This window comes from Rhyacophila brunnea, unplaced genomic scaffold (genome assembly GCF_057557595.1).
Source record: "Rhyacophila brunnea isolate RB1 unplaced genomic scaffold, BYU_Rbru_1.0 scaffold_13, whole genome shotgun sequence".
NCBI lineage: Eukaryota > Metazoa > Arthropoda > Insecta > Trichoptera > Rhyacophilidae > Rhyacophila > Rhyacophila brunnea.
The window spans coordinates 27,646,600-27,790,778 of NW_028232785.1; the positions used below are offsets into that span (position 1 = coordinate 27,646,600).

At 35.8% G+C, this 144,179-nt stretch overlaps 4 protein-coding genes and 1 long non-coding RNA gene across 5 annotated transcripts; 2 read left to right on the plus strand and 3 right to left on the minus strand.

Annotated features, from left to right (window-relative positions):
- The first annotated feature begins 8,352 nt into the window (after positions 1-8,352).
- LOC147077138 (uncharacterized) lies at positions 8,353-11,005 on the plus strand. Its single transcript, XM_085941005.1, has 3 exons — positions 8,353-8,597; positions 8,686-8,817; positions 10,826-11,005. Exons 1-3 carry the CDS (start codon positions 8,442-8,444, stop codon positions 11,003-11,005), a joined length of 468 nt encoding a protein of 155 aa, XP_085797131.1. The 5' UTR covers positions 8,353-8,441.
- A 16,486-nt stretch (positions 11,006-27,491) lies between these two features.
- On the minus strand, positions 27,492-40,032 carry LOC147077139 (uncharacterized). The gene is made up of 8 exons (XM_085941449.1): positions 39,810-40,032; positions 38,179-38,310; positions 36,545-36,646; positions 34,072-34,185; positions 33,058-33,111; positions 31,544-31,597; positions 30,835-30,876; positions 27,492-30,385 (listed from the first exon to the last, which is right to left on the minus strand). Exons 1-8 carry the CDS (start codon positions 39,960-39,962, stop codon positions 30,281-30,283), a joined length of 756 nt encoding a protein of 251 aa, XP_085797575.1. The 5' UTR covers positions 39,963-40,032; the 3' UTR covers positions 27,492-30,280.
- A 1,358-nt stretch (positions 40,033-41,390) lies between these two features.
- On the plus strand, positions 41,391-56,448 carry LOC147077140 (uncharacterized). The gene is made up of 4 exons (XM_085941450.1): positions 41,391-41,654; positions 41,737-41,880; positions 51,536-51,706; positions 55,235-56,448. Exons 1-4 carry the CDS (start codon positions 41,463-41,465, stop codon positions 56,330-56,332), a joined length of 1,605 nt encoding a protein of 534 aa, XP_085797576.1. The 5' UTR covers positions 41,391-41,462; the 3' UTR covers positions 56,333-56,448.
- Positions 56,449-69,772: 13,324 nt separating this feature from the next.
- On the minus strand, positions 69,773-74,894 carry LOC147077141 (uncharacterized). Its single transcript, XM_085941451.1, has 3 exons — positions 74,705-74,894; positions 72,449-72,553; positions 69,773-71,366 (listed from the first exon to the last, which is right to left on the minus strand). Exons 1-3 carry the CDS (start codon positions 74,846-74,848, stop codon positions 70,146-70,148), a joined length of 1,470 nt encoding a protein of 489 aa, XP_085797577.1. The 5' UTR covers positions 74,849-74,894; the 3' UTR covers positions 69,773-70,145.
- Positions 74,895-102,331: 27,437 nt separating this feature from the next.
- On the minus strand, positions 102,332-107,427 carry LOC147077142 (uncharacterized). The gene is made up of 3 exons (XR_015069772.1): positions 107,203-107,427; positions 105,300-105,395; positions 102,332-102,975 (listed from the first exon to the last, which is right to left on the minus strand). It is a non-coding gene; the product is annotated as an uncharacterized LOC147077142 (long non-coding RNA).
- Positions 107,428-144,179: the final 36,752 nt, after the last annotated feature.

Here is a 144,179-nt window from a genome sequence, read left to right on the forward strand (position 1 = left end):
TTGTGCACAGTTTTTCATGTCTAGGTACTTATTTGTTTTCTTTGGATTAAGAGTAGGTAATTTTTTTTACATACTTAAGTACTTTTATTATTACATGCACTGTGTTTTGAAGTCATCTTTACACGATTTAAGAATATATTCAGACGAATCCATCACAAAAGACATTTACGTGCTGTTACGTCCCCAAAAAGCGGATTAGTTTAAGTAAAATAGATTATCACTTTCACTATGGAAGTAGGAGTCTGTTAAAATCTATTTTGTTTTGTCAGGAATAGCGAAAAGAGAGCGGAAAACTTCACAGGAGATATCAAATTGAAAGAGAAGAACTTTTGATAGATGTTTGATTTATTAAACGGAGAAGAATTGCAGTAATACAGATATTACAACTGACAGAGAGCCAATTTACAATACAAGTGGTACAATGATGACGGTTGACAGAGAACTAACGAATTAATTACGTGTGCAATGGTACATAATAATATTGAATGACTTAATATTTTAGAAACTTCTAATTATCAACACAAATAATATTATATTATTGTTTGTGGTTTTCTGGAAATAATTAGATCAATATTTTAATTGACAATATTATTTATATCAGAGAGGATGCTGTGGTTACAAGAGGAAGTTGCGGTTTCTCTAATTATAATCTGTTATCTGCTTATTGATCTTATGCATAACAGTGCGAACAGGTCAACTATTCCTCTCCGAATGGCAACGCGGCCGAAATATCGTTCCACATAGTGTTGAAAATTATTTGCCGTTTCACTTATGTACGCTCTTAAGCCCTGCCTAAACTAAACGATAATAGTTAAAACATATTATTATCATATCTATAAAATTAAATTTATGTATGATTTAATTGCATAATTTTAGATATTTTGTAGTTAAACGAGTATTTTTTCAAATACCTACTATTATCTATAATGGCTTAGTTTTCGCAGGGTTTAATTGAATTTTAAAAACTAACCAACACCATCTGTAAACTATAGTCTTATTTCAATGAAAACAAATACGTATTACTGACAAAGTTTAGTGTGCACTGTGTATGGCGGATTTTAACCGCCTACCTCTACCCTTCGCCACTGTGATATTTATTACGTTAATTATTGGTATCAGCAATTTCATTATCCATATTACATTGTCGTTTTTAGAATCGTAAATAAGACTTGACCATTGTAAAACCTGAGAACGACATTCAGGAAGATCATGTGAAATTTTTGAAGACACAGTACACACATTATTTAATGGTGAAGATCTGTTAGCTGGATGCTCATATTCAAAATACGAAATTATACAACAGGTACGTTCCATTTTACTTATTTTAATTCATGCACTCGTATGGAGGCATGGGCATAGAAAACAACGTAGAACATACTTAAAGCTGCTCAGCTGAGGCATGGTCTGAAAAGATCGTGACTAGGCGATGCGAGGAATGCGAGTCGCGGGTGCAAATGACGGAAGCCGAATGAAATATAATTTGTCATAAAAGTTCAACATGCGTCCTTTTTATGTATGTTTATCATTATATTCGTAATAATAATCGTATATTCATTGACATGTTTTCTTTTTTAAGTACATACGTAAAGTTTTTTAGTCATCTTTAGACACTTTAAGAATATTTTCATCCGACGCCATTACAAAGCGAATCGACGTGCAGACGCCTCGACTATTTCTCTCCGAATGACAACGCGGTCGTAATTTCGTTCTACATACAGTTGAAAATTATTTGCCGTTTCACTAATGTACGCCCTTAAGTAAGTTAACAATAACCCTTTATAGGTCATAAGCGAAAAACGAATAGTTTTGAGACCGGCAACATTAAGGTCTATATTTCTATAATTTTACAAGTAATAATCACCCTTATGGGTTTTTATCATTCTCAGATAATGCACAGAGGTCTTGAATCTAACCAATTGCCCTGAAGTTTGCACATATTGAGTAAGTATATTACGAAAAATGTGTCCCGGTCAGTTATCTGACCGGTGTCCATTTAGCGACATGATAGCTGCCAGTTTTTCAACAACTAACAGTGTTTTTAAGTTCTTGTTTTTGGAAAATAGTGACTTGTTTACTGAAAACAAAGTATGTACATTTATACTATAAGTAAAAATATATATTTTTTTGTATTTCACCTATTATTGAGTGGCTTGTCGAAAATGTAACCTCAAATTGTATAATTTGGACCCTTTTTGATTTACATAATATAAACACTAAAAATAATTTCTAAACCACAAAACATATAATTTCATATAAAAATATAGTGAACTTTCACAATTACTAGTTATTTTTTGTGGATAATTTGTCACTATCGAATTATTTGATGATATGTGTCATTCTTTGAAAAAACGTTTTCCATAAAAATCGCGGAAAAAATAATTGTATTTGTTTTCATTCAAACTGTAATATTTTTTTTGAAATACATATCTCATAATGAAATAAAAAAGTTATGGAATGTTATATGTATAAGTAGAAGCCTATATTGCAGAAAAAAATTTGTTTTTATTGTCTGAGGATGAAAAATGGGTGAAGCGGAGGTTTTAGTGCGAAAGACCTTGAAGACATGGGTGAAGACTCATTCCTGAGATTATTTGAAGGAATTACAGAATACGAAGGAGTGTTGGATAATTTAAAAAAACCTATTACACATCTTCACTTTAGAAACAAGTTGGCTGATCAGCTGATAGGATCTTTTTCTTCACGAAAAACGGTTGGTCGACCTCCATTTCCTGACGATATCAATTCAAATCATTATCCTGAAAAATGTACACTCGTAGATGCGGTTATTGCAGCACTACGCTGAAAGTGATACGAAGCTTAGTAACAAATTGCAAAATATCTTCTTCTATAAAGAAACTTCTATAAAATTAATAAAGTAATTATTATTGATACAGAAATAAATGAAATTATATTTTTTTCCTAAAAAACCTGTCTTTTTATTATTAAAAAAAAAATCCGTTAACAAATATTTTTTTTACCTAAATGGACATCGGTCAGAAAACTGACCGCTGGGAAATCGATAATTACGAAAAACTATTATACATTTCAAAAAAAAAATATTTTTTCTGTTCATCAAAATGAATATAGAATACATAAAAAAAATTATTAAGCACATATCCTATGTCCTATAAAGGGATAATTGAGTGTTTCACAACCATATTGAACCAAGTTCATTCTGTTTTTTTTTCGTAAGCTAGGTTCAAACATAATATTTGAGTATGTGTAATTCTGTAAGGGTCTGATGACAATAATTCTAACGTGTTATTTTGAGTATTGATATAAAGTAAATAGTTAAAGCATGAGCATGATACATATTGAGACAAGGGCCGTAAGTTACCTGATCTTTTCCAAGCCGAACTCCACAATTCTTCAGAAATCTCGCAACTGACAAACTGTAAATTTAATTAAAACAAGGGAGTACACGGCTGAAGGCTCGCGCAATCCATGGTTTAGGATGTACTTACATAATAAATTTCTGGATGCTACACGATCATACGACCGTGGAAGATAATAAATATTTTAACAGTGTGGAATATAGAATTGGGAACAATAAATAAAAGAGCGCTTTATATAATACTTGACAGAAACTATATTTATTATCACAAAGACAATAATTTAAAAATACATTAAAAAGTTATTAAGCGGCTTGATAGGTACTGAAATTTGAAATACTAACTTTAAATACAAGCAGCTAAGTTTGAAAAGAAACAATGGACGGCCAACAGAATCAAAAAAGCCGAGTTCCTTCTCTACCTCGCGACCTCGGTTGCGACCGGAAATTCCATTAGCGACATCTATCTAATCGCGTACGCTCTATCGATGTGACCATTGATAATAATCGGGGTTGCCAGCGGTATCAAAGTTAGTTATGTTAAAAATGAACATAACAGTATATTTAAGTTATTAAATAAGGGAAATCAGACCCTTAGAGAATAGGAAATACCTACTCAAATATTATGTTATAAAATAACCGGAATCTACTTGGTTCACTGTGCTGCCGTTCTATGCACAGAGGCCGTAACTGACGTATTTAGGTATTTTCATGTTTTTAGATATTTGGATTCTGCAGAGTTTTTGTATAAGATCGGTGAATAAATCTAAGCCGTAACTGCTATAGTTACGGAGAAATCAAGGGTGTTAATAGCCGTATCTACGGAGTTTGAGAAAATAACCCGATAAATACTAAGCGATTCGGTTGTAACTATCATTTACTAAGGGATATTAGCCGTATCCGACATAGATACGGCTAATATCAATACATAATAATAATAATAACATAAATCAAATTTTCAAGGTATGTAAACAAATCTTAAACCAAAATTGACTATTATAGGAAAATATAATAAATAAAAAGTTCCCCAGTATTAGCAGTGAAAGTAAAATAATATGAAAGCTCAGATCTCCCAGTTGCCTAAATGCAGATACGGCCTCTGTGCTTAGTACGGCAGTGTGGTTGTGAATCACTTAATTGACAGTAACTAGGTAGGTAGGTATATCCTGATTTTTTTTGATTGCTGGACCAAATGAAAAAAGTTAAAAGATGACCTTGTTTATAATCTGACTGACATTTTGACAAATGTCGTTTAAAAAAATATGCTCGACAGAAGTGGTTGATGAATTATTATAGTGCCATTCCATTGATGTTTTTTTTTAAATGAGTCGTCGTTTCACACGAGACACCGGCGTCTAGACACAGGCGTCTTTAGAGGCTGCATTTACACATACACGAATGAGTGCGTTTAGACGGAGACACGACGTGTGTCGCGTTTATATTCATAATAATATTTATATGCAGTGTCCAATGATACCGTTGTCCAGATACCAGTGTCTCGTTTGAAACGGCTCTTTAGAGTACAAGTTTGGTATAGTACAGGTAAATCACTATAAAGTAGCACCATAGGTGCCTAACGCAAAAGCAATTTGCAGTTGTGTTGAAGTGGTATTATTTGCTAGTACCTACTGAAACAGGCATTGCAGTAAACAAAGCCAATATCGCAAATCGCCTATAGTGTCACTGTAGAATGATTTGTTTATACTTCTGATTTATTATGACAACCGAAACACGTGTCGTATTAAATATACTTATCTGCATATATGGCGAACACGGGACAGAGTAATAAGATATTAATATGAACACCAATCGCCATGAAAGGTGGCCCCACGGTGACCGCGCAGCTTAAGCATTGGACTATTTATAACGCCGTGGCTATTTCGAGTGAAAACTTATGCACTTTATCTGTATTTTTTATTCTAAATGTCATTGTTGTGAACGTCTTGAATTAATAATCTGTTATGTGCTCAAAGTGTATTTTTTTTTAAATAAATAAACTCCCGTGTACCGCCCACGGTGGCCGCGCAGCTTAAGCGTTGGACTATAACAACGTGGGTCCCAGGTTCGAATCCTGGGTCTGACAAGTACCCATATTGTTTTTCAATTTGTGGGTGTCAGGGTATGGACCTAATAGGTTGAGCAAGTGTCTGACATCCATTTCTCGTAAAAAAAATCGGCCAATACAAACCTCTACTCTGTGGAGCCCATATGATCCTATTAAGATCGGACATGGTCGAAAGAAAAAGAAATGAAAGGCTTTGAAGTTAGAAATGGTTTTTTCAATTATTTATGACGTGCGTTTCGATATCGTTATAAACTTTAATGCATATTATGATACAGGTGTACTTATGTATAATAATATAATATAGAGGTACCTTAATACGTGTTTAATTTCAATACATATTATTCTCCACACTCGAGAATTCATCATCATACAGAACTCACTCAGAAAGCGATCCACTTCCTTTATTTTATATAATAATATTTTCATTTATTTTCAGGCTACATTCACACATCAAAATGAGCCGTTAAATGAGGGAAATGACAAACGTGTGTTGCCCCAATATGGTGTTTGTAATGCTGAACGAGGTGTAGAAACTGACGTATTAGAAGACAAATCAAATCACTATAACACAACTTTGGTTAATGCATCAAATTATATATCAGACGACATCAAGTTTTGTTTAAAAAATGACACGTCGGATAGTATTAGATCACACTATGATAGAGTGGATTTTCAAAAACATGACGTTGAAGAAGGGGGCATTATAGTAATTGAAGTAGAGATCTGTGTTATGTTGAATAGACTTTCATTTTACGAAAGAAATTTTGTATGTAGCAAATGCTTTGCTTTTTTCTCAACGGAAAACATTTTAAAGGAGCACACAATTATAGACCATGTTTTGGATGGTACTACAAAGCAATCTGCCATACTAAAGAGATATAGTTGTGATGAATGTAACTCTGCGGCTTCATATCCCTCTCAATTAAAAATTCACACGTATGTTCACAGTGGAGAAAAACCACACAACAGATAATAAATAGAATACCAATAGGCTATATTCAATACGCCGCATGGTGAAGCAGGCTTTTGAATGTGTGAGTGTCCTACGAAAATGAAGCACGCATTATGCACGTGCAATAGTGTGTGTAATACACCAACATTAAATGAGCGTAAATGCATAAACCGAGAACAGTTTTTAGTATTCGACGTTAAACGTATTCTAGCCACGTGTGTAAGTTTAACCCGGGTTTATCTTTACTCGAGTCGGTTACCTGCTATCGCCTTACCCGTTGTGTATTTCAGTTCCCATTATTTCTGAGTTCCCTGAGAAAAACTTTTCAAGTGTGCTATATGTGATTTCACAACAAGTCGTTCGAGTAATTAAAAACACACTCAATGGTTCACAGTGGCAAAAAACTCTTTCAGTGCGATTCATGTGATTACAAATGTGCATGTCCGAGTCATTTAAAGCAGCATATTATGTTGGTGCATACTGGTGAAAAACGCTTTAAATGTAGTCTGTGTGATAAAAGATTCCCTAGAACAAGTAACTTAAAGAGACATACACTGGAACACACCGGGGAACGACCTTTTAAATGTAATTTATGTGATTATAAATCAGCGCAACCGGGCTCGTTGAAGGTTCATCAAATGGTGCATAGCGGTAAAATGCCTTTTCAGTGTAGTGTCTGCCAATACAAATGTACGCAGTTTGGTAACTTGAAGAGGCACAGATTAGTTCATAATCGTGATAAACCATCTGAGTTTGTATTGTGTGATTGAAATTTTGACACAGAGATAAGTATGGCCCCCACATCCTGAAGCGGGCCACCAGACTAGGATGTTTGGCAGCCCCCCTACCTATCGCTAAGAGTAAAGGCAGTGTGACGCGCTACAGTAGCGTTTTCCACGGTGTACGCGGTATAATTATGGTGTATTTTTAGCGATTTTTTGATTTTTAATATGTCCATCCATTTAAATAATGGAGTAAAGTTGTCGAGTTGTTGCACACAGTTAAAACTTAGATCGTACATCAAATGTTTTAATTATTAATAATTATTGAAATACAAAAGCGCCGCAGGCGACTTTTTTACTATAAGAGCAAATTTTTGGTCTGTGTTTATCTCACTTATCGATCGACTCGTCACGCCGGGCCTTTCCTGAGCCCGGGCCCCTAGGCTAGAGCCCTGTCAGCCCCCCCTTGTGGGGGCCATGGAGACAAGTGAATTCACTTGAAAATCGTGTGACATCAATTATTGATTGTCGTGACAACCACTACGTCAAATGTTATGCATGAGTATCGAAGCGTACGGTAAACAAAAGGATCTGTCATATCCATCGATAGAAAATCACGTCACACTTATTTTTATCCGGCAGTTTTATACGCCTGGGAATTTTTCAGGGACAGATATCCAAGACTGAAGTCGCCACGCATTCAACTGTGCTCAAACTGCATTTACAGAGTTTTTTCATTATTGCTATATGGTCGATATTAATTATGTAAAATGTAATATTTTCATGTCATTATTATAAATTATTCTGATGAATAAAAACAGTTAATTACAAAGATAAGAGCATATATTATGTTTAATATTCATACTTCCGAATGCCGAGAAGGGTGGGACTAACCTTTCAAAATGTTGTTCGACAGCCAAATAATCCGAGGCACGATCCTCAGTCATGAGGTCCTGAAGAATGAGAAGTAATATTCCATTTACCTAAACTATTTGTATTTTTTCGTTCCTGGGGGGAGGTGGTTATTAGATCGAGAGGTTTAAAAGAATACTATTTTATGTTATAAAATACTACATGCAGTAATCAAATGTTTAAAATAAATATAAAGGATAATAAGGCTTCAAAATTATATAAATAGATTATCTACAACGTTTAAGGAATGTTCAGGGTAATGCTTTGAAAATACCATAAAACTCCATTTCGACCTACGTTGGGCGTGTGGGCCGTTAATAAGGAATATAACCGCTTGTTTTAAGGCAACACTGAGTTGAAAGTAAAAAAAGATGGCATCAATTTGTAGTCGTAGTGTCACATTTGAAGCTTTGAAGGTTTTATTGTTAATTCATCTTGCATCTGACAGAATCAATTGAAATGGATATCAAACTTGAACCTGAAGACGTAAAACATAATCTAAGTTTGCTTGATAGCGTCAACAAACGTCCAAGCACCCAAGAATCCCACAAGTCACAGCCTCCGCCAGAAATAAAGCAAGAACATATCGACGATGACAGTCCCATGTTATTTGAGGTTATAACGAGTCAACAATAATTAACTATCTATATACCTATATAGTCTATTGTAATATTAAAACATTATTTTACTGGATTTATTGTAGGCGGCCATTGGATCTGACGTACGGATTAAATCTGAAGTTTACATGCCGTCGATAGAAAGAGAACTAAACGAATCAAAATGTCGACCATTTGGATCAATTAATACGATGGCCTTTTATAATGATGATAAACAGGTGAATAAGCTATAAATTGTATTGAGAAACAGATAGGTAATGCGTCAATTACATTGAGTTACTTTACGAGCTGCTTGTTGTCGAATTTACAATCTGCCTGTAAAGTCGCCCAGTGTCATCATCGAACAAGCTAACAAGCAAATTGTAAACACTCTACCGAGAAAAGTTGAAAGCCGGTCAACTTTACACGTTACACGCGGCGTGTGGTCCTACTGCGTCTGCGCAGTAGAGCGCAGTAACAACCTCCCGGTAAAAAAACGAACTACGTTCTGTCAAAATAGTCGCTGGCTTGTGGCTTCTCAGCGAATGGAAAGTTTTGTGTGTCGTCATCACAATCTCCAACAAACAGCTCGTAAAGTAGCTCAATGTAATTGACGCATAAGTCATTGTATTCACACGGAATCAGACATGCGTCTTTCGCGAACGTGTTTGTTGCCTAATGTTTGAGGCTTCCACGGTTGTTTTTTATCGTAGTAGATTTTTCGGTTTCCACCGTGTGTCCTTCTTTCTTCGACGTTTCGGGCTCGTTGTAGAGGCCATTATCAAGAGGTACTCATTATTACATTACATACATTACTCTGATCAACGTTTGCTCTTAGCTAATCGGATTCCTTTTGACATTCTTAGAGCAACGTTTACATTCATATACCTACCTACACTACTTTTTATCATAAAACATATCATCTCTTGATAATGGCCTCGGCAACGAGCCCAAAACGTCGAGGAAAGAAGGAAGTATGAGTTTGTTGCCATCTATCCCGCTGTGGAAGGGATCGTTCCGGAATTGAAGTCCAGGTTCCTGGTTGGAGTTCATCCGGGACGCAGAATATCCTGATTTTCTAGAAAAACCTACCAATAAAAGGAAATTCTTAAGCTTCCCGGGAAAAAGCAAACCTAATCGTGGTCAGATACCGTTAAACGTCCCATAAAACAAATTCAGCAGGTAAAGCGAAAACAAAAAAGCTCTCGACTTTCATTGTGGACAGTGACGTCACGTGAGGGTAGACAGATTGAGCATCGCTTGGAGGCGGCAGTTACCCGAAAGGTGGCAAATCGAGGAGAATCATTTGATTTATATAAAAATACCCCCATGGGACGTCACTGGTCAGGCGTATTTTTAAAAGTACTTATCTGAAATCGTAGACATTGTCTATTGAAGCAGATATGGCATTTAAATTAGATTTAGTGGCATATATTATCATGTTAGGTAGTAATGTATCAACCACATTTCTTAGATATTGGAGTCATGAAAGGTTGATAAAAAGAACTGTAGGTACCTAAGTATAAAATAATGTGGCGGCATTTTGTCGTCTATGTCACTGATTTTGGATGCAATTCTTGAATTATTGTCCTGGATAATTTTGACTAAAAGAGCCAAAAAGCTTTCACCTCGATCTGGACGTAACCCATTAAATCCGGAATGTCCCGGAATTTTGTGAAAAAAGGTCAATCCTATCTAAGATGCGTGGGTAGTTGTTCTTAGCAAATTTTAATTGGCCATAAAATAGCCAGTATGACTCCGGACCATAATACCAGTTTAAGCGTCAATGACATTGAGCTAATTTACGCGCTGCTTGTTGGCGAATTTACAATCTGCCTGTAAAGTTGCCCAGTGTCAACATCGAACAAGCTAACAGGCAGATTGTAAACAATCTACTGAGAAAAGTTGAAAGCCGGTCAACATTACACGCTACACGTGTGGGCCTACTGCATCTGCGCAGTAGTGACCTCCCGGTAAAAAAACGAACTGCGTTCTGTCGAAATAGTCGCTAGCTTGTTGACTTCTCAGCGAATGGAAAGTTTTGTGTATCATCATCACAATCGCAGTACCTGGATCGCCCGCTTTTAAATTCGCCAACAAACAGCTTGTAAAGTAGCTCAATGTAATTGACGCTTAACTTTTTACTTTGGCTTTTCTGGCACGATCTCCAAGCCTGGTGAAGAGAACTGGATCAAAATAAACTCTCACGTTTGGCCCTTTAATCAATTAATATATTGTATTTTTCAGGATAATACAGGTTTCCCATATATAAAATGTGAACATAATCTCCAGTCAGAAACCTTCAAGGTCGAAACCCATGATGATATTATCAAGCTTTCATCAAAGGAGTTCAACGATTCTCTACCTGGGTGCTCGTATTCCGAATGCAGTACTCTAAATAAGGTTGGCAGTAGCATATCATTATAATATTATGAAGCTTTGTGTATAGATGTGTTAAGGCTATACCTCAGTTGAGGCAAGGTCTAAATAATGATCGTGGCTAGGCGATGCGCGGATTGCGGGTCGCGGGTGCAAATGACGCATGCCAAACTAAATATAATTTGTCATATAAATCCAACATGCGTCCGTTTAATGTTCTGTTAATTTTATTGTTCTATTAGTAACAATAATAATATATTCATTGACATGTTTTCCTTTTCATCTAAATCGGTAACGTTTTTAGTCATCTTTATACGATTTAAAAATTAATACCCCCGTCGCCATCACGAAACAAATTGACGTATTGACACTTCGACGTTCACTCTCCGAATGCCAGCGAGTCCAAAATTCCGTCGCGCCTATAGTTGAAAATTATTTGCCGTTTCACTGATGTATCGTCTTAACAAGAGTTGAGGCCAAGCAATACTCACACAGGCGCATTGTTTACAAAAAGGACTTGAAGCTTATACGCATGTTGTCCTATTTTCGCTATAAGCGCAATAAGTAGGCGTAAGCAAGACATACGGCTTTTTCTCGTAGACTAATGCACGCAATCTTTCGTATCTGTGTTCGCACCAACTCTGGCTGAAAGACCTATACCTATCTGTAGATATTGTCAATAGTATGTGATGAGCAGGCGCATAATATTTTGTGTGAACAGAGTATGTATAATATAATATAACCTCTATTCTAACCCAAGATGGCCGCGTAGCTAAAGCGCCGGCCTATAGCGTTGTGGGTGCCAGATTCAAATCCTGGGTCTGGCAAGTGCAAATATTGTTTTCCAATTTGTGTATGAATCAGGGTATGGACCTAATAGATTGAGCAAGTAGCCGACATCCATTTCTCGTAAAAACAACATCTGTTAAAACAAACCTCCTCCGTGTGAAGGCCCATGTGATGTTATTAGGATCGGACATGGTCGTAAAAACTCCGCACGCACATCTTATTGATTTTAACAACAATTAAAATTTCTCTCTGGCATTTTGAAAAACATCATAGCATCCAAAGTGGTTTAAAAGTTAATTATGTTATATGTCAATTATTTATTATATTATAAAAACTTTTATTTAATTATTTAGTTCGAAGCAGACTTGAGAGTGGGTCTATTGTTTGCGCACCGCATCAGTTGAAGTATGGCCTTATGGTGGAGAGGGTTCAGAAGAAATTCTTGAGACTCCTTTACTTGAGATTGTATGGATATTATCCGTGGCTTTATCCAACTCACCTTCTCTTAGGCATGCTTACATACTGTAGTCTGCAATTTAGAAGAAATCTTTATTTAACTACTACTTTTTTTTTCGACTTATACGAGGTATAAATGAGAACTCTGCCATTCTGGGCGGTGTTGACCTTTGTGTCCGTGATAACTATCTTAGAAATAGAGAACATCACTTGTTTATTCTCCCAAGGTGCAGAACCAACCTGCCACTGGTAATGCCAATTGGGAGGGCGATAACTATGTTCAACGAAATTGCTTCGGGTGTTGATATATTCCACCTACGTGAGGATGAGTATAGGTGGACGTTGTTTTATAAATTCTTAAAATAGGGTCCGCTTAACTCATCCGGTGTACTTCCTTGTACCTATCTAATTCATATTTTTTATATGTACACATTTCTACTTTTTAATAACTTAGTATATAATATGTCTATACTGATATACTTATCTCTTTTTTATGTAATACTGTTTTACTTATATTTCTTTGTTTATAAATGTCATGTTGTGAACGTCTTAAACTTATAATTTGTAATGTCTACAATATGTTAAAAATAAATAAATTGAAAAAATATTTTTTTCAGAAGGCTTTCATCAATCCAGATAATAATGGGGGATCTGTTGGATCAAAATTACCTATATTTAAAGCTGAAGACTCGAAATCAACATTTGTTGAAATACACGTTCCCAAAAAAAACATGACAAAAGAACTAAGTCATGGAAAAACTAAAAAGGTAAAAGCAAATGTGCTGTGGAAAAAAAAGCAACTTCGAACAGCTGTCAAACGTAATACTGAGAAACGCCTCAAATGTGATGTATGTGACTACAGATGCAAGCAATTAATTTCGTTAAAGACTCATAAAATGATTCATAGTGGCGAAAAACCGTTCCATTGTACGATATGTGAAAGCAAATTCACAAGTTCGACTACCTTAAATAAACATCAAAGGGTCCACAGTGGCGAAAAACCGTATAAATGCAATCAGTGTGATTATCATTGCGTAGATTCCGGTGCGTTAAAAAAGCATACAATGATACACACTGGAGACAAACCTTTCCGGTGTAATATCTGTGAATACAAATCCACTCAGTTGATCTCGTTAAAAAGACATCAAATGGTCCATAGTGGCGAAAAACCCTTTTCGTGTAATACATGTGACAATAAATGTACGCAACCCACGTCGTTGAAAAGGCATGTTATGATTCACAGTGGCTTGAAACCCTTTCAGTGTGCTTTGTGTGACTACAAATGTGCACAGTCCATGTCTTTAAAGCGTCACAAAATGATGCATAACGGCGAAAGACCTTTCAAATGTGATGCGTGTGAATATGATTGCTTAGATTACAGTTCATTAGAAAAGCATAAAATGATTCATACAGGTGAAAAACCATTTAAATGCGATCTATGTGAATATCGATGTAAGCAGGCAAGTACTTTAAAGACGCATAAGTTTGTTCATAGCGGTGAAAACCCGTTTAAATGTAATTTATGTGACTTTAAGTGTAAACAATCTAGTGGTTTGAAGATTCATGAAAGGGTACATTCCGGTGAAAAAACCTTCAAATGTGATTTGTGTGACCTTATGTTTAGACAATCTAGTCATTTAAAGAAACATAAGTTGACACATAGTGGTAAAAAAAGCACTTCAATAAAATGATTGTCGTAACTATTTTTTGTCCAGTTGAGTAGGATATAAAATGAGTACAGACACTGCCATTTTTAGATTAATAAAATCTGAATACCTATAACTTTTTGCACAAGTGACGAGTGGTCCACTTTTCAGCTGTCAAAATCAGATACCAGATTGCTTGACATTTTGATTCGACCTTTCTCGTTTCAAATTGAATTATAAAAAATTCTCACAACAGTGTTATTTATAAATAATATAAATTCCTGTTATTCATCAGCTGTTAAAGTTAGACTAGTCCTTCACACAAAAACCTGTGGTAATATCGATTTCCAAAAAATATGTAACATTGATCTATGCATTACATTTGTAGAAGGTGTGTTAATGCTATTGTATTATTTATCATGTAACTTATCTATTCAAATCAAACCATTCCCTGTGTGAACACGACATACGCGTCAGTATGAGCACTCTATAAAACAATAACAGGCAATGACAGTTCATACATAGACAACAACGGAGCGGAAAAAGTAGGACCAGTCGTTGTGAATGTATCGGTTTCCTATTTGAGTCGGCAATGGTACAGACCTTTAAAACGATTCAAGATATATTAAATAAATATATGGAATGTGTATATACAGAAGTGTTACGAAATTGTTGCCCATTAAATTTTAACTAATCTGATAGTAATAATCATATATAAATAACGTTTGATTCGTCGAATTACACTGCCAGTAAATTCATTCGCCAAACTAAAACAACACCAATCGATCTATGCTATGTGCTTGCCCACGATATTGTATTATTTGTATGAATACATGGATTAAGTACCTAATAAATAACAGATACAGCAGGGCACCGCCATCTTTAGATTAATAAAGCCTGAGCATAACTTTTTGCACAAACAACGAGTGGTCCGCTGCCATCCTATTTATTGATAAAAAAAAAACTTGCAAGCAGAGTTTGGTATTCTATAATGACTGAATAGTATAAATAAGTTATTAGTTATTGTCGTTTAGAATCGACTGTCACATTGACAAACGTCCTAGTGTATTGTGATATTATTATACACAGAAGAAGTTTACTTACGTTGATCGTCACTTCCAATTATTAATAACATAGAATCACTAAATCAGATGAAGTCCAAGGTCTCCAAGATAGGTACGTTATATGAAACTAAGAATACTACGACAAAGTGAACACGACAGACGCGCCAGTTTGAGTACCTACTTATAGACAATGTCAGGTCATCCATAGAGAACGGGAGAGGCGGAAAGGTAGGACCAGTCGTGAAATGTATCGTCTTTTCTCTTCAGTCAGCAATGAGCAGGGTCATACAATATTAAAACAAGAAACGACATGCTGTTTTTTCCCACTGACCCCGTGCAATTCCGCCATTAAGCCGGATGTCTAGATGATTAAAATATGATTACCTACGTAGAATTCAAAAAATTAGCTACTCATTGCTTCGCCTACAGATTGGCTTGGTGACGTTAGAGAATGATACTTCATTCAAATGAAATAACTAATCCCTTTTACAAGCCTGTTTACCTTAAATATGTTTGCTTATTTACACAACACCAAGCTGATTTTTTTAAAGACAGAAATGCGTAATATATGTTTCGTATAGAAAAACTCCATCTATCTGTACTTATACTAATCCATCAACATGGTTTTTCATACCTGTTTGGTAGCATGGGCAGTGGATTCATATCCTGGGACAGTTGCAGGTGGCTGACGACTTCTGAACTGTTGGAAGAAACTGGTATAGTAAACAACCTCTCGATTAAAATCGGCTTCACTAACTATTCGCCTGACTTGCAAAAATATTATATAGGTACATTACCAATTTCCATGTATTATGTTAGGTACCTACTGAACATTGTGTTATATTTTCTTTAATTGTAAATAAATTTTATTATTTATTGAAATAATAAACAATATATTATTTATATTTGCCATTCCTATACCTACAATATAATGTACATTCTCACTTATGATGTTAAAAACACATTACCATCACGTAGGTATCGTGAGCTCATGTGTTAGAACAAAACCGACTCAATAAGATTTTATCAAGGGTCCACGTATTTTTGTTTTAATTTAATATTAGAATACATTAGACGGATAATTTATGGGCCTATTGTTATATTATTTCTGTCGCTTAGGATTTTGTTTGATAAATATTGTTTTAATAAAATATATATTGAGTTGAAAATTTCCCTCTGAGGCGGACGAAACCGGTCCTAATTTATTGATTAAAAGTGGAAAAAGTACCACAAAAAAATATACGTTTTATTAAATTAAAACAACAATACAATGCAGTTCCACCATGAATTGACAGTTAATAAAATAAATGTAATTAAGGGTCCACGTATCAAACGCCACTATTGTTTGAGGGAAGGTTCCGTGGAAGTACTTTAATTATCAATAGCTAGATGGTTGCATGCATTACCGACTGAAGAGGCGGTGTTGCATGTATATTTAAAGATTTTTGTAGTATTTCTTTAAGATAAAATAAATAGTAAAATAGGTGTTTGAGGCTTTCACGGTTGTTTTGTATCATAGTAGATTTTTGGGTTTCCACCGTGTGTCCTTCTTCCTTCTTTACTTGACGTTTCGGGCTCGTTGCAGAGGCCATTATCAAGAGATGATACGTTTTATAATGAAAATGTACTGTAAAAAGTATATGAAAAAAACGTTGCTTTAGAAATCCGTAGAAACCCTGAAAAAAATAATAGGGATGATGGATTACGGGTAAAAACGTCATGGCTTCCGGCACTATCAGCAAAATTCAATATTCGAGCCGGTATCTCTGGTCGTAACGATTGACACATTAGGTACTCTGAGCAACGTTTGCTCTTAGCTAATCGGATTCCTTTTGACATTCTTAGAGCAACGTTTACATTCATATACCAACGCTACATTTTCATCATAAAACATATCATCTCTTGATAATGGCATCTGCAACGAGCCCGAAACGTCGAGTAAAGGACACATGGTGGAAACCCAAAAATCTACTATGAGTAAAATAAGTACATACGTAACTAATTTTCAAACCATTTGATACCGAAAATTTATGGGGATGGCATTTTAAGGCTGCATAAGAGCGGCACTGCACAAATGACAGACAGTTTATTCAATGTTTTTGTAGGTTGTCAGTTTTTATTAATTTCTTAAAGGCAGTGGTTCTCCACCCCACGCTGTCCACTGCTTCCCTCATGGTAGAGATTTAAGATTGTTTGAAAATTTCATATTGACGTCCTTGAAGGTACCTATCAACTAATAAGTTTCATTATTATTTGTTAGTTATTATTCACATCTAAAAAACAAGTTTTTAGAGTGTAGGTAGCATTCTTTATTGAAAACACATTACAAGAAAAAGTTTCTGAAATATAAGTGCAAAGACATTTAAAAAATAAACCAAGTTTATTTCTTTTAAACGTGTACCAAACCCATTATATTTAACAAATTAAGTAAGTACTTTAAATACTTATATAATTTTTAATATATTTTTTCTTTTGGCCATATCCGCTTTTAATTGGAGCATATGGACACCACGAGGCGCCTCCAAGAATCCCTGTCGCTCGCCAGTCTTCTCGCTTCCTTCCAGGTCAAACCGGCATTTCGCAACTCCGCCATATACACTCTGTAGATAGTATTTAGCGGCCTTTCAGGACGCCGGAATCCGGGAATTTTTAATACTAATAGTTTTTTATATTCTACTTATAACATCTGACATATTAAATAAAAGTATTTGATCAACATTTTGTTTTTATTTATTACTTTCATGTCACTCCACCAAGCAATATCAGGAAAAATCGCCTTCAATCGATTGTCATTCTATCATGACAGCGTTTCATCGTCATAGATTGAGGATTTATTTGTCGTCGGCTATGATTGGATACGGGAATTTTCAAAATTCATTACACTGACAGGGTGACAACTTTTTTAAATTCTGACGTCTTCAAACAAACGAAAAAGTATCGAAAATTCAAATTTATTCATTTCAAAACTATCAAATTTTACAAATTATATATTTAAGACGTTCACAACACAACATGGAAAAAATCAAATAGAGAAATATGTAACAGTACCTATCTAATATATTTAAACAAAATGTATCGTAATTAGTTCCTACATAGGAGAATCATACAAAGTATATTTTAAATATACACAGAGAGCTAAGTAGTATGTAAACAGGGAACTCAGAAATAATGGGAACTGAAATACACAACGGGTAAGGCGATAGTAGGTAAGGCGACTCGATAAGGATGAATCCGGATTAAACTTACACACGTGTCTAGAATACGTTTAATGTCGAATACTGAAAAACTGCTATCGGTTTATGCATTTACGCTCATTTAATGTTGGTGTATTACACACACTATTGCACGTGCATAACGCGTGCTTCATTTTCGTAGGACACTCACACATTCAAAAGCCTGCTTCACCATGCGGCGTATTGAATATAGCCTATTGGTAATCTATTTATTATCTGTTCTGTGTATGTAAACAATTAATAAAACTAAACCCACTAAAGTCTTACTTTAGATCAGTGTTTCTCAACCAACAATCCGCAGATATTTTCTGGTGGCCCCCCGAATTTTTGACGTTCAAATGCCTATGCTAAATAATTCAATAAAATCTTCAACATTCGTGCATCTGTGGTGTTACTATACTGTTATATTGCTATTACTGTTACTATTTTTATTTCTGCGTTACCGCTCAGTAAAACGTTTCTCCAAATTTCAGTGGCCCGCAGGTGTGAAAAGGTTGAGAAACACTGCTTTAGATACTTTAATAGACAAATTCGTACTAAATTAAATTTACTTTATATTTTTTTACCACTATGAACCAAATTAATATGTTTCTCTAACGAACGGGAGTATAAGCATTTATAATCACATAGACTACATTTCAATGGTGATTCACGAGTATGAATTTGTTTGTGCCTTCTCATTGAAATACCTTGAGCACATTTAAATTCACAAATATCACACTGGTATGGTTTCTCGCCACTGTGAACCATTTGATGCTTCTTTAACGCACCAGTATCAATGGCTCTATAATCGCATTCATCACATTTAAAGGGTCTTTCACCAAGATGAACCATTTTGTGTTTTTTTAACGACGTCGACCACGCACATTTGTAGTCACAAATATCACAATGAAAAGGTTTTTCACCAGTATGGACTTTTTTATGTTTATTTAACCCACACAAATCAACGCTTCTATAATCACATACATCACAATGGAAGGGTTTTTCACTGCTATGTACCTTTGTGTGATTTTTTAGATTGGTGGAATCAACACACTTATAATCACACAAACTACATTGAAAGGGTTTTTCACCAGTATGGAGCATTTGGTGTCTTTTCAACGACTTTGCTAGAGCAAATGTAAATTTACATAAAGTACACTTGAAGGGTTTTTCACCGGAGTGGACCATTTTGTGCATTCTTAACTTAGTGGCATCTACGAATTTAAAATCGCATATTTCACATTTAAAGGGTTTTTCGCCACTATGAAGCATTATATGCTTTTTCAATGAACTTGATCTGTTGCATTTATAATCACATATGTCACATTTAAATGGTTTTTCGCCAGTGTGAATCATTTTGTGATATTTTAACGAACCGGATTGATTGGATTTGAACTCACACATATCACATTTAAGATGTTTTTCCGAAGTTTTTGTAGTTTTACGTCGCCTTCTTTTCTTTATCTTTTTAGAATTTGTATCAGTTACTTCGTTTTTGACATCTTGCTCATGAATGTCTATTTCACCATCTTTTGAATATGCGACGTCAGTCACATCTAACTTTGAATTCGAGTTAATGTTACTTCCTTTGTTGCCTTTATTTTCATTGAAGAATGTGTTCTGTAAAAAAATAATGACACAATCTGATTAATTAAATTTTTGTACCATTACATAGAAAACTAGGTATTGGTTGATCTGCTTGTGGTAAAGATACAACTAACAAAAATGTTCCAACACCTTACTGTTTATAGAGAATTATAATATCATGAACTAGCTTCATTCCAAAGAAGAAGGCAGTAAGGCTCGTTTCAGACGGGACACCGGTGTCGCACTCGATATAATATAGGAGGCATTTGTATTCAAATAAAGGGGCATTTGTATTATGTTTATGAACGCCGCAGAGCGAATGAGTCAACGCATAATTTAGCGTTATAAATTAGACCATAAAACTGGCTGCGGTAATAAAAACCAGTGTATCGGCGGCTTGAGAATGTAGCGGTCGACGGAAAAGTGTACCAGACACGCGTGGACTCATTAACTCTGGGGCGTTCATAAACATAATACAAATGCACCTTTATTCGAATACAAAGGTTTCCTTATTATATTCGAGCGCGACACCGGTGTCCCGTCTGAAACGGCCCTAACTTGCAAAATTTGTGAAATTGAGTTATGAATGCCATCCGTTAGGTAATTTTGAAAGCTATATATTTTTTCCACTTTATCATCACTAAAATACCGTTAAAATCCTTACAAATATTACAAATTTCTTAGCAAAAAGTCAGTAATTGCACATATTTATTGCAGTCACTGCTTGTTTATATTTACTTTATTTGTATTTTAACATCCTACTAATAAAAATTATCACCGTTTTTTATTAATTCACAGTACTAAAGTTGGAAAAAAACCACATTATGTTATTTATCTCGAAGGTGTGTGAGAGTCAGTTGCTGCCTTCTTCCTTAGAAATGCAGTATTATGGGGTTACTGTCAAAAGTTGGTAAGTAATTCTGAAGCAGTCGCCGACACCCATTATTCAACTATTTATCTGAACTGTTGTAAATCTGTACAAGCACCATCATACTAAAATTAAACAGCAAACCTGTTCTCCAGTACTGCATTCAGAATAAGAACATCCTGGTAGATCATCATTATAATCCTTTGGCGTGCCTCGATTATCTTCATCCACCTCTCCTTTACACAATTCCAACTGGAAATTACTTTCGCGTTTCACGTATGCGAAGTCTGTATTACAATCCTGGATAATACACAATAAGAACTGATTAGAAGTTCATATGAAAGGAATGAGGAATATCAATTACCACGACGATGATGCTTGGGCAAACAAAGTTTGTAAGGTGTTAAGTCATGGATCCTGAGGGAAAGGGAGCGGAAGGTAATTAATTGATGCCTTCGGAATATGGTGTTGGCGCAGAATGCTTCGTATTTCGTTGACAAAGCGCAGGACTAACCATTCAATCATTCAAAGACTCCAGATAAAGGAACAGCTTTTGACAATATATCTGTAGTATCATACTCCTCAGCATTACAAGTGAGATACACTTAAATATTCATACTTTGTTTTCGAAACAAATCGGAGCGATTGTCAGCGGTTTCCTCAATCATAACCCAGATCAACAATGTCTTTTATGATTTATTTAATTGCGACAATGACTCTTGTAATGTATTGATTTCATGTGTATAAATGGCGAGAACGATCCACAACTCGTCACTCTACTCGAGTCCAGTCACTCGACTGTCTCTTGCTCTCGAGCACAGACTCCCGAGCTCGTCACCCGATCATCATCACAACGGATTGCGGCTTTGTCTGAGCATCTAATTACCTCTCTGTACTCAGCATCAAGACAATTAACATCTACATACATCTCCACTACCTCTGCTTTTATCACCTCATATTCGGTACGGACCAGATAACCTGAAGTTACTGGTGTTTTTGGGTAACCTCCAACTAAGGCGAAGCTGAGGAAGAGCTTCAGCGCGCTGGAGTGATCAAGTGAAGGTGTTTACTGGGTGCAGCCTTAACTCTGCCATGAGAAAGCAAATGATCGAAAGAGGTGGATTCTTCGTCGCTCAGAAGATGACCTCAGCCAGGATGGAACGACCAATTAGAGACTAAATTAGTATAACATAGAAAAATAATGACTCAGACGACTTTTTCGATCATCAGTTTAATTTGTATACTTACATTCTGGGGGAACTGTGCTTTAATGCAGCGTTATTCAACCTTTTTAAATAGCAAAACGTCTTTTTTTGTTTTGGATCGCGTCCAACTCTTCCGAGTTAGCTCGGACAGGAGTAATTAGTATGAAGCTGTCTCGTACGAGTGCGCTCGGATGGTGTTCGCTCTGAGTGTACTCGGATCGTGTCAACGCGGCTTAATGGAAAAGAATAACATTTTTGTGCGTTTGGCATTATTAATATTAACTGTGAAGACTGGTGCAGATGCGATTTCTTTTCATCCACATGAAGACAGGGCTAATGTGATTATCTGCTATCATCGATTGTGTTTTGACCACGCTTTCTCGTATGTGTCCACAAACCCTATATTGTTTTGTTTGCATTTTTCAAGTGCTCTTTTTTTATAACCAACTCTCTAAAATTACAAAAATATATGTGTAATATATTGTAATAGATATTTGGGTTTCCATCTTGTACTTCTTCCTTCTTTCTTCGACGTTTCAGTCTTGTTGCAGAGGCCATTATCAAGAGATAATAATATTATGATCGATGAGAATATATGATAAGAGATAACTCTTGATAAAGGCCTCTGCAACGAGCCCAAAACGTCGAGGAAAGAAGTAAGTACACATGGTGGAAATCCAAAATCTATTATGATAAAAAACAACCGTGAAAGTCTCAAACATTATATCGCACCGTGAGTGTAAAACCAAGGCATCTGCAAATTTTTCAATTTCGAGTTTAAATGCAAAACAACTACAAAAGTCGTGAACTTGATTATGTAAAAGTGAAGTAACTGAAAGAACATGCAATAATATTATAATGTTAGATATAAATTAAATATTAAGGTTTTTTTTTAGAAGCTCTATTATTCTCCTAACAAAACGAAGACTTCAAACCCTAATATATCCAAAATATGTCTTTTGCAGATGCCTTGGTTTTACACTCACGGTGCGAATATGTAATATAGTAGTTGAATTTCATTCAATACATTAATTTAATTAGATTATTATGCACAGAACATTTTTTACAAGCGGTAATACTTGGATTAAGCATGTACAACAGTTTTTAATAAGTTACACATTTGGCCAGATATTTTGTCTGTTATATTGAGGTTCTACTGTATTGTTTTTCTTTAAGAACCTAATAGGTTGAGCAAGAAAGTGGCTAACATCCATTAATCGTAAAAATCTTTAATACAAACCTCTACTCTGTGGAGCCCTACAATATATTATTAGGATCGGACAAAATAAAGATGAAGAAAATTTAATAAAAAGAAGCCAATAGTAACTCAATTTGGAAAGTGCTTCAGAGAGTATTAAGAGCCAAATTTGCCGCAATTAAGTACGACACCTTATTTTTTCATGATTTTACCGAGGCTTTGACTGTGACTCGCTGTCATATCGCCTCTTCTCTTCTAGAAGGGGATCCGTCGAGCAGGTCCTCACTCCTATTCTGTTAAATAACTTTACAATTTATTTTGCCTAGCTCTTCCGTCTTACCCACCGCCAGGACACCATTCAATTCGTCGACATTCTCTTAGATATCCGCAATTCGCAGCTGTACTCTGTGAAGTTTAAATTTAGGGCATTGCAGTGCTATATGTACAATGTCCTCTAAAACATGACATTCATCGCAAAGTTGCGATTCGCTATTTCCCACGAGGATATCAAATCCTTTGCCCTGTTCTTAGCCTCAGTATTAACTTAAGCTCATTCCTCGTCAAAGGAGACTACAAACCAGGGCACCTCTCATGGTGATGGTAGAATAGACTTACTCAATATCCCCTTTTCTAATGATGCCCTATGGTGAAAATCTATCCACATACTTTGGCCCATTTTCTTTATAGCCTCATTCCAGTCCAGGTTTTCTGGTATCCACTGATGTGGAGTATGACACCTTTAGCATAGTGGCTTATGTGCATGAGCACGAAACCTGAGAGATGCAGGTTCGATTCCTAATGGGTGTCTTACTGTTTTCAAAAAAAAAAAAAGATTTTTTCTATTGGCTATAAATTATAATATATTTTCTCAGAAGTGTTTTCAAAATTTATGTTAAAATAAAATGTTAATATTAGTATGAAATCTGCTGCTACATCATCTTTGCTGATATAGTTGAAAAACTCTTCTCATATATTATGAATACCCTAGAGGCGGCAGGTTATATGAAAGTATGGTGAAGCAGGCAAGTATGGTGAGGCAGGCTGGTAATCAATTTGCATCAAAATTTCCACGTTAACATTATATTATATGAGTACGTTATAATGACCAAAGTAAATTCTCCGTGATGCCCTGCATTTTTTTATCGCGTCGCTATTTTCTTATAAGTTGTCGACTATCGTTGGCCTGCTTCATTCAGTTGTATGAGAAATCCGATTTCTTGCCTTTCTTTTTATTTAATACCTCTATGTGAATACCTATATATTGCGTTGAATATCTCGTCAATAATTTAAGTGATTTTAGTGATATCACACACTGAACACCAGCGCATCTATTCTATATACAAGACTGCTATAGGCAGCTATCGAGGGTAGTTTTTGATTTATGTTTGTATCGAAATATTATAATTGTTACAATAAGTAAGCCGTCAAAACTGTCTTTCTCACTCTAAAATTTAGCACAGCCAAGAGAGGTGCTGTTAAAACATAGCACTTATTGTAACAATTTTTTTTTTTTTATTTTGACCATGTCCGATCCTAATAGGATCATATGGGCCTCCACAGAGTAGAGGTTTGTATTAACAGATTTTGTTTTTTACGAGAAGTGGATGTCAGCCACTTGCTCAACCTATTAGGTCCATACCCTGACTCACACACAAACTGAAAAACAATATGTGTACTTGCCAGACCCAGGATTCGTACCTGGGACCCACGGCGTGATAGTCCAACGCTTAAGCCGCGTGGCCACAACTAACTTATTGTAATTGTTACAATAAGTGCTAATACTTCAATACAAAAATATGAAAAACTACCCTCGATATCTGCCGAGAGATTGTGTATAGAATAGATGCGCGGAGGGACTTAAAAAGTATAATGTCTGTATATTTCATTTTTTGAATGACGATTTGCTTTTATTTTTGGTAAATTATGCATTTTTATATGGGCAACCTGCGGATCGGCAGTTGGGAAACACTGGTAGGCAATAAATCATTTTGTCAAATTTTGAATAACATTAATTTATTAAAAAAAAACGCTCTAGTGCACAACTTCAAGTTATAGTATCAATGAGTATCGAAGGCCCACCATGCTGCCGAATGACAAGAGGGGTATAGCAACGCGCTGGAAAAGGCTGAAGACAGCGATATCACCTGGGTTATGATAATCAATCATCAGGTTCCGACGAAGATGAACCACTTGTGTAATCCTCAACACAATCATTCATAAATAACATTTCTATATTGATATCACAAGTAGGGTATGTAGCTCCGCCTTTATTAAACTTGGCAAACTTCGATGGATGGGTCATGTAGTTAGAATGGACAGAACCTAACCGCCGAGGGAAATCTTGAATACCAGATCGGATAGTCGGAAGCCATTGGTGTCAAGAAGGATGCTAGAGTGGCTGGTGCACACATCTGAAGGACACTGGAGCAGGTAAAGGGTATATGGTGCAGGAGGAGCCTAGGACCCGCCGCTGGTTGTAAGACCACTGATGATAAGTGACTCTCGTGGTGCAGTGCATAAGGCGCTCTCCTTTCATACGGGAGCTCCGGGTTCGAATCTCGGTGAGGTCACAATACATTTATGTGATTTTCTTAAAGCCTGTTTGTTTACGATTGTTTCACTTTTATTACAAAATACACTGCTGTTTTACACCCACGGTGGCCGCGCAGCTTAAGCGTTGGACTATCACGCCATGGGTCTCAGGTTCGAATCCTGGGTCTGGCAAGTACACATATTGTTTTTCAATTTGTGTGTGGGTCAGGGTATGGACCTAATAGGTTGAGCAAGTGGCTGACATCCATTTCTCGTAAAAAACAAAATCTGTTAATACAAACCTCTACTCTGTGGAGGCCCATATGATCCTATTAGGATCGGACATGGTCGAATGTAATGTATGTATGTTTTACTACGCTACTATCATTGGGCCTCTTGGCTTGTTGTAGTGTTATAAAGAATAAAATATAAATATATAGATATTTTATAATATAATATGTTTTCAACAATATAATGATAACGATGAACAATGAAAACCAGTGCAGAACGTCAAATTATTAAATCAAATCAGCACCATCAGAATACAAGTGTCAAATACAATTGGGAGTTCCAGCCATGTTCAGTTGAATGCTGCTTCAGACTTTCTATTCGTACACTGAGCTTTACAGCGAAAGTCTCCAGATATAGATGTTTTATCTTATGAAGACGTGTACCTCCTCTGCCGACCTCACGTACAATCCAATTGAGTTGCCTAGGGTCATAACTCAGATATTCAAAAAATCGAAGAAGAAATATTAGAAGATATTAGAAGAAAAATATTGAACTCTATTGAACATTATTTTTTAAATATATATAATTACCTATATATAAATATATTACATATACGAGGGTGGGTCAATAATTCCTTAGAAAAAAGCATTAAAACAGTTTTTATTTTTGTATTTTTTTTTTATTTCTCAACATAATCTCCTTGGAGCTCAATACACTTGGTTAGACGTTTCTCAATTTTTTTTAAACCGTCAGAAAAATAAGTTTTCGGAAGGTCCTCAAAATAAGCATTTGTCCGATCGATGACTTCTTCATTTGCAAAAAAACCTTGTCCACTTAGCCATTTTTTTAAGTTTGGGAAAAGGAAAAAGTCACTGGGGGCTAAATCTGGCGAATACGGTGGGTGGTCGACCAATTCGAACTTCAATTCTTCAATTTTAGCCATTGATCGTAAACATGTGTGAACACGGGCATTGTTCTGATGAAAGAGGATTTTTTTCCTGTTTAAATGAGGCCATTTTTCTTCAATTTCGTTTTTTAGCTGGTCCAATAAAGATGCATAATAATCCCCTGTTATTGTTTTTCCTTTTTCCAAATAGTCAACGAAAATAATTTCACGTGCATCCCAAAATACAGTAGCCATAACCTTACCAGCTGATTTTACGGTTTTCGCCTTCTTTGGACATGGTTTGTCTTCGCAATCCACTGCTTTGACTGTTCTTTCGTCTCGGGAGTATAGTGGTGTATCTATGTTTCATCTACAGTCACAAAGCGGCGAAAAAATTCATCCGGATTGCGTTGCATGAGCGACAACAGAGCTTTAGAGGCCACCACCCTATTGCGTTTATTGTCGACTGTGAGCAAACGCGGCACCCATCTTGCAGAAATATTTTTCATGCCCGATTTGTCATGTAAAATAGAAATGACGCTACCTTTTGAGATCCCTGTAACCTCAATTATCTCACTCAACTTTAATCTTCGGTCACTTAACACCATATCGTGGATTTTATTGATCATTTCTGGTGTAGTCACCTCTACAGGACGTCCTGAGCGTGGTTCATCCTTTGTTGATGTACGACCACGTTTAAATTCATTTAACCAGTTATAAATAGTTGCAAGTGAAGGAGCAGATATGCCGTGAACTAAATCCAACTCATTTTTTATTTCCTTTGCTGTTAACCCTTTTATATTAAAATGTTTAATAACAGCTCTAAACTCAATTTTTTCCATTTTCCATTTTTCCATTTTCCACAAGCAAATTTTTTTTTTAAATGTACGAAAAACACACAACAACCCGACCAATCTGATTGAAACTTCGCAGCATACTGAATCGGTAGTGCCGCTGCATGAAAACAAACCGCTTACAGTACTAGTCGCGCCACTTGTCGGCTTTTCTAAGGACTTATTGACCCACCCTCGTATAACTCCTAAGGCTGCAGATACACAGCACACTATGAGAGATAGAGCTCCCTGATTCAACTTTGTCAATGATTTTCACATGGTCTAAACCATGGCCCCCACAAGGGGGGGGCTGACAGGGCTCCAATCTGGGGGCCCGGCGTAACGGGTCGACCAGATAAGTGAAATAAACACACATCACAAAGGTCCACTAATAAGTAGTAAAAAAGTCGCTTTGCTTCAAAGGTAGTATTTTTTGTACGATACAATTTTTGATTATCGGGTCGATACTCAACAACTCTATAATTCATGTGGATATGTTCATAAACACAAAAAAATCGCTTAAAATATATTGAATACACTTAATTTTACATCATTTGGAAAACGCTACTATAGAGCGTCACATTGCCTATAACCTTAGTGATAGGTAGGGGCCCGCCAACGATCATAGCCTGGGGGCCCACTTCAGGATGTGGGGGCCATGGTCTAAACCTAAAGTGACTTTTGATAGCTAACTATTTTTCTTTATTCGTGGGTATTCTGCGAAAAAGCACTAAGTCAAAATTTTGCTGTTTTGACTTAATGATGAGGTAATCTTATTAAGAGTTCGCTCTATAGTCTACAAAAACACACACAGTCATATCTATAAAACTGGCGAAGATAGTCAAAAAGACATACATCTATTCAGAGAAAAGGCACTAAAGGGACTTAGTGCATTTGCTTCTCTCATTCTCAGGCTATATTCAAAAAATTCTGCGTGCGAAACTGCACTAAGTCATACTCAAAGCAATATCGCAGAAAGGAATTCGCCTTTTATATATATAAAAAAAGTTAAGACCGTCTAGTATTTTTGACTTAATGCTTATTCGCAGTATACCCACGAATACATTAATGCCTTTAGAATCACTTGGTATATTTAACTTTATAATTACAAGGTAAAAAGAACTTTTTAAGTACGTTTTTAAATTTTCTGTTGAATCATATAAACTTGACTGTACTAGCTTAAACGATCTTAGAATACTGAAATGTCATATTGACATTTCATTTTGATTTCCATAGTAACGCACGTATAAATTAATGATTAAGTTGCTAGGACAATCCGCTTAGCAACCAATAATGGTGTCGAAATAACTTTTCATACAAAACAGAATTAACTGAAAATGAATTCAATTCTACTTGATGGCTAAAAGTATTTAAAAAATGCATTGGCACCGTGTTCTGATATATTCTAAAAGTTTCAAATGTCTAGCTAGTCGGGAAGTTAGTTAAAAATCGATTGCAAGATTTGTACCAGACAAATAAGAATACGAACTAGGAAAAACGTTGTAAAAATGACAATATTGCAAATACATAGTGAGTTATGACTCTAGGCCAGTGGTCTGCAAACTCATTAGTCAACGGAGCCAAATATCAACAGCACAACGATTGAGATTTCTTTTGAGAGCCAAATTTCTTAAACTCATACTATATAGGTAGGTACACTGTTTATTAACTTTACTTAAAGTTTTAAGTCTTTAAACTATAGGTACACTGAATAGAGCTTGATATTCATCATATTTAATAACGATCTTATTTACTTATTTAATGATAAAGATTAAATTTTAAGTATGAAAATGATTAACAAACACTTAATGTGAAAAATGGCCTTGCATCTCCTAGTTACAGTAAGTAAAGTTAGAGTAAGTCAGGTTTGTATGTTGTTGTTTTTAATTTTAGGCACGGTTCCGTGTTCTGATCAATAAGACGACTTCTCAATTAACTCTTGATAAGGTTCATGCTTGAAAAAGATTGTTTGCGTGAATATGAAGAACCGAAAAGGGAAAGAACAGCAAACGCCGGTTTTTCAACTGATCATAATATGAGTCAAGAATACTATTTCAGGTGTTAAAAATCATCAAGTCTTCAATAAATTTTTATATGACAAAAATACCTGCAGGATGTGTAGCTGTGTGGAAAAATACAGGTAAGTAATAGGTACTTTCGTGGTGTACCTGCGCACCCGCACGTGGTCATCTGTGACAGAGCTGCACTCAATGGGCCAAAGAGCCGCATGTGGCTCGCGAGCCGCGGTTTGCCGACTCAATTTTAAATTATTTCTCTCTTGAATTGTATCACTGCGTATTCTACTTAGTCTATCTGGCCGAACTAAAAGCACTCTTTACAAGACACTTGTAAAGCCAGTGCTCACCTACGCATCGGAATCCTGGACATTAACTCTGCGAAATGAACGAGCCCTGAACATCTTTGAAAGAAAAATTCTCCGCCGTATATATGGACCGATCAGGGACGGCACCAATTGGAGGAGAAGATATAATACTGAACTCTACAGGCTGTACGAAAATTGCAGTGCAGTTCAATCAATTAAGATTGGGAGACTGCGAAGGCTAGGTCATGGAAAAGAAGAAGAGGCAGGCCAAAGATTCGCTGGTTGGATGGAGCTGCCAGTGACTGCCGTATTCTGGAGGTACCGAATTGGAAAGCGGCCACACTGGATAGGGAAAGGTGGAGGAGGCCAGGACCCACACCGGGCTGTCGCGCCCCTGATGATGATGTATTCTACTTAGTAGAATGAGGATGTGACTTCCTGAAATTAAAATCTATACATGAAACTGTCCAGGCAAAAAATGTTCCGTCCGTCAGTGGTCAGGAGGCAGCGAAAAGCAGTCCTTTCGTCTGACAACTATGGACTTTCCCAGTTTCGCTCTTCTATATTGTTGCTGTAGATTGTTGGGCCCGTGTACCTTAAAAAGTACATAGTTATTTACTTATAAAATATATGAATGACACATTAAATATATTTATGTATACACAAGAGGTTCGCAACTGAAACGAAAGGATTGGTGGACACCAATTTTCGACACCAATATTACTACTAATATTAATGTAGCCAAAAATAGATGCTCCATACAATATTATCGTCAGCCTGAGTCTATTCACTGCTGGATGAAGGCCTCTTCAAGCTGCTTCCACTTCTCTCGGTCCTGTGCGTTGCGTTACCACGTACTTCTGCAGAACTTTATCATTTAATCGATCCAGCGGTCTCTAGGTCTACCTTGCGAATGTTTTGTACCCTTTAGATACCACTGGATGACTAAATTTGTCCAACGATTGTCTCTTCTTCGAGCTATGTGTCCAGCCCATCTCCATTTGAAGCTATATAATTATTATAAAATATAAAAATGGACTTTACCTGCTGTTTCCCAACAAGTTTTTGGAGTCTTTCGGTTTCCATCTGAAACAGAAGAATAATTTTTATGATTTTTGAAAATTTGGTATACCCTCAACCAAACGGAGTAGGAAACAAATTCTAAAATTTGTTAGTACAGTAAACTCACGATTATCCGTGCACGATACAGTGTATTTATACAATGATATACCTACATAGACAAATTCGAACTGATATTAGAAAATCATTAAATGTTTCCTGCAAACTAACCAAAATCACAGATTTTCTTAATAAATAATGAGAATTAAACATGTAAAAATAATTGTCTGCTTTAGTGGACAGCGTTCGGCGTGGCGTGAGCAACTAAGAATTTATAAAAAACCTCCACCTATACTCATTGTCACGTAGGTGGAATATATCAACATCCAAAGCGATTTGGTTGAACAGAGTTATTGCCCTCTCAATTGGCATCACCAATGGCAGGTTAGTTCTGCACCTTGGGAGAACAAACAACTGATGCTCCCGATTTATCAGGGACACACAAATCACATTGCATATAGCACTATAAAATCCCACCCAAGACGGTTCTAAATTAGAATTTTTTGCATGCAAAAGTGGCATTTATGTCAAACCGAAATAGCCTTCAGTGATTTTTACAGGGAAAACACATAAGGGTCCATCTGGAAGAAGAGTCAACATCTTTGATATGGGCGAATATAAAAATGGTTCATACCTTCATTGCATGCACGGCTTTTAGATTGCTGAATTTGAGTTGTTGTGTCTTTAACTGAAACAGAAGAATATTTGAGGGGCTAAGAATCAAATGGGTATTAGAGACAAATTGGCGTATCCATGACAAATCTGAAATAAAAAGTGCCATTTCTTATATTAGGAAATCGGAAATGCCAACTTAGCAATGCTAATATTATCTGTACAGATTAATTTGTTCCAAATGTCACAAGACAAACAGTGTATACAGCTGCGATTACTTTATGATCACGTCTCGTGCTGTCACAGTGACAAATTTAGTCAATGGTATTACATAAAAAGACAATAAATTTTGAACAGAACCCAACCATCAGACCATAGATAATAGACATGGAAAGTGCCAACTCTAATTTATTAGTATTCATTATTCATGGTAATTTCAATTAATTTTAACAGTTTCTACGTGTGCGTACGTTAAAATTACTTGCGATATTGCATCCATAAATAATATTTTGAACAGAACCCAACCAGCAGACCATAGACTATAGACGTAAATACATGAAAATCCATATAGAAAAAAAAAATTAATCAAAGAGCACGCGTTTTGATGCGAGTCGAAAATGTGTAGGTATGCAGGACATAATAAAAAACGTTGATTGAGTCATGTGGCTCACGATGTAGCGCAATGCGCGTGAGATGACCTCATTGTTGTTCTAACCGTTTCGGCAGATTTAGCCAACTGACAATGTTCGTTTAAAGATTCAAAATTTACTACAGGATGGGAGCATCAGTCTGACGATACTTTAAATACCAAGATAAATGACATTACACATTTTTTTCCCATAAGCTTACTGTGACAGCACATAACGTGATGATAATGTATTCTAACTTTAAGACACCTTCCATAATATAGTATTCCTTCCTTCTTTCCTTGACATTTTGGGCTTATTATAGAGGTCTTCTTCTTATTGTGCCATCCCCTAGCAGAGGTCGGCCACCATCAGAGCGATCTTATCTTTGTCGTCTGCTACCCGGAACAGTTCAGTGGAGCTGCACTCGTACCAATCACGGAGGTTCTTAAGCCACGAAATGCGGCGCCGTCCTCTGCTACTCTTCCCATTGATCTTTCCTTGAATGACAAGTTGGGGAATGCTGTATTTTTGTTTTCTCATAATCGCTGTACTGTAGTTTCCTGGTTTTGATACTACATAGAACTTCTCGGTCCTCCCCCATTCGATTGAGAATTTCGACATTTGTCACCCGGTCAGTCCAAGGAATTTTGAGGATGCGTCTATACAGCCACATCTCGAAAGCTTCAAGTCTCCGTGACATCTCTTTATACATTATAGAGGTAAACATTACTAAGCAAGATTGGTCGTATCAAAAACTGAATGATTATCTTTGTGGAATGAAATCTAACCAAGCAAACGCACTCTGCACAAAAGAACCAACGACACATTCATTATTTTAATCGTAAAGTGATATGGAACAGTAAAAATACACAAAAACTAGTATTATATTATAAATATGGGTCCAAACCTTTAATGCTTGCTGATCTTTCGCATATTGTAGTTGAAGTCTTTCTGTTTCCATCTGAAATGGTGGAATAATTTTAAACTATATTACTTGCGACTATAATCAACAGATCAAGGATTGAACAAATAAAAGGTACATAATTTTTAAATATTACATTATATTTAAAAAAAAATATATACATATTAGTATATACTGTCCGACAAGAAGATCTAGGCAACAACCGGAAGTCGCTAGTGCGGTTAAAAGTAGGAGGAGCTTGTTGGTTCACAGTTTTAACACGTGGACAACTCATCGCTAACCGGAAGGCGCTTCAATCGGTGCGGTTAAAAATGGGAGGAGCTTGTTAGTTCACAGTTTTAACACGTAGCCAAGAAGATCTTGTTGGACAGTAGTAATATTAAATATACATATATACATATAACTTGAAAACACCTGTAATAAGTCTGATATGACAAACTGCACACGTACAAATTTCCGGACACGACACCTCATATATTATGATTTATAATGGTCCACAATGTGTTAAAATAAATTGAAATTCAATTTAAATAACTACACGATAAAAAAAACTTTTTATATACAACGTTTTTAAATTTTGTGTTGAATCATATAAACTTGACTTGATTAGCTTAAACGATTAAAAAAAATTGTACTTGATAGAAATACTGAATGATGAAATGTCATTCCATATTGATTTCCATAGTAACGCACGTATATATTATTAATAATTAAGTTGCTAGGACCTCCTAGCAAACAATAATGGTATCGCAATAACTTTTCATACAAAACAGAATTAACTAAAAATGAATTCAATTCTACTTAAAGATGGCTAAAAGTAATAAAAAAATGCATTGGCATCGTGTTATGATATATTCTAAAAGTTTCAAATGTCTAGCTAGTCTGGAAGTTAATTAAAAATCGATTGCAAGATTTGTACCGGACAAACAACCACCGGACAAACAACTACCGGACAAATAAGAATACGACCTAAGAAAAACGTTGTAAAATGGTTCATACTTTTAAAGCTTGTAGGTCCTTGAGATTCTGTACACGAATTTCATCCTCGCGATTCAATTGGCTTCTTGCCGATGGATTCGGTGTCTGCAATCTGGATTGCTTCGGAGGAGTTGGCTGGAAATGATATTGTGGGGTTACTGCCAAAATTTGGTAAATCTCGAAATCATGTTATGGAGTGATTGTAATTTGAGTTTGACATACCCTCTAAAATCAGGCATAATGCATATTTCTTTGTGCTTTATAATGCACGTTCTATAATTTATATAATATTATCATGTTCTAGTTTGTCACGTTTCTAGAATACATATTTATATATATAGACACATAATCCGTTATTAAGGCCCTCCTCCCACGGAGCAACTGAAATTCGACGGAACTGAAACTAAAATTCCAACCAGTGTCTAGTTAATGTATTTCAATGGCAACTCGCTGATGGCGAGACTGGAATCTCTCAGTTTCAAAACGGTCGCGAAGAGACGCGACATGCTAGTCGCGGGGTCTCTCAAGTTTCCAGTCACGGTAAAACAGTGGTACGAATTTCAGTAGATTCGGTGAAAAATCATAATTTGTTACCAAAATTGGTAGCACTGCGTAACAAGCGTCATGCTATAAAAACCATAAATGCCCAAGACGTCAAAAGTACAAGATAAGCAAAATTGAAATAACCTAATTGTATTCGAGTAAACGCAGCACCATGCGTGTTGTCGGTTTTTGTGCAAAACAGCTGATGGTCCAGTTTGACAGTTTGAGGTTATGAGATTATTTTTTCAAGCAGGTTTCGGTAGCGCCGTGTGCGAAGCATCATATTGATTAGTTTATGAGTTCCATCTCCAACTAGTTCCGTCAGATTTCAGTTGCACGGTGGGAGGAGGGCCTAACTGTAAACACCTAAATAATCAACTTAGGTACCAACGTTTGGCAGCAGCCCCACTTAGTAGGTATCTACATACCAGACAACAGTGGCAAAGAGTGGAGTTAGGCTGTTGAAATCCGACATAAATAGTGCACACTAAATTTTGTCATTCATTGAAGAGTTTTCATTTACACTGTGTAAAAGTCAGAAAAGCTACGTGGCCAAATAAAAATTGCGGTAAGTACTGTTCGGTTATACGGAATACAGCAGAAGACGCATTTTGAAAATAGCCGATAAACTGGATTATTTGTTAGGTTAACCTAACCAAACCTAACCTAACCTAACCTAACCCAAACTAACAAATAATCCAGTTTATCGGCTATTTTCAAAATGCGTTTTCCGCTATATTCCGTATAACCGAACAGTACCAAAATTGCATTTAGATTATAGTATGAAGCAAACCTAAGTCAAAGTTAATCGGATACAGTCATGGATAGTACGGACTAAAGGAGTTTCAAAAATTTCTTTTGATTTCCCTCCACAATAAAGTCATACTTCAACTGATGCAGGGCCCAAACAATAGACCCACTCTTAAGCCGGATTAAGGAATTATAAAGAATTTTTAACCTTTTCACTGCCAGCCAATTGTAACTTGATGGCAGTAGCGAGGGGATCCGCCATAAATAGTGCACATTAAACTTTGTTAGTCATAGGTATTTGTTTTTATTGAACTAAGTCTACAATTTACAGGTGGTAGTGGTTAGTTTTTAAAAATCGATTATACCCTACCTAAACCAAATCGTAATAGTTTTTCTATATTTTGGGCGATGCGACAAAATTGTGCACACTTTTTCATTCATACTTATTTGTTTTCGTTGGATAAGGAATACATATTACACATATTATTGGTTCATTTTTTTAAATTCATTAAGCCCTGCCTAAATCAAACTATAATAGATAAAATATATTATACTATCTATAAAATATTCAAAGGTGTGTATGATTTCTTTGCATAAATTTAGATATTTTAAAGATAGACGAGTATTTTTTGATTATTATCTATTATGGCTTAGTTTCGCAGGGTTTAATTGAATTTTAAAAACTAGCCAACACGATCTGTAAATTGTAGTCTTAGTATGTATGACTGACAAAGATTAGTGCGCACTATTTATGGCGGATCTTAACAGCCTACCTCCACCCTTCGCCACTGCTAGATGGACACTTGTAGGCCAGCTGTTTTTGGAATAAAATAAATCCCTTAAAAAATATGAAATAGGAACAGAATGATAAATATTTTTGAAAATTACCAAATCAACATGTTTATCGTGAATATTTTCACACTAAAATGACAAATATTGTTTAGAAAATACACACAAACAGTTTATTCAGAAGTTATAACGTTTACAAGAACGCACGAGTTAACTCGTCCATGAACTGACGCGACATACATGCTTTGATGAGTTAACTCAGCTCTGGCAGTGATCAGGTTACAGTAACATCCAAAAAGACCCCGTAAGTACCCGACGTACCCGAGATGAAAAACTCATGGATAAAGAAATTTATGCAAAAAAAACTACTGAACTGATTTATTGAATGGAAAGTTGCTGCTGAAGTATTTACGTCATTCTTTGATGAATAGCCCCTCGTCTCTTCATGGGTCTCATCATTGCGGATGTCAAATTGATAATCGCTCTCGGATTCGATAATGCCTGCATCGCCATCCTGAAAAGTATGCATGCGAATAAATAGACATGAAAGGAAAGATATGAAATTATACGTATATATGTAGTTCTGCCCAAGTTTGAACACTATCTTATATCAAAATTATGTCTAGAATTTGTGCAAGAGTTCTGCGCAGTTGCGTACATAAAACAAATAAAAACAGCATTGCTGTCATTAAAATTACGTACTGAGAAAAATGGTTATTAATTGTAATATAGGTGAATATCAGTGGCGAAGGGTGGAGGTAGGCTGTTAGGATCTGCCATAAATAGTGCACATTAAACTTTTTCAGACATACGTATTTGTTATCATTGAAATAACACTACAATTTACAGACGTTGTTGGTTAGTTTTTTAAATACAATTAAACTCTGCGAAAACCAAGCCATAATAGCAAATAGTCAAAAAATACTCGTCTATCTATAAAATATCTAAAATTATGGAATTAAATCATACATAACTTTGGATATTTTATAGGTAGAATAATATTTGTTATTAATTATAAGTAGTTTGGTTCAGGCAGGGCTTAATGAATTAAAAAAATGGACCAACAATAAATGTGTAATATATTATGTATTTTTAATCAAATGTAAACGAATAAGTATGACTGAAAAAGTGTGCACTATTTTGTCGGATCGCCCATAGCATACCCAAACCATTATGGTTTCGTTTAGGCGGGGTTTAATTGATTTCTAAAAACTAACTGACACCATCTGTAAATTGCAGTCTTAGTTCCATAAAAACAAATTTGTTTGACTAACAAAGTTTAGTGTGCATTATTTATGGTGGATCGTAACAGCCTACCTCCAATCTTCACCACTGGGGAATATTATATTATTGTGATGGTTCTTTAAACTAATGGGGAACGTTTGTCTGCTTTAGGCAGGGTTTGATTAAATTTTAAAAACTAACCAGCACCATCTGCAATTTGTATTCCTAGTCCAATGAAAACAAATAAGTATGATAGACAAAGTTTAATGTGCCCTATTTATGACAGATCTTAATACTGAAATTAATGGAATAGACGTACGTAACATTTTGGTAAAGAAAGTAGACAAGACATTGTAGTTAAGTCTTTCACCGCTAAAGACGCGCTAGGCGCATTGCCATTAGATGGCCATTAGGTTCTATTAGCATGATAATTAAATGTGGTAATTAATTAGTAATTAACTGGTCAGCACACCGCCCCGTACCATACCCGATCTAAATTGGGCGTATCACAGGACCCTACGTTTGGATGTGAAGCATCATTTTTTTTATGACTGGGAATGTTTCAGGGGCAGTTACCCAAGACTAAGATCGCCATGCACTCAAATGTGCTTTGACTGAATTTACATGACTTATAAAGGTACTCATGAGAGATGAGCACGTAGAGGCAATATTAAAAATTGTAATAGGTAAGTAACAAAAGCTGATACAAACTGCCGAACATTCTAAGTGAAGAGATGACGCAGCAAATTTCTATCAAAGTCGAATCTTAACAGCCTACCTTCACTATTCACCACTGACGCAGTGTATGTTAAATATATTCACCTGTGGGTCGTTAAATATTGAAGTATCTGAATCCTCGCCAGACGAAACGTGATCACTTGTGTTGACCAATTCACATTCAACCGACGGTGGATCAGCATCGGTTTCTATCTTTATTTCAGTTTTAATGTTATCCTAAAATAAAGTACAAAAATCATTATTCAATGGTATGAAGAATGCCATGTATTCACTAGGGGACAATAATGGAGCAACGCGGGACATGACGCTCAACATCTACGTCGATGTCTCGGGAACAATGTCGCGGAACATTTTGCTTGTTTCAGTTAATTTTCATAGACGAATTTGACAAAATTCAAGAATTAAAACCTAACCTAACCTATATATAACAAATAATCAAGTATATAGGCAATTTTTTAAATTTGTTTGCTACTGGCTTCCTGTAAAGTGTAAACTGACAAGAACTGTGTTTTATTCAGACATGAATTTTATGTCAGTACTATACGACCCAAAGAGGTTGGACGGTCTTTAATATACGGCCATATACCTATTTCCGATACAATACTTCATGGTGAAGTGTAAGCTGACTCTCACATCAAAACTTGTCTCGCCTAAAACGTGTCGAATACGTCGATTTCACGTCATCGTTATTCAATATAAACAACAAAACACACGTTGTCAAATGGAGTTCCGTAGGTTGGTCGAATGCCATTGTTTCGTTTGAAAAAAACATCTGGCTGTTGTAATCAACAAGTTGCACCCATCTCGGGCTCTGAGTCGAAGAGTCGAAGTCACATACAAACAACAACGAATTGGTCATTCCTATACTGGCTCGCCTATCACTGCATTCGAATATCTATACGTTTTTAAGGTTACGTGTGCGATGTGTACGATCTGTGCAGTCTTCATAAGCAACACTGGAACTCAGTTCTCGGAAGGTTTGTTCGGCACACGAGGCGAGCTTTGATGTACAAATTTGAATTACGTACTTTTTTTGGTAAATGTGCCGCAGAGGTGGCCATGAGATTTTACAACGTTCTTTTTAGACCAAACCAAACCTAACCTAACCTAATCTAACCTACCCCAACCAAATATTACCTCATATAATCTTCTCTCTCGACCATGTCTGATCCTAATAGGATCATATGGGCCTCCACAGAGTACAGATTTTGTTTTTTACGAGAAATGGAAGTCAGCCACTTGCTCAACCTATTAGGTCCATTCCCTGACTCAAGGTACACAAATTGAAAAACAATATGTGTACTTGCCAGGCCCAGGATTCGAACCTGAGACCCACGACGTGATAGTCTTACGGTGTATCTTAGTTTGTGATAATGATCCATCAAAATGTATGAAAATTTAAAATTAACAATAATTATTGGATCGAAAAGCCTATGCGCCGACAGAAAAAGGTATTTATTATAATTGTCTACATGGAATAAACTGTTTTCGTAAAAAAAAATCATAAAAGCTCATGACGGCATCTGCGGCACAATTAGTACCTTTATTTTTACGTTTGTTTGAATAGGGCAAACTGCATACGTGCAGGTATCCGGACACGAGATTGGGTTAGGTTAGTTAGCAGAGAATGGAGAAATACGACGGTTTTTCATCCGCGAACTTTTGTTTCGTCAATGAAATAGCTGCAATGGATAATATCAGTGTGATTCACTTACAATAAACTCAAACACGACTTGACTATCGTCGATTATAAGTTCGTCCTTTGTTATAGCTAATGGTTGACGTTTAGGGCTGCATGAGCGCTCCTTGGTGCAATTCGGCTCTTCTGGATTGGATTCTTTGTCGTCCAACTCACGTTTGATGTCCATTTCAGTAAATTGAAAACCAATATCACGACTTCTTTTGTTTTGACAGGTAACATAATAATACGGATACCCATAGACTCTAGACCAATATTTTTGCGTTTCCATCGACAATAATAATTATTATAATATTAATTAAATTTTTTGATTGCTATTACAACGAAAGAATAATAAAATTATCAAAGAGATTGGAAGACTGGGGTCCAATCTCTTTGAAAATTATTAACATAGAAAAAATATCCAATCTATTATCAATTTTAGCGCGGCAGGAGTAGGCGGGATTAATAAAATAATGTACTTAGCATATTATTACTAATTTCCACGTCATTTACTCATACTATTTATAGCTTCTTGTCGTTTCAACAGCAGACCCCGTATTTTTTTCGGATACACTCCCCATACCCAGACACTCCGCACTTTCAGTCTAACGATAAACACTGTAAACAGCAGCTAATAGTGTTTACCAGCAAGACGTTATTGCGAGCTATCTCATACACAATTAGTAATTATCGAATTCGCATGACCTAACGGTTATAATTATTTTATTATTATAAGGATCGTTAGTGTCCGTTTGTGTCGTCTGCATTGTTTTGTAGACAATAACGTCGCATCAGAAAATTATCCAAGCAAGCATTAGATGCCCCAAATGGTTGCACCAATTATTTTATTATTCATGAAAGCCACGGTTCTTCTAGTGGCCACAGAATCCCCAGTGTTATTGTCACTTACTAGACAATCAATGAGCAATTTTATTACGGGTCATGAGAGACCGTGTTGCAAGAAGACATTCAGTTACATCTCTATAGCGGGCGTGAGTGGGCCTCGAATAGCTCTCCGTCGTTTAGTGATTGACTCAATAAATACAGACTTATTCAGAATCTATCACCATCATTCATACACCCACACATTAATCCATAAAACTGTCACAAAGTGCGTGAGTGTACGAACCGGGTGACACAAAACATTAATACCGCGCGAGTGACAGTTGAAACCAGACCACGGAGCTATCATAAATCATCATAAAGGTCAGTGTCTGGCATTCTGTTTAATTGTCCCCACCCCTAGGTCCGAGCTCTTCATCATCCCTCAAAATAATTACAGTCCACTGCGAAAAACTCAACCACAATATAATTAATTATTATAATAATATTATCTAATGGCCAAGTAACTCAAACGCGCCAGTCGCGGTGTCAGCACTAAATGTGTTAAATTTTAATAGTCCATTGGAATCTAACTGGAATATTCAAATTGACATCAGTACATAATAATCATATTGGATAAAGTTGGGTTCAGAATTTTAATAAATTATGTGAACTCTAATAATTTACCCAAAATAAAATGTTTAGGTATGTAGGTAGGTACTTATAGATTTATTATTAAATTTATTACCTATTTAGTATCATTATGTTATTTACATGGTAACATCGAATATACGCTAGCTAACAACCTAACTTTACTACCTGTCACTTGTCGATTTCTCTGTGTATTTTATATCTGCATGCTTCCATGTCTTGTTCCCAGCCTCTTAAGATGGTTTCAATCAAAATGGAGATCAAACACGAGCCTAAAGACGTGGATTCAGATTCAGAGATAATGGATAGTAATCGTTTAAATCCAATAAAGTTGTCACATAGTCCAGAAGGTCATACTTCACAAGTGTATAATATCAAGCAAGAGCATATTGGCGATGTCTCTGAGGTTATTTTTACTCAATTTAATTAGATTTTAATGATTTGATACAGTTATTTGGTTGCTAAACGTCAATATTTATCTTTTATAGGATAACAATGACGGTGGTGGTATAACAGTTAAAGTCGAATTTGATCATCTTATTAAAATAAAAGTCGAGCCAAGTACAAGCCGCTTTACTTCTGACGGATTGAACGAAATTTCTAATAATACAACACTTTCTACTGCATTAAAGGTATGTTTTTTAATTAATGTTATTATTATACATGATATGTACGTCCAACATTGAAATTAATGATATTTTGAACATTCCAATCAGACTCCAATTGATTATTCGGACAAAGTCCGTTTTTTGGAAGGCAGGCGGTAACAACGGCAATTTTCGGTTTCATGACAAAACAAAACATGACAAAACAGAAAATGACAAAACAAAACATGACAAAACAGAACAGTGACAAAACAGAACAACGATAAATATAACTATGGCCTTTCAGAAAAATATAAATTTAATATTGAAATTGTCTTCTTTCTATGTCTATCGCTATTAAGATGTTGATAGATTTTTAATAGCACAGATTTTCAATATGCCATAATAAATCAAATTATATACCTATTTTCTGCATTCCTTACCGCAGCGGTCGAAATGGAAAAGCTTACGAACCGGAGCGCTCGACAAGTTTGTGAAGATATTTACATAATATGTTATCAAATTTTATGTGTATTTTATAAAAATAAGTGTGTTAGATATTATATTACATTGTCATCTACCTCAGACGGTCAACATGCTTTCCACGAGACGGAGCGGTAATTTTACCGATGTCACGAACCGGAACGGCGCTCCGGTGCGCTCCAGTCTATTTCGAGCCCTGCCTTACCGCTAGAAAGCCTGTTGTTGGTGTTGCCGGCAAGCTTAGGATATCTCATTTTAATCAATATATTATGTTCAAAATGATTGGGTGACTAGGTACAACGAAATAATGACCAAACCTAACCTAACCTAAATAGATTCCACAAAAGTTAATGTTTCATTTTTCCCCTGGCTGTTCTGTTTTGCCCGGTTACCCAATTTTCATAGCCAATTTCAGCAAAATTCATGAATTATTCAAGAATGATAACCTAACCTAACAAATAATTCAGTATATCGGCAATTTTCACGGTCGGTTTTTTCACAATCGGTTTTTTTGCCTCTGGCTTCCATTAAACAGGAAGAACAGATTGTTTTAATGATATGTCAAATTGAAAACAACGTAGGTATCTATAATATGTCTCCCATTAGGTACCTAATGAAATCAATTTCGAAATCATTTTACCTAGGTACATACTCGAGGTATTTGTTTTTTCTACAAATATTCACTTGAAACGTCAGATTCACCCATAGACTCATAATTATTTAAATTTATAAATCGGACATTATCTAAAAAGTAATGTAAAATAATTATCTTTTTGCACAACCAACGAGTGGTCCACTTTTCAGCTGTCAAAATCAGATCCCAGATTGCTTGACATATTGGTTCGCCCATTCTCATTTCAAATTGAATTGTAAAAAATATATTAACTATCAGTGTTATTTATAAAAAATATACATTCCTGTTATTCATTAGCTGTCAAAGTCAAACTAGTCGTTCACACAAAAACCGGTGGTAATATCGATTTCCAAAAAATGTGTAGCATTGATCTATGCATTACATTTGTAGAAGGTGTGTTAATGCTACCTAGTGTATTATTTATCATGTACCTAACAGTAACTTATCTATCCAAATCGAACCATTCCCTTTGTCAAGACAGCTGGAAATATCGATTTGTAATAACCACTAAACTCCAAGGTCTCCAAGATACGTTAAAATAATCTGAAAGAAATCTAAAACTAAGAATATTCTGACAAACGAACACGACAGACGCACGTCAGTATGAGTAGGTACTCTATTATATAGAACGATGACAGGTCATGCCTATGGACAACAAGAATGGCGGAAAAGGTAGAACCAGTTGTGAATGTTTCGGCTTTTTCGTGAGTCGGCAATGCCACTAGTGATCAATCTGTGTAGGTCCCTACAAAGAATGTTCCAGATTGTATTTTTGAAGTCATACTTCTTTTGGGGCCTTTGGTAGAGAGTGAAATTGAGAGCTGAGCGCGCACACCGTTACGAAACTGCGCGACAGTATGAAGTTAGCTGCGAATCAGTCAGATGTGTACATTCGCAAGTTTATAGTAGAATTGTTCCGTTGCCTGGGCAACGAATTTATTATTGTCGGCCATTTGCAATTCTTTACGTAAAAAAACGTAGGTAAGTATAAATGTCAGAGTGACAGTTGTTACTATAAAAATAATGAGAAATAATTATAATATAATTATTTAGTAGGTAATATAAGTTAAAGTCTATAGAAATAAATCAACGGCGCTCCAATAATGTCTAAGAGCTAGTCAAAGAATCTAGGTTATCACATATTATAATATATTATATAAGTTTTGTTTTTGTTTTGTTATAAGTATAGTATAAGTACACACACCGATTTTTTTGTAATAAAACATACTATTCTGTAATATCCATACTTACGTTTGCAGATGAATTTAGAGATTGCAATAATGACTAAAAATATCATTACCATTACATTATAATTATTATGTAAAAATCTCTTTAAAATATTATTGTTTTATAGCATAATATGTAATTTTATTATTGCTTGTCACCAAGGACGATGATTGGCCACGGAAGTAAACCAGACATCGCGTAATCCGATAAAAATGACAGTCCTGTTATGAATACATTTTATTCCCACTGGCAATACCGAATATATCGGTGTTGTCTGATTTTTAAAACCGGTATTTCGGTATCGAAAAATACTGGGATACCGGTTTTGAAATACCGGTATAGCAATCCCTAGATGCTTCTATAGCCAGGTAAACGACATTTTTTACTTATCGACCACGGAACAGATTAATCAGATAGAGATGTTAAAGCCAGCTTCCGTGGACCAAGATTTTAAAGCAGGATTCGATCGATTACTTTGGGACAGGCCGTAATACCTAAGGTCTTGTCCAGATGGCGCGAATTAACTCGCGCGCATTCCAGTTACACGTGACCTCATTAAGGCGTTCACATGCATTCGAGGCATATCATCTGTCGCGCGACAAGAGCAAGCACTCGCTAGATTATCGACAACGTGACGTTTTTATAGCCATTCTAAAATAAATTTCGTCACGTAGGTTATACAATGCCAAGAATATATCTTGCCAGTATATCGCGAGATATTAAATCTCAGGAGCCGTGAGAATTTTCACTCTAAAAAGAAAACATTCACGATCATTAGGTAGGTCGCAGATCTAAACTCATTCATTAATTATTAAAACACTTTAAAATGTAAATTATAAAGAAACAATGTCTCAAATTGCAAACTTCGCATTTTTTAGCTAGGCACCTCTGGTAGGTGGAGTATTCACCTTAATGGACTGCAATTTTTGATACATTTCATTGATGATTTTATTTATTATAAACAATTATAAATTAAACCTATTAAACACCTTCACAAACATGATATAATAAAAACGAAAATCAAACTTTAAGGTGCATATGTTAATCGTGCGATGTACAGCATATTTTTTCCTTGTTTCTAAATGTCATGTTGTGAACGTCTTAAATTAATAATTTGTAATGTTCACTATATGTAAAAATAAATATAATGTTTGAGACTTTCACGGTTGTTTTTTTATCGTTATAGATTTTTGGGTTTCCACCGTGTGTACTTCTTCCTTCTTTCCTCGACGTTTCGGGATCGTTGCAGAATCCATTATAATCATTATTATTATTATCTTGATAATTGCCTCTGCAACTAGCCCGAAACGTTGAGGAAAGAAGGACGAAGTACAGACGGTGGAAACCCAAAAATCTATTACGATAAATAAATAAATAATGGAACATCACATCCGTCCTGCAACGGGGTATCACGAAGACCGCAGAGCTGCAAGTAATATTGGCGGGAATTAACTTCCCGTGGGGGGGGGGGGTAGACAGGTCAAGCATTGCATAGGGACGGCAAAATATGAAGGAAAGGTTTTCTATGGAGTAGACGATGCGGTCGCTTCATTAGAAAGTATCTTAGTTTGAAAAATAATCGAAGCATATACAATTGAACAATATAACCATTGTTGTATTAATACCCATTGTAATATAAATAGTGTAATGCCGGTTTATGGCAAAGGTAAAATTTTTACAACGGTGTCTCTAAACCTGTCAGCGCCACAGAGATTTTTATGGAATCTATTTATTAATTAAATACTTATAAAACTTAAGTTTATAAACGAGATAGGTATATAATAATTGACTATTTACATGAAATGGGCCAAAATTTTGCCTAAATCATGAAAAATGCAAGTCCGTTGCCTTATTCATGAATTAGGCAAAATATCTGCCAAGTGCGTGAATTCGGCAGTAATTTTTCTGCCTAGTTCATGCATTGGATAAATTAGATAGTAGCGCTACGGTGGTGTTTTTTGCAACTAATCAAACTAACCAAATGTGTCAAATGTAGTTGATTATATAAAAATATACCAATAAATAACTACAATGACGTTCATATCCATTTACTAGGCCCAAAAAAAAATCTAGAAATATGATAACGGAAGAATTTTATTAAAAAGTATTTTCATTATTATTAACCAAACTATAATAGATAAAAACTATAAAATATTTAAAGTTATGTATGATTAAATTGCATAATTTTAGATACTTTAACTGGCAACCAAACTCGCCATTTTGGAAAGCGACGATTTTACCTAAACAAATATCACGTGGTCTGTACGTGTGCGGTAAACTTCGTATGTGTTTGTAGTTTTGTGTATTTTATGTTTGTATATCACGCAATGTCGGCAATATTTGCCGGCCTTTCTGTTTGCCATGATTTGTACACATGTTACGTCCTGTCTTTTTTATTCGTAGATTCAAACTATGTACCCACTACGTACAAGTAATCAGCTTGCCAAGTCAATGAGTTATATTATGATTATTCGAATTATTTCATTATTTTGTTAAAATCCACGACTATTTGCTTAGGACGCCAAACGACCTGCAAGGTCTAGCGAGATAGCTGGCTCAGTTGACTGCTAGTATTATTAATTTATACAGTATTAGAAAATAAACCCCTCTATTATTTGTAATTTATTTGTAAATCTATCTACTACTATCTATATAACTACCTACCTATCACAACTGTCAACGCTTGATTTTTTACTTGGTCGTTGGTCAGTAGTAGAGCATAGACAAATCGGACTACATATTATTATTGTTCGCGGATTTTAGTAAAGACAACATAAATATAAGTATAGCATAAACAAATGAAGATTGATTTAATAAATAAAGAACACTGTTTCATTGTCACAGAAAAATACTAAAAAAATATACAAGCATAGAAAACGTATTTATTTACTCATTGCTGAAATAGTAATAATTTTTATCCGCGTGTAATCACTACAAGTCTGTTAACAAAAAAATGGCAACATTGATTTGCGTAACGGTCAAGCAGTGTTTCCAACCATGCAATAATTATAGTATTTGTACTATTATTTTGGTCCGTGTACTATATGTACAAAAAGGTATAGTTCGCCCAATTTATTATAATTTTGAATATCGGAAAAGAATGCATTTTCATAGTTAAACTTTTCGAGGTTGGTCTCGAACGTACGATAATAAAACTTCTAAACTCTTTCCTCGGAGACAATTTACACTAAAAATAAATAATGTCAAATCTACTCCATCTATCCCTTTAACCGGTCTCCTACAAGGCTCAGTACTCGGGCCACTCTTGTATAATTTGTATACCCACGACTTCCCGATCAATATGCTAATGAGCCGCTATTCTTGCGCGATCAGTAACCCGTAATCGTTCAATAGACCTTGTCTAAGCTGCGACTAGAGTTGTCAACTTTTTCTGTGACGATTCTGGGACAAATAGCTCAAAACTGAACATCATCATCATTATCAATCAGCTATTCATTACCTAGTTTACCGAGGAAACGTTTTATGTATGAAAAAAAAATAAAATTCTGTTTTTTTTTTATTTTAACTAGGTTTTTTAAATATTATAATAACAAATTTAACGTTTTTATGAGTTTTTTCAATAATATTTTCTCTCACTTTTTGCTGCAATCACAAATTCTTTCGCAAGTGAGTCCGTATTTAAGAAGATCGCAAACTCTGCACACGATTCACTAGTAAGTCGTATTTGTAAGTCTGCCTTTACTAAGTCGACATTCATGTTATTCCTGGTACGTTGAACGGATTTACACGATGTAAATTTTGGAATAGTTTTCTCTAAATTTCCGGGACAATTTAGAATTTTGGGATTCGGGACAGCGATACCATTTTCGGGACAATCCCTGCCAATCCGGGACGGTTGGCAACCCTAGCTGCGACTAATCAAATCGCTACCTACGTGGTAAGTTTGCAGTCACTTTCACAAAAAGATCCGACCGTCACAACGACTTATTTTAGGGCGTTTGGCAGAGGGTGAAATTGAGAGTTGCCCGAGCACACCGTTACAAAAGTGCGCGACAATATGAAGTTAGCTGCGAATCAGTCAGCTGAATACAAACGCAAGTTTGACAGAAAAATTTATTTTTATCTAAAAGATTTAATTTCCTAATTTAAAAATAATTCAAAGATACTAGAATTTAGATATTTCCGAACATTTCCAGAATTTGCTCGAAACAGCTAAAAAAGTCCTACACTTAATGATAATAATTTTTGGTCGGAAGAGGTACCTACCTACTTAAGTAAAAAAAGCCTTTCTCTCAAGAGAATTTCTCCAATTCTCCGTTTTTTTTTTGTGAGAAACAAATCTATACATTTTCAACAGTGATGACAACGCGTACTATAATTTTTGCCGAATTAGATCCGTGTACTATAATTCGGGGACAAAAAACGTGGCAACACTGCGGTCAAGGGACGTTTTTTTTACTTGAATCCGCAACACGTGTTCCTTCTCCACAAGATTTAATTAAATTATAAAAAAATGGATAATGAATTCGAACCCGCACTCCGCGAATCGAATGTTATACCTGTCAGTATCGTATGTTACAGTGACACAGACTACCGCTCACTTATTCTGGAAGACCAACCGTTAGAATCCTCACTTGAGCACGTGTATATTGACAATTCTACTACATTCGAGGTTAGTTTAAAGTTAACATAATTATTATGCAATTAGGTGGAAAGACCATCCACCGATGTACGAAATAATATCTAAATTCTAGTAAATTATTACTTGGGCATTTTATGCTGGAAGGCTTTTTATTTTTGGTTTAAAATTGTCTGAAAATCGGTAGGGTGCCTACTCGTATCCGGCAACTTGTAAGTACCTACGCACATTTCTCCGTGAGCTTCCTTATCGGAAAGAGATGACCGTATACTAGGTATACGGTCTCCAATTTTATTTGATTCAATATAAACATTAATACAATTCTCATATGTAGTTGATTTTGGCAATATTCATGAATTCAAGAATGAAAACCTAACCTAACGTAACAAATAATCCAGTATATCGGCTATTTTCAAAATTTATTTGCTGCTGGCTTCCTATACAGTGTAAACTGACAAGAATCGTGTTTTATTTAGACATGAATTTTATGTCAGTACTATACGGCCCAAAGAGGTTGGACGGTCTTTAATATACGGCCATATATTTTCCGATACAACATTTCACGGTGAAGTGTGATGCGGTTACAAGTTTCCGGACACGGTAGCAAAGATCGTATCAATATAATGTAAAAAAAATATTTCGGAAGGAGATGACCGTATACTAGGTAAACGGTCTCCAAATTAATTAGATTCAATATGAACATTAATTCAATTCTCATCGCTGATTTTGGCAAATTTCATTAATTCAAGAATGAAAACCTAACGTAACAAATAATCCAGTTTATCGGCTATTTTCAAAATTTGTTTGCTGCTGGCTTCATATATACTGTAAACCGACAAGAACCGTGTTTTATTTAGACATGCATTTTATGTCAGTAGGTACTATACGATCCAAAGAGGTTGCAGGGTCTTTAGTATACGGCCATATACCTATTCCCGATACGAAATTTCACGGTGAAGTGTGTTACGGCGAACTGTATACGTACAAGTTTCCGGATACGGAAGCAAAGATCGTATCAATATAATGTTAAAAAATAATATTTCTATGTACTTAAACATTTTTTTTTTGAAATATCGATGTACTTAAGTATTTTAAATTAGAAAAAAAAATACGTAAAAAGCATAATCTCTTCACCTTCTAAAGAACTTATCAAATTACATTTCGTACTATGTACCAATGACGAAGGGTGGAGGTAGGCCGTTAGGAGCAGTCATACGTATTTGTTTTCATTGAAAAAAAATACAGATGGTGATGGTTAGTTTTTAAATTCAATTAAACCATACGAAAACCAAGCCGTAATAATAATAGCTAGTAAAAAATTCTCGTCTATCTATAAAGTATCTAAAATTATGCAATTTAATCATACATAACTTTGAATATTTTATAGTTTTTATCTATTATAGTTTGGTTAGGTGGGGCTTAATGAATTAAAAACACTAACCAACAACATGTGTAGTTACTATGTATTCTTAATCCAATGAAAACCAAAAAGTATGAATGATCTATCTGGTTCTATCTGGTTTCTATTATGGTTTGGTTAGGCAGGCTTTAATTGATTTTTAAAAACACCGATATGTACCATCTATAAATCGTACCTAGTCTTAGTTCAATAAAAACAAATACGTATCAACTGACAAAGTTTAATGTGCACTATTTATGGCTGATCTTAACAGCCTAACTCCACCCTTCGCTACTGCTATGTGCGTACATACTGTTCAATTTTATTTTTTTCAATGTTGGAAATTGAACATGTACCTAACCGAAAAAAATCGTTTTTTTAAACGGTACATGTTCAAGCACGCGAGTTAACATGATCTTACTCCCTACTTCATTTATCGTTTGTCAATTTATGGCTTCGGCCGTATGTTGTAGCTTAACCACTGAGAAATGCCAATACAAATGGCGAATTTCAAAAAAATACTACCTTATCCTTAGGTCAATAATTATTATAAAGCAATCATTATTCGTAGGGTGTTTATCACATTTGAATGGCTAAAGACATAGCTTATAATCAGTATCTTTAGAATTATCTTCAAATGTGTAAATCGTGCCCATTTTTCGAATAATAAAATTCCTAATTCTTGTAAAATTTGGGATCACAGAGATTATAAATATATTTTTTTTTCGTAAATATTTCACTAAAATAATGTCAACATAAATTTTACTAATGGTTTTATAAATCTAAAAAATAATAAAAGTAAAAAATCTTAGCACCACTGCACATTGGTGTACTGAAATATGACTATATTCTAAAACATAAGATCGAGAGGTTTAAAAGAATACTATTTTATGTAATAAAAATACTTTATGCAGTCATCAAATGTTTAAAATAAATATAAAGGATAATTCGGCTTCAAAATTTTATAAATAGTACAATAAATAAATAATAAAATAATACAACGTTTAAGGAATGTCCAGGCTTATGCTCTGAAAATACCATAAAATCTCCATTTTGACCTACGTTGGGCATGTGGGCCCAGTTTGATTTTCTTTTTTACTATAATATAATGTTAGTGAAAGTGTGTAATAGGTTAAATTTATAATTGTTTATAATAAATAAAATCATCAATGAAATGTATCAAATTGCAGTCCATTAAGGTGAATACTCCACCTACCAGAGGCACCTGGCGAAAAAATACGATGTTTGAAATTTGAGACATTTTTTTTTAATAATTTACATTTTAAAGTGTTTTAATAATAATTAATGAATGAGTTTAGATCTACGACCTACCTAATGATCGTGAATGTTTTCTTTTTAGAGTGAGAATTCTCAGGCAGTATTCACAAATGAAGACAACGATGTCACTGCAAATGAGGAGAGTGTATTGTCAAATGGAGCTGTTAAAATTCCATTAGCCGTTGAAGGAAGCTATTTAACATTTTTGCCGATTGCACAGAATGATCCGCCAGCCAAAATTCATCAAGCGAATGTAAGTAATTTGTAAATATTCTCATGACGTTTAGCTTGCACTCCACACATTTTTAGGTTTTTTCCCCTTTCAGTATTGAAGGGTGGAGGTAGGCTGTTAAGATACGCCATAAATAGTGCGCATTAAACTTTGTAAGTCATACGCATTTGTTTATATTGAACTGAGACTACCATTTACATATCGTGTTGGTTAGTGTTTAAAAATCAATTATACCCCTAGACTATAGATCAGTGGCGAAGGGTGGAGGTAGGCTGTTAAGATCCGCCATAAACAGTACACATTAAACTTTTTCAGACATACATATTTGTTTTCATTGAAATAAGACTACAATTTACAGATAGTGTTGGTTAGTTGTTAAAATTCAATTAAACCCTGAGAAACCAAGCCATAATAGATAATAGTCCAAAAATACATGTCTATCTATAAAATATCTAAAATTATGGAATTAAATAATACATAACTTTGCATATTTTATAAATAGAATAATATTTTCTATTTATTATAGTTTGATTTAGTCAGGGCTTAATGAATTAAAAAAATTCACCAACAATATGTGTAATAATATGTATTTTTAATCCAACGAAAGAAATAACTATGAATGAAAAAGTGTGCACAATTTTGTCGTAATGCCCAAATTAGACCAAAACTATTATGTTTTCGTTTAGGCATGGTTTAATTGATTTTTAAAAACTAACTAACACCATCTGTAAATTGTAGTCTTAGTTCAATAAAAACAAATACATATGACTAAAAAAGTTTAGTGTGCACTATTTATAGCGAATCTTAACAGCCTACCTCCACCCTTCGCCACTGCTATAGATACATCTAGACGCCATCCTAGGGAACTCAGAAATAATTATCTGTTATTATCTGTTCTGTGCGCCACCCATTGCATTGCTAAATGAAGCTGCGTTTGGTTTGTGAGCGAGCGAACGCATTCGTACACAATAGTTTGAGACCATAGACCATTCCGCTAGTGCTCGCCCAAAGTGCTCGGACTAGACGCTCAGAATTTAAATATAATTTTCTATTTTTTACGTCATATAGTATTTTTAAGCGCAAAATGCAACCATTAGGTAAAGATATCCATAATTTAAGTTATTTTAAAGAAACACTAGGTCACTGATATTAAAATATATAATAATATACAAATAAATTATCACGAACATGTATCAACTTACATATGAAACGTAATACCATCTTCTTGCTTATCAGTACGGCTACCATATTTCAATACAACACACAGAACCATCTTTTCTACTTAATTAACTAAAAATATTTACCACTGACTTTATGTTTAACACAAAAAATATCAATTTTAGCAACACGCGCTCGCAGGTTATCGACGCTTAGTTAAGCAACAAACTAACATTTGGCGGCGACACCATAGCAAACCATCTCACACATCTGTAAACCTTTTATCTTACTCTAGCGAGTGTCGCAGAGATTATAAGGGTGCCGAATACTTTCTCACTCGCACTTATGCATCGTTTTTGTTCAGACCTTGATTATACCCTATCTAAACCACACCATTAATAGTTTTTTTTTATACATTGGGCGATACGACAAAATTGTGCAGAATTTTTCATTCATACTTATTTGTTTTCGTTGGATTAAGAATACATATTACAGATTATGTTGGTTAGCTTTTTAAAAATTTATTAAGCTCTGCCTAATTCATACAATAATAGATAAAAATATTCTTCTATTTATAAAATACTAGCGAGTACCCGGCATGCGTTGCAATGCCACTCAAAGAAATAAAGTGTTTGTGTTTTAATTATGTTTATTGAAGTGCTTTTGGATACACAATTTCTTTTCTTTTTTCCGTCTGGTGCGTACAAGAATAAATCATTAGGTTTTCCAACGCGTGAGCAGGCCACATACAGCTGTCCATGTGAGAAGCATGGATTTTCCCAATTTGGTATAGGAACGCTTTCGAATAGAAGAAGATAGAATAGAAGAAGAAGAAGAAAATGGTTGTACTAATTCAAAAACCTTCGCGGGCGTGCGCACAATAACTCAATCGCAATCGGATGAATGTTATAGGAACGCATACGGGACAAACATACAAACATTCATTTTTATGTATTATATAGATCTAAAATTGGGTATGATTTAATTGCATAATTTTAGATATTTTATAGATCGACGAGTATTTTTTGACTATTATTTGTTATGAATTAATATTTCAATGAAAACAAATATGTATGACTGACAAAGCTTAGTGTGCAATATTTATGATGGATCTTAACAGCCTACCTCCGCCCTTCGCCACTGATGCTTGGCAAAGAACTGAATAAAAGTGTATAGTAAGTCGACAGAGACGACGGTTAGTAATTAAAGTAATGTCTATTCTGATTCAAAATACAAAAGCCGATCGCCAATAGTAGCTCAATTTGAAGAGCGCTTCAGTGAATATTAAAAGCCGTCAGTAAAAATTTGTCGCAATTAAGTATGACTCCTTTAGCATAGTGGTCTATGCAGACTATGCAGTCTATGCAGAGAGATGCAGGTTCGATAGCTGCGGGGTCTTATATTTTTCAAAAAGATTTTTTCTATTGGTTATAATATATTTTCTCAAAAGTATTTCAAAATTATGTATGTTATATCATCATCAGCCGGGGTCAATCCACTGCCGGATGAAGGCCTCCCCAAGCTTCTTCCAACCTTGGTCATGTGTCTTTCGCTGCCACGTATTTCCGCCGAACTTTACTAGTCCATCAATCCAGCGGCTTTTAGGGCGACCCTGTGGCCGTTTCGTACCACTGGATGACGGCATTTGTCTAGCGGCCGTCCTTTCGGTGAGCAATGTGCTGTTTGGCAATGTCTATTACATCGCGTACTCCTGTCTGCTTCCTAACCCATTCGTTTCTCTTACGGTCCTTTCGCGTGATGCCCAACATACAACTCTCCATGCCTCGCTGTGCGACCCTTACTTAGCCTTTGGACATCTCTCGTGTTGAGGGTCCACGTCTCGCAACCATACGTGAGCACGGTTAGCACACATTGGTTGAACACCCTACGCTTAAGACTTAATGGAAGGTCACTCTTGAAGATACTATTCAGACGTCCGATAGCACTCCATCCCGGCTTTGTTCTTCGAGCAATTTCATCGTGCATGCTTCCGTCTATGGGCATCTGCTGTCCGAGATAGACGTAGCTGCTGACTTGCTCGAGTTTGGTGCCATGAATACAGATAATCGCAGAGCCGAAAAACAGTTCCTCATCACTTTTGTCTTTGAGACGTTTATCTTTAGGCCGACCGTTTGACTGACATCCGCGAGTTCTACCTTGGAGGTCTTTCGGGTCTTGTGAGAGTATTACAATATCATCTGCAAAGCGCAGGTGACTGAGGTGCACCCTATTAATTGGGACACCCTTTTCCTCCCAATCAAGTTTCCTAAATAAGTCCTCAGGAGTAGCGGTGACTAGTTTAGGTGAAATGGTATCACCTTGCCGGACACCTTTTTTAATGGGGAATTTACACGATCAATTAAGTAATAGATGTTCTTTATTTTTTTACAGACCACAGATAGCTCGACCAGCGATTCAGGTGTAATCCACTCAAAACGACTGCTGCATGCATGCGACACGGAATGTAATTGTGAGGAAATTGAAATCCATACTGTCGACGTGAAAAAGGAATTGACGTCCACAAAACTTGACAAATCGGAAGCGTCTCTCCGCTTGACAAAAACTCCGTTTCACGAACGAAATTTTGTGTGCAACATTTGCTTTAGTATTTTCTCATCCGCTAATAAGTTACAGCTGCATAAGATATCCAAGTGCAATGCGATAACGAAAAGAAAACGTAACTCGAACGTTAAAAAAAGTGTTAAAGTTGAGAAAAATGTGCAGTGTCCTAAATGCGATTATACCTGTGTGTTCCCTGCTCGTTTAAGGCACCACTACGACGTGGTACATAACCGTGGAAAACCGTATCAATGTGAATTATGTGAATACAAATGTGCGACACCGGAAAGCCTAAAATACCATTCAATGGTCCATCGCGCCGGTAAACCATTCGAGTGCGATATTTGTGATTATAAAAGTACGAAAGCGACTGCTCTACGTATGCACATGCTTGACCATAGTAACAAAATAGTATACGAATGCGATTTATGTGACTATAAAACTACGTTTTCCGGGGCCTTGAGTAGTCATAAAACTACCCATACTGACGAAAAACCTTTTAAATGTGATGTATGCGATTATAGAGCGAAACAGATGAGTTTATTGAAAACGCATAAACTTAACCATGCCGGTAAACCTTTTGTATGTGATATGTGCGATTATAGATGCACTAGAGCGGTTTATTTGGTTAAACACAAACGGGTTCATACAGCGGAAAAGACGTTCCGTTGTGAGTTGTGTGATTTCAAATCGGCGCACAGTACTTCACTAATGAAGCACCAAGTTGTACATAGTGCAGTAAAGAAGTTTGGCTGTAGTATATGCCATTTAAAATTCGCACAATCACATACGCTAAAGATACATCAATTGGTCCACAGTAAAGAACAGCCATTCAAGTGCGATGCATGTGACGTTCGATTTAAATTGTTTGCTTGCCTGAGGAGACATGTAGCTTCCCATTGTAAAAAGAAAAAAAATGATTCTCTTTAAAATATTTTTCAAGGTATATAATGTATCGTTTCCGGAAACTTGTACATATGCAACCTTCTAGGAACGTCACGCTGATGTTGCATATGAAAACCGCGCACATAGGCGCCAAGCAAGAGTCGCGCGTAACTTCTCAAAACGTAGATATACGGGACCCGGTATAGGAATGGCCAATTCGTAGCATGTGCGTGCTGGCAGCTTCAACTCGCAGTCCGAGACGCATGCGATTTGTTGCTAGCACAAGATGTTTTTTTTTCAAACTTAAAAGTCGCATTCCACCAATGTACAGAGCTACTTTTGACAACATGTGTTTTGTGAATGGCAATGACGTCACATTGACGTATTCAACAAGTTGAAAACAGACGAGTTTAGATGTGCGTCATGGCTAAAACAGCAACATTGTCATGAAATTACAACCTGCTACAGCTCGTCTACAATAACAAAAAATAATTGTATTCATTTATTTTAAATATATAAAATATAAATAATTCTTCATGTATAGGTACCCGCTTAGTTCATTTATAAGCAGAGGTTGGAGCGAACCCTAATTTGAGTAGCTCCGATCCGGGACCTAATACTTGCTCCAGCTTCGCTCCATGGTCTGCTCCGTTCCGGATAAAACCGGCTTTCAACAATATGTACATATACGGTTAAATACGGTTTATAATTCGTATTCTATTAAACAAAATCCTGACGGCAAATCGTCTTTATTATATACCTCTTCTGTCAAAAAAATGTGGTTATTTATCACTCGGCAGTGTATTTCAAATAATTCCAGTGTTGCAAAGTGTCGAATATAATATTTTCATTGGATTTTATGATGAAAATTTAATAATACTATAAAAAACATACGGAGCAGTGGAGCACTACAAATCTTCAGTGATCCCCCACTCCATTGCTCCGTGCTCCTGCTTTAAGCTGTGTCCCAACGCTCTGTTAAGATTTATATGACAAATGTTTTTAAAAAATACTTTTGCCCAAAGCCTTTTGTTTGATTGTTTTTATATTGACATGAAGTGACTTAGACGACAGTGGAATATAAATGAATAAAATTGATAGGTGGCATTAAAATTAGTTAGGTACAGTTTCCACTAATCATTAATCCCAGATATACAAACTTGTCCACTTTCATAATCTCAGTGTATTTGATGTGGGAAAAAGATTAATACACGATTTGTTTTTGTTTTTATTCTAAGTAATTAAAAATATAAGTTTATCCATTAAGAATGCTAATTATAATGTTAGGTTAAGTGGTAATTTTTAATTTTAATAGTAATATTCAATGGCAGCTCGTGGTTTCAACAATTCAGTATATCGGGTGTGCACTTAATAACTTTTAATTTCATATGAAGAAAGTTATCCAAAGTGTTTTCTTTTTCAAACCGAATGTTTACTTGGTATATGATATGTGAGGCGTCTAATTCCAAAAAGCGATAAGTCCACATTTGGTCAAAATCGAAAAAAATACGCACGTATTCTTTGTATAATTTTACAGAATATGTATTGATCTATAAATTCTAAAACGCGACATAACCCTACGAAAAATTTTTTTTAAGTCTTGATGTACAACAAAAAGCACCAAGTCCGTGTTTCATATTATTTAAAACTTGGTTGATTCGCGCGTGTTTAAGTCAACCAATAAGAGGACGTTCAATCTTGAAAAGGGCGTCTCCCATGCTGTAGCATCTGGTAAACTCATGACAGTGGCACGGAAACATGTGCCTTATGAGGAGTAAATTAAAAAGTGAGGTACAAATAGCGCTACGTCCAATTTTATTTTGCCTATATTTATTACATTTAAGAGTCTATCGGCTGAAACAAATTGCCATTATGTTCTAATTTCGACATAGAATACAACGAATAAAAAATAATCTCACGTTAAAACAATTAATTGAAGCTTGAAACATAAAAACGTTGTTTCCCGAAAATATTGAATTGTGGACTTGTCACTTTTTGTAATTGGACGCCTCATATCATCATAGTACAATTCCGCATGTACATTTTAAAGATTATGCAAGAAAAATCATAATACTGAGAAAACTATAGATATGCAGTAATAAATCGTCCGGTGCTCGAATTCGGAACTAAACTCATCACAGTATAAAAAGTATTGAATCATAATATGTCAATTGTTAGCATGTGGCGCCCTCACTCAGTGGACATCTTAAACTGGTGGATGTATACCACTGCACTAGAACAGCTCACGGGGCTTAAAATCAGTTCTACAATATGCTAAAAAAATATATACTGACTAGTATAAATCTCATTCAATACTACTTATGTACCTACATATTTTTTGTCTTATGAATTTACTAGTTTTCGCTGTTCTATTTTATCAGTCATATTATGTTCAACTGCAAAACATATCTAAATATAAAAATATCTATTACTCTAAAACATATGCCTACAAATTATTATATACTAAGGTGCATTAGTAATTTGCTCTTTATAAAAATAAAAATGAATTTAAGAATGTTGGGCACGTAAAGTAAAACAAATTAGATGTGATATACAATTACAATCATCATTATCATCATGGGCACGACAACCCGGTGTGGGTCTTGGCCTCCTCCAACAGCTCCCTCCACCTGTCCCTATCTAGTGTGGCCGCTTTCCAATTCGGTACCCCCAGAATACGGCAGTCACTGGCAGGTACATCCAACCAGCGAATCTTTGGCCTGCCTCTTCTTCTACGCCCTATTGAATTGCTGGACATCACTCTCTTTGCCAGTTCATTGTCATTCATACTGTACACATGACCTAGCCATCGCAGTCTCCCAATCTTAATTGATTGAACTGCGCTGCAATCTTCGTACAGCCCGTAGAGCTCAGCATTATATCTTCTCCTCCAATTTGTGCCGTCCCTGATCGATCCATATATACGGCGGAGAATTTTTCTTTCAAAAATGTTCAGGGTTCATTCATTTTGCAGAGTTAATAACCAGGTTTCCGATGCGTAGGTGAGCACTGGCTTTACAAGTGTCTTGTAAACAGTGCTTTTAGTTCGGCGAGATAGTATGCGGGACTTAAATGTCTTAACAGGCAAAGTAGCATTTATTCGCAACAATTACAATCACCCGTGTAAATAATTATTTCACGTTGTCATTTTGGGCGATGACCGTCGACGGGAATGTTGGCATTGCAAAAAATACCTGTGGTGGCTTATAAGTTATGATAAAATATTAAAAAAATATTATAAAATTGTAAGGAGTGCGGTGCATACGCCTAGTTATGAAATATTAGTAATAGTGGTTAAATAATAGATAACATAACGCATATTATGTATTTTGAACTCATCGGGAATCGATCCCGGAGCCCATGTATGAATATCCAGTGACTTCAATTAAGAATGTTGTGTTCGAAACATCTGCATTAAAATTACGTGTTTGAATCCATCTACATTTGTGAGCAACTATTTTCAAGAATGAATCACACAGTAAAATCAAGTCTAAAAATCTGATAAAATATCTAAATAAATTTAATGAAGCCTCTTCCATCGAACCAGGTATTATTAATGTATTAATATCATGCTAGTTGTATGTTTCTCTATTTGCTTTAATTTTTTAAATAAAAATATTAATAAAAGATTTTAAGTTTTTTTTACCTGTCTTTATTACTAAGTAATATAATAGAATATAATTTTCTCTTCGCTCAATGTGACCCATGTAAACTGAAAGGTTGGCCTACTATTGTCCGGCAACTTCATCTTGGCTACGTGGCAAATCTGTGAACTACGTACAGCTAATCGAACTTCCGGTTTCAAATTAGGAACGCCCCCAAATTTTTCATTACATTTTTGACACTTCGTATTGGACGCATCTATCAATTTACGTAATTTGAAGCTTTTTATATTCAAAAGATGTCTAACACAATACGAAATGATGTTCGAATTATTATCAGTAAACTTTTGATTTATTGCGAAGAAGAAAAAGAGTCGTATTTAAAAGGTGAGCCTATACAATACTTTCAACAAGCCCATTTTACGGGTTCCTGTCATGTCAGGTATGTCAAAATTCAGTGTTGTAATACTAGAAATATTTCCCCAAATACTGGAAATTATGTTTGTATATTATAAAGTTATGTGTATCGTAATCTATTTTATTAATATTTTTAGACGTATAATAATTAAGTATAAATGATCATTAGTTAGTTAATGAATTGTCCTTGTATTTTTAAACCGATAAGTATGTAGGTACATATTGTTTTAAAATTTATGTAAGGTGGATATAATTTAATTTATAGAAAATTATTTTCACAGTATGTGTTTCTACAACAATTTTACTAAAAATACGATATAAAGACATTTGTAAATTCTGTGGCTATTTGGCAGAAGCAGATATGTCGATTTTTGGTGTTTTGAGGTTTTAATGCAGATTTGTTCTTCTATGTGTATATTTTTATTTGCCAAAATCAGATATGGCTTATCTCTTCTACTGACTTCATAATCAATGAAACAAGTTTCATTCATATTTGCCAAAACAAGATATGGTACCATATCTGCTTCTAGCAAAATAATAAGTATTGAATATAATCAATGTATTCTATTTGCCAAAACAAGATATGGCTGCTGTTTTGGTAGTTACTGTTTTTTGTAAGAACAGTTTTTTTATTATAATGTCTTATAATAACTGAAATTGACAACTCTGATATTCTATCCTCAACATGGCGCAGCGAAAATGCAGTACTAGATGAGCAAGCCACAGAACACGCGATTCCAATGTCTGTGTCGCAAGCAGATCATAATATTCAAATTACCAACAAACTCAACAAAACTTTGGCTCGTCGGATGACGAACCCCTTGCTCAACAGATTAGAAGAAATTCTGCTAACAGCTCTTATAATCCGTGTACATCTACATCTCGAAGCACGAATAAAAGAAAAACGAAAAAATCAAGAATAAAAGAAGGTACATGAAGAACTTGAAAGACTGCGGCAAAGAGTATAAAACTCGTGGTGGTGTGGCTAAACCTGAAAAGCTGTTTATTCCATTAGAGTCCTGTTGCCGTTATAAATGTTTTAGCATGCTTAGTGAAAACAATCATGTTCGCAAAAATTCTGGGAATGAATAGCAAAGACACGGCTGACCAATTCCTCGCAGACAACATTACCATTAATGACAAATTAATAGAGAGGAAAGGAAGAGGCAAAGGTGGTCAAGTAAAAGAACGCATGATTACAGCTATTTATAAATTAAATTCAGTAAAAGTTTGCAAGAAGATGTTTCAGAATGTTTTTGGCGTATCCCGAAATAAAATTGATGTCGCAATTGTGAAAAAACGCAGTTCTGTAACAGGAATCATAGACGGTGAACAAAGAGGGCGTCACGAACCACACAAGAAAAATAACATTTAATAAATTGAAGTAACTAATCATATTAACAGGTTTCCGAAATACCAAAGTCACTACTCCCGAAGACATACAAGCAAGCTTTATTTATCTCCGCAACTTAATATTGCAAAGATGTATGATATGTATAAAACTGAACGGACTTCTCAACAGATAGTACCTTTTACATATTCTAAATATGCTTCAATTTTTCGTGAACTAGGCTACAAATTTAAAAGTCCTAGTATAGACACTTGTAAAGTATGTGATACATATAACGTTCAGATTAAGTGTGCAAATGATTTAGAAAGGAAAGCTGATCTTAATGAAAAAAAAACGAACACTTGGCTAAGGCTGATGAATCATATAAGAAGAAAGAACACGACAAATTGTTATTTAAAACTAGTCAGTCCACTCGAATGCTAGTTTTTGATTTGCAACAATGCCTACCAACGCCTTCCCTGAATACCAACACAGTGTACTATAAAAGGAAACTGTGGACTTATAACTTTACAATTAGAGATGCATGAGTGGCATGAAGGGATTGCTGGTCGGGGATCTGATCAAATAGCATCGTCCTTCGTACAGCATTGCAGAATCTTCCAGAAACAGTAACTAATATAGTAGCCTATTCAGACTCCTGTCCAGGGCAAAACAAAAACATAAACTTTTCTTCAGCATTGTCTTATTTTGTCAGTGAATCTGAACACGTGCATTCTATAGACCACAAATTCTTGGAAGTGGGACACACCAGAATGGAATGCGACACGGATCATGCCCGCATAGAAAAAGCTAAAAAATCTATTGAACTTAACATTAACATCCCACAAGACTGGTACCAATTTGTACGAACTGTACGAGGCAAACATCCGTTTAATGTGGTGGAAATGTCAGCAGAAACTTTTCTCTCTTATTCAGACTTACTGAAAACCATTTTCATTAAGAAGTTAAAGTGTGTTGAAGGGCAACCGATCAATTGGCACAGTATAAAGTGGCTACGGTATGAAATACAAGTCGGTGATATAAAATTCAAATACTCTCTGAATGATGAGGAGCCCTTCAGAACAATGCAGTTATTAAGGAATTCCAGAGGGCGTCCACATATTCCTATAATACCGAGGACTCATATAGCACCTGCCCCAATAAATCCTCAAAAAAAGAAGGACTTACTGAGCATGATGTACTTGATAGATCCCGTGTATCATACTTTCTATAATTTACTTGAAACGCAACCTTCTGTACCCAATTATGGTGATGCTGAAGCCAGCGAAGACGATTACAACCTGGATGTTATTTTTAAGCTACCTGTAACTTTAAAATAATAATATGCCTAACCTAGATATGTGTGAGATATGGTACATTATTTTTAATATTGAATTTGCCAAAACCTGATATGTTCTTTAAAGTGATTTTTAAGAAAAACTGTACTATTTAAATAGAAATGCTTATAAGTGATTAAAACTCAGTTCATGTCTTCGAAATATTTCATTAACTTTCTTTCATAATTAAATACATAGGATTTATCACAAGACACACAACATTCAAATTGCTCCCCTGAAAAGTAGGTGAAATGGTCATATCTGCTTCTGCCAAATAGCCACAGAATTATAAAACATGTGATTGAGTCATCAATATAATATTGAATATGTTATATCTTTTACTTCTACTTTTTTAGTCTATTTATGTTTGTGTTCTGGTTATTTAATTAATAAATACCTGCAGCAATATTATCAGTTAATGTGGGTTCAATGATACATCTCCTTCCAAATTCAATAATTACGCTATATTAATTAACCTAATATAATAGTAATAATTAAGAGGTGAAATTATTTGAAAAAAAAATTCTATTGATATTTATTGAACAATAATTAGGCTTATAAATTAATGTACTTATAAACTTACTGAGAATAGAATTGATATAAACTTAAAACCTAATTTCGCGGGATATGTTTTCTCAAAAAATGACAACACTGTGAAATATTCTATTCGCGACAAGGGCGACTTCCTGTTTTCGCCTAAATAATGTTGTCGTACAGTAGTTACTAAATTTAATAATAAAACAAAAAAAATACATGAAATTTAGTATGTGTGTAATAATCAGTAGGGAAATGTTCATTTTTCAAATGATATTGCTAGTAAATTGTTGAGATTTCAATGTTTTGGTAGAATATAGTAAAATTTATGAAGCGATTTTGCAACGTCTTTTTTGGCATATCGCTGGAAATCTGTAGAAAATTGTAGAGTGAATATGATGTATCACCTTCGAAAGGGAGGGAAGATATTGTTAGGCTTAAATAACCAATGCTTACCTCTATTTTACATTAATCGAACATCAGTCAGAGACAGTCGTCTGTGTGTTGGTATTATGCGAATCTTTGAGATTCGAAAGGTTAATGATTTTGGGTAATATAACAAATTAAAGCCAATGCGACACTGGAAACCTCTATCGGAAAGTTTTCAGAAGGTAATTGTTAGGGAATATCATCCAGAATTCTGCTGTAACCTATTCAAGAATGGTTAAATTACATTGACGAATTCTCAGGCCGACCGTCTGCCCTGATCGTATAAAATCACTTATGAGCCATGACCGAATTGGAACAAATCCTATTTTTTGGGCACGATTGTGTCGAAGACTACCGAGAATATACGAAAATATGCGAATTAACCTTGAGCTTCCAAGTGTGCCCGTGTCAATTTATGGCTACGGCCGTATGTTGTAGCTTAACCACTGGGGAATGACAAAATAAATGGCGTATTTCAAAAAAACACTACCTTATTCTTAGGTCAATAATTATTATAAAGCAATCAATATTCATAAGATGTTTATCACACTTGAATGGTTAAAGACATAGCTTATAATAAGTATCTTTAAAATTATCTTCAAACGTGTTAATCTTGCCGATTTTTTGAATAATAAAATGCCTAATTCTTGTCAAATTTGGGATCACAGAGATTATCAATATAATTTTTTATCGTAAATATTTTACAAAAATTATCTCTTAATAAATTATACTATTGGTTTTATAAATGCGTTTAAAAATTAATAAATGTAAAAAATCTTAACACCACTGCACAGTCATGTACCGAAATATGACTATATTCTAAAACATTAGAGCGAGAGGTTTAAAAGAATACTATTTTATGTAACAAAAATACTTTATGCAGTCATCAAATGTTTAAAATAAGTATAAAGGATAATAAGGCTTCAAAATTATATAAATAGACTATCTACAACGCTTAAGGAGTGTCCAGGATCATGGTTTGAAAATACAATAAAAACTCAATTTTGACCTACGACGAGCACGTGGGCCGTTAAATGATTTTAGGTAGTTCTGAGAAAAATGGGAAAAACTATGTTAGGTAGTTTTGAGAAAAATTAGAAATAATTATCACTATTAAATCTGTGAACTTTATGTATTTATTTTTTTAATTCGTTACATTCTAAAGAGTATTTTGGCTTTCCATTTTAGGGGTGTTTGAAAAGCACACCCACCAATTTTAGCGGGTTTTGAAATTTACCCTAATTTTTGAACATACGTATTAATGGTTTTTGGCGTTTTATAAAGTTCAATCTTTGGCCATAATATAGGTAACAAAAATACATATCTAACTAAAAATTTTCAAAAACCGTTTTAGGGGCTTTTGAAACTAGGCGCTTCATTTGGTTACCTATCTTATTATTCTTACAATAATCTCGTTGAATCTGGTCGGGTCTGCGAGTATACTACGTATATATTTAACACAAGGCTGCATATGCGGCTATCGAGGGTAGTTTATCATATTTATGTATTATGGAAATACAATTGTTACAATAAGTTAGCTGTCAAATCTGTCTATCTCTCTCTAAAAGTTAACACAGCCAAGAGAGGTGCCGTTAAAATATATCACTTTTTAATTGTTCAGACGGTTAACTTATTGTAATTATTAACGGCCTCAATACATAAAAAATATGATAAACTACCCTCGATAGCAGCCTTATGTATGAATAGGTACACTGGTGTTAGTGCCTTAAGTGATAACAAAGTAGAGCTGGACAAAAAGCCTACCTTACTAGGTACCCTTTTTTGAGTTTCACTATAGGTTACAATGAAAAACACTTCATATTGGATAAATAAAATTTAATAAAAAATAACTTTCATAATAATTACTTAATATGTTATATTTTATACAGGTTAATATGATTTTACACTATTTACCTATAAAAAATTACATGCGCAGATAAATCACCAACTATTCATAGTTCAATACAGAGATAATGGCAGTTTGTACCTACATCGATATGAGAAGATTTTAATTAGGTTGGTGGAATACGCTGGTTTCAATTAAATCCTTTGAGGATACTCTGATGATCCTCTGTGATTACAAACTGTGAACGTGGTGCCGAGGAAACTGCGGAACATAATATGATGGTCTGTTCACTCATTGCATCCAGTTGCACCTGACCATGATTTTTCAATTTCAATTTATTTATTTTTTTAACACATTGTAGACATTACAAATTGTATGTTTAAGACGTTCAAAACATGACATTTAGAAACAAAGATATATAAATATAACAGTTTTACTTACATAAAAAAAGAGATAGATCAGTAGATAAATTAGATAAGTATAAGGAAGTACACCGGATGAGTTAGGCAGACCCGATTTTAAGAATTTAATTTATAAAACAACGTCCACCTAAACTCAATCTCACGTAGGTGGAATATATCAACACCCGAAGCAATTTCGTTGAACATACTTATCGCCCTCCCAATTGGCATTACCAGTGGCAGGTTGGTTCTGCACCTTGGGAGAACTGCCCAGAATGGCATAGTTCTCATTTATACCTCGTATAAGTCGAAAAAAATACGTAGCTAAATAAAGATTTCTTCTAAATTGCAGACTGCAGTATAAGCATGCCTAAGAGAAAGTCAGTTGGATAAAGCGACGGATAGTATCCATACAACCTCAAGTAAAAGAGTCTCAAGAATTTCTTCTGTACCCTCTCCACCATAAGACCACACTTCAACTGATGCGGTGCCCAAACAATAGACCCACTCTCAAGTCTGCTTCGATGGCCAAATGCGTGGTTAAGAAGAGTGATTTAATACACACATTGTCAGTGTATACGATTAAAGTATATTATGATGTTTTTGCGGGCAAACTGGATACCTGGAACTAAAGGTAGGTTAGAAATACTGTCACCAGTTTGTGTACTCGGCATGAAACTACCCATACTCAGTACGTGTGGCCCAATAAACTTGTTCAAACGCATACGATGAGGTCATCGCGACTCGCTAGTTGGTGTTGGTAGACTTTCAATACTATTGACATTAAATGGGCGCGAGCGAGATGGCATAACACACGTATGTCGAACCGTGATACACTCAACTGTCATTTCTCTCTCTTTCTCCACAGTTGTAAAGTTGGTATAGTGAAGGACAGAAATGGTGACAAGTTCGCGTGACACCAAACGCTCTATATAATATTCCAAATACTAGTAAGTATTTTGGAACAAGTATCTAAGTATTTTTTTTATACTGGTAGTAAGTATAAACGTATTGTTGCATAATACGGCAATTTGTTGAAAGGATTTGACAAACGGCTACTAAATAAAAATCATTCAGTGATACTCTTTAAAAAATCGAGAGCATCAGTCGTTTGTTTTTCCAGTATGTAACCTACCATTTGTGATTTCAATTGGAAGCGCGACAGCTAGATATGGAAAAACAAATTAAGTATATTAGTTATCAATATGCTCTACATCGTTGATACCTACATCGAGGTTTAGGGCATCCCTGTGGTCATTTATGCTTCAAATATATTATCATCACGATATGTGTAATGACGTTTATCTTGGTATAATGTTATGAGATTGATGCTCCCATCCCGTAGGACAGTTAAGACATTTAAACGTACATTATCAGTTACCGAAATTTGCCGAAATTGCCAGAACAATGTCACCTTACGTGTACCGCGCTGTATCGACACTCGCATGATTCAATGAACGTTTTTTAAATCATTTTCTATATGCCTACACATTTTTGACGCATGTCAAAATCGCGTGTTTTTTGGTTTTTAGTGGTTTTTTCTGTGGATTTTCTATTAAATTATTATCAGTCTGCTATTTACGTCTATTACATATAGTCGCCTGATTGGATTCTGTTAAAAATATTATCTATGAATGCAATATTGCAAGTTGTTTTAACGTACGCACACGTAGAAGCTGTTAAAATTAATTGAAATTACCATGAATTGGCCATCATTCAAAATATTCTGCGGAATGACGAAACCATAGACTAAATTTTTCGCCATGACAGCACATAACGTGATGATAATGTATTTGAAGCATTAGTTCCCTTTGGTTACTACTGTACAACGATATTTGTTCAGCGGCTGTCTATTTGCCGAGACACGTGTCCAGCCCATTGTCATTTCGTCTACTTGGTGACCCCTATCACAACGCGTACTTTTGTCTGCCGCATTATCACTCGTTCTTTTATTTTGTTTATTAGATTGAAAACTTCTACACGTCATATTGTAAACATAGATTCCAGTTATACCTTGTAATTTCCTCAGTGTGTCAAATAAATAAAACGTCACGAACATAATGTCCTAATATTTAGAGCAATGTGCATTATTTATGGGGGATATTAACAGCATACCTACACCCTTCGCCACTTGCAGATACTTAATTTTAGTCCGAGTAGTAAGTTACAGCTTTGTTACCTACATTAACACAATATTATATCCTTAGTAATAAACCACCATTTGATGTATTAACAGCTATGTTGCCAGGGTCCATTCAATTTGATCGATTGTATCACATTCAGTTAGTGAAGAGTAGATATATTTACAAGATTTTTGGACTTTCTTACGATTTTATATGTGTTGCTAGATTTCAAATTCAGCTAAGTCCACCTTTAGGTATTTTTGACTTTTTTTGAATTGTTGAAGAACTACTGCTTTCTAACATTTTTGCATTATCGAAATGTGAGTCTTATTTTAAATGTTCTATAATCGAAATAATATAAACTTCCACCCTTATGACTATGTAATTGGGAAAACAAAAAGCTGTTTTTCTCCTATTTATCCATTATGGACTTGGCTGATTTTGAAATCATGCGACACATATTATATCGATAGACTAATGTTATTACCCCTTAACTAGCCTATATAACGTTTTGATGTACTCAAACAACAAAAATACTGCCCATCGACTGAGAAATTCCCGTATCTGTAGTTATTTTAATAAAAATAATACAGCCATTTTAGTAATTTCCCGTATCTGAAAATTGCAGAAATAAACCTGTTGTAGCCCGTATGTTGCCTTTAAGCTGTCAAGCGTGTTGCATGACTAATGTTGAATTCAGCTTCAAAATGTCACTTTCGAATTATTTAAAAGGTAAAACAGTAAGTAATATAACACATTTGGATGTTTATCTTTGTATGTCACATTTTATTGGATGTTATCATTATAAAAAGCGCTATGTGTTTCTCTTTACCACTTTTTACGTTAAGGGTTATTGGCATGCTATGTAGTTACAACTAGAGGTGAGTTGGAAATACTGTCACCAGTTTGTGTACTCAAGTCTCGGCATGAAACTACCCATACTCAGTACGTGTGGCCCAATAAACTTGTTCGAACGCATACGATGAGATCATCGCGACTCGCTAGTTGGTGTTGGTAGACTTACAATACTATTGACATTAAATGGGCGCGAGCGAGATGGCATAACACACGTATGTCGAGCCGTGATACACTCAACTGTCATTGCTCTCTCTTTCTCCCCAGTTGTAAAGTTGGTATAGTGAAGGACAGAAATGGTGACAAGTTCGCGTTACGCCAAACGCTCTATATAATATTCCAAATACTAGTAAGTTTGGAACAAGTTTCGATACTAAGTATCTTTTTATAATGGTAGTAAGTATACTATACGAGGAACAGAACTAACCTGCCATTGGTGATGCCAATTGGGAGGGCAATAACTCTGTTCAACCAAATCGCTTCGGATGTTGATATATTCCATCTACGTGAGAATGAGTATAGGTGGACGTTATTTCATAAATTATTAAAATAGGGTCTGCTTAACTCCGGTGTACTTCTTTGTACCTATATAATTTTTTGTATTTACACATTTATACTGTAGAATCTATCTCTTTTATTATGTACCTAATATTGTTTTTATAATATTTCGTTGTTTTTAAATGTCATGTTGTGAACGTCTTAAACTTATAATTTGTAATGTCCACAATATGTAAAATAAATGAATTGAATTGAAAATGAATTGAATTAGTATTCAAAATCGACCAGTTTTCCCATCTCTAGTTACAACATGTGTGAACTATTAACAGTCAGATACGGGATATAAAATATTTAGTTTTTTTAGCTTCCTGCACAATTTGTAAAAAGTCACTTAGGTACGGGAGATTAACATTAAGCCATCGTTATATAAAAAATGCCATTGCCTGCATAGTCAACACAGATATTCGCAACTAAAAAATAGTTTATTTATTTTTTCGATTTCTTACTACTATGACATTTTTTATGTTTTTTAAACTCTGCAGATCGATTACACGTAAAACTACACGTGCCACACTCAAACGGGGTTTCCCCGTTATGGATTACCCTAATATGTTTCCTTAAATTCGACGAATACGTACTGTTGTAATCACACATACTGCATTTGAAGGGTTTTTCCCCCACGTGCATCATTTTATGGTTCTTCAAATTCCTCGGGTTCTTCGCAGTATAATCACAAATATTGCAGTTATACGGTTTTTCACTACTGTGCACCATCGTTTTGTGCAATTTCAATTTGGTTGAATTAATGCATCTGTAATCACACAACTCGCACTTACAAGGTTTTTCACCTGTATGAACCATAGCGTGTATCTTTAAATAATTCGCATACGCGCATTTATAATCACATAGATCACACTTAAAAGGTTTTTCACCGCTATGGATCATTACGTGACGCTTCAAAGTACCGGATTCTGTACACGTATAATCGCAAATTGTACATTTAAATGGTTTTTCACCACGATGAACCATTTCATGTATTTTTAATTTGGTTGAATTAATACATTTATAATCACATAACCTGCAACTAAAAGGTTTTTCAGCGGTTTGGATGCTTCTAATTTTTAAAATACTTTCTGGAGACAAATTATCTTCATTTATTGACTTTTCTCCAATATGGACCAATTCGTGTGACTTTAATTGACTCGAACTTATACATCTGTACTCACATATACTACAATTGAATGGTTTTTCTCCACTATGGACCATTTTATGTTTCTTTAGATTGCTTAATGTTGAAGATCTAAGATCGCATTCGTCGCACGGGAACAGTTTTTCTCCGCTGTGGACTACCATTTTATGCCTCTTCAAGTCGCATAGACGTTTAGATTTGTATTCACAATCATCGCACTGGAAACGCTTCTCGCAATCGGGTTGCCTAACCTCAAAATCTGACAGTGAAATATCATGCATGTAAAATTTGTGCTCTTTCAAAATATCTTCAGTCGGAAAAAAATCATCACACAAGTCACAGGCAACATTTCTAGCATTAAAAAAATCGTTGTTGACTTCAAAATCGTCGTCTTTTTTATGAGATACATCCGATAGTTCACCAGTATCGATATTATCTTTCACATCAAATAAGGAATTGTTATCAATTCCATACGTTGGCAGCACTGGGTGCATAGTGTTTTCATTGAGGCATGGCATCTGAAAATAATAAAAGAATTAAAACACTAATAAAATAACAAAACTGGAGAGAAAAAAGAGATGAGGTTTCAACAGGATGGCGCTAAGTGCCATACGGCTACCGCAACCATCGACTTATCCCGACAAAGTCGTGCGATTTGATACCTCTGGATGATTTACTGTGGGACTATGTTACGTGATTGGTTTACGCTGATAAACCAGTAACGGTCAACGCCTTGGAAGCCAACATTATTCCAGTTATTCATGATAAACGGCCAGAAGTGCTAGAATAAGTGGTCCAAGAATTCGCTTTGTCAAGAACAGCCGCGGTGGCCATATGCTCGAAGTAATTTTCAAATGTTAATGCCATGTATTAATCTTAAGTATAAAAAATATAATTAAAAGTTAAATTTTTGTGTTATTTTTTTACAATTTAAAGTTCTATCGGGATTAAAAAAGCACCTTTACAATGTCGAATAAAAGATAGAAAGACTGAGCTAATGTGTTGGTCTAGATTTCAAAATTTAATACATTTCTATATGTAATAAATTTATTGAACTGACAGGCAATTTCAAGGTCAAACACTCAATCAAAATTCATACTTTGGATTATACCGAGACTTTGTTTGCGTGTGTTAGTAGAAGATTCGATATATTTGGATTCAGTTTATCTATGGGTATCAGTGGCGAAGGGTGGTGGTAGTTTACGCAGGGTTTAATTGAATTTTAAAAACTGTCCAACATTTGAAATTCGTATTTTTAGTTCAATAAAAACAAAAACGAATGCTTGACAAAGTTTAGTGTGCACTGTTTATATTGGATCTCAACAGCCTACTTCCACCCTTCGCCACTGATGTGTGTACATCCTAAATTCAATACTCACGAGACGGATGGCTCTGTTGGTATTTGTTTAAACTTTGAAGTGTCTTTGGGTTTATTTAAATTTACATTTCTTGAAGACAGGCTTTAAATAATCGCCAATTATGAGATGCCAAAACGATTGTCAGGGGACATGGATTCTTGAATGCGTAGAGTCAGTGTCCATATGCTTAACCCAAGGATCTGACATGGGGCACAGAAGAAGAACGTAATAAACTATGTTACCTGCTGCAAAGTACTGCTCTGGGAATAAGAACATCCAGGTTTGGGTTCTTCATATTGTGATATTTGCTCTGTACTTTCAAAGCACGCGCCTTTAATGTTGTCCTGCTGTAAGAAAAGGTAAACTTTTAAATAAGATGGGAACTCTAATTTTAATGGAACCAAAGGACGGATGCTGTAACGGGGAGCCCAAGATGCGTAGAATCTCGACGTAAGTTAACTACGTAGATTGAAATCAAAATTCGATTTAACGTACTTATAGTCTATATACATGTGAATTATACATAGGTATTACATTTTACTATTAACTGTGAGCTCAGTGAGCTATCGTATCAAAAAGTGATGGCCATATAGCATTGAGATTATAAAAAAAGACCCGATTTTGTGAAGGAAGCATTGCAGACAGTAATATTTTAATATTAGATTCAATAAGCACTTGTCTCTCCCTTATATTCCGTATTTTTTAAGTTTTTTATTTAGGCATGATTTGATCTCAATATTATACGGCCACGATAAACTGTGATACAGCCAACTGCATACCTACGTACAAATCTCTGTACACGCTATTAATGAATGACATAACCGTTTATAGATAACTCGAGATAGAGATTCTTGGAAGATGGTTGTGCAGTCAACCACGGACCCAGACGATCTACAACGGCAGCACAAGTCTTTTTCTTCGACCATGTCCGATCCTAATAGGATCATATGGGCTTCCACAAAGTAAATGTTTGTATTTTACGAGAAATGGATGTCAGCCACTTGCTCAACCCATTAGGTGCATACTCTGACTCATACACAAATTGAAAAACAATATGTGTACTTGCCAGATCCAGGATTCGAACCTGGGACCCACGACGCTATATGTCGATGCTTAAGCTGCCCGGCCCTCGTGGGTGTATTAACACAAGTAAGTATTAACCATAGATTGTACCAAGTTTGAACTGAACGGAATTGGCCGAAATATACGTAAGTATGAAATAATACAAGCGATTTCTTGCGGTTAGTCATTTAAATATATTAAAAAAAAACATAGTGCAATGTGTTTAGATGTCACTCTATTTAATGGTATTTGAAATGTTTTGTTTCTGGTTACCTACAAATAAAGCATATTACTTACCTCATATTTGAAATCGGCATAATAATACGTAGTACCTGACTAATTCATTACAACACATGTAAATTCCGGTTCCATGAATAAACAGAACATGACGAAACAGAACAGTGACAAAACAGAACAGCGATAAATATAACTACGACCTTTCAGGAAAAATATAGCATTTTAATATTGAAATTGTCGTATCTCTATATTATGTTGTATATATTTTTTATAACAAAGGTTTTCAATACGCCGTAAAAAATCAAATTATATAATTTCTGCATTCCTAATCGCTGAAAAGCCTCAATTCAACTCGGTGTTGCCGGCAAGCTATGCATATCTCGTCTTAATACAATCACTGCGTACCTTTTAATTACCACATTTAAATAACACGCTAATTGCATCTAATGACTGTTTAACGGGGACACGGCAGCCGTGTCGTTCGCGTCCAACGATATGTTTAAAATGCTTAGGTGACTAGGTACAACGAAATAATTCTGTGGAGTTGAATCAAGCAAATAAATTTAGGTTTTTACGCCGAATGGCCAACATGCATTGATTATAATATATAATAGGTATATATTAAAGATGTATATACTTAAGTATATTTCGTTTATAAACATAAGTTTTATAAGTAGGTATTTAATTAACTCATTTAGTGCTAACATTGCGGCTGGCGCGTTTGGAGTCGTTGGCCATTAGATATAATTAACGTGTTATTTAAACGTTGTAATTAAAAGGTTGGCAGTGATTGTGTTAATGGGAAGTTAAATAGATACAACAAAAATGAATGTTTTATTATATCCCCTGGCTGTTCTGTTTTATCATCGTTCTGTTTCTTCATGTACTTACATGAATTACTGTTTTGAGTAATTAGGTTTATGATCTCAAAGATCTTGACCGTAAAACTATTAGAAGAACTGCATGTTCACCCTTTTGGCTTGTCAATGGAGCCAGCATAACAATTTTTTCGCAAGGTAATGTTATAAATTACTGTCTTCTTGGCTACGTGAAGGAAGGCGATGTTGTCGACTAAATGGGAGGAGTTTGTTAGTTTATATGGAAGTGTGGTTAAAATAGGAGGAACATGTTAGTTCACAGTATTAACACGTAGCCAAGAAGATGTTGTCATAGAGTAGTATTGACATTTTAGGACTTACCTCACTGGCGTTCTCCTGTTTTACGTGAGAATGACCATCTGGGCTGCTTGGATTCTTTATTGGTACCTCGACCCAAACTGGACTCAGTGGCTTTCTTTCTACGTCACTTCCATCTTCAACTGGTTCTCTTTTTATATTATCCATTTTACCTTGACAGCATTATCTTGATGTCAGTGTCAGAAAACGTCAAATTGACAACTGGCAAGGCATAGACAATTATTATTTTTGTGATGTTAGGTGTTACCATTACAAAAAACATGGCTTTAAAAAATATTAATAATTAAATATGCATTATTATTTTTTGTGTGCAGCGGAGGACATTATAATGGCATTTGGAGTATTTTTTGGTGCCAATCTTGGATGGTGGTTAAGGTAACTTGTCCGCTTGGTAAAACATCGATGACATTGAGCTACTTTACAAGCTGCTTTTGGCGAATTTAAAAGCGGGCGAGTCAGCTAGTGCGATTATGATGATGGCACACAAAACTTTCCACTCGCTCAGAAGCCACAGTCAAGCTAGCAACTGTTTTGACAGGATGTAGTTCGTTTTTTTACTGAGAGGTCGCCACTTCGCTCTACTGCGCAGATGCAGATCGGCAGTGTAAAAGTAAAATATAGTGTTAAGTAGACCGACTTTCAACTTTTCTCGGTAGATTGTTTACAATCTGCTTGTTAGCTTGTTCGATGATGACACTGGGCGAGTTTACAAGCGGATTGTAAATTCGCCAACAAGCAGCTTGTAAAGTAGCTCAATCTCATCGACCCATAAGTCGAAAGTATCGGGATAAAATCACGGGACTGGCAAAAAGTAAACTTACTGACACACCCCTGTTACAGGCGGGCTTCTCCCGGTGTAAAATAATCATTTAGTAGTCATAAGTCGAAACGTAATCCTGACCTCTAGAAACGGCTTCATAAAACATCTAACCTGATTCCTTGCTCAACTACGTAAATTTTTTTTATTTATATTAAGTAAAGGCCTTCGTCCGGTGTGTGAAAATCACATAATGGGCAGAGGTGTAATTAAGATAAATTTAATTTGATTTAAAAAGTATAAATGATGATGGATGAGAGAGATAATTTTAAGACTAAATATAATGTATAAAATATAAGTATTTAAATCTAATAAATTTTGCCGGCAACGTTAAAATCTCCACGCGCCTGCGCCGGGGTGGTCCTCGTGATTCGTCAAATCAAAAGGATCACGCGATAAAATTTGGCCAGTCACGAGAGTCCTTTTTGCTGGTCGGCGTAGGTACGAGGAATTTAAAAAGAGAAAAAAAGTTAGTAAGCGTCCCTTTTCCAATATGTACGGACCTGCGACTATAATTGTAAAAACCCAGATATAAATTTGTGAAACTAAAAATCAAAAAAAATATAAGACAAGACCACGTTACGAACACGAAAGACCTTGTTTTATTTCCACTCCAATCGTTTTACTTTTTTTTGTGAATCCGGGGTTCGATCAACGCTTGAGCTAGCCGCTGGAACCCTGGATATATCATTACCTATGTTGTTTATCAAAGTGTGTTTGGCCCAGGTTGAGCAAGTGCTGTCCATTTCTTGTAATAAAATCTGTTACGAAACCTCTTCTTGAGACAAGCAAGATCCGCACTGGTTTGTGGAGCCAATGAACAAACAAAAACTGCATTGCACGTGGCTGAACCAGATCCAATCGCGAGCCTAATACTACTAGGTTCTAAGTGTTCGTCCTTGAAAAGACAAACCCAACAATGAGTAGTATTCTAAGCTGCCTCAATGTTTTGCTTCTGCTTTTGAAATAATTATTGGCGGTCTACTTAACTTAAATTAAAAATAAGTATAAATTGAAAATAAACATAGATAATGTCAATGCCAATTCAATATCAAGTTATTTTAATAATAGCAATTAATGATGAAGACAGATATTAAGAAGAGTCTTCGGAGCTGTATGTGAGGATGATGGCATGTGGCGAGGAAGGTACAACCACGAAATATATGCGTTGTATGAAGATCCCCCTGTAGTCTCACATGTGAAAGTGGGGCAACTTCGTTGGGTAGGCCATGTATCAAGGATGGAAGACACCTAACCACCAAAGAGACTTCTCTTCAACAGACCAGAAGGGAAAAGAAGGGTCGGGAGACCCAGACTGCGGTGGCTGGACTGTATAGAAAGAGACACAGCATACCTGAGACTAAGGCGGTGGAGGGAGCTTGCGGCAGACAGAGGGGAGTGGAAACATTTCCTGGAGGAGGCCAAGAGCCACATTGGGTTGTAGTGCCGATGATGATGATAATGATGACTTTAGACAAACATATGAAATAGTATGTAAATAAATCAAGATGTTCTTTTATTTTACTTTTATTATCGCAAGCAATAATATGCTTATTGGCTGTAGTATAGCAATATGCTATGGCTATAGTATAGCCAATCCCGTGCTATAGTATAGCCGTGATGTGCACCCCCAATTATATAAAGCTGTTAATACGCTTGATGTTTTACCTGTCGCTAATCAAGGGAAATAATTAATCTGGATAACAAAGCATTGGTTTTCTTTTTCTTGAATTTTACAACGATGCGAGTAAACAATAATAATAATAATAATATCGTGGGCGTACAAGCAGAAGTCACTAACTCCAAATACACAGTTCTGAGATTATCAATGTTTTGTGTTTTTGGTATTTTTAAAATGGTTGTAAAATCTTTATTTTTTGAGTTATTCAATATTTTTATATGTTCAATAATCTTAAATCGTGACTTCTGCCAGTCAAACAGCATTACTTTTTCTATATAATGACATTAAAATCTCAATTTCCTCAAAACTGGAGTTAGTGACTTCTGCCTGTACGTGCACGATATGTTGTCCATTTTTATTTAATATTATCTTCTTCCAAGATTTTAAGGCAACTTTATGATGTCGCGCCCAAAATAGTTTTTATCTTTTCTCGACAAAAAATTAGTTCATGGAATGATTAATTTGATATCTTCATAAGAAGGGAAGGTTTCACCATTCAAGGCATTTTACAAAGAACCAAAGCATAATAATGATAATCTGATGGTGCAAAGTCGAGAAAAAATATCGCAGATATTGTAACACAACAGTTTTTGACGAGTGACCAGACGTTATCATGGTTGAAATGGAACACCTTTTTGACTTATGAACTGTTTGATGGCAACCTTTAATTATTTATCCAGCTGACTACTGTTCATGTCGAAATAATAATTAACCTTTTCTATGCCTTACGATATTACTATGGCAGTATCTGACAGGCCGCAGATTTTTAACGGCACACGCTTAATGTAGAGCGAAGCACTTACTACAATCGTTGTAATACTGATAATTTGTGTCATAGTATTTCATAATTATTCAAACAGATGTCTCTGTGTGTTAATTTTTTTTTATGAACAGTGACTAGTAATTTGAGTTTAAAGTCGGATGAGATAAATCGCGAAATTTGTATGTGCTGTCTGTCGATCGCGGCCTCAGCTCAGAGTGAGAAAACTCGCTGAAGGCATTGAAATACAATGTGATACCGGATGAAGGTCTCCCACAGGAGACCACCTCAAAGGACGGACCAAACTATCAACTTTCCCATAACACCACAGCCTACGTACACTTTTCGCGGTTCTCGCAACCCTCGGCCGAGCGGAGCCCACCGCTCCTCAAATCTGATTTTCGAATTCGTCCACGCTCTCGCCAAAACACAAACGCGGTCTGTCGAAAACAGAGAGCGCGATGATGCCGGCAATCTGACAATTGGACGCGCGCGAAAATCGCTCTCTCGCATCATCCTCGCATCGGATGCCGAACGGGCAACAGCTAGCATCCCAAGCATATATAAGCCAAAGATGTCCAGCCAAAAAGACCGTGTCGGCAGCATGCCAAGCCGCAAGCCCTGACTCTCTTGCCTCGGACGCGGAAAAGCCAGCGACGCCGCGTCTGTAGCCCGCCAAATCGACATTACCCATGACCGAATATTAAAATACCCTGCAAATAACTAACTACGATAAAATAAACCCGCCTCAACAGCATACACCGTGCGTTTCTGTCTCCCACCCCCGCTTCTTTGGCCATGACATTATCACGGTCTGCCATCTCCGCCTAAGCGCGAAGAAGGCCGGTGATAAATGGAACCCCGATTTTACATGCTCGGAATTTATTTATATATAAAGTTGGTACTGCCATCTGCCCAAATCGGATAGAATCTTTTTGTTACTTTTGTTTAACGGAGCTCGATATTAAATCGATATACCACTACCGGCTTACAAATTTCGGACCATTTACTTTTTTTCTACGCTCACATCCCAACATTATAATAAATAAATCATTAAAAATAAATTAGAATCAAGAGAAAAGATAGTGTTTAATCGATTGAGAAGAAATTGTGGGCCGTAGCTCGAGTCTTGTCTTAATTATCAGTAACCTGTTACTTTATTCATCCTTTTCTTTTAACTCGCTTAAACTCCAGGGCAAACGGATTCTGCATTTTTACAGAACGGTCTGATTACTGAAATAGATTAATCGAGCCCCGCATAGACCCACTTTGACCCTCCGAACCACGTCAATGGATTAATAAATTTCTAACTGGAGAGATTACTGCCATCTGTCTTTGCTTTCAAAAGCTCACCTTTCCATTTAAATTCTTTAGCAGAATACAGTAACGCTTTACCCCTTATTGGACAGGACCACCTTGACGATCGGAAGCTGGTTTTGTGTAGTTGAAGACTGAAGGTTTCAAATCTCAGCTATCACCTCAGGCGCCTCTTTGGTCTAAGCACTCCAAAAGCCTGGATCTGTGTGAATTTCGGCTCTCAATTGTTAAATTACTGTAATCTTGTGCATGTTTAGTTGATATATTTGAGATATAATATACATAAATAATATTATGAGATCCCCGGGGTTCCAGCGGCTAGCTCAGGTGTCCATCGAACCCCGGATTCACAAAAAAAAAGAAATTTTCAAACGGTTGGAGTGTGAATAAAACTCGGTCTTTCGTGCTCGTAACGTGGTCTTCTTATATTTTCTTAATTTTTAGTTTTACAAATTATATTTGGGATTTTTACAGTTGTAGTCGTCAGGTCCGTACCTATCGGAAAGGGGACGCTTACTGCCTTTTCTTTTCTTTCTTCAAATCTCGCGTACCTACGCCGTCCAACAAAAAGGACTCTCGTGATTGGCCAAATTTTATCGCCTGATTTTGATTTGACGAATCACGAGGACCACCTCGGCGCAGGCGCGCAGGGATTTTTACGTTGCCGGCAAGCGCGGCAAAATTTATTATATTTAAATACTTATATTTAGTCTTAAAATTATCTCTTTCATACATGATCATTTATACATTTTAAATTAAATTAAATTTATCTTAATTACACCTCCGCCCAATATGTGATTTTCACACACCGGACGAAGGCCCTTACTTATAAATAAAAAAATACTTACGTGGTTGAGCAAGGAATCAGATTAGATGTTTTATGAAGCCGTTTCTAGAGGTCAGGGTTACGTTTCGACTTGAGCTACTAAATGATTATTTTACACCGGGAGAAGCCCGCCTGTAACAGGGGTGTATCAATTCGCCCCATCTGGATTAAAGTCGAAAGGTACGCCCTGATCTCATCGGCCACCCATCCAATTCCTTGTTCATCCGTTAAGTACATAGCATGATAAACAGTTTATAAAAGAATTCAACTACAATCTAACTATTCTAACATGAAACTCTATACTTTAGCTCTATTTTTATTATTTTCTATATTTATTTTGGATTATTATTTTCAGCTCAAAGCAATGCTTTCGCGATACTTTTGAATAGGTCAGAGTTTGATTTAATTTCAGTGTAGTACATTTATTTTGTGTTACTTTGTTTTAATTAGGTTTTCTTGTTATTTTATTCGTTTTTATTAGTCAGCGGAGGGGTCGTGGAGCTGCAGTCTTTGACTCTTGGGCTGTCCAGTTTTTTGTATTCCGAGAGGCTACATTTGTAGACGTTTAGCCCTCGTTCGGAATTATTATTTCGCTAAGCACTTCTATTTTCTTTCTGGCGCTATAGGAGCGTACCTAGCCGGACGTCGTCTGCCTTCGCGACGAGGGCGAGATAGTAGCGTGACTACTGGGCCAGGCTCGTCCCGAGCAGCGGATATCTTTCTATGGAAAGTTTCCCACTCGTCTGCTGGTCTCTGCAGCATCACCTCATGGGTAGATACTGTGCTTGCATTCATTCCTACCGCTGTGGGCAAAGCGTCATTTAGCGGTACAACGGCCAGGCTCGTTGACGGCATGGCTTTCCCACCGGTAGTAGGATGGTTTTTAGCCGCAAGTATTCTCTTCCACTTCCTCTTCTTGGATGGCAACACTTCGAGAGTACCTCCCGTTGTGCCACGACTTCTTTCAGGCGTCACGTCCCTAGCCTCCTCATGAACCTGCGACGAGAAAGGAGAGTGCGCACTCTCCACACCATCAAGCTCTGGTATCATAAGTTGCCCGGTTACGCTGCCTTCAGATTCGCTCACTTCGAGAGGAGACCCCCTTAGTGCTTCCAAATTATCTTCCTCGTCATCTCCTATATCGTCTTCCGCTTCCGTCTCAGCGGGAGGGTAATGTTTACGGATTTGATCTACATGAAATTTATAAGGTCGGCCACGCCGAGCTACGTAATACGTCACTTTGCCAACTTTCCAGATAATTTTATGAGGTCCTGTCCATCTAGGTTCAAGTCCCGCACTTGCTCCTGGTCTTGTTTTGGGATATTCCTTCGTGTATACCGATTCCCCAACTTGGTAAGCCGGTGGTTCAGCCACACGATCCTGTCTTCGACGTTGGAAATACCTTTCTTGATTTGCAAAGACAGCCTCATTCATACCTTCACGGTTCCGCTCAACTCCATTACTCTCTCTCGACCTTAGCGGGTTGGACCAATATCCAGGCCTACACATTTTCGCTCCCCAAAGTACTTCAGCAGGGGTGAATCCCGTGGCTGCATTGCGCCGGCATCGTAAATCACCCAGTACGTCTGTGAGATGGGCATCCCACGTACTTTGGTCCAAGCCTGCTAAACGAATACGCAACCCTTTCTTAATCTCCTGGTTACGGCGTTCAGTCGGATTCTGTCTGGGATTGTAGATGGCAGTTGTCCATTGTAAACAATCCCATTCTTCCAAGGCTGCGAGCCATGCCGGGTGACTAAATTGCGTTCCGTTATCCGTTAAAAGCGCCCGTGGACTTCCATAACGCAGGATGATCTGATCGCGAACTAACTGGATGATATGTGATACAACCGCTGATCGCAACGGAAAGGCTTCAACCCACCGTGAAAACAAGTCGGTGATTACCAGAATGAATCTATTTTTTAAGCGTGTGGTAGTATAAGGTCCCATCAGGTCTAATGCCAGGATCTCCCATGGCCGCTTAGCTTCCATATGAGAAGTTTCCGCTGCCCTAAGCTGCAACGCACCACGCTTCCGGGTGGCACATATGCCACAGGCCCGTACGTAAGCTTCCACTTCGCGTCTACGCCTGCGCCACACAAACTCATCGCGGATAGCGTAGTCCGTTTCCAACGATCCTGGGTGACCATTTTCGTCGTGAAAAACTTTCATCACCTCCTTCCTTAATGAGGCCGGCACTACTATTTGTGGTGTCTGACTTCCACTCAACCGTACCAGCAACCCGTTTTTCACAATCAAGCCGGCGGGTTCTCTACTCGGTCCAACATTCGAATTTATGCGCCGTATTAATCCTTGTATCGTAGTATCCGTTCGTTGTTTATCCATAATCTTTTGTCGTAATGTGACCGTTGTTAGTAACATAGCGGTATGGGGCTCAGGTTTTCGCGTGGGCGCTTCCATCCGCTTGTTTATCTCCTCAGCATCCTTAGCGTTGGTCGCGTGTTCTTGAGGGAACCTTGAAAGGTGATCGGCCAGGTGGTTTTCAATACCGGGGCAATGTTCCGTATCAAAACGAAACTCGCTCAAGAGCATCGCCCACCTTGCCAATTTACCCTTCTGATTTTTCGCTGTATTTAGCCACGTGAGTGCCCGGTTATCGGTAATCAGCGTGAACTTTCGATCCTCAAGGTAACCTCGGTATTTTGTAATACCGAAGACTGCCGCCAGGGTTTCAAGTTCATTACTGTGATACCTACTCTCAACTTCATTCACGCGTCTACTTGCATAGGCTATGACATCGCGTCCACCGTCTTGTTTACGTTGAAACAGCACGGCCGCAATTCCATGTCCTGAAGCATCGGTTTGTAAGCAGAAGGGCCTTTCGAAATCCGGTCTGGCCAGCTTTAAAGGTTGTTTCATAGCTTCTTTTATTTGTCTGAAAGCATTTGTAGCTTCATTGGTCCAGTGAAATTTTACAGTGGTTCGAAGTAATTTCGTCAGAGGTATTGCTATTTCTGCAAACCTAGGTATATACTCCCGTAACCAATTGCATAAACCTAAGAAGCTACGCACATCTTTCCGGGTTGTTGGTTGAGCGGCCGCTTCTACCTCTCGCAGATGGTGCAACTGCGGCTCGTTTCCAGTAGCCGTAATGCGGTGTCCAAGGTAGTCGACCTCTCTGAGACCAATTTGACACTTATTTGGTGCCACTCTCAGTTCATGGTATTGTAGTCTTTCAAATACCATTCGTAAATGGTTCACGTGGTCCTCCCACGACCGACTATATACAATAATGTCGTCCAAATAGACTAAGCATATATTGTTTATGAGTCCGACCAGCACCTCTTGGCTCATGAGCCTCTGAAATGCGCCGCAGGCGCCTTGCAAACCAAATGGTAAAACGTTGAAGTGATAGCAGCTACCATCAGCCGTAGCGAAAGCCGTCAGTGGTCGAGTATTTTTATCAAGTTTTACTTGCCAGTAACCGCTACGCAAATCTAGGCTGCTAAAAATGGTGGCAGTGCCTAGGTCCTTGAGTGTCTCTAAAATAAGAGGCAGGGTAGTAGCCTCCTCCTTAGTGAGGGCGTTAAGCTTTCGGTAATCCACACAAAACCGGGTGGTACCATCGCGTTTGGGTACTAAGTGTACAGGAGAGCAGTACGGAGAGTTGCTAGGCTCTATTACACCGTCCGCAAGCATCTGCTGCACGCTTTCTTGAATTTGTCTTCGCTTATTTTCGGATTGTCTAAAAGGTCCCAACCTGAAGGGTGTAGTATCCTTTAAATGAATCCGAAATTCCGTGGTTCTACTCGGTGGTCCGTGTTCGGCAAACCGGTCGCTAAAGTCCGTCATAACTTTAGTTAAAGCAACGCGCGCCCTTTCAGGGATGTCAGGTGACAGTTCTGCCAAGGTAATTTGTTCGCTAGGCAATGGCGGTCTCGTCGTTTGACAGTGAACAGTTTGTCGTATGTGGTTTCCAAAGTGTACACAGCGACGCTTCATGTCAATGACCGCTTCTTGTTTGTCCAGCCAATCCATGCCGATGAGAAGATCTACCTGCAAATTGTTCAAGGCGAGAGCATCGAATTCCACGGGGCTGTCACGTAAATATCCGCTGAGTAAAACGTCCCCGCTTGTGCTCAAAGCTTCGCCACTCGCGGTAACGAGCATTTGAGGAGCGCCCTTAACTTTGTATGGCGGGCATACCAATGCCTTCCGTACGAGAGTTCTCGTGGCTCCAGTATCGACGACGGCCTCGTAACGTCCGGTTACTCCGTGGATGCTCAAAGGCAGTTTGAGAAGGGGCGCACCTCCGTTATATGAGCTGACCCCATACCCAGACACACATACCCCAGCAGAGGCTACGTCGTCTTGTACCCCGTATTTTAGATTATTTACACTATTATTACTATTATCAGTATGTGATTGAACACTATTACCGTTCACTTTTTTATTTAACACTAAATTTTCGTAATCATATTTCACACTTTTATCCAGTAAACATTTATTTAAAACATCTAATTTATCAGCTACAACATTATTATTATTCACTAAGGCGTCACTAAAACTATTGGCAATAGCGATCTTCTTTGGTAGTACGTTTTCGCACGCCATAATGTAAGTTGACCCGGTACTGCCAATTTCATTATTATTAAATTTCTTATCAAGACTTTCCTTATAACTAACATTTTTATTATTACTTATTTTACGTTTCTTATTATTTATCTTATTTATTACAGCTAGAATATTTATTCCCCCTCGATTGGATGAAGACATTCGTTTATTTAGTTTCTCGCGAGCATCGTCTGACGTTTGCGGCGACGCGAGTTTGCTAGCTGATCCTGACCTAGGCAATCTGCGGTAGGTCATGGTTTCGCTGAACGTTTTCGTGCTCACTACTTTATTTTTAGAACTCCCGTGCGAGTTTTGTATCGATTTATTCCCGATAATATTATTCGTTGCGTTTGAAACGTTTATACACCTAATATCGTCTTGAGCCGACGTAGTTTTTGCAAATACATCTTTATATGTATCAGATTCGATTCGCATACAATTAAAAGGGCCAGTGGCGGCATATTTAAGATTAAATTTATTATCAATATTTTCAGTGTTTTTCAAAGTCAAATTATTTATTCGTAATTTACCGATGTTGTTTTTGTCAACATTTACAGATTCGAATGTTGAGTTTACGGTTAATGTTGGCGCGTCACGCATTCTTTGTTCATCCGTCATCTTTCTTACCTTTTTAATCCTAGTACAGTTTGTATCTTCGACGAGCAACACCAGCTGATTTTCATTCTCTCTTTGCGGAATATCGTTAAGGCCAGGATTCAAATTAATTGCTCCGCTATCGTACGGCGTACTATTAAATCCTATGCCATCAACTTTATTTTTAGAGCGAAATACTCTCGTTTTATGGTTAACCGGAAAGTTTACTTCGAAAAATTGTCCTGAATGAAAATCGGTGTTGCTTGACGACACATTTTTACAATTATTATCTAACTTAACACTAGCAACAATAGGCTTTATAAGAAAGTCACTATCTATAAACTTATCACTAGATTTAACGGGCACTTTAAGAGGGTCCCGATTAAAGCACTTGTCACTATTTTCTTCATTTTTTCGTATGCCATTGTAGGTGGCATCCGCAGGATCACGAGGTCTCCTCGAGAGCCCAAGTCGACTTCTCGGTTCTGCGGCGCCCCATCAATGTCCCTGCTCCGTTTCCAGTGGACTCCATTCTTGGTTGCGTCTCCATGCAGGGTAGTTCGGGCATGTATGGTTCTGGTGGTAACCGAACTCGCAGTACTGACACTTGCGAACGCCGTTTGCGTCATAAAGTGGCGTACGGTTTCCGCCATGGAAGGCACCTCTGCGTTGTTGGCCTCCTCGAGCCAGAAAGGCTCCGTTTGGGGTTCTGGCCTGATTATTATTTGTCGATTCCCGCGGTTGCGGAGGCGGTTCAGGGCGTGTCTCAGCCTTAAATATTTGTTGACGTGGTTTCGGGCGTGCGCTCGACTGTTCTAAATTTTGATTACAGTCGCATAGGCAGCCGCATTCTTTTCGTCCCGATCGTTGCGTGGCTATCGCTACGGGAGGTCTAATCGTAGTTGGTATAAGGCGTTGAGCCACCACCAGTAGTTCGTCCAGGTTGGACCAGCCTGCTTGGCCCACTCGCAGTTGATCCCTTTCACTAAGCAGGTCGAAAAATAACTCGCCAAGTTCTTTCCCGGGGATATATGGTAGCAATATGGTCGCCAGATCCTTCTTATTCAACAGAAACCCGAAGACATCTTCATCCGGTCGTTGTACCAAGTTTTGCAGTTCCGTCCGTTGTTGGCGACGTTTGAGGGACGATTCGAATTGCTGGCGCAGCTGGTGAATAAATGACTGCCAGCAGGTATTCGAAGATATCGTCTTCCCCCATATTTTTGCCTCATCTCTTAATCTATTTAGTGCGAGTCCTGTCCAACTTTCGGGCGGGCTCTTAGCTGCGGCGAAGTACGTCTCACACCCTTTGATAAAATCTGACACCTGATATAGTGGGTGTCCCGTGTAGAAGACTTCAAGCTCCGGCTTCAAGCCCCAAGGTTGATACAATTGTGGTATGACCGGCACTGCTTCTGACGTAGGCTTCAGGGCTGTTGATGACGCTACAGTCGGCAAATTCACGTCCTCGTGCGGCCTCATTTCGAACACCAGAGGAGGGCTCTCCCGGTTTGATGTTGGAGACAGCACTTCTTCTTCGATGAGGGTCACGTCGGAATCCGCTTTTTCGTTAGCCATTTCTTGGTTGTTCCGGCTCCTGGATCTCGTTAACATTTAATACACAGTATGTGATCTCAAACTTTTATTTAGCGTTCGCGGGTTCGGAAGAATTAATGCGATTCTTCACGCCTCATGTTGCTTGGGCGCCATTGAGATCCCCGGGGTTCCAGCGGCTAGCTCAGGTGTCCATCGAACCCCGGATTCACAAAAAAAAAGAAATTTTCAAACGGTTGGAGTGTGAATAAAACTCGGTCTTTCGTGCTCGTAACGTGGTCTTCTTATATTTTCTTAATTTTTAGTTTTACAAATTATATTTGGGATTTTTACAGTTGTAGTCGTCAGGTCCGTACCTATCGGAAAGGGGACGCTTACTGCCTTTTCTTTTCTTTCTTCAAATCTCGCGTACCTACGCCGTCCAACAAAAAGGACTCTCGTGATTGGCCAAATTTTATCGCCTGATTTTGATTTGACGAATCACGAGGACCACCTCGGCGCAGGCGCGCAGGGATTTTTACGTTGCCGGCAAGCGCGGCAAAATTTATTATATTTAAATACTTATATTTAGTCTTAAAATTATCTCTTTCATACATGATCATTTATACATTTTAAATTAAATTAAATTTATCTTAATTACACCTCCGCCCAATATGTGATTTTCACACACCGGACGAAGGCCCTTACTTATAAATAAAAAAATACTTACGTGGTTGAGCAAGGAATCAGATTAGATGTTTTATGAAGCCGTTTCTAGAGGTCAGGGTTACGTTTCGACTTGAGCTACTAAATGATTATTTTACACCGGGAGAAGCCCGCCTGTAACAGGGGTGTATCAATTACCTAATACCCTAATGATATTCTTTGTTTTTACCATAACCCTGCAAATTTGCGTGCCTAGCAATTTGTACGTATGCAGTTCGCGTGTTCACACTTCACTGTGAAATGTTGTATCGGAAATATATTGCCGTATATTAAAGACTGCTCAACCATGTCTAATCAAGTCATGTCTAAATAAAATAAGGTTCTTGTAGGATTACAGAAAGCCAGCGGCTAACGGTAAATAATATATCGGTCACTGGTAACACTGTTCTGATGTTAATGATTATTTGAAAAACCACAACACACATTAGACCACAGTCAAGGAAAACTTTTTGCTTATTATTATGTAAAAGTATCATTTATTTTCCACAGTAATAGGTACTTGTAATAATGAATAAAATTGTTGAAGATTTAAATGACTAGAATAACCATTCCAATCAATCTTGGTCATTCTTGAATAATGTTCTCCATTAATGGAACCACCAAAATAATAATTTTTAAATAATTATACGTATTTCAAATAATTCTTCCGTTCTTTTAACCTATTCTATGCCTCACGATATTACTATGGCAGCATCTGACAAGCCGAAGATTTTCATGTTGAATGTAAAGTAAAGCTGTTACTACAATCGCTGTAATTCCATTAATCTGTGGCTTAGTACATTTATTTTAAAGAGTTGTATTGACTTTGTCAAAGGCCCACTTTCATAATATATATTTTTTTAATCTCAAAATGGAGACGGGTATCTTTCCGGGAACGTGGAAGATGTCGAAGGGTATTCCAATGTCAATCAGTGGAGAATTACAGGCAAGTATCTGTTCTCTCTGCACCAGCAAAAGTTCTTCTGATAATCATGCACATGACTTCTTCAAAAATTGAGTCATTTATATTAAATGAAAAGCATGGCTTTAGAGCAGACCGATCAATGGAAACTAACCTGATGGTATTCGTATCCAGAAATTTGTACGTAAACAGTTCACCGCAGAACAGTTATTCGTGCGTCGCAGTACGTGAAACATGAGTTCGTGTAACATTTAATCAAATGACGACTTCTTCGTTGAACATTTCAACGTGGAGTATATTTGTACGTATGCTACAACATGTGGCGAATTTTATGAGATGTCTTTACTAGGTTAGGGTTCTAATTGGAACAGTACTATTTGCAAACTATCGCCGCATTTTGTAAGATACGTACAAATGTTCAACGAAGAACTCGTCATTTGATAAATAGTTATATGAATTCATGTTTTTCGTATTGCGGCGCATGAATAAGTGTCCCACAGTGAACTGCATACGTACAACTTACATGTAACCGATGGTATTTACCGATTATGTGTCATCAGCACTGGATAACGGCCACCAGGTTGACAAAGTCGATCATGACATCCTAATGGAAAAACTCCAGCTTATTGGTTTGTCGGATCGATTCTTGAAGTTATTTTAAGAACCGTCAACAATACGTATCGTACGGCCTGTATCAGTCACAAATATTTAAAACATTTTCTGTTGTCTCTCAGGGCTCAAACTTGAATTAACTACATCGTCTGCTTCACGGTAGAAAATGGCTGTTCCTTCGTATGCCGCCTCTAAGCAGCGCATGACCTGTTTACCCGCCCAGGACCTTACTAGGAAGCACCGATTAAAGTAAGTTTCGGAAACTCTGATCTAAAGAATACTGTAGAAATAATAATTAAACCTCATTTTGTATTTTTATTATTCAATTGACATATTATTTTATGCTATTCAGTATTTTATTTTTTTGCAGGACGACATTACATTAATAATTATTATAATAACATTATTTTATAATTACTCATGTCACATTCCGTATAAAATAAAATAAATAAGAGTTCTTATAATATAAATGATAAACATAGGTAATCAAAAAGTTCAAATTTACGATTATAATTGTTTACACACATAGGTACACGCACATTTTTTAGTTTTTTCAAAACTATATACAAATTATTTAAACTGGCATTTAGACGCCTGAATAGTTACTTCAAAGGGACCTCCCATTGTGTCTTAAGCGAAGTGTTCAACCAATATGTGCTACCAACGCTCACATATGCATGTGAAACATGGACTCTCAATGCAAGAAAAATACAAGTAGTGCAATATGGCATGGAAAGCTGATACATGTTGGGCATAACGCGGAAATACTGCAAAAGAAACTGACGGATAAGGAAGCAGATGAGAGTACGAGACGTGGAAGAGGTCGCTAAAGGAAATGAGCTGGAATGTCGCTCGGTGAGTGGACAAACGCTGGATAAATGCTGTCATACAGTGGACATCCTAAAACCCGCTGAATAGATAAACTCATAAAGTTCGAATTCTAATATATCATCTGTAATTTTCTACAAACACGTATCTCAAAAATTACAACTTTTCAGGAGAGGCAAATAACAACTTTATTCTCTCAGTTTTTAATTAAGAAATTGAGATCCCCGGGGTTCCAGCGGCTAGCTCAGGAGTCCATCGAACCCCGGATTCACAAAAAAAAAAAATTCAAACGGTGGAGTATAAATAAAACACGGTCTTTCGTGCTCGTAACGTGGTCTTCTTATATTTTACATTTTCTTTAAACGTTTACATATTTTGTTTTAACAATAAGTTTCGCAGGTCCTATCCTCTCGGAAAGGGGACGCTTACTCTTTACTTTTTTCTTTTTCAAACATCGCGTACCCACGCCATTCCAGCAAAAAGGACTCTCGTGATTGGCCAAATTTTATCGCGTGATCTTTGATTCGGCGAATCACGAGCCTGACCCTGGCGCAGGCGCGTCGAAATTTGGACGTTGCCGACAAGCGCGGCAAAATTTATTATATTTAAATACTTATATTTAGTCTTAAAATTATCGCTTTCATCCATCATCATTTATACTTTTTAAATTAAATTAAATTTATCTTAATTACACCTCCGCCCAATATGTCATTTTCACACACCGGACGAAGGCCCTTACTTATAAATAAAAAATACTTACGTGGTTGAGCAAGGAATCAGATTAGATGTTTTATGAAGCCGTTTCTAGAGGTCAGGGTTACGTTTCGACTTGAGCTACTAAATGATTATTTTACACCGGGAGAAGCCCGCCTGTAACAGGGGTGTATCAATTCGCCCCATCTGGATTAAAGTCGAAAGGTACGCCCTGATCTTATCGGCCACCCATCCAATTCCTTGTTCATCCGTTAAGTACATGGCATGATAACAGTTTATAAAAAAATTCAACTACAATCTAACTATTCTAACAAAAAAAAAAAACAACAAACTTTACGTATTGTTTCTATATTTATTTTAATTACTATTTTCCTGCTCAAAGCAATGCTCCTGAATAAGTCAGAGTTTGATTTATTTTCCTTTCTTATTATCATTTGTCATAATTTATTATTATTTTATTTTTCTCCTGTAATGTCGTGCGTTTATTTTGTTTTCGTAATGGTTTTGTTATTCTTCTCGTTCTTTTATACTAGTCAGCGAAGGGGTCGTGGAGCTGCAGTCTTTGACTCTTGGGCTGTCCAGTTTTTTTGTATTCCGAGAGGCTACATTTGTAGACGTTTGGCCCTCGTTCGGAATTATTATTTCGTGTTATGTTTTTCTTCTTCTGGTGCAATAGGAGCGTACCTCGTTTGGCGTCGTCTGCCTTTGCAACCAGGGCGAGATAGTAGCGTGACTACTGGGCCAGGCTCGTCCCGAGCAGCGGATATCTTTCTGTGGAAAGTTTTCCCCTGATCTGCTGGTCTCTGGAGTATCACCTCATAGATGGATAGGTACTGTGTCTCCATCTGTTCCTATTACTGCGGGCAAGGCATCGTATAGCGGTACAACGGCCAGGCTCGTTGACGGCGGCACGGCTTTCCCACAGGTACTAGGATGGATTTTCACAATAAGTATCCTTTTCCCTTTCTTTTTTTTATAGATGGTTACACTTTGGAGGTACCTCTTGTTGTTTCACGATATCTTTCAGGCGTCACGTCCCTAGTCTCTCCATGAACCTGCGCGAGAAAGGAGAGTGCGCACTCTCCACACCATCAAGCTTTGGTATCATGAATTTTCGGCTACGCTGCCTTTGGATGCGCTTACTTCGAGAGGTGGCTCCCTTTGTGCTTCCAAATTGTCTTCATCTGTATTTATTCTTTTTCTTTCTTTAGTAATTTATTCGTTCATTAGACTTCCTGTACTTTAAATTTATTCGAATTTACTTTATTAATTACTCCTACCCCATACATTAAATAGCTACTAATTTTATATAAAATCTTCCCATTGTACTTATGGTACTTACTATCACTTTTAATATTTTACCCTAATACCCATAGTTATTTTGCAACATTGTATTGACTGTATAAATCACATTGATATTAAAAATTGAAATATTCCACCCTCTCATTATATTTATTTCTGAATCAGTACACTTAAAACTGTGTAATTAACTTTATTTTTAGTGAAACCCATTTTATTTAAAAAAAAATTGTTGTTTCGTTTTACGCGCCCGACATCCTATTCCAAGGCGCGCCGCGCCGATTTGCGGTGCCTCTCACGTTTTATTATTATTATTTTTCATTATTGAGAAATTTACGGCTTATTGACTCATTTTTTTTTTCAAGCATACAATCTCTACTTTCATCCTCTTATACCTAATTTTAACGTATTATTAAAATTTCACTTATCAACTATAATATACACTTCGTCGAGTGATGCCGTATTATTCCCGTTCCGTTTTCGCTGTGTTAAATTTACGATTGGTAATTTGTAAAGAAATAATAGTGACGGTCGTATACTAATTTCTTCGTTTCTCTTTGGATTCAAATTATTAACACGGCGTAACTTTGAAACAGGTTTCGCGCTACTGTAGAATATCCTCTTTCCCGTTTATAAAATTGTTTGCGATTTTCAATGTTAATGTTTTCGAATTCATTCATATTTACTTTATTTGAACGGAAAGAATTGGCGTCACTCTGCGAAGCGTTATTTTTAAAACTAGAATGTACATTTTTCTTACTAATGAACTTAAGTTTACAAGGCTCAGAAAGTGGGTCCTTAATTAACTTTGTATCCGTAATTAGAAGAATTTCCGGATGTTTTATTCGTATAATCTACACATTTCACTTCCAACAGGAACTCGGCGTTCACATGTGACTCGAGGGTTGGCGACTGGTCCTGCTTCATCTCCTCGTGGTCGAGCCTGCGCCCGCACAGCTTCTTTGATTCCTCTCAGCTTGCGCGCCTTCTCAGCCCTCTTTTGAGGCTCCCTGGCCTCCCGTTTCCTTTTTCTCTCCTCACCGAATATCCCGTGGTCGAATAGGGTACACAACATGTTAGTGATACCCTAGGAAAATCGGCATTTTGCTCGCCGTTTTTCGTCGCGAGTGGGCCGTGGCCTCTACGAGCCCTCCTCGCTGGATACCGTCGATGATGTGTCTGGTCTCCATAGGTGGGACTTGTGCAGCCATTCGTCGTACTGGAGACGCGCTGGTGCTACGGTCTCCAGCACGACGCTAGGCGCGGTCAGCTCCGTATGTGGACTGTCTTCGAACACCAGAGGGCTCTCCCGGTTTGATGTTGGAGACAGCACTTCTTCTTCGATAAGGGTCACATCGGAGTCCGCTTTTTAGTTAACCATTTCATGGTTGTTCCGGCTCCTGGATCATAAACTTTTATTTAGCGTTCGCGGGCGTAAATTTTATTTCGCGGGTTCGGAAGAATTAATGCGATTCTTCACGCTTCACGTTGCTTGGGCGCCATTGAGATCCCCGGGGTTCCAGCGGCTAGCTCAGGAGTCCATCGAGCCCCGGATTCACAAAAAAAAAAAAAATTCAAACGGTGGAGTATAAATAAAACACGGTCTTTCGTGCTCGTAACGTGGTCTTCTTATATTTTACATTTTCTTTAAACGTTTACATATTTTGTTTTAACAATAAGTTTCGCAGGTCCTATCCTCTCGGAAAGGGGACGCTTACTCTTTACTTTTTTCTTTTTCAAACATCGCGTACCCACGCCATTCCAGCAAAAAGGACTCTCGTGATTGGCCAAATTTTATCGCGTGATCTTTGATTCGGCGAATCACGAGCCTGACCCTGGCGCAGGCGCGTCGAAATTTGGACGTTGCCGACAAGCGCGGCAAAATTTATTATATTTAAATACTTATATTTAGTCTTAAAATTATCGCTTTCATCCATCATCATTTATACTTTTTAAATTAAATTAAATTTATCTTAATTACACCTCTGCCCAATATGTCATTTTCACACACCGGACGAAGGCCCTTACTTATAAATAAAAAATACTTACGTGGTTGAGCAAGGAATCAGATTAGATGTTTTATGAAGCCGTTTCTAGAGGTCAGGGTTACGTTTCGACTTGAGCTACTAAATGATTATTTTACACCGGGAGAAGCCCGCCTGTAACAGGGGTGTATCAAAATTAATCCATTTAGTATAGTTACACATATTTTCAAGAAAAAAAATAATATGTTTATTCAATTTATACTTTCGACCGATCAGTCTTATTGTCGAAGATACAAGAATGCATTGCAATTTTACTGTGAATATTACTGCAGCAAACACATATCTTGACTTATGAGAAAGAACGTTGGAGTTCAGTATTCTGTATACTTACAAACAAGTAACTCAAGATACGAGTTTATAATATTTATAAAAGTCTTTAATTGTGATACGATTTTTTTTTATTGCTTAAACCTATTAGTGGAATATGTGCGTATTCAAATTCTGAATTCATTACATCAAACAACTCAAAACTGACAAAAATTGAGATACGTGTTTTGTAGAAAATTAACGACGATATTTAAGTTTGGTGCTATTCCATTTGAGTAGTTTTTTGCGATGCGGGTTTCGCCTTTCGGCATCTTCAGACACCATGCGTAAATGACCAATGGTAAATGCACACTGACAACCAAATATAGTTAATTCTCGCTTATACAATAAATACTAAAAAGAAAACCAACAAATTATAAAGTGTTTGTAAAAACCCGTACCTAATAGATAATTAGATACCTACTAACTAATGATAAAACTGTACAGATTAAAAATATTATTCAGATAGGCTATAAATACACTACATTTAAAAGCAGGATTTTGAATGTGTGAGTGTCCTACCTAAATGAAACACACATTATAGACGTGCAATAGTGTATTGCAACCTTTAAATACTTCTTCTTCGATGGCGATACAGCTCAAGTCGAGCCCTGGCCTCCTCCACTGCCGTCCTCTAGCCGGAACGGTCCTCCGCACGTCTTTTCCAGTTCCTGATTTTTAGCAGATGGTTGGCATCTTTTGTAATGTTATCACCCCATATTGTGCGTGGCTTTCCCACTGGCCTTTTACCCCTGGGTTTTCTTCGAGGATCTTCTTCGGTATCCGTGACTCTTCAAATACACCAATATTAAATGAGCGTCAGTGCATAAACAAAAAGCAGTTGCCAGAACGAACGACAAGCTTAGAATGACGTATTCTTAACACGTGTTTAAGTTTATCACATATTCTTCGACACTTGAGATCGGTTTCCTGTTACTCCACACCGGTTAGGTATTTTAGTTCCCAATAATTCAGTGTTCCAGGAATAATACATTATTTGATGAGCCGATATATCGTCATTACTGTGGACAACCACAGCATTATCTTTTGGGAGTTTAATAAGGTTAACTAATGAGAAATGTCAATAATATACATAGGTAAGTATAATATGTGTATTAAATAATATAATATAAATGTATTAAAAATAATAAAAAATAGATGCCTAGAATTAATATCATAAAGCGAAGAACTAGGAAACGAAAAGAATGGAGGGAGCTAGGGGAGGCCTTCATCCAGCAACGGATCGACCCCGGTTGATGATGGTGTTATACGATTATTTAATATTGATGGTTGAGGCAATTATGGTCGCTTTCATCCCTCCTATTTCAAATCCTCAGTTATTGTCGCAAGTCCAGGCGACCAGTGGTTATCCCAAGACAACGGGCACGTCTAGGCTTGTTAAAGCTAAACCGTCGTTTAACGAGTGATTCCAAGCGCATACAGACTGATTCAAAAAGTTAAGTGCAGACCATGTGTACGCAACTGTCTTGGAAACCATATTTCTATTCGAGTCTCCGTGCAAACTCTGTTAATCAATTCATCTGTTACCGGCACATAATATCTTTCATCAAAAGTGTACCATGCGAGTGCCTACTAAGACGTGAGAGCATGCACTAGGGACTAGCTTCAGCCAGACAGCTGAACATCAGTAAGACCAGTGCCTGGACTAACTTCCTTTTGACAGTTCCTCAAACGAGTATTTTCCGACTAGCATTCTTCAAGGCATGCTCGCCGTTCATTCTCTTGATCCTCGTAGGTCACTTCTGCTCTTAAAATATATACACACGACAATTACATGCATGGTTGCAGGCAGTCATGAGCTATTTCGAGTGAAAACTGATGCACTTTATCTGTGTCGCTGAGTTTCAAAACCCCCTATAACACCTTTTCATTTTGTTGAGAAAATCAATAAAAACTTCTCAGTTTATGGATAAAGGGATTATCGATGTTTTTCTTTTTTTGCCCAATGGTGGATTATTTTTGAAAATATTTTGCATATCTATTTTTATTGTATTCTAGTCCATTGATTAAATAAAAGACTTAAATGTTTGGTTATAGCGGCTTTTGTAAGATACATAGTGTTATAACGGTTTTTGAAATACGCATTGAAGGTTATAGCGTATTTTGTTAGGGAAATTTTTGACAACTTAAAGTCGGAATCTTCCATTGGTGGTGCGTGGTAGGATGAAAAAGAGTTACATATTTTTATTTAATAAACGTTTTATTCATTTAAAAATAGTATTATAAGTAGGTAGATATTCTAAAATAGCAGTTTAAAATGAAAAAAAAACATTATCATCTTGTTTCTATATTACATAAAAGACATAATTAAAAATTAGGAAACATTAAAAATTATTAAAAATGTTACAATTTTTCATTGTTCAGTAAAAATAATTCAATTAAAAATACAATGCAATTTACATCAAAACACTGTATGTATAGCATATTTTTTCGTTCTCACAAAACTAATATAAAATAAAATATATACCTACATTGGTTTTAAAAAATACGATTGACGCGATACTCTCATAATTTGACTGCAAACATGTTTCATTCTTTATTTTATATTTTACTTGAGTAAATTAATTGTTTGCCTTTTTTATTTTTCATAACATTTTTATAAGTCGATAACAATATGTAAATAAGTGAGTCAAATAATCTGTCACCGCGCCGAGCCAGTAGCATCACCACTTGAACTTGAATGATATTTGTTATACTTATAAAGTAACTAAGTTATTATGTGTAATAAATTATAAAACATTTCACAGTACCTACACATTGCTAACATACAAGTGCGGTTTGTGAATGGCGCCATTGAAAAATGCTCCAAGATATATATTAATTTACATGGTTTATCGTCGCGCATTAGTGCCTGACCAATAAATCGGTTTTATGGGGTTTGGTGCTCACATGTCATGAAAAGTATCAAATTTATTATCAGAGCAACCATTTGAATAATACTGTAGAGCTAAATATTTTCTTTAAAACAGTGGCGTGCTTGACAAACAAACTGTTTTCTTCACAAAATCATACTGAAAATATTCTAAATAACATAACACTGCCACTGCTGAATATGTGATAAGTGATAAGGTGATAACGTTTACCCATCAAAAGGTTTTTATAGAGTTTTATACAGAAAAATAAATTTATTATTATAAATTATAAAAATATATTAGAGAAAAAAACAGTTTTAACCAGTTCATAATTGAGTTACACGCAACTGGAAATTCATATGATGACCCGCGCATTTTTAACACATTTATGACTAATTTAACTTACCGTTTACGGCTTATTTCGTTGACTTTCCAAGATTTTGGTTAGCTCAACCTCTTCCTAGCTTTATTAACTGGAGATTTAACCATATTTATAAGTTCGTCACACATTTTAAGTCTATAAATCGTAAGAATATCAAATCAACAAAACCGCACTCCTATCGCAACTCACAACATAAATGTACTGGCGGCCATGTTGCATTTCGTCTGATTCTCGCTTCTTATTGGTCAGTTGTGTTATAGGGGATTTTGAATGTAACACATAGTGTTATAGCGTGAATTGTTTGACACACTGATTTTCTTTCATAAATGACAGTCAATCGTAGCGGCCTTTGAAAGAGACAATAAAATTTTCATGTAGAGATTTTAATAAAGAATCCATTGATATATATATATATATCTCAATTATTTCAAAAAGGTGTTATAGCGGGTTTTAAAACTCAGCGACACATCTGTATTTTTTTATTCTAAATGCCATTGTTGTGAACGTCTTGAATTAATAATTTGTTATGTGCTCAAAGTGTATTTAAAAAAAAAATAAACTCCCGTGCAACCGCCCACGGTGGCCGCGCGGCTTAAGCGTTGGACTATAACAACGTGGGTCCCAGGTTCGAATCCTGCGTCTGGCAAGTGCACATATTGTTTTTCAATTTGTGTCTGTCAGGGTGTGGACCTAATAGGTTGAGCAAGTGGCTGACATCCATTTCTCGTAAAAAACAAAATCTGTCAATACAATCCTTTACTCTGTGGAGGCCCATATGATTCTATTAGGATCGGACATGGTCGAAAGAAAAGAAATAAAGTAACCGCCCCCCCAGCATCCACATCCACCATCACAATCATTCCACCAATCAATAACAATTATTATTACAGTCAAATACGAAAAGCGCAACCAATTAAATATACACATTAGTTTAGAAATAATATTAAATTCATATTATATATTATTATGGGGATAAACAACTCAACTCGTGTCAGCATATTTATCGGCTATATTAGTTATCCTTTCTTGTAGTGTCCAATTATGTCCAATAACTAATCCCAAATATTCTTTTCAAGATATTATTTTGATTGTGAATATGCCAATAAATAGTGGACAATAATTGATTGGACATGTCACTCGAATATAAGTTCCCGGTATGTTAGAATCTCAGTCTCTATATTGCCCCGTACCAGTGACGTCCTAGACAAAATGCCGCCCATTTTTACACAGTATTTTTTATCATCCTGTCATTACTCCATTATCTAAAAAATATGTTGGATACATTACTGACAACATACATACCACTAAAACATACAAATTTAAATTTAGATATAAAAAACGAATAAATTAATACAGCCAAATCATCATAACCATACAATCAGTCAGAGATTAATATATCGAACCCGGGGAATAGTGGCACAAGTCCAAATTTGTCATTTTTGAGTTAACTCATTAGTGGCACAGGTGTCCATATGGACACATCAATTTTGTTGATGGTGTGACATGAATTTTTATTTGTTTTAAAAATTGTTTATTTACATTTTTTATGTATCTGTAATATAACAGAGAATGAATAGTGAAAATAAAATTTTCATATCGTTTTTTAAGTTTTGAAATAATAGCCGTGTCCATATGTACACGTGTGACATTTATGTTGTCAATTTTTTTTTTTTTTTGATTGTATGGTTTATTAGTAGAATTATTATAAAGTATGATAGTTTTCAATACACATTACACACAAGCTAATATTGCATTTTCTTCACTGCGTTCTGATTTCAGATGTTTCTTTTTCTTTAAAAAAATCAGTCATAGCGTCGATTTTTTCTATTTTTTTTAATGCAATAATTTAACCCATTAAATCATATATCTGCTAGAACCATTGATTTTGATGTACATAGTTTTGAATATCCATCCTATCAAGATCCATCAGCGTTCTTATTTTCCAAATTTTTCCCGAAAAATTGATATTTTGTGCAGCTAGGTGTAATTGCATGTAGAATCTCTAGTTGCAGTATAAAATATCAGATTGGTCTATCTATGTTCTTGCATTCCTAGATTTCACTTGTGTATCTGATTTAAATTATCGATTGTTCCACCACCATCCTCATCTGTTAAAACCGCAGGATCTGGTCGGTGGTGAGATAAATAATAATATTATATTCGTCGACATTATCATCATCACTAGCGTCATAAAGTGCATTCAATGCATTATTTACCAGCATTTCTCTTTTTTCAATCTTAGACATATCCCAGAAACTAAATAATTTGACAAAATGAGAATAATAAATTTTATAAAAAATATAGTGATAACACTGATAATAAATCATAATTTAAATTTGTAGTGTTAAGCGGCACGCGTGTCCATATGGACACGCATTAATTCATTATGCAATAACACCACATAAACAAAAGTAATTCCATTTTGTAATTACATATCATGAAACTGAACACGTTTATAATGCATTCAATGACATAAATATTATTCTTTGAAACAATATAATCTGAAAACCAAGGTTACCTTTAACATAAGTCCATCATTTTTTGATTATAAAATGAATGGCGACTTTGACACTTCATATTAATTTTATTATGTCAGCTAGATCATTAAAATGACGAACAATTGAAGCACTGTACTTATTTCAACTGACTAACGTTTATAAACCAAATTATTATTTTAAAATAACAATTAGGCAAAGTAAACTGTACTACAATAATTGCGTGTCCATATGGACACGGGTGACATTAACGTGAGCAATTGGGTCTGGCACTAAAGATTTAAGTATGCAGAAATGTTCCAAGATATTTCTATCCGCACAAATAGCGGAATAATTCTTAAAAATATAATGGTGGCCTTAAAAGCATTTTTGTCATTATCATATTATAACATTTTACTTGAATTTAAGCAGAAATAGTGGCACAATGATCATTGTGCCATCGTTGTTGCAGATAACATTCAAAATGAGATGACTCAGTGTGCCAAATTCACGCTATTATAGAGAGTACATTAAAAAAAAAACTGATTTAACACACCGAAATAAAATATTCAAACTGCTCTCCTGCAAAAACAAGATTTCGAGTTGTGCCACTATTATTCCTCGGGTGCGATATTATATTGTGGTTGATATTTCTGAAACATTTGGTTTGCACCAACCATTTAACGACACACAGATTTATTATTTCCACACCATTTTTACTATGCTTTTACAACATTGTTAACAAAATAACTTTAACTGTGTCTATATATACCAAATGATTATCCTCGATTTGCTGCCCTTCGAGTAACTGCCGCCCCCAGGTGACGCTCAATCTGCCTACCCCTACGGGACGTCACCGCTCCGTACAACATCTCATTCTACCGAGATTCAGACCTCCGAACAGTATCAAAGTATTGTAACATAACTACTCTAACATACTCTTGTACCGACTGTTTACGCTGCAAATAAAACTCGCTCCTACATCCATCGGAGCAACCACCAAATCTCGATTTCTTCATCCACAACACCATGACTCGAACAGTGATGACCCCCACATATATTTAAATAATTACAAGATAAAAAGAACTTTTTATATACAACGTTTTTAAATTTTCTGTTGAAATTTTATGCTCAATATGCTCAAATTTGTACTTGATATGAAGTAAATAAAAAACAAACAAACAAACAAATATAGAATACTGAAATGTCATTTTCACATTTCATTTTGATTAGCATAGTAACGCACGTATATATTAATAGTTTAGTTGCTAGGACCACCCCCTTAGCAACCAATAATTGTCTTTTACTTTAGGGATTTTTCTGAAATTACTTTCCATACAAAACAGAATTAACTGAAATAGAATTCAATTCTGCTTAAAGATGGCTAAAAGGATTAAAATAATGCATTGGCATCGTGTTGTGATATATTCTAAGAGTTTCAAGTGTCTAGCTAGTCGGGAAGTTATTTAAAAATCTATTGCAAGATTTGTACTGGACAAACAAGAATACGAGCTAATAGAAACGTTGTAAAATATACAACTAATTTTAAAACAATAATTATTATTCAGTAACGCGATCTGTACTAGTACAAAGGCAGTTTTTTGTGGGTGAAGAAAACCAACAAATTTTCTACGTTTATTCGCTTTCTACGTGATTTTCTTCAAAATCAACGTATTATTTAGTTAGTCTGTTTGTTTCCCATCAAATTTTGCTTTCTCTAATCGCATACATTTTATTTTTATCCGTTAACTGATGCGCTGCGACATGTCTCTTCAACGAAGTTGCCTGAATGCACTTGTAACTACATACATGGCACTTTAAAGGTTTTTCACCAGAATGAACCATCTCATGTCTCCTCAAAGTACTGACTTTTATACACGCATAATCACATGATCCGCATTGATAAGGCTTTTTATCGCTATGAATATAGCTATGTGCAGTGAGAGCGCTCGCAGTTTTCCCTTTAAAATCACACAAACTACACTCAAACGGTCTTTCTTCACTATGGACCAATTGATGTATTCTTAAACTTTTAAGGACTTTGCAGCGATGGTCACATAAGTTGCACTTAAAAGGTTTTTCGTCGCTGTGAATCTTTTTATGTCTCCTCAAGGCACTAGCATCTGCGCTTTTGTAGTCACACACTGTACACTTGTGGGGTTTTATGTTTCCATGAACCATTAGATGTCTCTTAAACGAGGTATAATCAATACTTTTGTATTCACATATAGCGCATTTATAAGGTTCTTCACCAGTATGAATCAATTTATGTTTTCTTAAAGTACAAGCAAGTGTGCATTTGTAATCACATATGTCACACTGAAAGGGCTTTTCACCACTATGAACCATTGCATGTAATTTTAATGTACTAGAAAGTATACATCTGTAATCACATAAGCTACACTTAAACGGTTTTTCGCCACTATGAACCTTTTCGTGTCTTTTAAATTCATAAGATTGTATGCAGGTAAAATTACATTCACCGCATTTAAAAGGTTTTTCTTGACTATGAGTTTTTCGTGTCTCCTTAAGGCATCAGATCGTGAGCATTTATAATTGCATAGATTGCATTTAAAAGGTTTCTCATTGCCATGAATCAATTTATGCTTTTTCAAATAACAAGCAAAATCTACGGAATAATCGCATTCATTACAATAATATCGTTTTTTACCGCGTTTCTTTTTACTGGCAACTGATGAAGGAATGACGTGCTTAGATTTATGGTCATTTAAAATGTTTTTAGATGGGAAAAACGCAAAGCATAGGTTGCACACAAAATTCCTGTTATTAAATGAAGCTCTCTTTAAATTTAGACAAATTTCTTTTTCGGGTGCAACTGGGATTTCCATTTTAATATTATTATCTATTTGAATGTCAACTTCTCCTAAAGGAAGCGCACAATGTTTCTCAGACATAGCAGATGCCATGTGTTTGCGTACATTCCTACTACTATTTCCACAATGAGACGATATGCCCACAGTAGAAGCTATGTTGCGATGCATAAACGTACTCTGTAAATAAATAAAAACAAAAATTAATACCTATGTATAAACATATAATTTAGAAGGGATCTTTATTTAGCTACATATTTTTTCCGACTTATACGCGGCGAAAATACAAACTGGCTTGTGTCTCTGATAATTATCTTAGAAATCGAGGGCATCCGTTGTTTATTCTCCATAGGTGCAGAACTAACCTGCCATTAGTGATGTCGATTGAGAGGGCAATAACTATGTTTAATTAAATCGCTTCAGAGATTGATTTATTCCACTTACGTGAGGGTGAATTTAGGTAGACGTTGTTTTATAAGTTTTTAAGATAGGGTCTATCAATAGTTCACTCTGTGTGCTTTCATCTACTTTTATTTTTTATTGTATTATTAACTCACATTGCTCTGTATTTATATTTCAAAAATTGTTAACACTCATTTTATGTCATGTCGTGAACACTTTAAATTAATAATTTGGTATGTTCATTATTTATGTACTTAAAATAAATAAGTTTGAATTGAATTCTGTATAACACAAAAAAAAATAATTAAGATTCTCAAAGCGTTATCTGAAGCTAATAACTGGAATTTTTCAATCCAACCAATCAAAAGTATCTCTTTATATATTGTGTGTCAGTAGTGAGGATGGTGATTGATAGCAACTTCAATCCATCTACAGCGATCATAATATGATTTTATTTTACTTCCGTCACTTTATCTCATATCTATCTAGTATCTTTAAGGCGCACACCTTCGCAATCTCCTTCCTTCGACAGCACCATCTTTATCTACACTTTATCTGCAGGCGGCTTCAATCTCTTCTTATCAAGTGACCAAAAAATTGGAGAACACGACTCTTGCAGTTGATCAAGAGACGTCATGTTATGATTGGTAACCGGACAAAACATAACAAGAATAAACAGAACATGAAAAAACAGAACAGCCAGGGGAAATATAAAACATAAATTTTTGCAGTATTCAAATATTTAATAAGTAATTAAATACTTATAAAAGGCGTAAAAACTCAATTAAGCAGCTTGATTTTGAAAATCATGAACACTATTGCCACTCGATTAGTAATGGTAGGCATCATACCTATTTTTAACTTCAAGGTGACCTGTATGGGCATTGGCTAATATTAATCGCTGGCAAGCTTTATCTCATCTATCTAATAGGTTCGAAAATCGTGGGTGACTACAATGAAACAATGAGTTTTAGCATTGTCCACTGAAGGAGAAAGCCGATACATTACACGACTGGTCCTACTTTTCGCCCCTCCCGTTGTCTATGGATGACTATATAGTGCTCATACTGACGCGTCTGTCGTGTTCACTTGTTGGAGTATTCTTACTTCCCTTTCAGGGCTTATTTACACAAGAAGCGTGATACGTATAATAAGTGAATGTGAAAATCAATTTTTCAAACGTATGACTTACTTGATTTCAGTTTCATTCATTACAAGCCATTATATTTTCAGAAAACATATTCCTACACTATTCATAATATATGGATACACGGTTAATAAAAATATGAGTATTAAAATGCTATTACAAATCGATATTTCTAGCTGCCTTGATACCTTGGGAATGGTTTGATTTGGATAGATGAGTTAAATGATAAATAATACACTAGGATTAATACACTTTCTACAAAAATGTAATGCATAGATCAATGCTACATATTTTTTGGAAATCGATATTATCACCGGTTTTTGTGCGAAGGACTAGTCTGACTTATGAATGTATATTATTTATAAATAACACTGATAGTTCATATATTTGATTTGAGAATTTTTTATAATTCAATTTGAAACGAAAAAGGGCGAATCAATATGTCAAGCAATCTGGGATTTGATTTTCATCAACTCGTTGCTTGTGCAAAAAGATATGCTCAGGCTTTATTAATCTAAAGATGGCGCTGCATAGTTCTATTTATCGCTGTTTGTTTTTGTCACTGTTCTGTTTTTTCATGTTCTGTTTTATCGCCGTTCTGTTAATTCATGGAACCGTTATGATTGTGCGGCAAGAATTCTATTACGGAAAGTTCCTTGTCTCATAAGACAATGGTCACAATCATGTTAGCAGATTTTTCCATCTTGGACTTTTGCAGTGAAAGGAGACTTATGCTTCTTCCACTGTATATGTAAAGTTGATTTTTAGCTTAGGATGTCTATAATACACCCATGTCTCATTTTCAGTCACCAAATGATGAAAAAATACTGGTTCCTCAGCTAGTGACTCCAAGTTTTCCCGGCAGCAATGGCGCTAAATGTACACATATTATATTATCTATCCAAGATAAAGACACAAAACAAATAGGAATATATTACCCATGTGGTTTACATACCTGATGTACTGGCCAGTCTCCTGGGTTAGAACACCCGGCCAAGGGATCTTCATAACTGAATGAGCGCAGTGGGTCTTCAATAAACCTGCTAACATCCTGAAAAAAATATAACTCAGATTTATATTATGTTATCTGTTACGAGCAGTATTTTTTCTAGATTTAAAGTGCCAAAGAGATTGAAGACTGGAGAGGGAACATGCCATCATTTACGTACGAAAAAATACGAATCGGAGAAAGACAGTTGGTATTACTGGAACTGCTAGCTTCAAGTTCGTGTCGTAAAACAACATGGCGGATATAATATTGTTATTCTCTCGATCTTGAAAGAAGTGAGATATTTTAGTCGACGTTTTAAGTAAAAAAAAAACATTGTCTCTTGCAGTGCGATATGATGCAAAGCCAGGAGAAATGCCGGCGTATCTTTTCACAGGTGTTTATAATAATAATATTAGGTACATTTTTCTTCACGTTTAGTGACAAATGAGTCTTGTATTATTCTACGTTATTATTCGGTTAAAAAGTGTTTATTAATGGAAGAATACAAATGAGTAACAGCATTTCGGAACAATATGCATACTATTAATTATTTATGCATTGATAGTTCTTCCTAAAAGATCTTTTATAATAACAATTCACAATTTTTACATCAAACGTCAAATGGTTGTTTATTGTGATGGAAGAGGGAAGAGTCAAACCTCTTTGACAAGTGCCAAATGATTAATTTGTTAATGGGTCTTCTCGCATATTATGCTTGTTGAAACTGAACACATTAATTATTGAAATGCTGTGATGGATGATACGAGACCAATAAAACAATCAGAGAGGCTTTCATCCAGCAGTGGATGAAGGTATCAAGGGTGAATATTGCCATTGTTACTACGGCTCTGAGTTGTATGGATCTAACCAAGGTAGGTAGCCGATATACTGCATTATTTGTTAGGTTATGTATTTTAATTCTTGAACTCATGAATTTTACCAAAATCAGCTATGAAAATTGAATTAATGTTCATATTGATGTCTCTTTCCGATAGAAAGCTCACGGCGAACTGCGCCACGGTGAAATGTTTTACGTTCAATTTACATATTATAACTGTAAATCTGTTGCCTTCTTGTATAAATAAACATCCTCAGATACTTAACATAGAGTTTATTTTCTTATACATACACAATGTCCACAATGTTTTGTATTAAAATATTATGTAAATGATTATTGATTAATAGTAAGTAAGTACCTACCTATTCCACTGTTATTATTTAATAAATTTGGACCGGTTTCATACATAAAGATGCCCGTATAGTATACCATAGTATGGTGAAATGTAATACGTCATTGCCGACTCAAGTAGAAAGCCGATACATCCACAACGACTGGTCGTACTTTTTCCGCCCCTCCCGTTGTTGTCTATGTATGACCTATCATTGTTCTATAGGTATAGTGCTCATACTGACACGTCTGTCGTGTTCACATAGGGAATGGTTTGATTTGAATAGATAAGTTATATGATAAATAATACACTAGCATTAACACACCTTCTACAAATGTAATGCATATATCAATGCTACATGTTTTTTGGAAATCGATATTACCACCGGTTTTTGTGTGAAAGACTAGTCTGACTTTGACAGCGGATGAATAACAGGAATGTACCTATATTATTTATAAAAAAACACTGATAGTTAGTATATTCGATTTGTGATTTTTTTATAATTCCATTTGAAACGAGAAGGGGCGAATCAATATGTCAAGCAATCTGGGATCTGATTGTGACAGCTGAAAAGTGGACCACCCGAAAATCATTTCGACATACTGCCATAATGTCACAATATATCTATAATGGAATATTGCTAGATAGACGATAACTAATATTTACAGTGGTATGTCATGGAGAATTTGGAAACTAACCTCAGAAGTATTGCTAGTGTCAACTACATTCTCTTGCTTGATAGTAAGAGGATCCACGGTTTCTACTGGAACATCACACCATTGCTGCTCTTCTGCGTCAGGTTCGTATACCTCTGGTTCCTGTTTTATGTCCATTTTACGTAATTATAATGCGTGAAAGCATCAATGATTATCACATCACGGAATATGCTGACAGCTGACATTGCCGACGTCGTGACGATAGCCTTGTCTCCATAGACAATAATTTTTCTTTCTAGTGTGGCAATCTAACTAAATATAAAATTCCCAATATCTATTGCATAATAATATTATTATATTCAGCAGTAGCAAATGGTGGAGGTAGGCTGTAAAGATTTGGTATAAATAATGCACATTACACTTAGAAGTCATACCTAATATCGAACTAATAATACAAAGTTAAAGTTTGTGTTAGCTAGTTTTAAAAATGTATTAAGCCCTACGTAAATCAAGTCATATAGGAAAGTACCAACTTAGTTGATTGACAAAAATATTCGTAAATGAATAGGTAGGTACCTACCCACCTTTCTAAAATTTTATTAATAATGAAACACAATTTTATAGATAGAAGAATATTTTTTATCTATTATGGTTTGGCGGCAGGCTTAAATCGAATTTTAAAAACCACCTGCAATTAAATTTGTATTCCTAGTTCAATGAAAACAAAATAATAAGTTTAGTGTGACGGCAAAGTGGGTATTATGTTTATCGGATTTCCATGGCCAACCTCTACTAATATGATTAGGCAGGGTTAACCTGAATTTTAAAAACTAACCAGCACTGTTTATGTATTTTAGTTAAATGAAAACAAAATTAGAGTATGTAGGTATATAATATACTGACAAAGTTTAGGGTGCACTGTTTATGTTGGATTTTAACAGTCTATATTCACTCTTTGCCAATGCTAGGCAGTTATACTAGTATAATAGTATTACAGCTTGAAATACTAGCTGCAAAATATAATATACCTACCTATCCATCACCATCATCAGCCTGAATCTATCCTCTGCTGGATGAAGGCCTCTTCAAGCTGCTTCCACTTCTCTCGGTCCTGTGCGTTGCACTGCCACGTACCTACCTACTTCCGTAGAACTTTATCATTAATTTCATTGATCCAGCTGCCTCTAGGTATACCTTGCGGACGTTTTGCACGTCTAGGATACACTGGATGACAAATAATATGTTCAACGATTGTCTCTTCTTCGAGCTATGTGTCCAGCTCATCTCCATTTGAAACTTCTAATAAACTCTATTACATCGCAAACCCTTGTCTGCTTCCCAGCATGCACCTCTCCATACTACGTTGTGCTACTCTAAGTTTCTGGACACCTATTATGCAATATAAAAGGTTTTCTTTTACAAGTAGGTATTTTTTTTTTTTTTCGACCATGTCTGATCCTAATAGGATCATATGGGCCTCCACAGAGTAGAGGTTTTGTATTAGGGCATTTTCGCCAAAGTTTGTACATGTTTGAAATTTGGGTAATATTATTTTTTCACTCAAATTAACCATTTTTATATAGTTAGCAGATTCCTTGTTCTATTGCTGAATTGGTGATAGCAATTTTTCAGCAAAATATTGATTAATACAATATTTATATCATTTTTTTTATGACATTTGGCATAATAAGTTTCCGTTCCGTGACTACGAAACTAAGCTTATAAAACATGAATGAGACACTTTTTATCACTTAAAAGAGCTCTATTAGATTAAAAAAACCATACACTTAAAAATAAAAGTACAAATAGTCAAAAAATATTATTGAATTTTAATTCATGGGTACATTTCGTTCCACTCCGTTACCCTATGTCTATAATGGCAGAGCATTTTTCCTTTAGTATTTGAAAAAACCAATCAATGTTCATTCTGCTATTTTTTTAAAGACAGTAATCACTTTTACTAAATTTTATTGGAAAAATATATATGTTTCGTTATTTAATAATCAAATGAAAAATAGTTAACGTTCAACTTTTTTGGGGACATTTTCGGAATGGAACGAAATGGTAACGGAGTGTAATTTGTAAAGCTAAAGTTACATGTTACCATAAAAACAAATTTTTGTTTTATGAAATTTATTTGAATTTTTTGATAGTCAGATATATATTCAACGTGCGTCACAATAACAAAACAAATCAAAATTAATCACTAAAATAGACATATTTTATAATAAATTTCACAATACTAGTAAAATAAGGTAGGTAATAATTTTGACACACTATACATTACCATAACTTTTGTTTGGCATTTATATTATTTGTAACTCAGATAAAAAATATTTTAAAGCAAATTAACAATATATGAAAAAAATTAAATCAGCAAGGGATTCGGACGCGAGTTTCTAGCGCGGCACGGAGTATATAACTTTTACGAAAATAATTACAGTCGAACTCGGTTATTACGATCTTGGACATAGCGAGATCTCGGATGTAATAAGGAAACATTTGTTGACATTTGGTTTATGATTTTCGCCATACATTTAATTTATTCACTGTTATAACGAGCAACTTATCGTATATACCGAGCTAAAATACTGTTAATGTGTCGATCGTTTTAAAACATTTCGTCCCTAAGCAATAAAATCCGATTGGACAGGATGTCGCCGAGGTCGGATTACGTTTATGACACTAGTAAAGTGTCTAAGTACCTACCTTATCGGTGTTTCGCCGACAATAATAAAAAAGTATCCCCGCATATGGTTGAAAAATCCAAGGTTTGTGAAGTTTGTAGGTACCTACCCGAGTTCATTACAATAAACAACTTTTTTTGTAGTTTATGAATGCCATGCTCGTTTTGGGGATTTTTACGATGGTTTCCAAATTTTTTATTTTCGACTTTTTGTGTAATGTGACATGCTCATTTAAAAATACCAATTCTCTTATATAACGAGTAACGCTTATAACAAGCAAATTCAGTCGGTCCCATCTTCCTCGTAATAACCAAGTTCGACTGTATGTTGTCTTGAAATTTACTTATATTCATCAACATAAAATGTAGCTATACAGGTTGATTGTAATCAAGACGTACTTTTCTGACATTTCGCGAATACCTACAGTTCCAGGTATTAAATCTAATAGGGTACACATTTCTGTTAAACGTGACAAAAAAATACTTTTTCATACATTTTTATAAATTTCTATGCCTAAAATGTATGGAGAAGTTTTAAAAATTTGGTGGCGTATAACAGAAAGAGTATGACAGAGCCAGTGCTTGTCTCGCAATTATTTCAGTCTGGTGTTTTTTCTTTTCCTTCTGTTGTTTTTGTATCTCTCCATACTTTTATCTGCGCTAGTTTTGCGTATTCAGACATATCACATACTTTTTTAATCTTTATTATATAGTCAGGTTATTTTCTATATTTTTTAATGAAAATATTTTTGTTTTTCATACGAACAGACAAAATAAAACTTTTTATAATCTATGAAGAACTAAACACACAATGTAAACCCAACTTTATGCATTCAATTTCGTTACTTTTACATTCCACATATACGTAACCACCAATATAGTTTCGGAGTGGAAGTAACGGATTCTGTTTTAGAAGTGGTTGAAGCCAAAATTTAGCTTAGTTTTATTGTTAAACCTGCGATATGTTTTATTATATCTGTAGTATGAAAGATAAGCTCCATATTTATAGTATGTGAAATAGAAATATGTGATTTCTTACCTTACAAATCGTGGTAACAGTAGTGGAACTTCTTAAATGACCAACCCAGAAAGCAACCTGTTCCGATAGCGATAGCTACACACACCAACAATTTAAATTGTAAATGGCGATCAGTGTTATACAAAAGTGTTGCTACATTAAAAAAATACATATTTATAGTGGAAATTTTTCGCCTTCATGCTAAAATCATGGTAACGGAATGTGGAATTCCACTTTTTCAAATATCCTGGGACACACTTTAAACGTGATTTTTTTTCAATATTGCTCAAAATTTACGGAAAAACTGTATATTTTCCAAAAATATATAATGTAAGCTGTTGAAGACACTACGAATTTAATTTTACACACTCAGAATTAATGACGAAATCAGACTTTGTTTATTTAAATTTAGGAGTGGGACATGGTAAAAACACACTACCTTTCGATCTAAATAATCAATTAAAAATATATACAGGTCAGACAGTTGTATTTAACTGATCGAATAAAGTAAATTAATAAATTTTCATGTTAAAAATACATAACTTTCCAATATTCTATAATATAATAACTATGAAAAAATCAATCAAAGTCATGGGACATGCCAAAAATGCAATGTACAAACTTTGGCGAAAATGCCCATTAACAGATTTTTTTTTACGAGAAATGGATGTCAGCCACTTGCTCAACCTATTAGGTCCATACCCTGACTCACACACATATTGAAAAACAATATGTGTACTTGCCAGACCCAGGATTCGAATCTGGGACCCACGGCATGATAGTCCAACGCTTATGCCGCGCGGCCACCGTGGGTGTACAAGTAGGTAATACCTACCAGTAAAACTTATTTACACAGACAGATTTTTACATGGTTTCAGGCAATGACATTATTAATGGACGACGCACTCAATACAGTAGCTAGCAAGTAAATTCGCATGGATAGGTAGACGTCCCGCAATTTCCATTATGCGATATCACGCATCGGGAATTTACAACAATATGACCTTTATTGTAATGGCGTTAGAGCAGTGTTTCTAATGTCAATGTTTATTTGAGCGAACCCGTTCGAACCGAACCATTCGGCAAAACCAACAAAAAGCATCAGGAATTTATAGCAATATCACCTTTATTGTAATGACGTTAGAACAGATTATGCCATTCGGCAGACCCGACAATAAAGTGAGTGTCATTTTCTTTTCCAGATGATTCGTCCATATTAATGTCATTGGTTTCAGGGCACTATTGTTAATACTAACTTTACTATTAATACCTACCTATTTAAGAGTAAATAATTATTCTTTTTCTTGGTCATTTCCTCGCAATGTGGATCGTTACCACTCTGAGATGCAGTGATATTCTGAGAGACCAAGACGCAAGATTCCTTACGCTCCTCTGCTTCTCTCAGGGCAGAGTAAATTAATGCTGCCCCAGGAAAATTCTTTACTTTTGGTCGCTTCAACGAGAAGATGCTTCTGGAGGCCACCCAAACCCACCAGTTTCTCCATGTTATCCGGTCCGCGCTGAATAATATGCTCAAAAACCTGCAAAAACCGACCGTTACTCGCTTTTGCATTCATCTTCGACTTCTTCACATCATCCTCAACACCATGACCTGCGACACGTCGACGACTCCCACATTGGTAACACAAATCGAATAGGTACCATATTATGTAGGTGTAATCTCATACGTATTTGAGAGCTGTTCCTTTATCTAGAGCATGGCCCCCACATTCTGAAGTGGGCCCCCTATCTATTACTAAGATTAAAGGCATTCTGACGCTCTACAGTGGCGTTTTCTAAATGGTGTTGGAGGTCAATAAAAATTCAGTGTACCTATTATTAGCGATTTTTAACACATCTAATTATGGAGTTGTCGAGTATGATCACACAATAACCAAAAATCGTATCGCACAACCATAATTATACCTCTTTTAAAATGGTAATAACCTCGATGCAAAATAGCGCAGGCGACTTTTTTTACTATAAGAGCAGATTTACGGTGTGTTTATCTCAATTATGTGGTTGAACTGCCACGCCGGCCCCCCCTGAACCCGGGCCCTTAAGCTAGAGCCCTGTAAGCCCTCCCCTTATGGGGGCCATAATCTGGAGTCTCCTGGATGATTGGCTGCTTTGTTCCGTGTACTATCAACAAATGGGTACAAATCATTCAGCACTACATATTATAGAATGCATTAATTGTTTTCAACTCCCTTGTCCTCATGACAATATGTCACCGTTCAAAATAACAAAGAACACTGTTTAAACAAGCATCATTTTCGTGGCAATTGAAATTCCTTGATCCTTCCATATGAAGCGCCTAATTTCAAATGCCCCTAAAACGGTTTTTGAAAATTTTTGAGTTAGATATTATATTGTATTAAGATGGATATTTGTACTGCCTGTATGATGGCCAAAGATTGAACTTTAAAAAACGACATATACCATCAATACGTATGACTAAAAATTAGGGTAGATCTCAAAGCCCGCTAAAATGGTTGGGTGTGCTTTTCAAATACCCCTAAAACGGAAAGCTAAAATACTCTTTAGAATGTAACGAATTAAAAATTAAATACATAAAATTCACAGATAAGATTTTTTCTCATTTTTCTCAAAACTACCTAAAATCGTTTTTCTCAGAACTACATAAAATCGTTTTAGGGGCTTTTGAAACTAGGCGCTTCATTGTGTCGCTACATTTCAAAAACAGCCAAGTCCACTATTTTTTACTTTTTTGTGAATTGCTGAAGAACTACTGCTTTCTAACATTTCTGCATTATCAAAATGTGGAATTTATTAATTTTAATTATTCTATACTCGAAATGATGTAAACTTTCACCCTTGTGACTGTGTATTTGAAAAAACAAAAAGCTGTTTTTCTCCTATTCATCTATTATGGACTTTTTGAAATCTAGCGACACTAGTGGTTTGGGGAGCTGATGAGGTTGGCGGAGGTAAAGCCGTGGTTACTTGGAGGATTTGAATGAGAGTTTATTTATTGTTACATGAATAAATAAATACAATGATTGCCAACACTCGGCATCATAATAGTATAATATGTGTCACATTTGAATTTATGTAAAGAGGAAGCCGGCGTGCGTGTAAGCTTTTGTAGTGCTTCTAAAAACATTAAAAAATGTGTAAGAGCTCTTACTCTAATCTGGATCAAGAATTAAAAAGGTTGAGAAACCCTGATTAAAAAGAATTTATTTTCATCATCATTCAAATTTCAAAGTACATTTTTATAATGAACATAACAAATTATAAATTCAAAGCGTTCACATGACATAAAATAAGTGTTAAAAATGTTGACATAAAAATACGGGGATATACAGGAGTACACTGCAAGGTTTCCACATCCTGAAGCGTCCCCCCTAAATATTGCTAAGGTTAAGGGAGTGTGATGTTCTGTAGTATTGTTCCCCAAATGGTATTCCGTATATTTTTAAATTATGAAATAAAATCACTCTAATATTAATACTATCGACCGAAGGTACTAGATGGAATTTGAATTTAAATTCTAACGAATTTAAGTTTTATGCTATTCTATTTGAGTCGTTTTTTGCGACCCGGGTTTCGCCTTTCGGCATCTTCAGGCGCTATGTGCACTCACTAAAAGGTAAATACACACTGACGATGGATACAGTTAACTCTAACTTAGGTATATAACAAAATGATACAATAAAGTAGGTAAAAACTTTTCACTCGATAAACACATACATCGTCAAAACCTAATAATAGATAATTAGTAGGTAATTATAAACAATAAATAATTACAAGATAAAAAGAACTTTTTATATATAACGTTTTTAAATTTTCTGTTGAATCATATAAACTTGACTTGACTAGCTTAAACGATCAAAAAATTTTGTACTTGATAGAAATAATACTGAAATGTCATTTTGACATTTCATATTGATTTCCACAGTAACGCACGTATATGTAGACCCCAGACCCCTAGCAACCAATAATAGTGGATTGGATTACGGATTTCTTCCGAAATAACTTTTCATACAAAACAGAATTAACTGAAAATGAATTCAATTCTACTTAAAGATGGCTAAAAGTATTAAAAGAATGCATTGGCATCGTGTTCTGACATAGGTATTCTAAATGTTTAGTCTAGTAGCCAGTCGGGAAGTTAGTTAAAAATCGATTGCAAGATTTGCACTGGATAAACAACCACCGGACAAATAAGAATACGACCTAATAAAAACGTTATAAAAATACTACACTCAAGAGGTGTAAAATCGTTAGTTCTGGGAACAATGGTAACGTTCGGAATTTAATGGATTTAACTTATGAGATATATCATTCTATGATGTTAAATATTATTCGTTAAACTATTAATATTTAATAATATTCTTACCTGATACCTACTTTATTTATTTTTTAATATGACAAATCCACAAATAAACTCACCTAATATATTATATACACATAACTGCATACATACATATACACGTGTAACTGTGTATAGTATATACACATACACAGTTACACACACGCGTACCGTCTGTAATTTTCTACAAACACGTATCTCAAAAATCACAACTTTTCAGGAGAGGCAAATAAAAACTTTATTCTCTCAGTTTTTAATTAGGAAATAAAATTTCTTCCATGAAATATCCATTTAGTATAGTTACACATATTTTCATAAAAAAATGTTATATTTTTTTATAATTTATCGCACTATTCGACCGATCAGTCATATTGTCGAAGATACGAGAATGCGTTGCAACTTTACTGTGAATATTACTGCAGCAAACACGTATCTTGACTTACGAGAAAGAGTTTCAGTACAGTAATCTGTCGGAGTTCAGTATCCTGTATACTTACAAACACGTAACTCAAGATACGAGTTTATAATATTTATAAGTCTTTTATTGTGATAAGAGTTTTTGTTATTACTTAAGGGGGGACATGCTCAGCGTAGGTCAAAATGGAGCTTTTATTACATTTTCAAATCATGATCCTGGACATTCCTTAAACGTTGTAGATAATCTATTTATATAATTTTGAAGCCTTATTGTTCTTTATATTTATTTTAAACATTTGATGTCTGAATAAAGTATTTTTATTACATAAAATAGTATTCTTTTAAACCTCTCGCTCTAATGATTTAGAATATAGTCATATTTCAGTACATGCATGTGCAGTGGTGTTAAGATTTTTTACATTTATTAATTTTTAAACGCATTTTATATTATTATAGTGAAATATGTACGATAAAAAATTATATTGATAATCTGTGATCCCAAATTTGACAAGAATTAGGCATTTTATTATTCAAAAAATGGGCAAGATTTACACATTTGAAGATAATTCTAAAGATACTTATCATAAGCTATGTCTTTGACCATTCAAGTGTGATTAACATCCTACAAATAATGATGGCTTTATAATAATCATTGACCTAAGAATAAGGTAGTGTTTTTTGAAATACGCCATTTATTTTGGCATTCCCCAGTGGTTAAGCTACAACATACGGCCGTAGCCATAAATTGACAAACTATAATTGAAGTAGGGAGTAAAATGATGTTAACGTGCGTGTTTTGAGGTACGTGTTAGTGGAATATATGCGTATTCAAATTATGAATTCATTACATCAAACAACTCAAACTGACAAAAATTGAGATACATTTGTAGAAAATTATCGACGATACACATAAATACATATATATTTTCTTATATCAATACCATTCCACCGTATGTTCCATTCCACCAAAACTTAAATCTGTTATAATTTTATTATAGTATCGTATTACCCGAAGTATACCAAAACTATTGTGGTTAGGTTTAGGCAGAGTTTAATTAATTTTTACAAACTAACCAACATCATCTGGAAATCGTAGTCTTAATTCAATAAACATAAATACTAATAAAGACTAACAATATTTAATGTGCATTATTTATGGGGGATCTTAACCGCCTACCTCCACCTTTCGGTACTGCTGTTAGCCCCCCCTTCTTATGGGACTACGATCCACTCTAAGGATCTCTCCTTGTTATTTCACTTCTTTTGATACGAGGGTGGGTCAATAAGTCCTTAGAAAAGCCGACAAGTGGCGCGACTAGTACTGTAAGCGGTTTGTTTTCATGCAGCGGCACTACCGATTCAGTATGCTGCGAAGTTTCAATCAGATTGGTCGGGTTGTTGTGTGTTTTTCGTACATTTAAATTTTGGAAAATTGTGGAAAATGGAAAAATGGAAAATGGAGAAAATTGAGTTTAGAGCTGTTATTAAACATTTTAATATAAAAGGGTTAACAGAAAAGGAAATAAAAAATGAGTTGGATTTAGTTCACGGCATATCTGCTCCTTTACTTGCAACTATTTATAACTGGTTAAATGAATTTAAACGTGGTCGTACATCAACAAAGGATGAACCACGCTCAGGACGTCCTGTAGAGGTGACTACACCAGAAATGATCAATAAAATCCACGATATGGTGTTAAGTGACCGAAGATTAAAGTTGAGTGAGATAATTGAGGTTACAGGGATCTCAAAAGGTAGCGTCATTTCTATTTTACATGACAAATTTCTGCAAGATGGGTGCCGCGTTTGCTCACAGTCGACAATAAACGCAATAGGGTGGTGGCCTCTAAAGCCCTGTTGTCGCTCATGCAACGCAATCCGGATGAATTTTTTCGTCGCTTTGTGACTGTAGATGAAACATAGATACACCACTATACTCCCGAGACGAAAGAACAGTCAAAGCAGTGGATTGCAAAGACAAACCATGTCCAAAGAAGGCGAAAACCGTAAAATCAGCTGGTAAGGTTATGGCTACTGTATTTTGGGATGCACGTGAAATTATTTTCGTTGACTATTTGGAAAAAGGAAAAACAATAACAGGGGATTATTATGCATCTTTATTGGACCAGCTAAAAAACGAAATTGAAGAAAAATGGCCTCATTTAAACAGGAAAAAAATCCTCTTTCATCAGGACAATGCCCGTGTTCACACATGTTTACGATCAATGGCTAAAATTGAAGAATTGAAGATCGAATTGGTCGACCACCCACCGTATTCGCCAGAATTAGCCCCCAGTGACTTTTTCCTTTTCCCAAACTTAAAAAAATGGCTAAGTGGACAACGTTTTTTTTCAAATGAAGAAGTCATCGATCGGACAAATGCTTATTTTGAGGACCTTCCGAAAACTTATTTTTCTGACGGTTTAAAAAAATTGAGAAACGTCTAACCAAGTGTATTGAGCTCCAAGGAGATTATGTTGAGAAATAAAAAAAAAATACAAAAATAAAAACTGTTTTAATGCTTTTTTCTAAGGAATTATTGACCCACCTTCGTACCTAGCTCATTCATTATCTTTGACTTCTCTAAACTTGTTTACACAATCAATTTAGCGGAAACGTATTAGTTATTTACGTCTATTGAGAACAAGTCGACGATGAGAGTTATCCAAGGATGAATTTTTCTTCAAATTATGTAGCCTGTTCACTACCAGTCATCATCATCATCAGGGGCGCGACAACCCGGTGTGGGTCTTGGCTTCCTCCGACAGCTCCATCCACCTGTCCCTATCCAGTGTGGCCGCTTTCCAATTTGGTACCCTTAGAACACGGCAGTCATTGGCAGCTCCAACCAACCAGCAAATCTTAGGCCTGCCTCTTATTCTACGCCCGATTGGATTGCCCGATATCACTCTAGTTCTAGTACAAGATATTTATTTAAAACTTTATATTATTTCCATTACTTCGATAATTGCGCGTTATGCCTTACATGTATCTCTCAGACTCCTGGTTTTGTTACCCACTGACAGTCTTTTTTTATATGGTCTGTTAAATGTTCCTTAAGAACTATTCGATATTTGGTTTTAAAAACACACATACCACACGTAAAGTATTTGTCCGAATTATGGACTAATTGTATATGTCGTTTTAGGTTTCTGGAGCTGTTAGACCTGTAGACACACAAGCCACATGCAAAAGGCTTTTCACTAATATGAACCTTTTTATGTCTATTTAAAGCAGAGGGGTGTTTAGTTTTGTAATCACACAAACTGCACTCGTAGGCTTTTATGACACTATGGACCTTTTTATGTGCATTCAACAAAGTAGAACGTATAGATTTGTAATCACATAACTTACAATAGAAGAGTTTTTCATTACCGTGTTCAATTGTATGCCTCTTTAAAAGCGAAAGATTTGCAGCTGTATAGTCACATTCATTGCAACGAAATATCTTTGTGTTATATTGATTTTTTTTATTGCCGGATAAACACGCGTCATGGATGGATTTGTGGGCCTTTAAAATGTGATCTGACGAGAAAAAATTATAACAGATATTACACACAAAATTCTTATCATAAAATGAAGTTTTATACAACTTTAGACACACTTCTTTTTCAGATACAAGTTTTGTTTCTTTTTTGATATCACGGTTTTCAATTTCAATTTCATCATAAGGTTGCGTTGACTGAATCTCATTCATTACAGATGATAATATGTTCTCGTGGAGTATTATTCTACCGTCAGATTCTTCAAAAAGTTCTTTCTTCATATCGATTACAGTTTTAGCATTCCCACAAAGAAGCGATGTGTTATGCTGAGTGGTATCCAAATTAGTTGGTATATTGCGATATATGATTTCCATCTGTAATACAATGGATATAATAATTTAAATCAGTTAGGTATATACTTTGTTTACTAGACTTCATGTATGCCGAAACTCATGCATTTTTTTAGTGCTATTAAGAGCTAGATAGGAATAAGACCAAGTTAATGGTTGTTGATCGGGCCAAACTTCTACCAACACCAAGTACACTCCAAAACCTCGAAACAGTCAACGAGTTTGTATATCTTGGATCGACCAGTTAGACCAAATAAGAAGGCGCACACAGATTGCAAAAAATGCGATGACACGCCTTACCACTATATGGAAGGATCGGGGAATTTCGATTGCCACAAAAATGATGCTTGGCAAACATTAGTGTTCTCGATATTTCTATACGGAGTCGAGTCGTGGACCCTGAAGGCAATTGATGCCTTTGAGATGTGGTGTTGGCGCCGAATGCTTCGCATTTCTTGGACGGAGCATAGGACCAACCAGTCAATCATCCAGAGACTGAAGATAAAGAAACGGCTCTCGACGATATGTCTGAGAAGAATTCTGCAGTTTTTTGGACATATTGTCAGGCGCGGATCGGACAACCTGGAGAGACTGGTAGTTTTGGGTAGCCTCCAGGGAAGGCGAAGCAGGGGAAGAGCGTCTGCGCGATGGAGCGACCAAGTGAAAGAGCTGACTGGGGGCACCATCCATTCTGCCCTGAGAGAAGCGTAACATCGAGAAGGATGGAAAGTCTTGGTCGCTCAAAGGATGGCGAAATTTAAATGTGGTCATGATCCTCAGCCATGAGTGCACGACCAAGAAGAAGAAGAATAATAAATACAATTTAATTTAGAAAACTTCTTTCCTAACGAGACTTGGGCCTTCCACAGACGAGAATAGGTACTCAAAAAAGATGCAACTGAAACTAAAATTCCAGCCGGTATCTAGCTGATGTATTATTTCAATGGCAGCTCGCTGACGGCAAGACTGGAATCTCTGTTTCAAAATTATCGCCTCCGAGATGCTAGTATCCCGATCTCTCAATTTCCATGTCCCATAAAACAGTGGTACCAAGATTCGATGAAAAATCATATTTTCTTACCAAAATTGATAGCACTGAACTGAACTGAACAAGCAATAACAAGTCAAGACGTCAAAAGTTAAAGATGGACGAACCGACTTTTAATTAAAAATATGTGGCAGATGTTGAGAAATACTTCTGCTTGTATAATTACAGGCTGCCAGAATATTTCCGTAAAAAGCTTAGAATAAAGTAGGAAAGACAATAGGTACCTAGGTTTGACAGTTTGAAATTATGAGATTGTTAGGTTTCAGTAGCGCCGTAAGACAAGCATTAAGTCATTGGCCAGTTTGTGAGTTCCGTCAGCAACCAGTTTGTAGGATTTTAGTTTCTTCGTGAGAGAAGGGCCTTACAATAAAATTATATAGGAATGCTTGTGATTGTTCACATCTTCAATTGCTTTGTTATTAAATTTGTTCGTAAAAATAGCTGTTATTGTATATTTTGTGTCAGTTGACAACATAGACTATAGATACAATATGTTGACAATGTCTATATAAGAGATTTAATACAGTATGTACCTATTTTTTTTTCGACGGTGATCTGACAATAGTCTCTATCCTGTGACGTCCCGTGGGGGTAGACAGATTGAGCGTCCCTTAGAGACGGCAGTTACGCGAAGGGCGGCAAATAGAGGAGAATCATTAGATGTATATAAAAATAGGTAAGTACCTATCTAAACTTAGTAATAATGAAAATATTTTTCCATTAAAAGATTGAGGTCACTTGTTGGAAACAAAATGTATTAATTAACATAAAAGGTTTAACAGCCCTGAATTGTTTTTTCGAGTTCGCGATGTCTAGTTTACTTCCGTTGTCATTGGACGTGACATCCTTGATGACTAGCAATGACACGTGCATATTTGCGAAGTATAGGTAGGTACACGCTGACCTAATTAATTTATCCAAATATTTTTGCCAGTCATTCGCGAGTTTTGAAAGTTGTCAGGTGTATATTTAAATGTATCTAAAACCGTGGACACGCAATATTATCTATTGAAGTGTGGCATTTAATTAGATTTAGTGGCATACATTTTCTTAGTAATGTATCCATACAAAACATTTTTTAGATATTGGAATCATGAAAGGATGATAAAAAATACTGTATAAAAATGGGGCGGCATTTTGTCTCGATATGTCACTGTATCTAACTGACATATAGTCAATTTTTCAAGGTGTACAAAAAACTGTTTTGGTTGGTATCAGTTTGGTATCTTTGGTATCAGTATTATTTTTATTTTTCAAGTGAAATGATTTAATATTAGTACTAAAACAGTGATTTAAAGAAGATGTATGAAAATTATAATGTCATATAATAAAAGAAATCATGCAGATAATATTTCTTTTTAGTTTTTAAACACTTGTCTTCTACCACCTCATAAATGAGTCTAATTTCCGCGTTGTCTGACACAATTTTCCGCGGCAAATTTGAGCACTTTAGGATTTATTTCGTAAAACAATAATATTTCCATTCGATCCGTCACTAAATTTTGTACAAAATACACCTATAGCCCAGAATTTACCAAAACTGCAGATAGATACTATTGTCAGATCAACGTCGTCGTTTTACTAGTTAAATGTTTAAAACTAACCTCAAAATTGTAGTCGGCATCGTCTACATTCTCTTGTTTGATGTAAGGGTTGGTTTCTGGGGTGTTTGGTTGCTCTATGGGCACCTCTAACCAATGCTCCTGATGGTCCTGATGCTCCTGAGGTGTGTAGTCGTCTGGTTCGCATTTTATGTCCATTTTGCTAATTAAATGTCAAATGTGTCAGCGCTGTAAATGAACTGAAGGAACCAAATTGCTCAGTGTTGCCATCTTTTCGTCACACAACAACTATTCGTCCTAAAACAATAATTGAAATTTTTCAATATAACCATTGATGACTCTCCTGTGATCTTAAAACCATTGCCTGTTGATCTTGTATTTTTCATTCATTTATAAACTAAACATGGTACAGATGACTAATTATCTAAACTTCCATCGTCTGTACGTATAAATTTTACTTTTATTCAAAATGGTTAAAACCATTAATAATTTTATTTGTTTACTTTTATTCATGTAATAGGCTTTTCATATAGATTTAATGCCTGCATCATTTTCAAAACAATCAGAACTGTTTATCGGTAGGTATTTAAATAAAAATAGATGCCTTTATGGAGCGGTGCGTTTTTTTTACGCAAATGATTCGTCAGAAAATTTTAATGTGGGGCTCCGAAGACTAAGTAGGTACTAGGTTGTCATACAATATAATATAATAATAGCAACGAGGAGCGCACCAAGCAGCCTCTCATCACACTAAGACTGAAAAGGCGACGTTGGACCTGGCTCGGCCATATTGTGCTGCGGATGCAAGAAGAGAATTTCAACCTGGCTTGTCTGTTCTTCAAGCCAACTGGATTCCGGCGTCCTGGAAGGCCACTAAATACTATATATAGTGTATACGTCGTACGGTATGAGGTACGGGATGCTGGTTTCACCTGGAACGATCCAAGAAGTCTGGCGAGCGACAGGGATTCTTGGAGGTGACTCGTGGTGTCCATTTGCTCCAACTAAGGGGTGGATATGGCCGAAGAAGCAATATGTACATTAATATTAATTATTTTCATACTACAGCATACCTAGAGGTTCAATGGCTGTACATATTGTAATATGCAAAATAACATTTTATAAAAGATAACAACGACCGGTGTGTATCGGTAGTTCAGTGGTAGAATGCTCGTCTGCCATGCAGGCGGCCCGGGTTGGATTCCCGGGCGATGCAACTTTTTGTATTTTATTATTAACTAGCAGACCCGGCGAACTTCGTCCCGCCTCAGAATCAAGAAATCTTGTGTTAACTTATTAGCTGAATTAAATTCAGTTTTTTATTAAGTTAAAATGAATACCTACTCAAAATAAATTAAGTTCAATATTGAATACGTGTATTAATTAAGGCGCTAAGTACCAAAAACATAAAAACTGACATTATTATAGAAAAATGTTCTACATACCAACGCCAATAACTTCAACTATAGTCTAAGTCATGGCTTCCCAAACTATGGGTCGCGAGCGAATATTGAGTGGGCCCTCGCCACTGTATACATGAATTAAAAAAACAGGAAGTGATGAATTTGATATTTCAGGTATTTTTAATTATAGTACTGTTAATAAATAACTTTTACGACTATTCTGGGGAAGAGATGAAAAAGTTTGATTCGTTGCGTTGGATTTGTAACCCATTTCAAGACGACTTACCAACTAGTATGTCAACAAAAGCAAGTGAAGAACTACTCATTGATTTATCAGAAGATACGTCACTGAAAAATAGTTTCAATCGTAAACAGTTAACGAAATTCTGGCTCTAAGTTGCTGATAATTATCCTTACCTGTTCGATAAAGCTATGAAAGTTCTTCTCCTCTTTACTACCTCATATCTATGTGAGGTTGGATTTTCGGCTATGGTTAACATTAAAACTAAATACCGAAATAGATTGGATATATCAAAATCACTGCGATTAAAAGACGTAGTTGTTGCTTAAACTGTAATGTAGAAAAATAAGAAACAAATACATCCTTCTCATTGATATATATATTCATTATTATATTATATTCATTCATATTGGTGACACTTAAAAAAAATATTTTTTTTATTTAAATTAGAACAAATAAGACCGCATTAAGTAGTTCCACGACTCGCCACTAGGGAATCTGAGCATTACCAATATGTATGCCCTCTTTTCTCTAAGCAGCTAAGAGGTGGGTCCCAAGATTGGAAATTTTTGTTAGATGGGTCGGAGCCCAGTCAACTTTGGGAACCACTGGTCTAAGTGCCTCAAGCAAGTCAAAAAAATACTGCAAAATAATTTAACCTGTCGACATTGTAAGACCGTTGGCGTGTTTTATTTATAATGGTGTAAGTAGCTCTGCAGTGGTCAACGGCATTCAATATAAAATAGCTGACGATGGTGTGTTGATACTTGCGAGTTCTTAATACCTAAAATTATAGAAGCTGCCGTGATTACTTCACACTGTAAAACTACATTTTTCAAAAGGTCTGCTTCATGAAATTTTACTGCAATGCCTCGGTATTTTGTAAATACAGGCAATACTACTTTTTGGTACTTAGAGCCTTATTTAATACACGTATTCATTAATGTGGAAAAATCAAATCAAATCAAAATGAAAAGTATTTTAATTAAGTACATTGAAATGAATGTAATTCATGTGGCAGCAAGGCATTTGCTTTATTGCAGCGAATCGAAATGATTCGCGTAGCATTGTTGCACTACTTTCTGTTAAACTATTTGCTGGATGGGCTGCACTCGGGTTGATTCCCTTCATTGAAGCACCTTGTGATATACGACATTTTTCGTTTTGTTGTCAGGTGGAAGAACGAACAAAGCGGATGGTTTGTCGACACGTGAACATGCAACGTACAATTTACCGTGAGAGAAACATTCATTTTCTAGATTCAGGCCACAAACACTCGAGGATTGACCTTGTGATTTGTTGATCGTCATGGCGAATGCAAGACGAATCGGAAATTGAATTCGTTTTAACTCAAATGGCATATCGATTGGGATCATCGGAATTCTCGGAATTCTCGGAATGAGAACTTCCTCACCTGTGAACATTCCTTTGATTATCGTCGCGTGAATCACATTGCCCATGAGATTTCTCACCACCAAACGCGTTCCTTTACATAGTTTTGGTTGGTTCAGATTTCGAAGCATGATGACTACTGAGCCAACCTTCAGTTGTAAATTGAGCGGTTGCAAGCCAGGCAGATCCAATGAATTTAAAAATTCAGTTGGATAGTTGGTTGCTTCGTCTTCGTTTGTTACACAGTCAATAGATTTGAAGGAATGCAGTGGACCAATGATTTTATTTTGAATTGTGAAGTTTAAGTGATCCACATCTTTGTTTTTTGCCGCCAGAATTGCTCGTTCACTCAACCAATTGTGATATTTATGGTTAGCAATGATGTTCTAAAACACTTTGTTGGTGAGGTCGTCCTTTGTTGAGATGAAATTGCAAAAAATCAGCGGAAACTAAATCAATCCGTTCGATTCGTCAACAGGAACACGGCCGTTACCGATAGTCAGCAATTGCTTGGATAAATCTTCTGCAGATGGATCGTTTAGCAATGCAACTCACATGTTTGTCGTCAGCTGAAGTTTCTTCACTTAGCGCCACAGAGTCGATTATTTGAATCGAGCGTTTATTTCATCGGCAGCGGTCGATCTTGGAATAACTGGTAGTGTTTGGCGGAAATCGCCAGATAGTAGAATATTTGCGCCTCCAAAACATCTTGAGTCATCGCGCAGATCTTTCATAGTTTGATTGAGTGCTTCCAATGCGCGTCTGTGCGCCATTATGCATTCATCCCAGGTGATTATTTTACTTGCTATCAAAACTTTGGCCATTCCTGAGTGTTTCGCAATGTTGCATGTCGGTTTTTCAGTCGTTTGAAGGTTTAACGGCAATTTCAACGCTGAATGAGCCGTTCAGCATCTTTCTAGCAATGTAGCCGCTATCCCAGAAGAAGCAACTGCTACGGCAATTTCGGATCTCGTACGAACAGTGGCCAAAATCAATGACATGAGGAATGTCTTACCAGTTCCACCGGGCGCATCGAAGAAAAATAAGCCACCATTTCCATCATGAATTGCCTTCATTAACGTATCGTACACATTCTTCTGTTGGGGGTTCAACAGTGGTACATTCGTTCGAACTGGTTGGTTCAATGAATCTCTATCATGTTCTCGTTCCAATTCTCTATTGAAAGCGTCGTTCATTCCACGATGTGGCGTTGCCATTCCTAATTGGGAATGGGACGATTTGGCACCGCGAACTGGCCTCCGCCGATTGGCCTCCGGTAATTGGCCGCCGGTACAATCGGACGCCGACCCAATTGGACGCTGACCCAATTCGACGCCGACCCAATTGGCCTCCGGGAGGATTGGACGCCGCAACAATGAGTCACCTCACGTTGAACTGCACTGCATCGACACCTGAACGACTCAATAAACATTTTTTTAAATCATTTTCTACATGCCTATACATTGTCAAAATCGTGTTTTTTTGTTTTTAACGGTTGGCACTATGTATTTTCTATAAGAATGTTGTCTATTATCTATGGTCTGCGGGTTGGGTTCCGTTCAAAATATTATTGAATTTACATAGACTAGTTACTAGGTTACTCCATCATCGATTTTACAGAGATCATGTTCTTTCAAAATATTCTGCGAAATGACGAAACCATACACTAAATTTGTCGCCGTGACAGCGTGACAGTATGCGACAGGCATCTCAATATAATTACAACTTTAGGAGTAAAAAGCTGGACAACCTAAAATACCTACGCATAGTTCAATATTTCTAATATTTAATTCTATAATATCAATCATAAATGACAAAACACTTCCTATCAAAATAATAATAATATTTAACAACATTTTTTGCCGACACTCGCCTATTTGTTTTTGGCTGAAAATTTTACTTCCTTGAGTTTCTTCCTGCTGCTTGATGCATTGGTGAAATTCAGCACATTAGTATATCATGTTGAATTGAACAAGTAAACCTGATTTTATCAACTCAATAGAACATTTATGTCTTCCATTTGACCATTTTAAATTCATCTGAGAGTATTTGTTAAATAATCGCGCGAGACAATCTATTTTTGGTTAAAAACGGGATGTCCTCCAAAAATCAGGACGTTTGGCAAAGCTGGTATCAACCAGGGAACTCAGAAATAATGAGAACTCAAATACCTAACGGGTAAGGAGTAGCAGGTGGCCGAACTCTAGTAAGGTAGAATTCTGGATATACTTGAACACTTCACAAGAATAATACGCCATACGTCGAATACTGACAACTGCTCTCGGTTTATGCATTGACGCTCATTTTTAATATTGGTGTATTACACACACTATTTCACGTGCATAATGCGTATTTCATTTTCGTAGGACACTCACACATTCATAACCCTGCATTAAAACGTAGCGTATTGAATATAGCCTATCGGAATTCTTTTTATAATCTGTTCTGTGGTATCAACTGTAAAAAAATTGCATTAGTTTCGTCATACATGACATCTAGTAAACAACTTCTTCTTTCTTTCTTCATCCACCTTGTCACGTCCCAACATTGGAACATAGGGCAAGCACAAGTTGGCACCACTTCCCTCGGTCCATCGCCAACTTGTCGAGATGGGTCCGAGGCTTCCCTGTGCTTGGATTAATCTGTTGTTTTAAGGTGTGAAGGTGCTCATTCCACAGCACCCGAGTTCACTGGTGGGGCTGCCACCTTAGGGCCCGTGAACATGCCCTGGTTTTCTGTAAGGGTTTTCCTTCCCATAGCCAGAATGTACCAGTTTTTAGGCGCTGGTGATTCGCCTTGCACCCTCCTCTATCTGCTACAGCATGATGCATTGCTTAGAGACCCCCACGAAGAGGTTAGAGGTAGGATTTGTTGGCAGAGCTATCATGGATATTCGTCATACTCAGCATTTCAAATAGAAGCACACCTGATCTGGCATCAAGGCATACCCCACTGAAGTCATACCAACCTTTGGCCCCCAAGTAAATAACGTATATAATAATTAAAATTATTGTCTTAATTTCATTACAGATGGAAATTTTAAATCACGACATACCTTATAATCTGGATACTGATCAGTATAATATGTCTCCACTTCGTGAGAATGCTAACTCTGCAGCTGATATAAATGGTGAAGTTTTTGAAGAATCTGACGAGGTCATACCATCTGTAATGTGTGTGATGCAGTCAACGCTACCTAATGATGAAATTAAAATTAAAAACCACGACATCAAAAAGAAAACAGAACTTGTATCTGAAAAAGAAGTATGTCTGAAGTTGTATAAAACTTCATTTTATGATACGAATTTTGTGTGTAACATCTGTTTTAATTATTTCTCGTCAGATCAAATTTTAAAGGCCCACAAATCCATACATGACACGTGTTTATCCGGCAGTAAAAAAAATCACAACACTAAACACTCCTCTGCTTTAAATAGACATAAAAAGGTTCATAGTGATGAAAAGCCTTTTGCATGTAAATCATGTGTCTATAGCTCCAACGACTCCAGAGACTTGAAACGACATATACAATTAATCCATAATTCGGACAGAAACTTTACGTGTGGTATGCATGACATTCAGTCAACTGAAATTGAAATTAAAAAACATGATATCAAAAAAGAAACAGAACTTGTATCTAAAAAAGAAATTTGTCTGAAGATGTATAAAACTTCATTTTATGATAAGAATTTTGTGTGTAATATCTGTTATAATTTTTTCTAGTCAGATCACATTTTAAAGGCCCACAAATCCATCCATGATACGTGTTTATCCAACAGTAAAAAAATCAGTATAACACAAAGATGTTTCATTGCAATGAATGTGACTATACAACTGCTTATCCTTTTCATTTAAAGAGGCATAAAATTGAACACGGGGAAAAAAACTCTACTATTGTAGCTTATGTGATTACAAATGTATAAGTTCCTCTTTGTTGAAGGAACATCATTTGGTTCATAGTGCCACAAAAGCCTACGAGTGCAGTTTGTGTGATTACAAAACTAAACACCACTATGATTTAAATATACATAAAAAGATTCATAGTGATGAAAAGCCTTTTGCATGTAACTCATGTGTCTATAGCTCCAACGACTCCAGAAACTTGAAACGACATATACAATTAATCCATAATTCGTACAGAAACTCGACGTGTGGTATGCATGACACTCAGTCAACTGAAATTGAAATTAAAAAACATGATATCAAAAAAGAAACAGAACTTGTATCTAAAAAAGAAGTTTGTCTGAAGTTGTATTAAACTTCATTTCATGATAAGAATTTTGTGTGTAACATCTGTTTTAATTTTTTCTCATCAGATCACATTTTAAAGACCCACAAATCCATCCATGAAACGTGTTTATCCGGCAGTAAAAAAAATCAGTGTAACACAAAGATATTTCGTTGCAATGAATGTGATTATACAACTGCTCATCCTTTTCATTTAAAGAGGCATAAAATTGTCCATAGTGCCACAAAATCTTACGAGTGCCGTCTGTGTGATTACAAAACTAAACACCCCTCTGCTTTAATTAGACATAAAAAGGTACATAGTGATGAAAAGCCCTTATCACGTAACTCATGTGTCTATAGCTCTAACGACTCCAGAAACTTGAAACGACATATACAATTAATCCATAATTCGGACATAAACTTTACGTGTGGTATGTATGACACTCATTCAACTGAAATTGAAATTAAAAACCACGACATCAAAAAAGAAACAGAACATGTATCTGAAAATGAAGTGTGTCTGAAGTTGTATAAAACTTCATTTCATGATAAGAATTTTGTGTGTAACATCTGTTTTAATTTTTTCTCGTCAGATCACATTTTAAAGACCCACAAATCCATCCATGACACCTATTTATCCGACAGTAAAAAAAATCAGTATACCACAAAGATGCTTCGTTGCAATGAATGGGACTATATAGCTGCTCATCCTTCTCATTTAAAGAGGCATACAATTGAACACGGTGACAAGGAACTACTATTGTAGCTTATATTATTACAAATGTATCAGTTCCTCTTTGTTGAAGGCACATCAATTGGTCCATAGTGTCATAAAAGCCTACGAATGCAGTTTATGTGATTACAAAACTAAACACCCCTCTCCTTTAAATAGACATAAAAAGGTTCATAGTGATGAAAAGCCTGTAGTTAACATAAAATCGTAACAATCTATTCTGGCGAAAAGCAATTCACCGCCCCTGCATCTACCGAGGTAGGTATGCATCATTGCTGATAATATTTTCTTACGTAGTTGGTACTGTCGCAGCATTGTTTAAGTAGGTACCTAAGTAATCTATCAAATAATTTGTTAAAAAAATAATATTTTTATTGCTTACGAAATTTACTTTGTCAAAGGTAGGTAGGTACATGATTTGGATCACATGTTAATATGTGTAGGTACTTAATCTATTGCAATCATAAAAATCACTTCTAATAAAGTCGCAAGCATAATCTTCACTGGTTACATTAGATATTGCAAGTCATTACCTTGCGGTTATGCCCAAGGTACAGAGTGTCGGCATCTAGGACACGTGTCCCAGCTGCGTGAAGTGTCTCTTTGTGATTATTTCAATCAACGAGAGCTGCCGAGTCCACTTATATAATATATTCAACACTCTATATAGACAAAAGAGGAATGAGTGGATAAGGAAGCAGACAAGGGTTTATAATAGAGAAAAGCAGCTTGAAGAGGCTTTCATCCAGCAGTGGATAGATTCAGGCTGACGATGATGATATAGAGCAACGTTAGTCACGGATATAATGGCCGAACTCATCGCCGACGTCCGATAACGGATATAATAAAACCCACATTTAGTAAAATGATATTAGTGAACACTCAAGTAGACGTTTTTTTTCTTAAGAGTTACTGTAAAATTAGTGAAATGCATCAGTTGCCTGATGCTGATTACCTCCGCTACACGGAAGTAGATTGGAACATGTATATGTCTGAGAGCGATTAAAGACACATATCCACATTCCAATGTACTTCCATGTAGTGGAGTACTCAACATCAGGCTACTGATTCAGGCGGGTATTTCGATGTTGGTGATGTTTCGTATGTTTGTAAAATAAAGAGATTGTACACTGTGAGTTCTCAACGTTTTTTTTTATTGAACCCCAGCGATAAGACTTAAGACATAATATCATCCTTGTCAAAGAGTAAAATATAAATTAATAATTTAAGAAATACATAATATCTATATATATATATATAAAACAAAGTCGGGTTAGTTACACCATTTATAACTCAAGAACGGCTGGACCAATTTTTTTGATCTTTGATTTGTTGGACTTGTATCCGCCCCGAATAGCAAAATAACTAATAAAACACGGGAAAAAAATTATGTAGAAAATTCATTTTCTCATACATTTCGTATGAAAGGGGTTTTTTGACGGTATCTCGAAAACTGATTGACTGATTTTGATATTTTTTTTTCTTCGTCTCGGCCTCAAGAAGTAAAGTTTCGAAATAAAAGCAAGAAAATCACAAAAATAAAAATCCAAAACATTCAAGGCGCATTGCAACGTGAAGTATTGCAATTCAGTGAAGTCCTGCAAATATGTCACCAAATGCAGCGATATGGCGGTTTTTGGCGTTTAAACTCCCAATACCAACGATGAAATCACGCACTGTCAAATTGGTCGATATGTGAGCTGCAATGAAGCGATTTGGTGTATTTTCTCATTCCCCATTCATGAACGTTATCCCACTGCTGTACATTTAGCAGTGCATCTGAAGAATGGTCAACAAGTTTATTTCAGCGCATCGAATGTTGCTCAACCTGCTGAAACACCTCAAGGGACAACATTGAGCATTTCTTTTTTTTGTCATTTCTTTTCGATTTACCAAAGCGATCCGTTTGCACGCACTGTTACGCATAATAACAAGCTTGACCTTTCACATTTGACGAAAACCACATCCGCATCCGCCTATCCATTAAAAATATCAAGTAGACAAAATTAATCGAGGACACAAGCATAATTAAAAACAACATTTTTACTACCTACTTAAATTATATTAATAAAAATGAATTGTGGTTAATTGATTTCCGTTAGTATATAACTCCATACAAATCTGTTTCTTTGTCATTATCTACTGTAATTAGCTACTAAGCACTACTTGTCTGTATAATTATTATATTCAATAAAAGTTTTATATCTACAAAGTTTTGAGTGTTAAGTGTTTGCCCGTAATTTTCCTATCAAGGGTAGTTACCTGACGACCTACCCTCTTGTAATGAGATCGAAATTATAAATAAATATCTGTTCTTAGTGTCTCAGTCAGATATAAATGAAGTACGAGTACCTAATAATACTTAATTATACATCCGATCTGTTTTCATCAAAGTACAACACAAAGATAAGGAACATAACTTGTTAGGTACTTTTAATTTTATCTGTTGTCCGGGACAAAACAGAACGTTGCTCTACTCTGAGATGCCACGTTATTAAACTTGGTATGCTTTATCGAAGAAATTCCAACGTCGGAAGCAAGGCGATGCGGTTCCTGATCATCCGCATTTACACAGTTCTTCCGAAGAATGACGAATGCTTCTACTTGCGATTGTTGCTGGTGAATGTTCGTGGGCCGACATAATTTCTTTCATCTTTCATCTCTTCGAACTGTCAATGGTGTAGGTAGTAGGTATCTATGCCCAACATTTCATGCTGCATGTCAACAGCTCAATTTGCTTGAAAACGATACTCATTGAGACATGACAATCGCTGAAGAAATTGTTTCTGCATCTCCAGTCAGATACGCACATTATTTGCTATGATTATTTCGACATGCTTCCCATCGAATCCACCTGAACTGTGGAACAAGTACAAGGATGACATGTCAGAAGATATTTTACATCGAATTCATATCAGTTCAGGGAATTCCAATCTCGAGGTGAATGAGAAGGTACATAACCACGCTGGGCTTTTGATCGAATACATATTGCGTTACCTCATCGGCAGCTTGTTAGTCAAATTAGGAGGGTCTAGGACGATTTGGCACCGCGAACTGGCCTCTGCCGATTGGCCTCCGGTAATTGGCCGCCGGTACAATCGGACGCCGGCCCAATTAGACGCCGACCCAATTCGACGCCGACCCAATTAGCCTCCGGGAGGATTGGACGCCGCACAGTTGAATTAAATGCGCAAAGGAATAGACGTACGTTACGATGTGTTGGAGTAAATGAGCAAGTCAGTTTAATAATATGCTTCTATCTTCTCAGTAGTTGTACCTTATACATTTCGCGCTTGACACATTTTTAATATAGATTGGGAATAATTATTATGCCTTATGATGTTTATTGAAAGAAAATAATTCTTCCCTCGCTAAAACTTAAAGATGTGCATAATCAATTAATTTATTGTCTATACATGGGTACTTATTTATATTTACAACAAATATTAAAAATAATGTTAGATGTTAGAATGAAAATTACATTATATTTCAGCGTTTTATCGACTTAATATTATAATAAAGCTTAAACATGTATATTATTATGCATAAATGCGTATTTTAAGATAGTATGAAATTACAAACAAAATATTAAGTAAGTTATCTGCTAAGTACAAATGTTTCAGTAGTTTGATTGATAAATTACTTAGGTACTGGGTGCCGGACAAAATCCCGAAGTCGGAAATCCCGAATGCTGAAATCCCGAATGGCCGAAATCCCGAAAAATACAAACATCAATAATTGCGCAATTTTTGCAAGAGAGACAAAAACCCATTTTTTTGTGGAAATATAAAAAAATGTAAAATACAAACATCAATAATTGCGCAATCGTGAGCGCAATTTTGTAAGAGAGACAAATCCCATTTTTGCGGAAAATCGATTTTTCCGATTGCGCAATTTTTTTCCAGGATAGACCATTTTGTAGAACGAATGGATTTTGTGTCTCTTGCAAAAATTGCACAATTCACGATTGCGCAATTATTGATATTTGTATTTTACATTTTTTTATATTTCCACAAAAAATGGGTTTTTGTCTCTCTTGCAAAAATTGCGCAATTATTGATGTTTGTATTTTTCGGGATTTCGGCCATTCGGGATTTCAGCATTCGGGATTTCCGACTTCGGGATTTTGTCCGGCACCCAGTACCTAAGTAATTTATCAATCAAACTACTGAAACATTTGTACTTAGCAGATAACTTACTTAATATTTTGTTTGTAATTTCATACTATCTTAAAATACGCATTTATGCATAATAATATACATGTTTAAGCTTTATTATAATATTAAGTCGATAAAACGCTGAAATATAATGTAATTTTCATTCTAACATCTAACATTATTTTTAATATTTGTTGTAAATATAAATAAGTACCCATGTATAGACAATAAATTAATTGATTATGCACATCTTTAAGTTTTAGCGAGGGAAGAATTATTTTCTTTCAATAAACATCATAAGGCATAATAATTATTCCCAATCTATATTAAAAATGTGTCAAGCGCGAAATGTATAAGGTACAACTTCTGAGAAGATAGAAGCATATTAAACTGACTTGCTCATTTACTCCAACACATCGTAACGTACGTCTATTCCTTTGCGCATTTAATTCAACTGTGCGGCGTCCAATCCTCCCGGAGGCTAATTGGGTCGGCGTCGAATTGGGTCGGCGTCTAATTGGGCCGGCGTCCGATTGTACCGGCGGCCAATTACCGGAGGCCAATCGGCAGAGGCCAGTTCGCGGTGCCAAATCGTCCTAGACCCTCCTAATTTGACTAACAAGCTGCCGATGAGGTAACACAATATGTATTCGATCACAAGCCCAGCGTGGTTATGTACCTTCTCATTCACCTCGAGATTGGAATTCCCTGAACTGATATGAATTCGATGTAAAATATCTTCTGACATGTCATCCTTGTACTTGTTCCACAGTTCAGGTGGATTCGATGGGAAGCATGTCGAAATAATCATAGCAAATAATGTGCGTATCTGACTGGAGATGCAGAAACAATTTCTTCAGCGATTGTCATGTCTCAATGAGTATCGTTTTCAAGCAAATTGAGCTGTTGACATGCAGCATGAAATGTTGGGCATAGATACCTACTACCTACACCATTGACAGTTCGAAGAGATGAAAGATGAAAGAAATTATGTCGGCCCACGAACATTCACCAGCAACAATCGCAAGTAGAAGCATTCGTCATTCTTCGGAAGAACTGTGTAAATGCGGATGATCAGGAACCGCATCGCCTTGCTTCCGACGTTGGAATTTCTTCGATAAAGCATACCAAGTTTAATAACGTGGCATCTCAGAGTAGAGCAACGTTCTGTTTTGTCCCGGACAACAGATAAAATTAAAAGTAACAAGTTATGTTCCTTATCTTTGTGTTGTACTTTGATGAAAACAGATCGGATGTATAATTAAGTATTATTAGGTACTCGTACTTCATTTATATCTGACTGAGACACTAAGAACAGATATTTATTTATAATTTCGATCTCATTACAAGAGGGTAGGTCGTCAGGTAACTACCCTTGATAGGAAAATTACGGGCAAACACTTAACACTCAAAACTTTGTAGATATAAAACTTTTATTGAATATAATAATTATACAGACAAGTAGTGCTTAGTAGCTAATTACAGTAGATAATGACAAAGAAACAGATTTGTATGGAGTTATATACTAACGGAAATCAATTAACCACAATTCATTTTTATTAATATAATTTAAGTAGGTAGTAAAAATGTTGTTTTTAATTATGCTTGTGTCCTCGATTAATTTTGTCTACTTGATATTTTTAATGGATAGGCGGATGCGGATGTGGTTTTCGTCAAATGTGAAAGGTCAAGCTTGTTATTATGCGTAACAGTGCGTGCAAACGGATCGCTTTGGTAAATCGAAAAGAAATGACAAAAAAAAGAAATGCTCAATGTTGTCCCTTGAGGTGTTTCAGCAGGTTGAGCAACATTCGATGCGCTGAAATAAACTTGTTGACCATTCTTCAGATGCACTGCTAAATGTACAGCAGTGGGATAACGTTCATGAATGGGGAATGAGAAAATACACCAAATCGCTTCATTGCAGCTCACATATCGACCAATTTGACAGTGCGTGATTTCATCGTTGGTATTGGGAGTTTAAACGCCAAAAACCGCCATATCGCTGCATTTGGTGACATATTTGCAGGACTTCACTGAATTGCAATACTTCACGTTGCAATGCGCCTTGAATGTTTTGGATTTTTATTTTTGTGATTTTCTTGCTTTTATTTCGAAACTTTACTTCTTGAGGCCGAGACGAAGAAAAAAAAATATCAAAATCAGTCAATCAGTTTTCGAGATACCGTCAAAAAACCCCTTTCATACGAAATGTATGAGAAAATGAATTTTCTACATAATTTTTTTCCCGTGTTTTATTAGTTATTTTGCTATTCGGGGCGGATACAAGTCCAACAAATCAAAGATCAAAAAAATTGGTCCAGCCGTTCTTGAGTTATAAATGGTGTAACTAACCCGACTTTGTTTTATATATATATATATAGATATTATGTATTTCTTAAATTATTAATTTATATTTTACTCTTTGACAAGGATGATATTATGTCTTAAGTCTTATCGCTGGGGTTCAATAAAAAAAAACGTTGAGAACTCACAGTGTACAATCTCTTTATTTTACAAACATACGAAACATCACCAACATCGAAATACCCGCCTGAATCAGTAGCCTGATGTTGAGTACTCCACTACATGGAAGTACATTGGAATGTGGATATGTGTCTTTAATCGCTCTCAGACATATACATGTTCCAATCTACTTCCGTGTAGCGGAGGTAATCAGCATCAGGCAACTGATGCATTTCACTAATTTTACAGTAACTCTTAAGAAAAAAAACGTCTAATTGAGTGTTCACTAATATCATTTTACTAAATGTGGGTTTTATTATATCCGTTATCGGACGTCGGCGATGAGTTCGGCCATTATATCCGTGACTAACGTTGCTCTATATCATCATCGTCAGCCTGAATCTATCCACTGCTGGATGAAAGCCTCTTCAAGCTGCTTTTCTTTAATATATCGCAAATCCTTGTCTGCTTCCTTATCCACTCACTCCTCTTTTGTCTATATAGTGTTGAATATATTATATAAGTGGACTCGGCAGCTCTCGTTGATTGAAATAATCACAAAGAGACACTTCACGCGGCTGGGACACGTGTCCTAGATGCCGACACTCTGTACCCTTGGGCATAACCGCAAGGTTATGACTTGCAATATCTAATGTAACTAGTGAAGATTATGCTTGCGACTTTATTAGAAGTGATTTTTATGATTGCGATAAATTAAGTACCTACACATATTAACATGTGATCCAAATCATGTACCTACCTACCTTTGACAAAGTAAATTTCGTAAGCAATAAAAATATTATTTTTTTAACAAATTATTTGATAGATTACTTAGGTACCTACTTAAACAATGCTGCGACAGTACCAACTACGTAAGAAAATATTATCAGCAATGATGCATACCTACCTCGGTAGATGCAGGGGCGGTGAATTGCTTTTCGCCAGAATAGATTGTTACGATTTTATGTTAACTACAGGCTTTTCACCACTATGAACCTTTTTATGTCTATTTAAAGGAGAGGGGTGTTTAGTTTTGTAATCACATAAACTGCATTCGTAGGCTTTTATGACACTATGGACCAATTGATGTGCCTTCAACAAAGAGGAACTGATACATTTGTAATAACATAAGCTACAATAGTAGTTCCTTGTTACCGTGTTCAATTGTATGCCTCTTTAAATGAGAAGGATGAGCAGCTATATAGTCACATTCATTGCAACGAAACATCTTTGTGGTATACTGATTTTTTTTACTGTCGGATAAACACGTGTCATGTATGGATTTGTGGGCCTTTAAAATGTGATCTGACGAGAAAAAATTAAAACAGATGTTACACACAAAATTCTTATCATGAAATGAAGTTTTATACAACTTCAGACACACTTCATTTTCAGATACATGTTCTGTTTCTTTTTTGATGTCATGGTTTTTAATTTCAATTTCAGTTGACCGAGTGTCATACATACCACACGTAAAGTTTCTGTCCGAATTATGGATTAATTGTATATGTCGTTTCAAGTTTCTGGAGTCGTTAGAGCTATAGACACATGAGTTACGTGATAAGGGCTTTTCATCACTATGAACCTTTTTATGTCTAATTAAAGCAGAGGGGTGTTTAGTTTTGTAATCACACAGACGGCACTCGTAAGATTTTGTGGCACTATGGACAATTTTATGCCTCTTTAAATGAAAAGGATGAGCAGTTGTATAATCACATTCATTGCAACGAAATATCTTTGTGTTACACTGATTTTTTTTACTGCCGGATAAACACGTTTCATGGATGGATTTGTGGGCCTTTAAAATGTGATCTGACGAGAAAAAATTAAAACAGATGTTACACACAAAATTCTTATCATAAAATGAAGTTTTATACAACTTCAGACAAACTTCTTTTTTAGATACAAGTTCTGTTTCTTTTTTGATATCATGTTTTTTAATTTCAATTTCAGTTGACTGAGTGTCATGCATACCACACGTAGAGTTTTTGTCCGAATTATGGATTAATTGTATATGTCGTTTCAAGTTTATGGAGTCGTTGGAGCTATAGACACATGAGTTACATGCAAAAGGCTTTTCATCACTATGGACCTTTTTATGTCTATTTAAAGCAGATGGGTGTATAGTGTTGTGATTTTTTTTACTGCCGGATAAACACGTGTCATGGATGGATTTGTGGGCCTTTAAAATGTGATCTGACGAGAAAAAATTAAAACAGATGTTACACACAAGATTCGTATCATAAAATGAAGTTTTATACAACTTCAGACAAACTTCTTTTTTAGATACAAGTTCTGTTTCTTTTTTGATATCATGTTTTTTAATTTCAATTTCAGTTGACTGAATGTCATGCATACCACACGTCGAGTTTCTGTACGAATTATGGATTAATTGTATATGTCGTTTCAAGTTTCTGGAGTCGTTGGAGCTATAGACACATGAGTTACATGCAAAAGGCTTTTCATCACTATGAATCTTTTTATGTATATTTAAATCATAGTGGTGTTTAGTTTTGTAATCACACAAACTGCACTCGTAGGCTTTTGTGGCACTATGAACCAAATGATGTTCCTTCAACAAAGAGGAATTTATACATTTGTAATCACATAAGCTACAATAGTAGAGTTTCTTTTCACCGTGTTCAATTTTATGCCTCTTTAAAAGAAAAGGATAAGCAGTTGTATAGTCACATTCATTGCAATGAAACATCTTTGTGTTATACTGATTTTTTTTACTGTTGGATAAACACGTATCATGGATGGATTTGTGGGCCTTTAAAGTGTGATCTGACGAAAAAAAATTATAACAGATGTTACACACAAAATTCTTATCATAAAATGAAGTTTTATACAACTTCAGACAAACTTCTTTTTTAGATACAAGTTCTGTTTCTTTTGTGATGTCGTGGTTTTTAATTTCAATTTCAGTTGACTGAATGTCATGCATACCACACGTAAAGTTTCTGTCCGAATTATGGATTAATTGTATATGTCGTTTCAAGTCTCTGGAGTCGTTGGAGCTATAGACACATGAGTTACATACAAAAGGCTTTTCATCACTATGAACCTTTTTATGTCTATTTAAAGCAGAGGGGTGTTTAGTGTTGTGATTTTTTTTACTGCCGGATAAACACGTGTCATGGATGGATTTGTGGGCTTTTAAAATGTGATCTGACGAGAAAATATTAAAACAGATGTTACACACAAGATTCGTATCATAAAATGAAGTTCTATACAACTTCAGACACACTTCTTTTTCAGATACAAGTTCTGTTTTCTTTTTGATGTCGTGGTTTTTAATTTCAATTTCATCATAAGGTAGCGTTGACTGCATCACACACATTACAGATGGTATGACCTCGTCAGATTCTTCAAAAACTTCATCATTTATAATATCAGCTGCAGAGTTAGCATTCTCACGAAGTGGAGACATATTATATTGATCAGTATCCAGATTATAAGGTATATCGTGATTTACAATTTCCATCTGTAATAAAATTAACACAATAATTTTAATTATTATATACGTTATTTACTTGGGGGCCAAAGGATGGTATGACTTCAGTGGGGTATGCCTTGATGCCAGATCAGGTGCGCTTCCATTTGAAATGCTGAGTATGACGACTATCCATGATAGCTCTGCCAACAAATCCTACCTCTAACCTCTCCGTGGGGGTCCCTAGGAAATGCAGCATGCTGTAGCAGATAGAGGAGGGTGCAAGGTGAATCACCAGCGCCTAAAAACTGGTATATTCTGGCTACGAGAAGGAAAACCCCTACAGAAAACCAGGGCATGTTCACGGGCCCTAAGGTGGCAGCCCCTCCAGTGAACTCGGGCGCTGTGGAATAATCACCTTCACGCGCTAAAACAACAGATTAATCCAAGCACAGGGAAGTCTCGGACCCCCGTTTCCATCTCGACAAGTTGGCGATGGACCGAGGGAAGTGGTGCCAACTTGTGCTTGCCCTATATCCCAATGTTGGGACGTGAGAGGGTGGAAGAAGAAAGAAAGAAGAAGTTGTTCACTAGATGTCATGTATGACGAAACTAATGCAATTTTTTTAGAGTTGATACCACACAACAGATTATAAATAGAATTCCGATAGGCTATATTCAATAGGCTACGTTTTGATGCAGGGTTATGAACGTGTGAGTGTCCTACAAAAATGAAATACGCATTATGCACGTGCAATAGTGTGTGTAATACACCTATATTAAAAATGAGCGTCAATGCATAAACCGAGAGCAGTTGTCAGTATTCGACGTATGGCGTATTATTCTTGTGAAGTATATCCAGAATTCTACCTTACTCGAGTTCGGTCACCTGCTACTCCTTACCCGTTAGGTATTTGAGTTTCCATTATTTCTGAGTTCCCTGGTTGATACCAGTTTTGTCAAAGGTCTTGATTTGTGGTGGACATCCCGCTTTTTAACCAAAAATAAATTATCCCGCGTGATTATTCAACAAATACTCTCAGATGAATTTAAAATGGTCAGTTGGAAGACACAACAATGTTCTATTGAGTTGATAAAATCAGGTTTACTTGTTCAATTCAACATGATATACTAATGTGCTGAATTTGACCAATGCATCAAGCAGCAGGAAGAAACTCTTCAGGAAGTAAAATTTAATAGGCGAGTGTCAGCAAAAAAATGTTTTTAAATAATATTATTTTGATAGTAAGTGTTTTGTCATTTATGATTGATATTATAGAATAAAATATAAGAAATATTGAACAATGCGTAGGTATTTTAGGTTGTCCAGCTTTTTGCTCCTAAAGTTGTAATTATATTGAGATGCCTGTCGCGTACTGTCACGCTATCACGGCGACAAATTTAGTGTATGGTTTCGTCATTTTGCAGAATATTTTGAACAAACACGATCTCTGTAAATTCAATGATGGAGTAACCTAATTACGAGTCTATAAATTCAATAATATTTTTAACGGAACCCAACCCGCAGAACATAGGTAATAGACAACATTCTTATAGAAAATACATAGTGCCAACCGTTAAAAACAAAAAATACGATTTTGACATGATTCTAAAATGTGTAGGCATGTAGAAAATGATTTAAAAAAATGTTCATTGAGTCGTGCAGGTGTCGATGCAGTGCAGTTCAACGTGAGGTGACTCATTGTTGTTTTGATGATTTCGGCAGATTTTGCCAACTGACAATGTTCGTTTAAGGGTTCAAAATGTGCTATATGATGAGAGCATCAGTCTGATAACATTTTAAACACCAAGAAAAACGACATTACACTTTTTCCCCATAGCGGCAGCTTACTGTTGTACGTCACGTGACAGTAGGCGACATGCACCTCAATTTGATCAGAACTTTACGTTTTCAATATGGCGTCTATATGGTAGTTCCTAGTTCCATTTTTGACCGTTCTTTAGATAAGTTTGTAGGACTGTCTACAATTATTTCATTAGGTAATGTTTCAGAAAACTTAGGTAATTAACTAAACCACCCTATTTCTGACCAACGAGACTTAGAAACATTGAATTCTGTTGATCGTTCACATCTTAAATTACTTTGTTGTAAAATTAAATTTGTTTGTTGTAAAAAATAGCTGTAAGAATTCAAATTGTAGGTATATTTTGTATAAGTTGACAATGTCTATACAAGAGATATTTAATACAGTAGGTAGCTTTAACTAGTTATATGTTTAAAACTAACCTCAAAATTCCATTCGGCATCGTCTACATTTTCTTGTTCGATGTAAGGGTTGGTTTCCGGGGTGTTTGGTTGCTCAATGGGCACCTCAAACCAATGCTCATGTTCCACATCAGGTGGGTAGTCGTCTGGTTCACATTTTATGTCCATTTTGCTCATTTAATGCCCAACGCTGTCAACGAGCTGAACAAACCAAATTGCTCAGTGTTGCCATCTTTTTGCACACAACTATTCGTCCTTATCCACGAATTTAAGAAATTACTTTGGAATGAATGTCGATGTCTTCATGAGCCCTATGCACAATCGTCTGTCATAATTACAACAAAATTACAACAAAACACTATCCAGAAAGCCTTTCATAGTTATGATCGAGTTGTCTATGGTCCACCAAATCTGCAATAGCTACGCTCTGTTTTTCTATTGAAAATATTACCATATATAAAAATTCTCTTTTTCATAATTTAGGTAAATTATTTTGTAATTGTTAAACGATGACAAAAATATGAAAAATATACAAAATAAATTCAATAACTATAAATACACAATTAATATTTAATAAAAATGATTAAATGTCTCCGCAATTAGTGAATAATATAAGTTTTTTTTGACCATGTTTTTCCCGATACGGTAACACTTGCCGTTGAAATGTCAGATTTTGTCATTTACAATAATTATTACAAATATATTATGCCATGATGTGAATAATAATTATATAGAGTGATTGAAACTAATATTACCATGTTGGTGTGTAGGTAACTAAGTACTTATATATTTCAACTACCTATCTATTGGTCCATCCCTGTCCACCTATCTATCCACTCTGTGGAGGCCCATATGATTCTATAAGGATCGGACATGGTCGAAAGAGGAAGATCTATTGGTTTAATATTACATAAATATCTAAATCTGAATAAGAAAAGTTAATTCATAATTCATTGACATTTTAATTAGATAATTGGTTTTACTCAATTAAGACATGTACAGAATCAAGAAAGGAAAGGAAAATATGTCGTATTAAATGTCACGGATATTAAATAGTAACTGTAAGTTTGTGGTAAGTATGAATTGAGCATTACGCCCTTAGTTCAATAAAAACAAATATGTAGGTATGACTAACAAAGTTTAACATGCACCATTTATGGTGGATCTTAATAGCCTGCTTCCATCGTTCGTTACTGTCGTGTTCAATATATTTAGCGTTATTTCACACAAAATAACTGATCATCATCATGCACCGGAGTGCTAAGCTATTAAAATGTGGTTAAAATTTACAAATATAAATCTAGTGACAACTATTTATTAAACGTGATAATTGTATTATCACATGCATACGATCCATTGACATGAAATCGTTGTAAAGTCTTGTATAAAATCTTCTTTTTCTTTTGACCATGTCAGATCTTAAGAAGATCATAAGTAGGTATAGGTCTCCATTGGGTGGAGGTTTGTATTAACAAATTTTTGTTTTTACGACAAATGGATGTTGGCCACTTGCTCATTCTATTGAGCCCCTCTAGAAACACAAAAACACAAATTTTCTGTTTACGGTGTTGGTAAATGTAGTTATGTCTCATTTTGAGAATAATGAGATGCTGTATTTCACAAATTTTATAATTAATCATATTACCTGTAGGTATTGGTAATCTAAGAAAGAAAACAGTATTTTTAAACTGCCATTTATTTCAAGTGCGATAATTTCTGCTCTAACCAAACTGAGTTATGTTCTTTTAACACTGTAACGATGCAAATGATTATTAATGTTACCAATATAAAATTATTATGTAACTAATTACTCATGTTTACTACCTACC

Coding starts and splice junctions, on each gene's coding strand:
- LOC147077141 (XM_085941451.1), bottom strand. CDS start 74,848: ATGGATAATATAAAAAGAGAACCAGTTGAAGATGGAAGTGACGTAGAA. Junction 72,554..74,704: donor AACAGGAGAACGCCAGTGAG/GTAAGTCCTAAA, acceptor CTTTTCTTACAG/CAGGACAACATTAAAGGCGC. Junction 71,367..72,448: donor AGAGCAGTACTTTGCAGCAG/GTAACATAGTTT, acceptor TATTATTTTCAG/ATGCCATGCCTCAATGAAAA.
- LOC147077138 (XM_085941005.1), top strand. CDS start 8,442: ATGGATATCAAACTTGAACCTGAAGACGTAAAACATAATCTAAGTTTG. Junction 8,598..8,685: donor ACAGTCCCATGTTATTTGAG/GTTATAACGAGT, acceptor GATTTATTGTAG/GCGGCCATTGGATCTGACGT. Junction 8,818..10,825: donor TTTATAATGATGATAAACAG/GTGAATAAGCTA, acceptor TGTATTTTTCAG/GATAATACAGGTTTCCCATA.
- LOC147077139 (XM_085941449.1), bottom strand. CDS start 39,962: ATGGACATCAAACGTGAGTTGGACGACAAAGAATCCAATCCAGAAGAG. Junction 34,186..36,544: donor GCTATTCATCAAAGAATGAC/GTAAATACTTCA, acceptor TATCATTTCCAG/CCAACTCCTCCGAAGCAATC. Junction 33,112..34,071: donor AGGACCTACAAGCTTTAAAA/GTATGAACCATT, acceptor CCACCATTTCAG/ATGGAAACAGAAAGACTTCA.
- LOC147077140 (XM_085941450.1), top strand. CDS start 41,463: ATGTCTTGTTCCCAGCCTCTTAAGATGGTTTCAATCAAAATGGAGATC. Junction 41,655..41,736: donor ATATTGGCGATGTCTCTGAG/GTTATTTTTACT, acceptor TATCTTTTATAG/GATAACAATGACGGTGGTGG. Junction 51,707..55,234: donor CCAAAATTCATCAAGCGAAT/GTAAGTAATTTG, acceptor ATTTTTTTACAG/ACCACAGATAGCTCGACCAG.